The sequence below is a fragment of the Dysidea avara genome, chromosome 6 (assembly GCF_963678975.1).
Source record: "Dysidea avara chromosome 6, odDysAvar1.4, whole genome shotgun sequence".
Lineage (NCBI taxonomy): Eukaryota > Metazoa > Porifera > Demospongiae > Dictyoceratida > Dysideidae > Dysidea > Dysidea avara.
In genome coordinates, this window is record NC_089277.1 from 22,226,172 (window position 1) to 22,370,350 (window position 144,179).

At 37.7% G+C, this 144,179-nt stretch overlaps 8 protein-coding genes and 2 long non-coding RNA genes across 12 annotated transcripts; 6 read left to right on the forward strand and 4 right to left on the reverse strand.

Annotated features, from left to right (window-relative positions):
* The first annotated feature begins 1,113 nt into the window (after positions 1–1,113).
* On the forward strand, positions 1,114–5,279 carry LOC136258114 (uncharacterized). Its single transcript, XM_066051412.1, has 2 exons — positions 1,114–4,852; positions 5,193–5,279. The coding sequence occupies exon 1, from the start codon at positions 1,147–1,149 to the stop codon at positions 4,807–4,809; it is 3,663 nt and encodes a 1,220-aa protein (XP_065907484.1). The 5' UTR covers positions 1,114–1,146; the 3' UTR covers positions 4,810–4,852; positions 5,193–5,279.
* Positions 5,280–9,346: 4,067 nt separating this feature from the next.
* On the forward strand, positions 9,347–20,871 carry LOC136257799 (interleukin-1 receptor-associated kinase 1-binding protein 1-like). Its single transcript, XM_066051109.1, has 2 exons — positions 9,347–9,843; positions 20,475–20,871. Exons 1-2 carry the CDS (start codon positions 9,386–9,388, stop codon positions 20,800–20,802), a joined length of 786 nt encoding a protein of 261 aa, XP_065907181.1. The 5' UTR covers positions 9,347–9,385; the 3' UTR covers positions 20,803–20,871.
* A 1,453-nt stretch (positions 20,872–22,324) lies between these two features.
* Positions 22,325–28,538, reverse strand: LOC136257867 (uncharacterized). The gene is made up of 3 exons (XM_066051185.1): positions 28,466–28,538; positions 25,886–26,305; positions 22,325–23,370 (listed from the first exon to the last, which is right to left on the reverse strand). The coding sequence occupies exons 2-3, from the start codon at positions 26,093–26,095 to the stop codon at positions 22,432–22,434; spliced, it is 1,149 nt and encodes a 382-aa protein (XP_065907257.1). The 5' UTR covers positions 26,096–26,305; positions 28,466–28,538; the 3' UTR covers positions 22,325–22,431.
* Positions 28,539–31,009: 2,471 nt separating this feature from the next.
* On the forward strand, positions 31,010–42,845 carry LOC136257472 (uncharacterized). The gene is made up of 2 exons (XM_066050692.1): positions 31,010–31,130; positions 35,963–42,845. Exon 2 carries the CDS (start codon positions 35,984–35,986, stop codon positions 42,695–42,697), a length of 6,714 nt encoding a protein of 2,237 aa, XP_065906764.1. The 5' UTR covers positions 31,010–31,130; positions 35,963–35,983; the 3' UTR covers positions 42,698–42,845.
* Positions 42,846–44,786: 1,941 nt separating this feature from the next.
* On the reverse strand, positions 44,787–54,660 carry LOC136257474 (transitional endoplasmic reticulum ATPase-like). Its single transcript, XM_066050694.1, has 6 exons — positions 54,530–54,660; positions 54,403–54,469; positions 50,154–50,225; positions 48,876–49,054; positions 46,654–46,715; positions 44,787–45,080 (listed from the first exon to the last, which is right to left on the reverse strand). Exons 1-6 carry the CDS (start codon positions 54,541–54,543, stop codon positions 44,908–44,910), a joined length of 567 nt encoding a protein of 188 aa, XP_065906766.1. The 5' UTR covers positions 54,544–54,660; the 3' UTR covers positions 44,787–44,907.
* Positions 54,619–69,210, forward strand: LOC136257473 (protein C-mannosyl-transferase DPY19L3-like). Its single transcript, XM_066050693.1, has 15 exons — positions 54,619–54,991; positions 56,969–57,059; positions 57,590–57,711; positions 57,819–57,958; positions 58,148–58,274; positions 58,559–58,693; positions 59,210–59,341; positions 61,373–61,480; positions 61,534–61,616; positions 61,705–61,869; positions 62,601–62,802; positions 64,668–64,724; positions 64,858–64,940; positions 65,105–65,237; positions 68,799–69,210. The coding sequence occupies exons 1-15, from the start codon at positions 54,707–54,709 to the stop codon at positions 69,120–69,122; spliced, it is 2,187 nt and encodes a 728-aa protein (XP_065906765.1). The 5' UTR covers positions 54,619–54,706; the 3' UTR covers positions 69,123–69,210.
* Positions 69,211–69,679: 469 nt separating this feature from the next.
* Positions 69,680–81,563, reverse strand: LOC136258574 (uncharacterized). Its single transcript, XR_010702839.1, has 4 exons — positions 81,482–81,563; positions 81,355–81,421; positions 69,860–70,129; positions 69,680–69,807 (listed from the first exon to the last, which is right to left on the reverse strand). It is a non-coding gene; the product is annotated as an uncharacterized lncRNA (long non-coding RNA).
* Positions 72,310–78,727, forward strand: LOC136258571 (uncharacterized). The gene is made up of 2 exons (XR_010702836.1): positions 72,310–72,444; positions 77,891–78,727. It is a non-coding gene; the product is annotated as an uncharacterized lncRNA (long non-coding RNA).
* Positions 81,564–81,594: 31 nt separating the features above from the next.
* On the forward strand, positions 81,595–93,699 carry LOC136258808 (uncharacterized). Its single transcript, XM_066052153.1, has 3 exons — positions 81,595–81,943; positions 89,256–89,363; positions 93,309–93,699. The coding sequence occupies exons 1-3, from the start codon at positions 81,665–81,667 to the stop codon at positions 93,630–93,632; spliced, it is 711 nt and encodes a 236-aa protein (XP_065908225.1). The 5' UTR covers positions 81,595–81,664; the 3' UTR covers positions 93,633–93,699.
* Positions 93,700–96,087: 2,388 nt separating this feature from the next.
* Positions 96,088–132,700, reverse strand: LOC136258568 (uncharacterized). 3 transcript variants are annotated; one of them, XM_066051892.1, is made up of 3 exons: positions 132,388–132,700; positions 118,028–118,324; positions 96,088–98,068 (listed from the first exon to the last, which is right to left on the reverse strand). In XM_066051892.1, exons 1-3 carry the CDS (start codon positions 132,413–132,415, stop codon positions 96,354–96,356), a joined length of 2,040 nt encoding a protein of 679 aa, XP_065907964.1. In that variant the 5' UTR covers positions 132,416–132,700; the 3' UTR covers positions 96,088–96,353. The 3 variants fall into 3 exon arrangements, with proteins under 3 accessions (XP_065907964.1, XP_065907966.1, XP_065907965.1); XM_066051894.1 differs by lacking the exons at positions 118,028–118,324; positions 132,388–132,700 and adding an exon at positions 116,661–116,673; XM_066051893.1 differs by lacking the exons at positions 118,028–118,324; positions 132,388–132,700 and adding an exon at positions 102,802–102,925.
* Positions 132,701–144,179: the final 11,479 nt, after the last annotated feature.

Genomic DNA, 144,179 nt, shown 5'->3' on the forward strand with positions numbered 1-144,179 from the left:
AACACTTGTGAAAAACCTATTTAAAATGGCAGGAAATTGTAGAGGCTGTTTTTGTACTCTAGATGGTCTGCAAGACCATAAATGTCTTGATTTTGAGGGACATTTCACTTGGTAGCTGCCATGGTTGATGGGTTATAAAATACCATTGATCTATGAGTGCAGTGGCGGATCCAGGATGGGGCATTTGGGGCAAATGCCCCCCCCCCTTCAAGAAATTGCATACAAGATCGAGATACTCTAATAGAGCAGTCAATTACTCTAATAAAGCAGTCACAATGTTCATGAGGCAGTGTAGCTTACCTATGAAGCTATAAATAGGATTTTATTTTACATAACAGACGTGATATAGTTGGTAAGGATAACTAGCTATTATTGTCGAGACCTTTTTTTTTTTTTTTTTTGGTCTTCAACTGGTTTTCAGTAAGTTTTTTTTGGTCTGCAACTGTTTTTCAGAAAGGTGCCCCCCCTCTTTCCAAACTCTGGATCCGCCCCTGGAGTGTACAATGTGCCCAAAATGTACGCATAAAATCAGGTCACATATGTAAGTAAGCATGTACAACTAAATATACTCCAGGCCTTATGACATTGGAAATAGCATTCACTGAATTCTACAGTACATGCCTCAAAACAGTCTGATGTTATTTCAAGTAATCATTGTGCTCTATGCAGACCAATACAATATTTTCATTCACAATACTTTGTACAAAAACAAACATTCTCCTACAGTATAAATACATACTTTCTTGTACATGCACAGTTACATTTGGAATGTTATAGTAGCACAAGGTTGTTGAGTTGGTTGACTGCTGAGAGGGCTGTTGTAGGCAATCAATCAGTTACTAAAGTAACAATATAGCATGTAAGTAGTCTGTAATATATACACATTCATTACAATATATTTGAATATACGTAGTTTACTATATACTGAGTGATCAATGTTACACCATACATACACGTATGTAGCTTACACTTCTAAAGTATGAGCTACATAGGAGTTATACCTAAGTATTACCTTCATACTTCTCAATTTAGTGAATGCACGTACACATATTATCTATGTACACAGGGTAAAACTTCATGTTTGTATACAGTATGTGTTTTTGCTTTGTGCAATGCAGGAAATTTAACAGCAGTGTTGTATCTAAGATGTGTTACCTTATTTCCATGTTTTTAATGCCACTACTACAAGTATCAACTGCCACCACCTATACTGTGACACCTGATAGTAACAAATATATTGCTAACACCTCGTTACAGTATTATGTTATTAATGCCAATGACTATTTTATTTCACACAATAAATTAAAGTTTTTGCCAGGAGTACATTACCTTCAGAGTGATTTAGTCATACACAACATTGCAAACTTTACCATGACAGGAAACAATAGTACAATCATTTGTAGTGGCTCTCAAGTGGGACTAAGCATAGTAAATGTCAAAGGCTTTACACTACAGCATATTTCATTAAGTCAGTGTGGCAAAGATTACAGTAGTATCTTGAACAAAACTCTCAACATTCATAGCCACTATGAAACTCTTCTACTTCATTGGATTGCAGCACTGTATATACAACAATGTGCATCTGTCACTATCAAAAACATGTCTGTAACTGTTGACACTGGAATTAACGGACTTGTTGCTGTTAATGTCATGGAGATGTTCAATATAACCAATGTAAGGGTATTTGTAAATTGCTTACTATTTAATGACAGTATCACAATGCATGCTACAAATGGAATCGTGCTTTACTTTTATGACCAAATGACCACAGAAGACAACACTTTTATGGCAGCTAATCCTCTTTGTTATGACCAGTATACACAGCTTAACAATTATGTTACCATTAAGAATTTCAAATTTTACTCTGCTGCTGCTTGTTCAAAAGCATCCCAGAATGCATTGAGTGTCATACTAACACAATTGCTATATAACATCACAATTAAAGTGGTAAACAGCAGTTTTAGTGATCTACACAATGCAAGTGTGCTTTATTACTATGGCGAGTCTTGTGGTACAAACATTAATAATACCTTAGTGTTCAAGAACTGTCAAGTACAGAACAATACTGGTGACATGTTAACACTGTTTCTTATACTAGCACACAACAATGGTTCAATATTTAGCAGTGTGGAGGCAAAACAAAAATGTGACAGATGCACAAATTTCATAAAGTTTATTAACAGTAGCTTTACAAACAATTCCAATATACACGCAATGATTTCCATAGTCCCCATCAATACACTGTCATCAAATTTAAAAATAACAATTCAAGGGTGCATATTTTATCAGAACTACATTGTACAAATAATGAAGTCACAGACGTATGCGCGTCTCCTTTGGCAAATGTCCCATTACATTGTCATACTGTCTACAAATATTTCATTCAACACTCACAAAGATGGGCTTGGCTTAATATCACTAACAAATGGTATGATAAAATTTGGTGGGAATACCATCATCAGAAACAATAGTTACTATGCAAGCATTGTTAATTTGTACTTGTCAATACTAAAGTTTCATGGATCGTGCGATATTTCATATAATATTGCAAGAAATGTACTAAAAGCTAAAGAGGGATCATACTACATTTTAAAAATAAGGTCCAGTGTAGTTATTAAGGGGAACACAGTACATTCGGTTGTATCTGAAGCTGAAATACACAATGAACAACAAGGAGAAATTTGTAATTTACAGTTTGTGAGTAACCGGAAAAATCTTGATGAAATGGTTGCCAATAATAAGACAATGAACTTTAGCATGAAGATGATTGACAACATATACACAGCTCCAACACATTTGCTTCATCCTGTTTTTAGTAATTGCACATGGCTTGCAGACACAGCTTTTCATACAGCAAAATCTTCAGATGTGTTTAACAGAGTTATTAATATCACAAGTCCATCATTACATGTTAGCAAAGCTAATATTGGGGTTATTCCATCAAGCATATGTAAGTGCTCAAACTCTACCACATATAATTGCACCTCCCATGAATTAGGCGAGACATATCCTGGTCAGACATTAATTGTCCACTTGATAGTGCCTCAGTACCTTTCAATACAGAGCAGCACTAACATCCCTTTAACATTAAAAGCAGAGTACAGAAAACTACCTGAACATTCAGGATGTAGAATCATCGAACCAACAGAAATCTTACAAGCCCACTCTACATATGAGTGTAATCAGTTTAATTTTACTGTTTGGTCTGACTCAGACAATCACGAATGTGAACTTTACTTATCTGGTAATGGAGATAATTTTGAGATATTTTACATCAAACTACAGCCTTGTCCATTGGGATTCTCACTTCAAAGCAATGGAAAGTCAAAAACTTGTTCTTGTGATGGAATTTTATTGTCTTACTTATCCGTCTCACCATGTAACCTTGACAACAGGACAATTTATCGTCCTCCTAACATGTGGATAGCTGGTTACACTACTGAAAATAATTCTCATTCTTATGTAGTGTCCCTACATTGTCCTTTTGATTATTGCCTACCGCACTCATCACGCCTTGACCTACTCGCACCAAATAGCCAGTGTCAGTTTAGAAGATCTGGTGTGTTGTGTGGACATTGCCAAGATGGCTTCAGCACTGTCTTTGGAACATCTCATTGTAAACACTGTTCAAATGTTTATCTCACGATTACCATACCAATAGCAATTGCAGGTGTTGTTCTTGTGTTGATGTTATTTCTGTTTAACCTAACTGTTACCAATGGAGCAATCAACACTTTCATATTCTATGTCAACATCATAAGTATAAACATTTCAATGTTTTTCCCAAAATGTCATTCACCTATTTGTATATTTGTTTCCCTTTCCAATTTAGACTTAGGCTTAGAAACATGTTTCTATGACGGCATGGATGGCTATGCAAAGATGTGGCTACAACTGGTATTCCCTTTTTATCTGATAGCCATAGCTCTTGCATTGATCATGGGAAGTCGATACTCCACGAGAGTACAGAGATTAACAGCACAAAGAGGTTTACCTGTTCTTGCTACACTTTTCTTGTTATCTTACACTAAAATACTGATGGTGATGTGTCATGTGCTTTTCTTCTTCACCTTCATAACTAGACTTCCTGGCAAGCATAGTGAATTAGTTTGGTCTGTCGATACTAGCATACCAAAGTTTGGAGCAAAATTTATTGTGCTGTTTACTGTATGCCTTTTCCTACTTCTCATTTTGTTATCCTTTAATACCCTCCTTCTGTTTACAAGGGTACTATCACGTTTCAAGTTCATTAACACTTTTAAGCCATTGCTTGATGCATACTTTGGTCCTTACAGAGATAGTTTCTTTTTCTGGACTGGCCTTCAACTGTTGATGAGAGCTATTTTCTTTGGATTATCAGCTCTTGACAAAGACACTAGCCTCACAATTGGAATAATATTATTAGGTATATTGCTCTGCGTTCAAGGGGTAGTACATCCATTTAAAAGCAGGTTCAAGAATATCCAGGAGTCACTCATTTTGCTCAACCTTTTAGCAGTGTATGTCACTGCACTTTACAATAACACTGATGACAAGTCGGAACTACCAGTAGCAAAACACTTGATTATTGTTGTATTTTCCTATTTCATGATCTTCATCACCTACCATTGTGTCACAACAATGCTGAGAAAGAGAATAGATAGAATAAAGAGCGCAATAATAATGTATTTTATAATATTGAAGAAAAAGTTTATGACCAATAAAGAACCACCTGAAGTGTTGGATATGGAAAGTTTTACCAGCAGAATCCCTGATGTGGCCCGCAACTATAAAGAATTTCAAGAACCACTTATTGCTCTGAATGACTAAATATTAAGCACTATAAATGTATTTCCTTAAAGACAAACATACACTGTGAAAAAAGAGGGATATAAGATGGTATTTCCAGTGGCTTATTGAATACAAAAAAGCTTGATATAACCTGTATTATACTAACAATCTCACATAAGGCTTTAGTTAATGTGTTAAACATACTGAAACCATATATGTGATGGTATAGTGTGGGCATTATATTAGATATAAGCTATTTGAGGTAATGTGGTAAATAAAGTGAAACCATATATGCAATAGTATAGTATGGATTATACTAAAGTATAAAATGAGTATAATGCAGGATTTATATTAAGGCTTATTTGTATTCAATAAGCCACTGGAAATACCATCTTATACCCCACCTTTTTCACAGTGATAACCTCATGCTGCTGCTGCTGCTAATACTGTATTACCATATCATGCATAGTACACATCACACACTCAACTTGCATATAATAAATTATAATGTACACACTTACGTATTTTAAATATACTTTGTAAAATTACGTATGTCTGTCTTCTTAGTAGAGCATCAGTATAATTTGTGTTTGGTGATTGCCATATTATAGCATTCAATCAGTTTAACAAATTGATTATTATGCTTATTCCAAGGGACTGTTCTATTAGAATAATTTATATCATTTAAACGTTTCTATAATTTGAAAACATTGGCTATAAGCAAACCATTATATGCCTGTGCTTGTGTAAATTTTTGTGCGACATTTCTACTGATTACTGAATGATCACAGTAGAGTTATTGACTCTCGAATATCTCTAGGAGTCCACATCAATGACACCAGACATGTCTAAATGTGCATATCATTTGTGACACACAAAGTTTGACCCTTTTGTTTTACTTTGAACATTTTCATAACATATAATTACCTGAAAGTTTCTATGAGTGTAGCTACATTTTGATACTAACAGCAGGATAATCAGTATAAGGAGTCAAATGTTACATCATTTTGTTTGCTGGCATGTATAATGTGTGGAAAAGGTACCTTTTTGCAAATCCGGTCACATTTATCAATTACTGATTCATACTGAAAAGTGGTATAGCTGTTATGTTTTACATTCAGCTATGTTCAGACCATTACACAACATTCCGAACAACTGTACATACTGAAATTTACTCATTACAGAATATATGGATGATTCTCATTGGAAGCCAATATTCACGTACATACATATGGCCAGGTCCAGTCATGCATATTTTCTCCTTTCTCCAAACATGCATCCTTTAACAGACTGCATGACCAGGTGTCCTACAGACCTTCTACAAAGCCTTAATGGCTGAATAAATATATAAATAAACAGTACTGTAAAACAATGTTGTGGGGTGATTCAGTGTTACTTATTACTAGCAAGGTATGTTATTTCAGTATAGGCTGTACCATGCTTCTGAGAGTGGAACTTCTCTTTTAAATGTCTGGATCTGCCTCTATGCCAGAAAGGCAAAAAGCAACTCAAACCATTTTTGTACTGAGAACAGCCACTGCATGGATATCACAAATATATTGCAATATATTGTTGTATGTTACTGGGAACCTTTCAGTAGCATAGCTACCAATGAAGCAAAAAAAAAAAAGAAACTGAGATAGCTATTTAGTATGTATACTGTAAAAGATCAAATTCCCTAATAGAGCAGTCACCTACTGTTAGGATATGGTTTAATATTGTGGCTACACTCTTGCCTTGTATAAAAATATGTAATTGTTGGATTATTCTCTTCATTGTCTTAAAGTAATTGACCCTTGACACTGCATGCACGACCTCATTATACTAGCATTTTAGGTGGTTATAATGAATGTAAGACTTATGCCATGATTACTAATGAACAAAAAAGAAAAACGTCCAACCACAGGTTCAATAACTTATATCAACCACAAGTCCAATATAGCTATAGCGATGTCATTAGCTAAGCTACATAAAAACTATGTTGTTGATTAGAGAGAGAACCATCATTGTTAAACATTGTAATGTATTTACATGTTTCCTCATTTAAGATGAGACCTCTGTCTCGTGTGATCATAATTAGACTTCATAATAGGAAACAGAGATGTACACTTACTGCAACCGGTTCTAGGCAGAAAGAATTTTTTTTTGTGAGCCAGGATATGCCATGCATATTAGGCACTGAAAGATTTTTTTGTGAGCTGGTATATGCCACACATATTATGCATGTATTAGCCGCATGATGCCTGCATCATCATTGAGATTACTTACTACTTAGTTATGTACATTATAAGTGTTTCAAGTTGAGGTGGTAAGTACTGGTGTTGCTGGAGTCATCACAGAGGAAGAGCCACTAGATCTGTTGATTCTGCCAAATAGCTTACTGTTGATGTAAATATTGTTTCCTTTCAGTTTGACACATTTCTTGTTGGTTCTTTTCGGAGATAATTCCCATCTAGTTCATAATACACTGATTCAATTGCTGTTTCCTCTCTGGACAAGTAGGGTTTGATTATGATGTCTTTAGGTGCCAAGGATCTGTTAGACAAAATTGATAATACATTAAAGGTATGTAGGAATCTAACTAGTAATGGTCTAGGCTTAGGATTGGTGGCATTAAACTCTCCCAGACGGTGGAGATCTTGGATGGATGATCTAGACAGAGTAGAATCAACATTAGAAAGAACAGCTAGTACAGCATCCACATCATGCTTCTGTCTGGTGACCCTGGGAGTTTTGGGTTGAGATTCATTGATTCCGTAAATAACAATACTTAACATTTTATTGGACATTTTCTGAGAATGCTGGGAAAGACATTGATAATTAGTTTCCTTAGATCTTGGAGTTTCAGGAATTGCGCTGGTCTTGACAGCATTAACTTCTAAACTAGAAATTCTTTAATTGAAAGATTCCATAAGGCTTGGAGTTTCAGAATTATGCTGGTCTTAGCTTCTAGACTAGAGATTCTTGCAGTTACTGTAAAGGTTCAACATGGCTTTGAGTTTCAATAATCGTGCTGGTATTAATGGTATTAGATTCTAAAATAGAAATTCTTTCAGTTAAAGATTCCATAAGTGCTTTTCAAGGTGTTGATTTCAATTTTGAATTGTTTGTTACGTAAGCAAGCAGTGGCAACAACGGAAGCAGGGCTGCCTACAGGGAGGAGGGGGGGGGGGGGGGGGGCAACTGGGGCATTTCGCCCTGGGCCCCAGCCTGAAAGGGACCTCAGGAGGCCCCATGAATATCTGTTTAAAAGATCGATATACTCTAATAGAGCAGTCATGCATATCTAGATACTCTAATAGAAAAGTCACAGTATTCTTCAGAGGAGCAGTGTAACAAGTTTATAAATAAGGAGATATGGTTGGTTAAGGGTAGCTATTGTCATTGTCAGCATGTAATGACCTTATTCTTTCTTTTTTGTTGTAGTTTCAACTTACAGCTTGGGTGAAGTTGTGATTCAGAATAGAAACCTCCTTGCCCTGGGCCCCTTAATTTCTCTGGGCGGCCCTGAATGGAAGGGTTTCTTTGATTTCAAGCTAATGATGTCAAATAGTTTAGATGTCAGTCCACTGTACTTATGATGAATCCAAGCATTACATTGGCCCTCGCAGAACACAGCTTCTTCTTCTTTGCTGGTGCTGGGCTGAAGATTCTATATGATGAATTGGTTCCTCACATACTTGACAAATAACAAGTTCTTCATTCTTATCTTTCTGTTTCTTGGTGGAGTAAAGTTGAAAGGTCTTTTCCTCTTCTTTAAGCCTTTCTGCTTTCTTGGAGAAACAGCTTTGTTTGTAGACGTTGGCTTGAACAGAGATGCGGAAAGTCTCTGTTACCTTCATACCCTTGGTGTGTTTACACCATAAAGCTTTACATAAATAAATAAATTGATCAAGAGTCTGTCGAATGGAAAGTAACAGACGGCTTTATTATATGTAGGTACTTCTACCTCGGCTTCTACTTACATGTGATTACACGCCATAATCACATAGTGGTTTAATTTGCCATACATTAGTCCCAATAGTAGGAGTTCAAATAATCCCAAATTGCACGGCCTTGTTTCTGTAATTGCACTGTAAAGTAGCCAATAAAATAGCAGAATAACAGAAGCCTTTTAAGTGCAACAAGAAAGTGATATAATGAATAGCCAATCAAATATGCTGACAATAGAAGCCTTTTAAGTGCAACATATGTAGACATTTTGAGTAGCCAATCAGAATTGCTGACACGCGAAGCCTTTTAAGTGCAACAACAAATGATGTACTACAAAGAAGGATGATGCAATCACCTGGTAGAAGTTAATGGCCACATAGAATTGGATAGATGTGTACTACAAACCACGAAGAGTGGTCACTATGTGATTAGTAGGCAATCACACGCATTTTCGTGCAATTATGGAATAATTGTACTCGTAACAGCCAAAATTGCACTCGGCTTCGCCTCGTGCAATTTTGACTTTACTCGTACAATTATTCCCTAATTGCACTCAAATATGTGTGATTACCTATACTAATCCTCAAATATTTTTGTGGACGCCTAACGCACCGATCTTTTACATTATTTTGGCAACCGTAAATAATTTTTACCGGTCATCGTTAGCAACGAGTAAACACCGATGGATCCCTCCTCCAAGAACACCGATACTGAATCAGTAAAGAAGACCAGACACCAGGACAGAAACAAATCAATCTTGCATACTTCAGATAGTGGGAAGCGAAGCGTAACCATTCAAGACGTGGGAGAAATCACCAAGTATCCGGATGTCATAAAATTCACCGTGTCAGTATCTAGCGCCAAAGAAAGCATCGAGTCGGTTAAAACAAGCGTCAAGAGGAGAACTGACTACATTTTACAGACTCTACGAAGTCATGGGATAGGCGAAAAGTCGTTAACGATCTCAACCGACATCAACAGAGGAGAAGGTTATGAAATGCGAAGTGATGTTGTAGTCCAGCACGGTGACGCCCAGCAGTGTCAAAACGCTAGGAATTTTCTTGTAGAGAAGTTGGATTCGTCTGTGGTGATCTCACCAATAACCTGTTACTGCAGCTCTGCTGTCAAGGAGCAACTAAGGTAAATTGTGTAGCAGTGATGTCCCCCGGTGATGTCGGTTGTTAACAAGGAGTGTCACTTCAATATACGTAGCCAACAATCTGTGACCATGGTCAAAGTTGGTCCAGATAAATTGATTTTGACTTTTGTCAAAAATTTATCTCAACCATTGACCTGATTCTATATTTTTGTGCAGTACTTACAGATCGTGCAGCTTTGACTGTCCTAAGAGAACAGCTTGATTGTTGACCTTTACTTATCACTACTTTGACCTCAGTCGCAAATCATCATACATTGGGTATTAGAGAGACACCTGCTTGCTATGTATACTAATAAGATATTAATTTTGCTGATTAACTACTATCAAATTCCATCCTTTAAATGATTTTGGACTTAGATTTAAGCAAGCCTGGTATTCAGGGCATATGTTTTTTTAGTGTGCGCCAGGAACAAGGTGGTACTAATAGTGCTTGTATGGTTTGAAATCTTTATTTAAAGCAATGTTCAGTTGAAGCGTGTATATCCAGAGCATTTAGGACCCTTACTGACATTACGATATATTCTATAGCTTAGGATGAGTACACCTTGTGTATAGTGTATAATTGATTTCATGCATGACACACTGATAGTACTGTATATTGATTGGGGTTTAGGTTTTTCAGACTAAAAATACCAGCCTTACAATACCTTCATGGTGCCTTGGCAGTATTGGTTAGGTATAACCAAGCCCACAGTCTGGCCTGAATTTCTTCCAATAGGTTAAAAAAAAAAATCATTCAGTGGAATTTTCTACTGGCTGACTAATACCTTTAGACAAGCTTAACTTGATAATGGCTAAGGCTGTGGGCTTGATTTTTCCACTGTTTGATACTGCTTCAGTCCGACAGGTACCTTTAGGCACACCACAGTATGTACAATGTATGCTTCGTGGACTTATGTGTGTTATCCTTTGTGTCCCATTTATCTTTACTGACAGCACAAGGTGTCGATTCATGGTAGCACCACATGATGGCTTCCACATACCATTTGTAACAATCGTCCGAATTTTCTGTTGTGACTGCAGAGGTACTTCTCATAGTGTTCTTCATTTGTAACACTATACGTAACAGGCTAAACATAGCTAAAAACAAAGTGTAATGGCTGCTTCATTATTTTACCAATCGATGGTTGGAGCACATGCTCAGAGACATACATACATACATACATACATACAGAAATAAATCAGGTGCACATGCTCATCCAACTAGCAGTCAGCTATGAGCACATACATAGTTAAAAAAATTTGCATTAAATATACTGAGCAAGAAAATATTGTATGTTGCAGGCATGGGGCGAAGTACATGTGAAAGTACTTAAGTAAAGTACAAGTACTTTGACATTTGTTGAAGTACAAGTACATGACATTGTTTTAAGAGAAATACTTAAGTAAAGTACAAGTACTTTTGAAAGTATTTAAGTACAAGTACATATTATGCTTACAGTGTTCAGGGTTGCATTTATGTAGTTTTGGTTGCACCTAATAAAACTGAAAATCAGCCATCTGTAAGGTGAAACCTTTCAAGAGTAAATACCTTTCCTGCCGGAAATGCTAAAGGGTCTCTCAACAGGCACAGAGGAAGATGGTACTCCTAGGATGTTTTTTGCCAACCTTGAAAGCAGAGGATATTTCCTTTGGTTATCTTATTTGCTGGACTTTGGGCCATTGTTACTGCGTCAGCTTCAATGTATTCATCCACCTGCTCAGTGAGTATACTTCGTTGTTTTTGACTTTCTGTTCAGGACACAATCTTTCTTCTTAGCTGCTATAGCTGCCTGCTTCTTATAATGATCAACTAAATCTTTCAGGCCAAAAGCAGTACAACTGTTTCTAAAATCAACAGAGAAATGAATCAGAAGATGGGAAACCTTTTAAATCCTGTTTTTAGAGCAAATGTGACTTCAACCAAAAGCTGACCATGTCAATCCAGGAATATATTACCTTTGAGCCAATATATATATATATATATATCAAGACACACGGTAGTGTGTCGTGCGGCCCAAGAAGCCGGCGCGCCACACCCGTGAGTATATTGACAGGAAGAACGAAAACGTCATTTTCACACCTTTGTATCTCGGTGATCACTTATCTGATTGGAACCAAATTTGCTACACAGTTGCCCGCCAGCCAAGGGAGTCTACATTCCAAATTTGAAGGAAATCGCTCCAGCCATTTCCGAGATATGAGCTGCCAAAGTTTCGTTTTTTTTTCTTCGTTTTTTTTTTCTTCGTCTTTTCGCACACTTGCAAAAATTACTATAACAAGCAAACGCGTACTCCGATCGCCTTGAAATTTGGCACACAGAAAGGGAGTCCAAAGGCGAATCCTAGCATCAAATTTGGTACAAATCCGATGAATGGTTCAGGAGTTATGACCGATTATTCGCGTAAAACAAGATCGATTTGTTGTCACGCCTACAGGGTAAACCGCTTCATGGAATGAGTTGAAAATTGCTATGTAGATGGAGTAACCATCGTAGGAGTGCCTTTTGGTGGTTTGAAAGGAATCGAGATAAAGACCACGGAGATATGACACAAAACCCAACCTGTGTCACAATTACGCGATCGATTTTAATGAATAAAACAGTATTAGTTTTCACGCCTACTAGGCAAACCGCTTAGAGCAATGAGCTGAAAATCGGTGTATAGCTAGAATAATCGTCATAGAAAGTCCTTGCAGTAGTACAGAAGAATCGGATTACAAACCACTGAGTTATGATTCGAAAGCCAACTCCGTGTAGCAAATGCGAGATCGAGATACTCTAATAGAACAGTCACCCTAATAGAGCATTCGGCTAATTTATTTATTCCATTATAGAATTTTATTACATCACAAGTTATTCTGTAGGGAGTTCAGCTGCAAACAGTTAATCTTATAGACAGTTCAGCAAGAAGACAGTCACCATGTGGAGAGTTAAGCAAATATATCACTATAGAGATTCAGAACATTACAAGTCACACTGAAGAAAGTTCAGCTATAAACAAGTCATGCACTGTGTAGAGAATTCAGCTACAATTAAGTCACTGTCTAGAGAATTCAGTTACACAGAATTCAGCTACACACAAGTCACTGTGGAGAGAGTTCAGCTACAAACAAATTACCCTTTAGAGTGATCAGCTACAAACAAAACACTTTGCAGGGTGTTCAGCTGCAACAAATCAACCTTTAGAGCGATCAGCAATGAAGCAATCAACACAAATCTACCTGTAGAGAGATAAGCTAGAAACAAATCACCCTGTAGAGAGTTCAGCTACAAAAAATCACCCTGTAGAGAGATCAGCTAGAAACTAGACACAATGTAAGGAGTTCAGCTACAAGCAATCACCCTGTAGAGAGTTCAGCTAAAAAAAATCAACCTGCAGAGAGATCAACTACAAACAAATCACCTTATAGAGAGTTCAGCTACAAACAGATTACCTGTAGAGAGATCGGCTACAAACAAATCAACCTGCAGAGAGATCAGCTACAAACAAATCACCTTATAGAGAGTTCAGCTACAAACAGATTACCTGTAGAGAGATTGGCTACAAACAAATCAACCTGCAGAGAGATCAGCTACACACAAATCAACTTGTAGAGAGATCAGCTACAAACAAATCACCCTGTAGGGAGATCAGCTAGAAACTACACACAATGTAAGGAGTTCAGCTACAAACAAATCACCCTGTAGAGAGTTCAGCTAAAACAAATCAACCTGCAGAGTGATCAGCTACAAACAAATCACCTTATAGACAGTTCAGCTACAAACAAATTACCTTGTAGAGAGATCGGCTACAAACAAATCAACCTGCAGAGATATCAGCTACACACAATTCAACTTGTAGAGAGATCAGCTACAAACAAATCACCCTGTAGAGAGATCAGCTAGAAACTAGACACAATGTAAGGAGTTCAGCTACAAGCAAATCACCCTGTAGAGAGTTCAGCTACAAACAAACCAACCTGTAGAGCGATCAGCTAGAAACAAATTACCCTGAAGAGAGGTCAGCTACAAAAAATCACCCTGTAGAGATATCAGCTAGAAACAAATCACCCTGAAGAGAGGTCAGCTACAAAAAATCACCTTGTAGAGAAATCAACTACAAACAAAACACTCTGCAGAGAGTTCAGCTACAAACAAATAAACCTTTAGAGCGATCAGCAACAAACAAATCAACCTGTAGAGAGATAAGCTAGAAACAAATCACCCTGTAGAGAGTTCAGCTAAAACAAATCAATCTGCAGAGAGATCAGCTACGTACAAATCACCTTATAGATAGTTCAGCTACAAACAAATTACCTTGTAGAGAGATCGGCTACAAACAAATCAACCTGCAGAGAGAACAGCTACACACATATCAACTTGTATAGAGATCAGCTACAAACAAATCACCCTGTAGAGAGATCAGCTACAAACTAGACACAAAGTAAGGAGTTCAGCTACAAGCAAATTACCCTGTAGAGAGTTCATCTACAAACAAATCAACCTGTAGAGCAATCAGCTAGAAACAAATCACCCTGAAGAGAGGTCAGCTACAAAAAATCACCCTGTAGAGAGATCAGCTAGAAACAAATCACCCTGAAGAGAGGTCAGCTACAAAAAAATCACCCTGTAGAGGATCAGTTACAAACAAATTGCCCTGTAGAGAGATCGGCTACAAACAAATCAACCTGCAGAGAGATCAGCTACACACAAATCAACTTGTAGAGAGCTCAGCTACAAACAAATTACCCTGTAGAGAGATCGGCTACAAACAAATCAGCCTGTAGAGAGTTCAGTTAAAACAAATCAACCTGCAGAGAGATAAACTACAAACAAATCACCTTATAGAGAGTTCAGCTAAAAACAAATTACCTTGTAGAGAGATCGGCTACAAACAAATCACCCTGCAGAGAGATCAGCTACACACAAATCAACTTGTATAGAGATCAGCTACAAACAAATCACCCTGTAGAGAGATCAGCTAGAAACTACACACAATGTAAGGAGTTCAGCTACAAACAAATCACCCTGTAGAGAGATCAGCTACAAACTAGACACAAAGTAAGGAGTTCAGCTACAAGCAAGTTACCCTGTAGAGAGTTCATCTACAAGCAAATCTACCTGCAGAGCAATCAGCTAGAAACAAATCATCCTGAAGAGAGGTCAGCTACAAAAATCACCCTGTAGAGAGATCAGCTAGAAACAAATCACCATGAAGAGAGGTCAGCTACAAACAAAACACTTTGCAGTGAATTCAGCTACAAACAAATCAGCTTGTAGAGAGATCAGTTACACACAAATCAACCTGTAGAGAGATAAGCTAGAAACAAATCACCCTGTAGAGAGTTCAGCTGCAAGCAAAATACCCTGTAGAGAGTTCAGCAACAAAGAAATCACCATGTAGAGAGTTCAGCTGCAAACAAATTACCTTATAGAGAGTTCAGCTACAAACAAATCATCCTGTAGAGAGATCAGCTAGAAACTAGACACAATGTAATGAGTTCAGCTACAAGCAAATCACCCTTTAGTGAGTTCAGCTACAAACAAATCAACCTGCAGTGAGATCACCTACAAAAAAGCACCTTGTACAGAGTTCAGCTACAAACAAATTACCCTGTAGAGAGATCGGCTACAAACAAATCAACCTGTAGAAAGATCAGCTACACACAAATCAACTTGTAGAGATATCAGCTACAAACAAATCACCCTGTAGAGAGATCAGCTAGAAACTACACACAATGTAAGGAGTTCAGCTACAAGCAAATCACCCTTTAGTGAGTTCAGCTACAAACAAATCAACCTGCAGTGAGATCACCTACAAAAAAGCACCTTGTACAGAGTTCAGCTACAAACAAATTACCCTGTAGAGAGATCGGCTACAAACAAATCAACCTGTAGAAAGATCAGCTACACACAAATCAACTTGTAGAGATATCAGCTACAAACAAATCACCCTGTAGAGAGATCAGCTAGAAACTACACACAATGTAAGGAGTTCAGCTACAAGCAAATCACCCTTTAGTGAGTTCAGCTACAAACAAATCAACCTGCAGTGAGATCACCTACAAAAAAGCACCTTGTACAGAGTTCAGCTACAAACAAATTACCCTGTAGAGAGATCGGCTACAAACAAATCAACCCGAGGAAAGATCAGCTACACACAAATCAACTTGTAGAGAGATCAGCTACAAACAAATCACCCTGTAGAGAGATCAGCTAGAAACTACACACAATGTAAGGAGTTCAGCTACAAACAAATCACCCTGTAGAGAGTTCAGCTAAAACAAATCAACCTGCAGAGAGATCAGCTACAAATAAATCACTTTATAGACAGTTCAGCTACAAACAAATTACCTTGTAGAGAGATCAGCTGCAAATTAATCAACCTGCAGAGAGATCAGCGACACACAAATCAACTTGTAGAGAGATCAGCTACAAACAAATCACCCTGTAGTGAGATCAGCTAGAAACTAGATACAATGCAAGGAGTTCAGCTACAAGCAAAATCACCCTTTAGTGAGTTCAGCTACAAACAAATCAACCTGCAGTAAGATCACCCACAAAAACGCACTTTTACAGAGTTCAGTTACAAACAAATTACCCTGTAGAGAGATCAGGTAGAAGAATTCACCTTGTAGAGAGTTCAGCAACAAAGAAACCACCATGTAGAGAGTTCAGCTGCAAACAAATCACCCAGTAGAAAGATCGGCTAGAAGAAGTTACCTTGTAGAGAGTTCAGTTACAAAGAAACCATCATATAGAGAGTTCAGCTACAAAGAAATTACCCCGTAGAGAGTTCAGCTAGAAGAACTCACCTTGTAAAGAGTTCAGCTACAAAGAAACCATCATGTACAGAGTTCAGCTACAAAGAAACCACCTGTACAGAATTCAACTACAAACAAATCACCCTGTATAGAGATCAGCTAGAAGAAGTTACCTTGTAGATAGTTCAGCTACAACAATTCACCCTGTAGAAAGATCAGCTAGAAGAAGTCACCTTGTAGAGTGTTCAGTTACAAAGAAACCATCATGTAGAGAGTTCAGCTGCAAACAAATCACTCTGTAGAGAGTTCAGCTACAAAGAAACCGCCATGTAGAGAGTTCAGCCTCATACAAACCACCTTGTAGAGAATTCAACTACAACAAATCACCCTGTAGAGAAGAAGTTACCTTGTAGAGAGTTCAGCTACAAAGAACCATCATGTAGGGAGTTCAGCTACAAAGAAACCACCAATGTAGAGAGTTTAGCTGCAAACAAATCACCTGTAGAGAGTTCAGCTAGAAACAAATCACCCCATAGAGAGATCAGCTGGACGAAGTCACCTTGTAGAGAGTTCAGCTACAAAGAAACCATCATGTAGACAGTTCAGCTGCAAACAAATCACCCTGCAGAGAGTTCAGCTACAAAAAAACACCTTGTAGAGAGTTCAGCTAGACGAAGTCACCTTATAGAGAGTTCAGCTACAAAGAAACCATCATGTAGAGAGTTTGGCTACAAAGACACCACCATGTAGAGAGTTTAGCTGCAAACAAATCACCTGTAGAGAGTTCAGCTAGAAACAAAATACCCTGTAGAGAGACCAGCTAGAAGAGGTTACCTTGTAGAGAGTTCAGCTACAAAGAAACCATCCTGTATATAGTTCAGCTACATTTCAAGTCACCCAGTAGAGAGATCAGCTGCAAAAAAGTATCCTGTGGGGCATAATGGGCCTGTAATAAATATATGTATATGATTTGTATAATTACTAATAAAATCAAAAATAATTGAAGTAATAAAATTCTTCTTTAAGTTATTTTCTTCTTCCTGTAGTAAAGAAAAAAACACATGTACATGGGTTAAAAAGCCCCAAAGCCAGCCATAGGCCGGCTTTGCAGTATACAAATACAAAAAGAAGTGATATCTAATCAAAAACAGCCAAGCTGTAAAAAAAAATGCGGCCCCCAAAAAGGCCATGGTGAAAAAAGATGTGAAATCCAAGGTGGCGGCCAAGAAATGGCTGTGATGGTAGGTTAATGGTTACATTTTAATAACAACAATTCAGGTGAATTTGGTGCCAAGACCAAGCGGCACAAAATTCACCCGAATTGTCGTTATTAAAATGTAACCATTAACCTACCATCACAGCCATTTCTTGGCCGCCACCTTGGATTTCACATCTTTTTTCACCATGGCCTTTTTGGGGGCCGCACCTTTTTTACAGCTTGGCTGTTTTTGATTAGATATATATATATAGCTATAACTTATTTCTCTATACATATGTAAAAGGACTTCATTGTACTTCATGTACTATAAGTACTTTGAAGTACCTTAAATACATTACTCAGGAGTTAAGTATAAGTACAAGTACATTAGATTTGTGCAAAAAGTATTTAAGTATAAGTACAAGTACTCAAGAAGATGTACTTAAGTGTCCTTAAGTACAAGTACCAAAGTACTTCGCCCCATGCCTGGTACGTTGGCATACCTACTTGATCAAGTCACATGGCTTGTTAGTATGAAACGTGCCTGTCGTCTGGTAATTTTACTGTAACTCGATTAAGGTTGTTCGTAAATCAGATGACTCACTGATCCTGAATGTTATTTGCTGTGCACAGGCCTATGCATGTACTGCCTGCAGGGATATATACTAGTGTTTACCTTTCCCAATCTCTCCCTCTGTTTTCCTCCACTAATAGGTGAAACAGTTTGACCAAACCATTAGTGTGAAAATGGGTGGAGCTGTAATTAGGAGAAAAGGAGTTTAGGAGTTCTTCAAGGTACAGAACTTACTGCTCAAATGCAACGTCGTCTCGTGAGAGTGTGAGCGATTTAAAAACTAGCTAATTAAAGGACATGGCACTTGCGAGTATTCATCCCAAACGAAATGGGATGGATACTCAGGTTCCATGCCCTTTAATTAGTGAGTTTTTTGATCACTTGCACTCTCACAAGACAACGTTGCATTTGAGTAGTACCATATGTAGGTCCCCACCTGACCAGCATCCATGCTATACTTAAAGATTAACTCATGTGTGACCTTATTTGGCTTTAAGTTGTGTGATATCCAGATTACCAAAGGTTTTTTTGTGTGTGTGTGTGTTCCAAAGTCTACATAATTCCATTTCTCTGAACTTCTATCAAACAGTACGGTAGTACCGTTTAAGTAGGAATCCCCTGAAACGACATGCGCTGCCAAAATTATCGCCTTTTAAAAATCAGCTTAGAAACTTCTTACACGACAAAAATCACTTTTACAGAATAATATTAGTCCATCTAGCATCGAATGTAGTGTTAAAAGCAAGAAAATGCTTACTGGCGGCCGGATATAGAATTTTAAAAAAATTGTCAAAACTCGAAATTTCGTCTCTCTGCCTCACTCACTCACTCACTCACTCACTCACTCACTCACTCACTCACTCACTCACTCACTCACTCACTCACTCACTCACTCACTCACTCACTCACTCACTCACTCACTCACTCACTCACTCACTCACTCACTCACTCACTCACTCACTCACTGACCACAGTTGCAAGCCTAGAGCCCAAATGAAGCAGCGCACGGTCACCATTTTACGCCACAACAACAAACTCACCGATGGGGTGTGCCTTTTGGGGTTCCGGCAAGTGTACGCCCTGTGCGCCTTGTCTTTTCTTTATCTTCAATCAGGCTGCTTGTCTTCTTGTTCATCCAATAAAACCATATCGAGGCGTTAATTTTCCATATCACACTTTCTTTAAGCAGCATAATAGACGCCACAAAATTATTTAAGGCACTTATACTAAGCTACTGTACAGAGGTACCGGTAATCCACAATACATAGTTCACAACATCACACCCATTCTGTATTATCGATCTATCGATCAAGACCACAATGACCATGCCCCTTTATGTTAGCTGTATTTGTGACCACACACCTTCAAGTTGGTAGGCTGATTTGAGCTCGGATTAGAGATTCTCTAGTCTAATACTATAAATCGATCTAAACCACCATGACCACACCCCTCTTGGGACTTTTGCAGGCTGACCCAAGATACTCTAATACAGCAGTCACCCTAATAGAACGGTCACATGTTTATAGCTAGCTGTATGCTTTATCAAAAAAACTAAACGAACTAGTATATTAAAAATTATAAATTTAAAAATGAAGTAGGAATCCAAGCGATGAAAAGTAGTGAAACAAGAGATGAACAATGGTAGCTATTACAATATAGCTCAGTGGGAAATCCCCACTTTGGCATGGTATAACAATTATTTTGTGTTCAGTGCCAAAGTAGGGATTTCCCACTGAGCTATACTGTAATAGCTACCATTGTTCATCTCTTGTTTCACTACTTTTTATCACTTGGATTCCTACTTCTTTTTTAAATTTATAATTTTTAATATACTAGTAATATCATTCCCTGTCATTTGTAGATACTGGTTATTGGGCCTGCATTTTAATAGTTTGTTGTGTGGAGTACCCAAGCCACCAGGTGTGTGCTAATAAAAACCTGGTATTTGTCATTTATAATTGTCCTGGACAGAAAATGGTTCATATTATCTGGGTCATCTGGTCTAATTTCAATTATGAACTGTGCGTTGTGTGCCTACTCTGTGTATACTAATACCTACTGTAAATGTCTATGTTTGTAATGATGTTGTCAACTTGAGTGCCCTGTGTTACCAACAGACATCAAGCTTTCTCTACTGCAATTAGAAATGCACACAGCAAGGCTCAGTCAGTATCCAAAACTCTAGGACTATCATTGAGGTCTCCGCTGTCCATCATTGAACATAGCTGTGAACTGAAAATGTGTAGAGGTGATCCACAAGATGCTAGTACACAAGACGGTAGTAGTGTGGCGTTGACATCTAATGTGGACTCACTGGAGTGTCAGTCTCTACATCAGAAGCTTACCAAGGCTGCACTGACGTATGTGTCTTCTGTTACTGTTGTGTTTGAGGCTGTGCCAATGAGAACATGTCAACACAAAAGATGTCCAAAACACCATACATGATCTGTAATGTTTGTTGTCCTATATCTAATGTGTTGAAAATGTGTTAATTAAAATTGATGTCTGTTTGCACATGGGGAATTACTGATTGTAACAATAAACCTGAGGGCCTGCGTGATCTATTTCTAGTTACCAGGTTGTTCCTAATTTCTGCAGGTGTGAATATACACTGTAGTCTCTAGTTACACAATCCTAGTGGATTTTAGTGATGATGTAAGGTAGAGAATTGCACTGATAGCAATTGCATATAAAAGCAGTGTGCTATGACTTGGATAAAGGTGTGTATGTAAATCATTGGTGTTTCTTACATATGGGGGGGGGGGACATAGCCTAATTTGCATTTTTACACAATATACATAAACGCCACTAAAATTTTTTAAGTTGGATTAGGGATCAAAAGTAGTGAAACAAAGGAATAGCTAAAAAGTGATGAAACAAGGAAGGTTGCTTCTACCTGCTGATATACTAGTGGACATTTAAATCCCTAAACTTTAGTCTATAACCATGACCGAATTAGGGATTAAAAGTCCACTAGTATATCTGCAGAAATATTAGCAACCTTCCTTGTTTCACCACTTTTTGCCATATTAAAAGAAATGGCACCAGGAATACCATAAAAGTAATTTTGTGTCAGAACACACGTCCCAAGAATTAATTATGGAAGGATTACGCTTTGTTTTCAGCTATGCTCCACCCATTACACAGCATTACAAACAAACAAAAAACAGTACGAGAAGCATCTCTGCAATCAATCCAGTCACTACGGAATATGGATGATAGCAACACAGCCACAGGGAAGCCATATTGTGCTATTGTGAATCGACACCTTGCGTTGTCAATGAAAATAACTAGAACACAAAGGAAGACAAAGGTAAGTCCATGATGCATGTATTTTGTACGTACTGTGTTTGGTAAAAAGACGCACCGCAGGATGAAGCGACATCAAACGGTGAAGAAATCAAGCTCATAACCTTATTCATTGTCGAGTTAAGCTTAGCCTGAGGCATCATCAGTGTAAAATTCTGTTCAATAAAATAGTTTTATAATTTCATAGAATCTTTCTGGAAGGGTTTGGGGTTAGTCTGAAGACATTTTTGGGCTTGACTGTGCCCAACCAATACTGCCAAGCTGTCATGAAGGGAAATTGAAACTGATTTTAGGATGATATTTTTGGATGGAAAAGTCCAGTTCTTCCCTTAAAAAAGTTGGATTTTATTCATAACACTGAACAGTTAAGAATACCATATGATGTTTGTGTTTTCTAACACAACCATTGATCAAAAGAGATACTGTACAATAAGTGCATATTATGTAAGTTCCTATGTAGACTTGCATAACCACACATTGAATTACCTATTGATTACACAGCCTCAAGCCATAGTTACACTGTATAATTGTTGAAAATTCAGTCAGCAGAACTGTACATATTTTAGCCACAGTATCTATATTGTAGTGTTAATGAACAATGTGTTTAATTTATACTTTAACTTTATAAAACTAAAATTTTACATGAACACTTGCAATGTTATTTTTGCACAATCAATTATTAACTGCCATAATTATGTTGCACGGATTTAAAATTATGAAAGCTATTGTAGTGATGCGTGTATATGCATGTATGTATATTTGCAGTTAGTTCATTTCTGTCTCTTTATCATCTGATTCAGCTAATTGTTTTTTGTCTTCTTCAGTATTGGTAGATTTTGTATAAACGTCGTAAGCTGGCTTGCCCACAAACACACTAAATACTGCAATCAGTAAAGGCAGTAGTAGATTTTGAACATCCCTGAAGTCATGAAAGTTGCCTAAGGTTAGTATGTAAATTATTGCTAACAGATAGTATATTGCTGTAGCAGCAGTTGTCCATATCAACACAGTTTTAACCAACAATGTATTAAATATCCCTTCTGATGAATTGAAGTAACTGTGAAAACAGCCTAGTCCATAGCAGAACAGGTATCCACAGCCACAAAACACTGTTTCCACTAAGTAGATGAAGCAACTTTGGAATGGATTGTGAATAAAAGCCAATATAATGTATGGAAGGTAATAGCATCCGATGTACACAAAATTCAGCGCTATTGTCATTGCAACAGAAGTTTTCCAGTAATGACCGATAATCCTGAGAATGGACCACACTGTTGCTAATGTGAACACAATTGCAATTACCAACAGAGAAAATATTGCATGAAAGATTGTAATACTTGAATGGTTATCACTGAAATTAAGTTCAGTACTATAGAGTATTTCATTTCCATATTGCATGAAGTTTATGATTGACAAAATATGAAATATAAACAGGGTTACATTTATTCCCACACTTGTTAAAAATAATGGTACCAAATATCCTTCACTTAGTGCTTTAATGTGAGTATACAGTTTAGGGTAAACAAATCCAACAGCTATACCACAAACCATTAAACTCGAAGTGATCGGTAAGGATATTATGATATCAATCACTGTTCTAATTATTTCATAATTTTCGCTCCCTTTGCCTTTTGTTTCAATATAGTACTGGTTTGCAAATTGTATAGACTGATCATGGAAGTCCTTTGCAGAGTATACCTTTATCTGTAAAGGAACATCTTATAAATATATAGTAGGGATGAAGAAACTATACAGTGTATAAGGATTTACAGATTGACCGGTAACAATCCCAGGGCTCAAGTCGCACCACCCAAGTATCCCAAGTGCAAACCTACATGGTCAACAGTTTACAATCACACTATAGACCTTGTCATCAATTGAAGTAAAGTTCACCTATGCAGCTTATTATTTTAGTCTACTATACTGTTCTGTGAATGCTATCCCACTAGGACCTGTGAGAAGGCTTACAGCCTGTAAATACAGGGAGTCTGAAACATGTAACTTGAGAGTTTTAATAATCTTGTCCTACTGTTTATCTCAGGATTCTCCCTTTAGGCCAGACAAACTTGAGTAATTGTTTCTCATCCTGCCCACATCCCTTTTTACCCCACCGCCTCTAATTTCACTATTGCTGTTTTCAATCACGCGCACACATGTTTTGATGCTACGAAGGCTAGCTATCATTTTTTACAGCACAGCAAATATCACTTGCACCTCAGAAACAGTGGTAAAACGTAAGTAGGCTTTAGCTAACCTCCATAGTAACAGGTAGCTTGATTTGGAGTATTTTCTTTAATAATGAATAATGAAAAATGACATCCCACCCAAATGGAAATCCAATTTTTTTATGGATAAGAAACAAGTATTCAAGTTTTCCTGGCCTTATAATGCATTAATAGAGTAAGCTTTGTTCTTCTAGTTATGGACAAAACCGTATAGTGCTCACTGATAATTTCAGCCTAACCTGAGTAACTGGTGAACAGAACAGTCAGTCTCCATCACATTGCCCCTAATTCTCCCTCCTTAGATCAGTTTTGTAATAATTTAGTAATTATATCTGTGCAATATAATCATGTATTATTACAAATAAATATAAAACTGATGATTGAATGAAGTATATACACTGTTCCCATACACTGGTGTTTTGAAGCGTAGCACACCATAATTAAGCTCTGCAGTTTTACTCATAACTTGTAGAATATACGTAGCAAATGAAAGCTGTTCTGTTGAATGGTTCACATCAGACGTCCGCATGTTGTGAGGAGTTTTTTAAGTGCCTGAACATTACTGCAACAGCCATAAATGGTTCAAACCAAAAGTGTGTGCATTGTTCTGTTGAAGAGTAATAAGTGTGTTGAAATGGTTATCATTGTACGTGTGATTAATTCATACAGTTCAATTAATCAAACTGGTGTGTATCACATTCTGTGAGAGTTTAGTTCAACGATAATTATCAAGTAGCTGATGCCTTCAGGGAAGTGTATGATGTTGCAGCCATAACTGAAACCAAAACGAAATGACCACTTCAGCAGCTTTGCTTGCCAGTTACTAACAAATTAATATTCTACACTGTCAAGTATTATGTATGCATTCTTTCTTTTCATGTGGTTTCAATTATGTTACAAAAATAATTAAAAATCCTAGTAATACCTGTTGTACAAACTTAACTGCATGGTTCTTTAGCCTTGCTTGGTTGTGCTTTATCAAACATATAGGGATCATGAAGGTTTTCGCTTTCTAAAAAAATATTGACCAAAGAATTTATTACTATCACTTTTGAACACCGAGAGCTAGTCAAGAAGCTAGAAAGGCCTAAATAAACAGCAAATATCGCATAACTTTGGAACAAAGCGCTTGTGGAACAATCCAAACTCATCAAGAGAAGCCTAATGATAGCACCTTGTTTTTAACCTATGAAAGAAGTACGCAGCAGTTAAAGTGGTAACAACAAATTTGCACAGCCACACAAGTCTCACAATACCTATTGAGGTGTCAGTATGACCCGAAACAGTTCCAATAGGTCATTACAAAAATTTTAAAAGAAGGAATTTTCTACTGACTGACTAACTGACTAGCAGAACTGGATAATGGCTAAGGCTACAGGCTTGATTTTTTCACTGTTCAATGTCACTTCAGCATGACAGGTGCCTTTTGGCATTCCACAGTATCTACAATACAATGCATGCTTCATGTACTTACCTGTGTCCTCCTTTGAGTTCCATTTACCTTTGCTGACTGCGTATGGTGTCGATTCACGGTAGCACCACATAATAGCTTCCCTACATTTGTAACAGGAATCATCTGAGTTTCCATTCTGACTGGATTGATTAAAAAGGTCCTTCTCATAGTATTCTTCGCTTTATTTTTAGCACTGTAATGGGTTGAACATAGTTGAAAACAAAGTCTAATGGTCACTTCGCTATTTCATAATAATAATTAGGGAGCACATTCAGATGAAAACAATAAGTCCAGTGCCATTCTTTCTTCTAATGTAGTATGTGTGGATTCACCAGTCATAATAATGTTTAAAATGTAAACAAACAAGTACAAGGAAAAATTAAGTTTGATTATAGGGATCATAGAAATAAAAAGTAACGAAAGAAGGGAGGTCGCCCACACCTGAAGATACACTAGTGGACATTAATTTTAATACTTCAATTCATGATCAGTCATGGTATTTTCCTTGTACCTGTTTAACAGTATTCTATTGCATACTCACCATGTAAGTTAAACGAGTAAGTAGTTTACTAACAGAACCATCACAGATACATGGTAGTTGGATAGCCACACTTGTCTCAGGTATATTAATTGCTAACAGTGTAAGCCAAAACAGTGGCCTAGGCCCAAGTAAATAAAGAGCAGATTCACTCCAGATATATGTCCGTTGATGACTAGAACAGTTAAGATAATCATATTCTGTATCATTCATATCATCTGCTGTATCTGAAATCTGAAGTCTGTAGGTGATTTTAACAAACTCAGAGGGACCTTCATCACTTCGGAAAAATGCTCCAGTGAGGTTCCCCAGTAATTCTCGGTTGCTTAGAATGTATGATTCCAAATCAATATATTTACTAATGCAGGTGGTGTTGCAGTCATTTTCTTCATCACAACTGTTAGTTCTTGGAAACTGTTCAGCCTTAGATATAGAAATGTAACTTACAATAAGGTAGAGTAATACCAATAGAAAATTTCTCATACTTAAGTGATCCATAAGAATCTCATGTATATAGAAGTAAAGTACCTACTGTTTAGAAGTGGTATATATTTAGCAGTGTAATACACACACACATTCACGCGCACACACACATACATACAGAAGCATATTATTGACTGGGCATGCATGGTCATTAATGTACATATACATGATTGGCTCTTTGTTTAAAGATCACGTCTTATTCAAATTAGACCACCTTGTAATATGTTCATGAATATAACTGTATAATTATGTACATACAGTACACACAGGCCTTTATCAGGGAAATGCCTGACATACACTCCTGTATACATACACAGTATGTTCTAAACATTGTCCACTTTATTATATTATAGTGACCACTGATTCTGAAAGAAGTAGCAATTCTGGACTCCATGAACTGTATATGGCCCTCCTACTCGCTGACTCATTTTAAGCAAGCTATTTATTGTTTTATACAAGTGTCAAGTTATGCACACAATTAGTCATGAGGCCATTATGCTGTTAATGTCACTATTATGTTATGCTTCAGTGCTAAAAATCAGCTTATATGCTCAATATTATGCCACGTTTTGCTAATACGTAAATGTCAACCTTCTAAATGAATAGTAAATTTCAGCTTGTAAGAAACTACTTTAAAGTAAAATATTGCTCATGATACATTTAAAAACTGTTTGTACTGACTGCTCAATGACAGTTATATTAGGGAACGTCAATCTTTATTTCCTTATTTTCACAGCAAGAATTACATTAATGTTGTCTATTATGCCAGTATTATGCTTGATGCTTCAAGCACTTATTACTGTATGTTCAAGATTATGCCAGTACAATAAGCTTGTGCCTACATACACTAGTTGCATATATGAAGCTCTAAAATTACCCAATGGATTGTGACACATTACAAAGCAATTAATTTAATTGCATGAGTTTGGTATTCAGCTAAAAATTACATATTGGTCATAAAGTCCACCACAGTTGTTGGAAAGTGAAAACTGCATACTGAACACATTCACCATTATGAAGTGATTTTGAAGAGGTCATGAAGTACACATGATTCTGTTTAGTACCTTCCCTGTATGTAGCTACTTGATGTAGTCATTTCTACAAGGAGCATTTTTGTATGGAAGTGGCCTTAAAGTGGTATATGCGTATATACTTTGTTGTTATTCTTATCTATAGTTTCCAATGTTTGCTATCAAAATTTTACGGTCTAATAAAAATACACTCGTGAAATTTTCCAGCAGTTTCCCACAAGTATGTGTTGGCAATTACCCCATTTGGCACATACCATAGTGATACCATGGGTTTTAGCTACGTATGTGAGAGGTTTACAGGATTACTGTAACATAATTATAACACATGCTTTGACCTTTATCTTTCAGTTTTACATTTTGACCATGTTCTATTTCTAATGGCTCCTTAATCCCACATAGACCAGAAAGGAGATGCACAGGTAAAAAAATTCTAAAATTTCTTACTTTGGGATCATTATGGGAATGACACTATATCATGGGGAGCTTTATTCTAATTCACTGAAATTATCAAAATGGTGTGTATTATGTGCATTCACATACATAATAGTACATGGACTATAAATAACTCTTAATCCAGTTGTTATTGACTAAGCCTATGGCATAGTCATCAAATTAATAATACATTCCTGGAAGGCAATGTGTGACCAAATAAGGGAAAATTAGGTTTATCATAACAGGATGTCATGTGATAGGCTGTAAACACAATAGTACTACCTACTAGCCACAATGTTGACATGAGAAAGATGCAATATACACATAAACATCAACATCATTGTAGAGGAATAAACTACTTTGTTCAAAATTTATAAAGTGCAGACTCTTTATTGACGTTTTGTTTGTAGCTAGCATTGCCAAACTTTATTGTAATGTTTACACATCGCTAATTTTGAAAGTACAACGGTATCATTAAAATATAAGATCTAGAATTGTTACTATAATTATCACTATATGGACTCTTGCTATCACTTGTTAAATGGTTTATGGTTAAAGGTTAAAACGTGGTACAGTGTGTCAGTAGTACTATAAGATAATAATTTCATGTGTTATTCTAAAAATGCTATTCACTTACCTTGTATACAATGCAATGGTACAACAATTGGTTTTTGCTAATCAGTCTGCTGCAGTTACAAGCAGTACACAGAAGTGCACACACTGAATGTGTATGACTTTGAGTGTCACATTTATAGGTGTACGTAGCATGCACGATGGAAGTGTAATGCAATACATGCATGTCATGCAAATTATTGTGGTTTTGGTTGACAACAATGTGTACACAGTGTGGTCACATGGTAACTATATGTTTATATGATACTGCACTGTAACTCTAGTGTTGTGTAAAATTTGTTACAGCCTTTGACTGATACTATGCAAAAATGAACATTGTTAATGATCATTTAGATTATGGTTGAATGAAGTTTAAGACCTTAAAATGTTAGGCATGTGGAAAGAATGTTGGAGTGGACTAGAATAGTGGCAGGAATGGAACTGTGAATACCCACCTCTTTATAAAGACCACCTCCAAATAAAGGCCATGCATGTTTATAATGTCTAAATTGCTTTATTGACTTATGATCATGCAGTCTTGCTACATTCCTAATTAATTCCTTTTCACTCTAATTGGCTAGTAATTTGACCAGCTTTTTGTAGAGAAAAAAAGTGGCCAACCTGGAAAGAAAAAAACTTAAAGGAAAAGGGAGAATGCAGCAAGATTGCATGAGTCAGTGAGAATTAGATTTTTGCAAAATATTTATGCTTGTCCACAATGACATCACAACATAAAAATGGCGGCAATAGTGTGGGTACTTTGTACTGGGGGTATTGGGAGAGATGGCATTTTTCACTCATTATGATAACGTTTAATATACTACAGCAGGGGGCATACATACTTTAGAACAAACCCACACAGTTTTGCGTCCATATCAAAACTTAGGTCTGATTTGGTCTGGTGGCACATATAACTGATCTCTTTAGCTACCTTCGTTGACTATGATTATACATGCGCCGTACAACAACTTTCATGCTAAGCCCCCTATTATATGTCAACTCTAAAATCACCACTGAATGTATTTCTACTAAGAATCAACCTGTGAGATGTAGTAAACTAGTATAGGTATAGTTATAACAATGTAGTGTAATATCAACAGCACAGTTGTGACATGATAGCAGTCACTTTACTCAGATGCGTCTGTCTGGCTCAATTCACAATCCCTTACACTGTAATGCTCCATTAGAAATAACGTTACGTATATGCAACTTTTGCATATGATGGTATAGATTTTACCTTTTGAGTTCTTATGACCCATTAAAAAATTTAACTCTACATGTCATCTCTAATAGAGCATACAGTGCATGACCAGTAGGTAACTTTCTAAGGTATGAACAACTCTGATATCATTTGTGGACATGATAATACATGCACTAAAACGTCTTTAATCTGACACTCATATTGATGCTAAAAATTAATTATAATGATGGTGCAAATTGAGGTATGCAGTATTTCAAAGTCAAAGTATGATATTGCATAGTGCAGCAAAAGTGTCAATGTAATTAGGATTATTGAGGTCAATGAATTGTCCAGGTACATTTATTAAGGCTGTAGCTAGCTACAGCAGAGGGCCTGCAGCTTGTGTTATGTACTGTAATGTGTAGCTATAGTAGAAACTTTGCTTAATGCAATGATAGACTTACCATGCCACATCAATACCTGAAAAGCAAACAGGACTCGAGGAGATTTCAGAACACTTGGGTAGCTAGCCAGCCAGATATCAATGTAATAGCTATAGCACATTGCTGGGTGAGTGTGTTTTCAAAATCACTATATAACAACATCAGTATATTGTAGCTATTAATTCAGCATCACTATTATAGCATAATAAGTATTGCGACATTAGTAAAAAACCATAGCTACTATAAGTGGTAGTTATGAAACGTTTAACTTCAAAGGGCCCTTCAAAGCATTGCTATCACCTAAATCTATAACCCTGGTGTTTCACACTACTAATAGGGAAAGGTGTAGCTACCCATAAACTACAGTCCTAAAATTTCAAAAGTTTTCCTACCTCTGTATGACGGAACACTGTAGGTGTGTGTGTATTATGAGACATATGGGATATTATGAGATGCTGTACTTGTACGTATGTTGACTATATTATTAGATTATGGTATAAAGGGTAGCAGGGACTCTGTAGACAGTTAGAACAGATTAGCTGACTTGGTACATACATATAGTGAGTGGTACAAAGACATATCATTGGCAGTCTTCCAATATTAGATTTGTGGTTGACTTATGATCACTATCTATGATGATCTGAGTAGGTATTATCCATTTACTCCTAAATCTGCAGGATTTAACACACTAAGCAATGCGATCCATATTTACCCCTGCATGTCCCGTAATACCAGAATCTATTATCTACATTCAGTAGTGTTATCAGTAGCTAATCTCAGTTTGCTGTGGCTAGTTAGTCACACGAATTGCTTCAGATGAAAGAGCACTCTGCATCCAGATCAGTGGCTGCATCCACTTAAAATTAATAATGTCATGTATGAAGATTCCATGAAATGAAAAAATCCCCTTGGTGATTTACGGATAGTTTACGCGCATAATGCGTATATTATTTCGCCATTTTTATTTTCAAGATTTCAGAGCAGTGAGATTGGGGTCCTTGGGGTCCTCGCAGTTGAGCTGGTCCATCGATTGATGAAAGAAAGTGAAAAACTTTGGCTTTGTACAAGTAAGAGCAGTATCATAATGTATTGAAATCAAAAGGGGAGACACTGTGATCCGCGATCTCGACCCGGCGGGACTTGGCCGGTTATGACGAGATCAGTCTCGCAATGAATCTCGCACTAGCGACATGTTCGTGACTGGCTTGAGTAGACCGGTAGATGGTTTATTTATCACTATGTAGAACTCACAGATGAGTATAAAAACACAGCCGACACTAGCTATACTGGCTCGAGCTATATAGTCAGGTGAGCAGATAGCTAAGAGCCAACTATTGATTGAGGTATATATAAATTGATATTCCATAATTAATTTGATGGTTGAGGGTAAAAATATTCAGACAGACAGAATTCAGCTCTGGAGGAAGGAATTGTAAAATTTTGATTGTGTTCATAGGTCAATGATCATGATTGGAGTGTAAAAGTTTAGACAGTCCATGTAATATTTTACAGAACCATGCCATACCAAAACTTTTCAATATAAGGTATTCCGGATTTCCGAATAGATTACACCCGTTTCGTATAAAATAACACCGTCTTCCAAACAAGGCGCCATAACTTCTGCGTACTCAGGTTGACAGACATGAAGGTTGGTTAATCAGATTCCTCGATGAAAGGCGATTTGATTCATGTGTAATTTCTTTGTGTAGTAATGAAGGGGAAGCTAAAAAGGAGCCTTAAAATTTACGTGTTCAGAATGCCCGTAAAAACACATTTTTCAACATATCTCTGTAGTTTAACAATATGTACGGTCGGAGTATTATTAAGCATCCTTCATTGTGTAGAATGATACCAAACTTAGCGAATTTGGTTGAGGATAACAACTTGTAAATTGGGATTTTCCCGCTGAGATAATTAAATTTTCCAATAAGTTAATGTATGGAATGCGTATTGTCATTATCAGCGGTAAATAACTGTCGCTATGGCAACCTTTTCCCATTTGTACGGTCAATAATAGATAGAGAAATTCTAGGACTTCACGGCTTTCTTTGATTGTATGGTGTACTGTAGAGATTTTGTGAGTTAAAGATTGTAAATTTATGTAGTATAAAATACATGCATTTTGCATTGGACAATGAATGGCAAGGAATGATGAGATTTTATGATCAGCCTATTTTACCAAGCTGAGATTTTAAAAATGATATTAAACAGATATTAGATTTATGCATTAAATAAATCTAATACCTGTTCCATGTTTTGAAAATTTTTCATGGTGACCACCTGAAAATACTTGATTTGACATATCCCATACATACGTATGTATTGATATGCATTGTTTAATACTTTCTTTTAAAAAACTGAAAAGTAACTTTCTCTCTTATTGCGAGCCGGTTGCGACACCTTACCCACACCATTGAATCTAGCTAGCTCACTGGAATATAATTGTTATATAGTCCAGTTTGTACCCTTTGTCACTCTACTCAACCTACAACCAACCACGTTTTAACTGGTTGTTCCATTACATTTGATCAAGGGAGATATACTTGGCGTCAGGACTCTGTTTTGTAGGTTTTTGTTCAGAGCTTTATAACAGATTTACCACCTTGTTATATGTTTTATGCTGATCTTTCTGGCTACCAGGCTAGTGTTAGTCACCCAAATACTATTCCACTTCATACTACTCTAAGCAGACCTGATCTTGTGCTGGTTTCCACAGATTCCATCATGCTATTAGAACTGTCTGTGGTCACTAATACTGAACATCACCTTTTGGCTGCAAGGAACCGTAAGAAGATTGCTATGGTTCGTTACTGCTAGACCTTCAACATGCTGGATTTTCGGTCGATCTTATGACAATTGAAGTTGGCTGTCTAGGCCATATCATGCCAGCGACTGTTACAAGACTTAGCAATGTGTGCCATCTACCGAAGAGTACAATACATTGTCTACTTCAGCAGAAACTCATGTGTCATCTCCTATTCGTACAGAATATTTAATGCTTGTGCTTCAGCATCATGGGATATAGCCGATCTGTTGAACTGCTGATATATTTATAAGCAGCTACAATTTTAACTTTTTTTCTTTTTGTCCTGCCAGGGCTCCAGTTATTATTAATTTTTTTAGTAACTTGGTAACCCTGAGACTACACTACTGTCCCCTTGTAATTATATTGTACATGTAATTGTCAAATTATGATGTTATCTAAGTGATGCTATACAACGATGCCACTTTTGTCATAGGCTGGTAGGTTACAGGTAGTGCAATGTAGTGGGCCTGGTTATATACAATACAGTGTCTCCCCCAGATTTTGTCTGGGTCATGATCCCCATTTTATAGAATATCTGCATGGGTGTGACTGCATGCATTGGATCATGTGTGAATATAATTAATTAGTTTCACAATGGAATGTGTGTTGCCACATAATAGTCTAGTCCTACAGCAGCCTAGCTTCTTTTGTGAGCCACACCCACTTTAAGGGATTGTGTGTTACTACTGTATCTGTAGAGCTTGTCCATTTATCAGTAGAGCAGCTCAGTTCACCACAAACTTTTGGACACGATATTTCCAGAAGAGAAGTGAGACTCAATCATTTATTACACTATTATCAAGAGCAAATTTACTTTTGCTATTATGAAGAATTATGACTATAACCCCCATGTTTAACTATGAAAAGGTTGATCAAATTGTGTGGCTGCAGTGACATTTGAAAGCCACTGTCCAAAGAAAGCATGAAACATCATAGTGCTCCCATCATGCCCTTTCCATGAACTGGCAGCCTAGGCTCAGATTTTACTATAGGCGGACACCAAATACAGTAACAAGATTGGGTACATACGTCCTACTGTGTTAAAGCTTGTTCCAGTATTAATAATTCATTCCCTCTTCATACCAAAGCATCTGACAGAGCCACATTTTGATGTACCAACCAGCTTTTCATAGTTTTTTGTTGAAATGTTAGTGTTCATCATACAGTACTACTGCACTCAAGACCAGTCATACTTTTCCTTCATGACAGCTTGGCAGTATTGGTTTGACATAATCAAGCTCAAAAATGCCTTCAGACTGATTCCAAAAGTTTCTATGAAATTTTATCTTTTTGTTATATTTTCTGACTGACTGACTAACTGTACGACTAATTGATGCCTCCAGCCAAGCATAACTCAATAATGGATAAGGCTATACAGACTTGATTTCTTCACTGGTTAATGTCACTTTGTCCCGAGACGTGCTTTTTCAGTATGTACCATGGTGTCCTACTTTTTGTCCCAGTTCTTTTCACTAACAATGTAAGGTGTTGTTTACTGTTTTACTATACTGTAGCTATCACGCTTATCACCCATATTTCCATAGCAACTGGAGAGATGCTTCTTCATTTGTAATGCTATGTAATAATGGGTGGGACATAGCTGAAATGAAGCATAATGCCTTCACTACTCGGTAATGGATTGTTGGGGTATAAGTTTAGATGAAAAATTCAGAATTTTATGGTATGCCTGGTGCCATTCGTTCTTTTGATGCGTGGTTCAGTAGTCATAATTATTGTTTTTAAAAAGTAAACAAACAAGTAGAAGTAAAAATTAAGGAGCAGTTTTTAAAAAAGGAGTGAAGCAAGGGAATAGCTAAAAGTAGTGAAACAAGAGAGGTTGCCTATACCGATATACTACAGTAATAGACACTGCAATCCGTTAGTATATCTGTAGGTATAGACAACCTCTCTTGTGTCACTACATAATTAGCTATTCCCTTGTTTCACTACATTTTTTTCTCTTTGATCCCAAATCCAACATGAAATTTCTATTTTTCCTACTTTTTGTAAAATAAAGGGATGTACATTTTATGAAAGGAAATGTCACCTTTTGTTGTTCTTTCCTATGCTTGTTAGTACTTTTTTATTACAAGTACACTAAAAAATGCAATTTTCAACTAGAGTAGGAACCATAGCACATTGATAAAAGTAAAGCTGGAGTAGTTCACGATATCAATAAAAAGTGTTAAATCCTTACTGTGCTCATGGAAATGTACAGTAAGGATATAACAGGTAAAACTAAGCCCAAACAAGCCTTCAGATCAACCCGAAATGGTTGCTATGGAATTTAAAAAATATATATTAAATGGAATTTTCTAGTGACTGACTGACCGAGCAACTGACTGATGCCTTCAGACAAGCATAACTCGATAACGGCAAAGGCTACGGGCTTGATTTTTCAGTGTTTGATGTTGCTTCAGCTGGATACATGCCTATTGGCATACCGCAGAACGTGCAATGCACTCTTCATGAACTTACCAGTGTCCTCTTTTGTGTCCCATTCATCGTTGCTAACAGCGAAAGGTGTCAATATGGCGGTAGCACGTGATGGCTTGCCTTCGTAACGGAAATAGTCTGTTTTTCATAGTGGCTATGCTTGATTGCAGAGGTGCTTTTCGAACAGTTCTTGATTTGTAATGCTGTGTAATGGGTTGAGCATAGCTGACAACAAAACGTAATGGATACTTCATTTTCAGACGATAATTGATAGCTGGTGCACACGGTGCCATTTCTTTCTTTTGATGTGGTATGTGTGGGTACACCGGTCATAATAAGTTATTTTACAAAACAAAGTTAATAAACAAGTACACAAAACATTGGAAATTTCAACTAGAGTAGGGACCATATAGCACATTGATCAAAAGTACTGAAACAAGCTGAAGTATAGTGCACGATACTAAATCACAGTAAAACAATAAGAAGTAACCAATACTGCCTCATCATCGTCAGGGAAAAGTGAGGCTGGTTTTTTGGTGATTTTTTTCATGGGCCACTCCCTAACCATTTGTGGTCCCTACTATACAGTACTATCGCACTGTATCAGTATGATTGTAGCTTCTATGTAAAGTACATACCTTTGTTTGCTCTTTATAGCTACATGACTTTGCAAACAAGATGGAGAACTCACAATTGACACTGAATTCCAGTAACATATATGAAGAGCTGCTACAAAAAGCGACAAATTCAGCGTCACTAGTGATAATAAACCTTTCCAAGCTAGGTACACCAGAATGTTCCATAGTTGCACCTCTTCTTGAAGTGTTTTGTGAGACTTTGACAGAAATTACTGCAGTTTGGATGTCTGATGATAAAGGGAAAATTGATGCATTATTGAGTGGCATTCTGTCAAACCCAAACTTGTTAGAAATGCTGTTTACATTCATCTTCAAAAGTACCAAGATTTATTCACGCAATGCAATTTTAAAAAATGGTATGATCATTGCAGCAAAAGTTATACTTAATAGTGTACAAGCTAATCACGAGGTGAGATATAAAGTTCTTAGCAGTGGTCTGTTGCTTACTCAGGTGTCATCTTTGGAGATATTGTCACATATGCTAGGAAACAACGAGGCTGCTGTGTTACTTTCAGGCATCCATCTTCAATTACTTCACTGTTGCTTTGTTGATAGTCCGTTTTACTTTATGTATGCATTTTACGAAATAGAATGGTTTAACATACTAAACCCATTAGTTAACTGTCACAATAAAACAGTGTATTATATGGCTAAGTTTGTTGCTTGTCATCTGTTTATTGCTCTTTCTGAAAGTCACAAAATGCTCTTTGAATTGAGTAGTGTAGATGTTTCTTTACTGCTTGGATTGCTTAACACTGCAGCATCATCGAATGAAAGTAATGTTAAGCTTGCTGAGGCAAATATTTCGCTCACCACTTTTGAATTGCTTCAACTATTGTCCATGTTTACTCTGCATTCCAGCAATAGATCTGTAATAGCTTCGGATTCAACTATATTGCCAACATTAGCAACGTTGTTGGTATCTGCTAGTGTATTAGAAAAAACGACCACCTGTTTGTTTATACTTAAGCTGGCAAAGGCAAAGGAATTTAGAAGTGCATTTCTTCTTTCTGAGTTGCCTTTCAGTGACATCTTGCAAGTCTTTCTGGACGAAGGGAATGATGAATGGATAAACTGTCTGATTGATAGTACAATAAATGTAAACTTGCAAACACTTTGTGTTACTCAGCTCCAAACATTGCACAAAATCTGCTTGCAGTTTGAGAGCAGTTTGGAGAGTAATGCTGAGAAGAATTATGATCTGGTAGATTCACTCTGTAAACTACTAGAGATAGTGCATCTGAATATTGCAGACTGCCAGGTTTATGACAAAGAACGTAATGTCCAAAGAATTATTGCTGTCCTTGCCACTATTGTAACAAAACTATTGCGTTTGATTGGCTCAAAGCATGACAAGTTGCTATCATGCTTACCACCGATTATGTACCATATTTTGAATTGGATCAATCCTCAATCAGGATTTACTGACCACATTCTAGTGAAGCATGTACTAGGTGAAGTAGTTCATCAGCTTAAATTGTTGGCTACATTTGAATGCACTTGGTTCACTGAATTTTTCGTGAAAGCAAATCTTGGAATTATCATAAGCATTTTAAATGATGATAGTTTCTCAAGTTTTTCTGGAGATATAAATTGGGTTGCACTTCTTAAACGTTGGTTAAAATTTGAAAGCCAGGATATAAAAGTTGCTGCTATGTTAATTGGTTGTTGCTTGGCAGATCAGTTTATCGGAGAAGGGTCGCTTCTAAAGCCAAGAGAAAATGATGAGAAATTTTTGCTTGGTTACTTAGAAGAGTGTGTTGAATCAAAGTTTCTTGGTGTTCCTATTTGTAATAATCTCTATACTTTAACTTTAAAGGTACTGATAATGTCACTGCAAAATCGTCTGGAATATCTCAAGGTAATATACAAGCCAATGATAGTTTTCAAAACACTGAAAGTGATTCTTCAAAGTAATAGAAATACAGAAATACAACAGATATGCAGATTTTTGTGCACTTATGGCAAGCATTATAGTTTAGACCAGCTGGTATGTGATTATGATTCCCTATTAACAAAACTTGTAGGAACTTGTGATGGTGAGAATGGTGATAACATACAGGCAGCTGTAGCTAATGCTTTGCATTCCCTTCAAGGATATCCTCTGGGTGATATAGATGAAAGTGATAATCAAAGAGATAAACTTTTGTGCAATGCTGTAAGAATCATTGCTTCAATATTAAAATGTTTAAATATTGAGCAGATAAATTTTAATAGTCCTAATGTGGATGGTACCCAGCTGCAATTGTCACTGACAGAAATGTGGCATGCTTTCAAGCACAGTAGTGATACTAGCAGCATTAATACCAATGAACATTTGATAGCAGCTGTTGATAGTATGTGTTTATTTGTGGAAAAAGTTATCAAGCGCATTTGTGTAAGCAGGAAAATGGTAGATCAAGCGTTTTTAAATTGCCTCAGTCATTCATTGGCTTTAATGGCATTGTGGTCTAATGAAAACATCCGAATTAGGTTCCAAATTATGCGAACGGAGTTGTTAGTTCATCTTGGCAATTTCATAACTTTTCTTGATACTTCAGAAGACAAAAGTTTTGAGGTCCTCAATGTAATGATGATGAATGCTGCAACCATTTTCTGTAACTGTGTAAAGGAAAAAGATTTTGCTTACTTGTACACCTTACCAGGAGTTGCCAACTGGAGAGATGCCATTCAAGCATGGATGGAGTCTAACTATTTGCCACTGTACTTTAAAGCAAAAGTCATATATGGATTTATGGCTCACAATCTTGAAAAGGAGGAACTATTTCCTTTGTTCATCAAAGCTGAACATTTAGATGAATTGCTCGAAACAATATTACAAGCTGCAACTTCGGAAAGTTTTGTTGGAAGTCTTTTTGAGTGGAAATTTCATATTGTGGAATTAATTGCTTCTCTTTATAATTTTGTCTTGCTTGAAGCCAATTTTTTACAAGTAATTCAAATCTCCTCAGTTTCTGTGTCATTACTGCTTATTTTTAATTATGGAAACAATGCTGAGAGAAAAGGTGTTTGCCGACTTTTGTTGGTGCTATTACAATCACCAGAATTTGCTGAAGAAATGAAGTCTCTTGGCCTAGTGCAAGTACTGGAAGACCAGGTTAAAAGTTGTGAGGATAGCTGCTTGAAGTTTTTAAGCCAAATCATCATTACTATGCAAAACAGACAAAATGCTGCACAAAATGTCAAGGAGTGTTTTGATCAGTTATTGCATTTTATTTGTCATCAGGTAACAATACTGCTTCAAGAAAGTGAAGATAAATGTATCAAAATGTTTTATCAAAGTCTTTCTCACTGTCAACTTGTAGAGGCAATTGAAGAAATGTACTTGTATTGGCGTAGATCTCCTTTAAGCATGCAAGCTGCACTTATGGAAGTGATTATTGCACATGACGACTATCTGCAAGCATTGCATTCCTTTTTAAATAGAGCATTTAAAGCTCTTTGTAGAGAAGAACAGCTGCTTGGTTTTTGTTTTATTAAGTTATCTATGTGCTTGCTATCATGGGCTCAGAGGAGCACACAGTTTTGCCAGAAAATTTTACAAATGGGACTGCTGTTAGATTACATAAAGGTAATTTCTAAATCATCAGTATATGCACAAACTAATTTCAACACTTTTGTTATTGCTATTTACCTCCACATCATTCTTCAGTGTGTTAAAGAAGTTGATATGCAAGCATATCTACATGACAGAAATTGGTTCCAGTTGTTCAGTCAACTTGCTTCTAGCGCTAACCAAGAATTTTGCATAGTCTCAAAACTCATTACAGGTTTCCTGATACACTTGTTCAGTGAAAGTGAATATGAAGCATTCAGGTTTAATAGTCAAGAAGCTAAAGTATTGGTTAATTTGCTTAACAAATGTGCTGTTAAGGGCTTTAGTAAAGAAGAAAGATTCAATTTTGAAATACCACTTTTATGCTTATTGGATGCACTGATTTATATATTTTCAGTCAGCTATGGAGATGATGGTACCCTGTTGAATGCATTGGAATCTGATGGTAGTGTGATCATGTCAATCATGCAAATGCTAAAGTTTTATGGTGAAAATATCAAGACCGGAGCATGTGGCTTGTTGTGGATACTGTTGGAACGTTCCTCCATTGTTACTTTAAGTAGCAATAGTACTGTGTGTGAACTAAGAACAGAACTAAGTTCACTGAAAAGTAGTGACATTGGCCAACACCTTGTGTATCTCATTGACAGTGTGTGTACTATGCTACAAAATGACTGTGAAATACGTGTGGATGCATACAAAGTCAAAGCTAATAGTTACTATGTTTTGAAAAATTTCTCACAGTGTGTAAAACTTTGTGATGAAGCTATTAAACTCTATAATCCTTTAAAGCATGATTTTCTTGTACTCAAAGGAAAAGCATTGTATTTCTCCTACGTTGAAACCCAAAGAAAGCTCAATAAATCGATGTTGACTGAGGATGTCAAAAAGCGTCTATATGATGATTGCTATTCCATTAACAAGCAATGCATTCAGCTCTTGGGAGACCTCTATGATGAAGGCCTGTTGCAAGAAGGTGAACAAGAATTCATGATGCTAAACAGAGCAATGATGGATTGCATATTTCAAGCTAACCAGCTCGACAGTTGTGCCAGATGTTACTTATGTCTTAATAATCCTCAAAATGTCTTTTTCAGTGGTAGTACTAGTGCTAAAAAGGATTATTCAAACAATAGTAAGCAGGCCACTACTGACTTAGGATTTCCCACATCTCCACCATCGGATGTTACATTTAGATGTGATACTGCCACAGATGAGCCTACAAAGCATCATTCCAAGAAACGAAAACTGATCAAGAGTCATACAATATCTAAATCTGTATTACAAGGCTTATCTACTTATGAGGTTGGTAAAGATAAACGAACATTATATGCACCTGGTACTTCTATAAAAGTAGCACAAAAACGTCTGATATCACCAGGTGAAATGGTTTATTACATGCTTTGCCATGACTGTGAAGAACTACTTAGTAGACATGGAGAAACACAATTTTTACCTGATTTTATTAAAAAGATACACACTGGTACTAATAAGCAAAAAATAGAGCCCAAAGAATTATTCATTGATTATGGACCTTGGCTGTATCAGTTTTGTGTTGGTCTCATATTTCGCACAATGTATTTAGATGCTAAAGATTTTGTTAACAGCACAGAGGTAATGAAGGTTCTTCATGATTGTAGAACGTATTTATTAAGTTTGCTGAATCATGAAGTTGATATAGAGCTTCACCCCCCATTAATACATATTTTCATTAGCCCATCATCAGTAGGGATAGAAGAAATTGGCGGTAGCTACATGACAGTTTTCTTGCAAGATGGTTTTTATTCTATGTTTGGTCAGGATGACTGCTGTCATGGCAACGCAGTAAGTCCAACATTTTTTGTCAAAAAGATAAGTGTTGTGAACATTTGTGTATCTATTGCCCCAAATTCCTTATCACAACAATTTTCTCAGTTTGCCATCAACAAGACTGGTGGGGTTTATTGGGTTCCTCCTGAATCTAAACGGAGAGAGAACTTCCCTGCAGAATTGTGGTCAGTATATCAGAAAAGTTCTAAGCAGGTAAAACAGATATATAATCCTTCAAACATAATTATGACAGCTAGCATAACCAAGGAGTATGTCTTGGATTCACGTAATGCTAAAAAGCAGAATACATCAAGTCCATTGATTACAGACAGTGTTCATAGAACCTTGTCATTAAAGAAGATTGATCTTGTTTCTACTTCGGTTTTCCTACCTCCTCAGTTTGCTATCAACCATGCTAAGAGACAACTGATTTTACCTAAAGGACATACAGTTTTGTTACATGCAAACTACATTAGGGGGCATAAAATGGGAAGTACATTCTTTGTAGCCATTGGAAATGATAAGGTGTATTCTCCATCTAAGCCATATGTACTGTGGTATTTCTATGAGCCAGACTCAATAGTTAGTGGTGGAGCATTCTTTTCACTGGATACTTTAGAGGTGAAAAAGTTCCTCTTTGATGATAGCAGACTCCCAGATAGAATGCCAAGAGTTGACTTTTTAGTTGCCCGAGAAAAAATCCCATCTGTTTTGAAAGATCTCGTACAAGACAAAGGTTTTAGTAGCATACAATCTCTTCTCTATAGAGTAGCATCGTCATTGGACAAACACCAATCCTTACCCCATTTTGATACGAAGTGTAAGAAGGATGCAGAGTGTTGGTATTGCCGAACTCTTTGTCAGAACTGCTGCCAAAGAGAAGCTGCATTTGGACGTACTGCACATGCTTGTGATGGAACAGTTCTGTTCTGTAGTAAACATTGCCAGGACCTCTCTCCTGAGCATTATAAATCAATGGAAATATTTGACTTGTGCACTATGGAGATACCTTCGTACATTTTTATTCACTGTGCACCTTTGTCTTCTTCCCATACAACTCTTCAACATGTATTCATTCGCAAACTAAATAATATGAATTTTCCCTGTGAAATAGAAATCGCAGTGTGTGTTGGTGATGGAACAGAAGGCTGCCCCACAAATAAGCCTTATGTAGTTTTCTACTCGCACCACCTCTTTCATCAACTATTTCTTGAATTTTTCATTAATTCTCAGCTTATAGCTGAAGAGCCATTACCTCACAGCATAAATGAAAATGCATGGAAATACATTCTAAAGTTGAATGACGCAAAGGCTCTGCTGAAGTGCCTTGATATAGCCAATGTTGCTGAATTACTGCTTCTTCAAATACACGAAGTGACCAACTGTTAAATACAAACAGATATTTACTGTACATTATTCATAGTGGACTCTTATAGAAGTCACAGCACAGCTACTGTATACGCACTCAATTAGTTTTTACCCTATGTAAAATTATGGTATACACACATTCAATTTTTCACGTGATTTTACTTATGTACACTCCTTGTAACTGTGACTGCTGTGTAATGTATACATGCAGTTAAAAGTAGTTACTGTTCACCTTTATTCAACTAACTGCTGTTGAAGCATAAAATACTTGTGAGTTTTTAATGTTGTCCAGGACTATCTGGAGGTAGGTTCGAGTTTAAATCCCCACAGCCACTTTTAGATGAAAATGATGTATACACAAAATATGCCCTTAGACCGCTTAACATTATGTGTGCTTCTAGCTGGCTGAAATGTACACACTACTATTTATGTAGCTTATATGCACTTATAATTATGGATAGCTATAAGCCTGAGTCAGATATGTTCAAATTGTCGCTGGAATGCTGTCAGGAATTTCCCACCTATTATGCTCTTCAGAGTTCCCATTATGCTAGCAACATTTCTTACAATCATCTTGGAACATTTTAATCAGTGAATGCTCTATTAGAGTATTTCAATATCTAAGGAGCTATGTACAATGCATTTGAGTGCTCTATTTGGGAATATCGATCTATCTTCATGGAATTAAGCTCCATAGTTTGAAATATCCTCCTATATCATTATGCTGGATAGCATTCCAGCCTATTATATGCTTTTTATTATGCTGGCACATTTGACGCAGGCCTAGATAGCTATAGAATACTGACAACCTTCTATAAGTTCAAGCACACTGCCCTCATCAACACCAAAGTCGCTTTCTTGGCAAAAGTGTTCTTCAAGTATAACATTTATAAGTTCATTTCTCCTGTAATAATCAACTTTCAATCCAACATTTTGAGACATCACACATTCTCACCTCATGATAATAAACATTCACACACAGCGTAAATATACTCAACAGTTTAACTGAGTGTTTATCACAATCACTGAACTTTACAGCTGCTGCCTTGTATACATAACTAACTAATTTCATCTACAGTGTACATGTAGTTCTTCACAATTTCACTGTACAGTATAGGTACCATGACCATGTGCATGGTTGATACGTACATAAAAGCACATCATTATTGATAATCAAGAGTAGTGCAGGTCTGTGCCTGTGTGGGTACTGGAGAGCTTCAAGGCTGAAAGTTTGGTGTAATCATTAAAGAAGGGCTCATCTGAACTATGTGAATCCCTCGTAATGTCATGTGAACCTCTTGATGATTTTGTGTCTTATGAGTGTAAGGATTCGGTATGTTCTTCTGGCTAGAGTCTGTATAACATTATGTGACTGGATTTTGGAAAAATCAGCCTTAATGTCACATTTTACAACTGGAATATTTATGATTGAAATAAGACATTACAAACTTCTACTGAGCTTTACAGTGATTAGATCAGTAGTCAGTACTCTGCATTGCAAGAAATTTTGTGAAATATTTAACAGGTGCATAAGTGCTTTAGTGGTGACACATATATAAGTGTAGATTTTACATGTGACATTAGGACTGATTTTCCAAAATCTGGTCACAAAATGTGCATCATAAGTATGACGAATGCATATAAACATTAGTCAACATAAATATATACTTCACTCTGACGAAACATGCATGGCCAGCTAGCTGCACACACTAGAGTGCCCTCATAGACCACCTTCTGAATGATGTATTGCATCCCAATTTACATGCATAATGTATATAGATAATGCACAAGCCAAAACTCACTGTTGTATGTACACATTTATTCAATATGGGAAGGGATGTTCAAAAAAGTTCTTTCCAATTGCTTGTGATTAGTTGTGAATAATGTACCAGCTTGAATTTGGTAACATCATAACTCTACAATATGTACCACTATTGCTTACAAACATTAAGAAATTATAATTAGTCAAGTTTGGAAAATTGGAAAGGCTGAAAGATCCCTTATTACATATCCAGTCACATACGGAGATTCATTCAGTAAGTATATTATCTTCATGAATGAATGTGTTAGAGGCTTGACTACATAGCTGTGTCTAGTGGTATGTAATTCAGTATATAGTATGCATTGATTTGGTTGTATATATTATACACCTTTGAATTCATTCCTTAAGATGAAACACAGCTAAACACTATAATTATTTTACAGTATTCACTATACTACAGTATATTATCTCAGCCAACTAAATTTGACATATCAACTTCACCACCATTATCTTGCCTTATGAGTGGGTCACCATCACAATAAATCATAGTCTCTGGAGCCACAATACAATAAGGAGAGGGGTTAGTCTCCATCACCTTGAACTCTACTGTTTTCATTCCTTCATGCACCAGAAATGTATTTCCTGTTGGGACAGGATGGATAACAAAAGAGTTACTTACACCAAACATGTGTTATAGCTACATGACTGTAATTAAAGCCATACAACATGTATAGTATCACTGCAGTATTTTACATCATGAGAAAAGTATGTACAATGGAACTAATTGGGGGAAAGGATGTTCATATAATATAAAATCAAACTTCCATACATTTGTATACAGAGCTTTGCTCAACTACTGACAAATAAACATACACTTGTTGACAAAATACTCTAACTGAGTAGTAATGTTGGCGTTCAGATGATAGAGTGTTCTGTTAATCGGTGTTCGGATAACTATAAGGCCCATCTATTATTTCCTTGTCTAAAAGCTGATCATAGTTGATTAAATACCTGTCATGATTATAATCATAAGAGAGAAAGTTTCCAGCACAATAAGAATATAAAATGTAAAATTACAACTTTATAGACCCAGACTATAAATGGAATCTACTGTTTTTCTTGCTGCTACTATGTACAGTTTATTCAAACCCATCGACATTGACTTGAGATATCATGGATGAAAGTGCCATGAGTAATCGCATGAGTGGCCTATGCAAGTCAATGTGTGGATGCAGATACATATCATAATGTTTTCCAATCATGTTATATAGGCCTTTTGTTTATATAGGCTGAGTCAAAATCGAAGTACAACTGTGGGCTTTTATATGAGAAAATACAGTATATGTACCATGTACAGGAAGAAACTTTAATGTACAGTGAATCACCTATTATTGCTTTTGGTGAAATATATTTTGGGGATCTGCATACAGTAAGGAACAAATTCCGATTACTTCTAATGCAAGGTTTCTTGCTGTATGATAGTGAGGAAAGTCATGTGATGCTTCAAGTAGCTCATAAGCTAGTCCAGCACAACAAGGCTCAGCAAGTATCTCAGCAAGTATCTCAGCTAGTGTCCTATTAAGTCTGTGTATTAAACTTTATAGCTTGTAATTGTAGCTACGAAGTTACCGTATTTACTCAATTTGTGCCGCACCCTTGAATAGTATCACAGTGCAGTGCTATTTGAGGGTCATCATCCTAGATTCTGAAAATAATAATTTTAGTTGTACAAATATCACACCCTCAAATAGTACCACACTATACTTTTGTAATTACTCTTTACTAGTGCTCTCATACCTTTAGTATTAATCTCCATCTTGATTTACAGAAGGCATTGTCCTGGTAAAGCTTAAACAGCTGTCACATAATCAAAATTCTGTTAGTAAATTGACTATGTAGCATGAGGCATGACATGGTTGTGCTACAAGGACTTAAGTGAAAGAAAGGTCTTGTATAGAAGTAGATAGCAACGCGTTGTGATTGTTTTATAAAACTATATTGTAGAATAGCTATAGCAGTGGCAGGTTTAAAATATTAGTAGCGCACCCTCAAATAACACTGCAGTGCGGCACTATTCGAAGGGTTTTATCCCTATTTTGGCAAAAATAATAGTACCCCTGGGGCAAAAATTGAGTAAATATGGTATATTGGTCTGATTGATACAATAATTCTGTATAGTAAAGGTGAGTGATGAATTATACAGTTTAGTGGATACCTTTTGTGACAGGTCTGTACGCATTCAGAAAGAACGGTTTGAGGAATCCATCAAATAAATCCCTGCAACAATATCATATACAGACCTGATATTCTTCAGTAACAAACAAGCTATATAATATAACATGCTTACCACATGTGTACAAGTTTAGATGTGCATCATTCTTTAAAATTCTTATCTGCACAACTTTGTGAATATTTTGGAAATTACACTAAAATCTTTTATCATATATCATAGTGATTACCATATAGCCAAAAAGTTTGGCAGGAGTAAAAATTTTGGCAAATTTGGCGAGTGAGCAGTGTTTCACCTAACTAAAATTTTGAAATCCATAAATCTGTATTAGCTCTAACTACTAACAAATTTGCCAAACTTTTTCCTCACCAAAATGCTATCATGGCAATTTCTTCCCACCAAATTTTACTCCCACCAAATTTTACTCCCACCAAAATTTCCAGCTATATTATGGTAATCTATTCCAAATTTCTTCAGAAAGTTGGCACTATGCTTTTGTTAATACTATACCAAAGTACACTCATTATTCTAATTTATTTCATTACTAATTTTTCTATTTACTTTTAATCAAAATGCTCAGTTAAGAGCAAGGACTACCCATTCCAAAAAAGTGCAATGTAACATTAGCCATGTGGCTTTTGCTCCAGAGGGTACCATACTACTGGAGTATCTATATTTTTGTGACCTGCTGAACGAAAACCTGACTTGTTTGCATTTTCCTCGAACTTCATTTTATAACTTTTTCATTGTTTAGAGTAGGCCTGCGTCGAATATGCCAGCATAATAAAAAGTATAAAATAGGCTGGAGTGCTATGTCAACATAATGCTAGCATATTAGGAGGATATTTCAAACTATGGAGCTTAATTCCATGACAATAGACCGATACTCCCTAATAGAGCAGTCAGTGGAAACTGCAAATTACAATAGAGCACTGTACATAGCTCCTTAGATTGATACTCTCTAATAAAACAGCCACTTTTTAGTGAAATACTCTAATAGAGCACTCACTGATTAAAATGCTCCACAATAATTGTAAGAAATGTTGCTAATCTAGGAGTGTAGTTCAAGCATAATGGGAACACTGAAGAGGATAAAGGTAAAAATTTTAGGAAATTCCTGAAAGCATTTTGGGAAACATTTTGAGCATGTTGATTCAGGCCTAGTCTATAGGGAAAAACCAATGAGCTGTTAAAGTTTCAGCTTTATCTGGAAAGCGCTTTGGAGTTATAGTGATAGACAACAAGAAGAACAAAACAATCAATTTGTACAGTGCCTACATGGGAAAAATACAGGTGCTTATTTGATCGATCATAAGGCTACAGATCTAGAGTTGGGACTTCTGTCATTCTATTCACCATGAACTGGGACATGCAATGGTATAGTTTAGTTAAATACAATTAATGTGGAAGTTACACACTATGTGACTACATACTTATGTTAAAAGAATTCTAATTATTGGCACATGATAATCAAATAATCATTGAAATGACACACTGCTGTCTCAAAAAGCAACAGAATCTATTAGATGTGTATGTTTGAGTCATGAAAATGTAGGAAGTATTTTAGTCCGCAGGGGGCACCTAACCAAAATGGATATCAATCTGTATCTTTTTAGTCTCATGCCCAGGCTCCACCCACTGTGTGAGTATGGTCTGGTGACAAACGCAAGAGTTTTTGGCCCTATGCCATTTTTCCTTTCTGACCAATCAGACGCTTTAATTCAGCTGTAATTCAATTTGATAGGCTAGAACGACGAAGATGGCTAACTGGAACCATGGATACAAATGCATAAACAATATGGCGGCAGGCCCAAAAACATAGCATAACTCACCAGACCCTACTCAATTCAGTGGGTGGGGTCTGGGCACGAGACTAGTATCTTTTAGGAGTTATACAAGGTGTGACGCACACTCAGCATGCAAAACATATTATGCACTCTTCAAGCAGATTCTGAAGCCATGCAAATGAATTCAATTATACACCTCCCTAAATTCAGTTATGAGACAATTTTACATATTCACTGTTCTACTAGAATGCCTCAATCTTCTAATACAATGATTGAAAATTTTGTAGGAGGAACAGGTGCTCTCCTTTCTCCATGACTATGCATGAATAACAATCAAATTCGAAAAATTATTATAGCCTATAAATGTGGCCAGTATTATATTTCTTGGAGATGCACGGTCAAACACAACAAATCACTAACCCATTAAATCCCTCCAGAGTATCACTGAATGGTAGTACATGTATTGCCTGTCCATACTGCACATCAATAAAGCTTACACTAACCTCATCATCAAAATTCACACCCAAGTTCTGGCGCACCACATTGTTAAGATAAACCTTGTGAACCATACACTGTTCACCAGACAATACTATACACACCTTGAGGAAGAGAATACCACTGACAAACAACAATCATATATGTGTATTGGAGTGCACACATAAATGCAACTACAAATCCGGATTATATATAGGTTTTCATCTCAATGTTATTTCTTCAAGGAAACTAGGCACCCCCCATTGGTGATCACATTCATAAGTACCAACAGCATTGTTAGTTTGTGGCTAGCTAAAGCATTCTGGGTCACAAGCTATGTATCTACATAATTCAAGGATAAAAAGGATGATGTACACTAGCTTCAACAATTTATCCTCCCGTCTACAGTGACATTTTGAATCACTTAATTCCTTTATTCTTACTTATTAAGTGGTATACACATTAGGCCTGAGGCCTTTCACAGTGTCCATATATTATCACTGACCAATAATTATCTCATGGTGGATAAGAAACCAATATTCAAGTATCCATATTTTTATTAATATATGTATATTTTTATAGAGATTAAGCTATATACCCATACGTACATTCATAAAAATAATTTAATGCTCACTCAAAGTCATGTGCACATACAGTATATGGTAAACTCAGCACACAAGGTACAGAAACTGTATATAGCTTTGTGGTGTTCCTCTCACAAGTACATAGTAGGCTGGACTGCTTCTCAGCTACACTGTAAGTGCTTAAATTTTACAAGAGATCATGGGAGATGGCAATAATACTATGCACATGTTCTAATAGAGCAGTGATGTAATAACATTGCACATAATTTTGTTTAGAATTGCTTTTAGATTTAAGCTCCAGATACTCCTAAGGCTCATACTTTAGTATTTGTAGTGTGCAGTGCACTCCACACACTGTGCAGTACACTCCACACACTGTGCAGTACACTCCACACACTGTGCAGTACACTCCACACACTGTGCAGTGCACTCCACACACTGTGAAGCGACCCCTAGCAATGTGTTCCTCTTCACATTGTAGATCTCCACTGCCAGATCTAGACCAGAACAAATAACTTATACCTGTACATAATTTATTATCAATTTTTATTTTTACTCTATAATTCTTTAGTTGCCACTTGTCAGACTCCACAATTATTACAATATATATTATACAATCACATCATTTATTATGTCTTACTGCTTCTTTGTCATTCTTTCCTTTTAGTAGCACAGCATCTCCTCTGTACAAATGCAATTCCTCCATTTTCTCCTATCAATTATATAATTACATACTGCAAATGTGAAAATAAAAATATTTAATGTTTGCATGAAATAAACTGTTGCATTTATGATGAGCTGGATAAATTCATAATTAATTTGATACTTCATGATCATTCATGATAGTTGAATAATTCCCAAGTTTGTCTCTGTGTGTACAGTACATAGCTAAGTAAATAAATAAATATGAAAGCACAAAGAAAGTATGCTACTTTATATTATAACACATGTGAGGCTAATCATCTCATAGCTGGTCACCATGCACCATTGTACATAAGTTTGATTTGTGCATACATTTTTTGAGCCAATTATGTAACAGTTAGACATCATAACACAGGGTTCTATGGAATTTAGAAGCCCAAAAAGCCCTGTGCTGTGGCGCCAGAGTGAAGTAAAGGCGCTAGTTACTACAGGCCTGAGAGTTTCTAAATTCCATGGAACCCTGTGTTTCGATGTCTAAATTATACAGACCATTGTACCTTTACTGCTGCTTGTGACATGAGAAATATAGCGTTCATTAGTAGAAACAAACCCAAAACAACTTCCTGTAACTTGTAACAGAACTTGCTATCCAATTAAATGCCCATGTATTGTCAATGTTACAGGAGTGTACTTGTCATGCTTAATATTACCCCAGAGACATGCAGGGATCTATTGAGACATAACAGGGGATCTATAAGATTTAGATACCTATAAGGCCACTTCAACTAAATCTTATGTTTCTCAAGTGAAATGCAGCTAAATAAAGGTTGGTAGGTCAGTAAAACTAAAATTAAAATGTGACCGGATTTGTGAAAATGGGTCTTCCACACACATCTGATTTACCAACTTTTACAATTCATAACTTCAGATTGGAAAACGCCAATGACTTTAAATTTGTTCAGCAATGAATAGCACCATAGCTGAATGGATGGAGAAAATTTCAGCTTTATATGCTACTTGAACACTAAGTTATGATCTTCCACGTTCATACAATTGGATGTGTGTGGAAGACTCCATTTTGCAAATCCGGTCACAAATATTCAGTTTGCAAGCTGAAGAGCGACTTTGTGAGTCAAACGGTGGCTAAGCTACATTACAGTTGCTATATCACTTGTGAGTAGGCAGCTGTATGGTGAGATATTGAATGTTACTTACTTTTTGAGAGCGTAAGATAAACTTGCAACTCCTTCATGATGTTATCACTCTTTGCAAGGTGATTGCGTGATTACATAATTATTTTATTCTGAAAAATGCAGGTTCAAGAACCCGCTCAAGAAACAAAAGATTTAGTTGAAGTGGCCTAAGCAGCCAATGAAATTCAAGTGTTTGAGGTCTAAACTTTGATAAATTTTGAGTATATCAAACCTATTATGTTTGAAATATGTTTTCAAATTTGAGAGCTCATTAATTTTTTTAAATGTATACAGTATTCACTGACTGTTGTATTACAATATTATTACTTCTGTGAAGTGTGAATATGCATAATATTATATTTAAGATACGGAAAATAATAACATTATAGCTATACATATGAAATGCAGTAGCAATGCATAGTGTGCAGTGTTGGCAATGTTATTTTAAAAATGTAACTTGATACATATTAAGCCTTCTTCTCACTTGATGTCCTGCATTCACAGAATTACCCATTACTTGTAAACAACGTAACACCCTACAGTTATGTAGCTATTACTCCTAGACAAAAAGTAATAAGTTACTTATTAATTTGAGGGTGGTAACCAGCAATATATTAGCTACATTTGTTCATTAAAAACTACAATTTGTAAGTCCAACCTTCTAAAATCAAGTTCCAAGCCTGTCTAAAACTATACAAGTGACACAAGTGAAATATGTGTAGTTCAGCTAGTATCTTGGCCTTACTGGTACACCCCATACACTGTAACTCTAATTTGTTCATGCCTGAAATGCTGACTACAGTGTTGTCCACAAATTACAACAAATCTTGTGTGGATCGGATACAATGCACATTAAAAAGTGAAAGCACATTACACTTCTGGATGCATATCCATTAGTAACTCAGTCATGAAATGCATTATATTACTCGCTACTGCAAAAAAGTAATAATGCGTTACATTTGCTGGTAACGTGTTACCCCTAACCTTGGTAGTATATGCTCATGTTTTGCTGCCTTTTTGGTAAGCACATTGAACATTTTAATTTAAGTTTAAAACCTTGAAAAATGTCCTGTTATGCTGCTTGATGCTTTTGCTGACCTATCACACTAGACATTATGCCAGCAGAATTGGCGCAAGTCTATATATGCATAATACAATTATTACTAAGGATTACATGCTGTTAGCTATCTCTTAGTAGTGGGCCATGCAAGGATACAAGGGAAGCACCAATCATTTCCTTATAGTTAACAGCTGGTGAACAGCCATGCAATGATGAAAGAAAGTGTTCTACTGATGTATAGGGTAATAATTAATCTGCTAGGCCATCATTATTATACCATCACCTAAAAACTGATACAAGCAGGAGGTGGTTATTGATTATTAGTTATACAGTTGACTGCTTTGTCTGAGTACACGACTGCTCTATTAGAGTATCTCGATCTAGAGAGGTGCAAGATTATTTATTTATTTATTATTATTATTTATCTGATTTGTCAAAAAAAGACAGGGTGACACCAAAAGGCAGAGCCTGTACGAGGGTGTTTCCCTAGAAGATACAAAACCAAAAATGGAAGGGGACAAATACAGAGAAAACACAGCTACAAAAAAAAAACAAGAAAGAACACATACACATATAAATTAATTACAACAAAACAGATTATACACAGCTTGGCGAAACTTAGATGAACTGAGATCAAATACATCACACGATAGAGTGTTCCATAAGAAAACAGTGTTCACAAAGAAAGAATGTCTATAAGAATTGATAGAAGACTGTAGCGGAACAAGGGTGAGAGGATGCGCTCGGGTACAAGATGTATTGAAATTACAGTAATTTGATAGCTTCAAAGAATCGTACCTACCTTTTAGGATGTCATAAAGCATAGCCACGCTCAAATAATTCCTTCGAGATGACAGTGTTGGCCAGTGTAACTCTTGTAAACAACCATTAGAAGATTTATTCCAACACTTATGTAATGGTGACCAACGACTTCCACAGGCCCAACGTGCAGCACGTCGTTGGACAGATTCCACTGTGGACTTATCAGAAACAGTGTGAGGATTCCATACAGTGCAAGCGTACTCTAGTGAAGGTCGCACTAAAGACTTATAGACCATGGATTTGGCCTCAGTTGTAGCACCCCATAAAGTGTGACGAAGAAAATTCAAGGACTTGCTGGCTTTGGCTGCAACATACTTGCAGTGGTGTGACCATGACAAATTCGATTGAAAGAAAACTCCCAAATATTTCACAGAGGATTTCCAGGATAGAAGAGAGCGGTTTATGAAATAATCATAAGATATTTTCTTTCGTTATTATTATTAGCACTTTACAGTGACCATTATGCAGCCTGTTCAACAAGAGTGGATCGGAGGGACTCCAACCCCTTAGTTACTATACTGCTATATGTTTATATTAACAGCTGAGTGATTTTGTGCCTCCCTCCATACTAAATAGTGCATTCACCTGATCAATAATCAAATAATTAAAGTTTGGTGCGGCTACCTAGTATAAATTGATGTGGGTAGTGGCGGGAAACAAGGAATAAAATAATGATGTGGTCTTATAATTTATTATATTAACTTCAATGGCTTGAGAGTTGTTCTTGCATACATAATTATTTTTCGTACCATACTGGATATCTAGCTATAAACATTAGTCATGAGAATAGCAAGCAGCATACAAGTTATCTAGTATAGAAATAAGTATCTTTGCTTTTAACTGAATGTTATATATGTTGTACGTATAAGCTTAGGAATAAGTGCATGGCCACACTATGCATAATTAGCTTTTAACACATTTTAAGATAGAAAGAAGTTATCATATCACCGGAGCCAGCTTTGTTAATTCAGATAACTTGAAATGGCAGAAAAAAATCACATGCGCTTCTATCAAACGGAGCCATGTAGCTAATGTCACCCCTCGTGTAGCCACACCCACCGGGGGGCTTTAATCTATGACTCACCGCTTCCACACTATTAATTAATCCTTAGGGCCAGATTAAAACTAGCGTGTGAAAGATATAAAACACAGCACAAACAATAGCTATGTACCTGTGAGAGGAACACCACAGAGCTGTCGTCGGCGTGCTCAATGGAGGCGACATCCGACGCTATCAACCTGAATGGAGCCAAAATAAACACACATAGTGTCCACAAAGATAAACCACTACAATCTGACTTGTTGTCTGCCATGCCGGATCAATCCGAGGAATCAAACAATTGCTTCACGTGCTCAGCGTGCCACAGAGAGCAAGTGGCGGTTAAAATCCGTATGAAACCGTACGAAACCGATGTACGTGTGTAGACCTACCCTGAGCTCGTCAACCTTGTCAACCTCGTCGTCAACCCTTCTGTGATGCAAGAAGTCAGGAAAAGGAGAAATGAACGACAGAACAATAAAGGATCTAAACAACATTTATCGCTACATCAAGATTCTGGTCAATGTGGTGAAACAAAATCTTTGACGACAACAACAGCAACGGCAGACAATGAGTCAGAGAACTGTTTGTCTCGTTTTTCATGGCTCTGGAGGATGTGCCAGTTTCTATTTGGCATAGCAGTGGCGTGTTATATAGGATACAGATACTCGTCTTTTGTGAAGCTACTTCACGAAAATGATATGTGGTTTTCAGAAATATCAGTGAGTGCTTTTGTGTCCTTGTCAGTGTTAGTGTGTATATTTTGCATGTATACATGGTCAAATGTGTCCGAGATATTTGTAATTGTGTGTTTAGAGCATCTCAGTGATGTTTTCTTTCTCTCTGGCAAGGGTCAGCCACATCCATACTGACAGTACACTTGCATCCAGAATCAAGAACATTGATTGTTAAATTTTACCGTGATCGCTTGATTTCACCTATAAGTGAGCCTAGATTCTTAACTATCTACTGCAAAAGCAGGGCCGGTGGAAGCTCTTAGTGGCTGGTCAGGCAACAAGCCAGGTTTTGATTTAGGGATTGTGATGAGTGTGTGAAGCACGATGAGTGACTGTGCTGTGAAGCACTCTGGCATGCAAAGCATGCCCCTCTAGGGGGGTCTGGGGGCATGCCCCCCGAGGAAAATTTCAAATTTTTAGTGTTTGTAAACCACATTCTGAAACAATTTTAGCACTTTACAAGAGTTGATTTTAAGATATTGCTTCATACATACACTGACTTTTGTAACTTCCCTATAGCTGTCACACTACCTTTCTATATGTTGTAAAGTCTAATTTCGTTTATACAATTGATCAGGTTTTTACAGGCTTTGCCTTCTTACCTGTACCCCCAATAATAATAATAACCTACCTTTCAGCAGAGCTGGAAGAACGTCCACCGCACTGGTCATCACGTGCTTCGATCATTAGACGCACGAATATAATAAAGGATGATAAGCAAGTGGTAACATGAAGTCGGTTACACATCCTTTTACTGCATTAAAGGTTAGGATGGTTGGTGTCTGTCTAGAAATATATAGATTAGTGTATGTCATGATGACGTAACTACTATACGGAGCTACCTTATTAGTGTGTAGCTATATTAGCTTAGCTAGGCATGCGCTCACATGACTGGCTTGGGCTGTGAAAATCTGCTACGGCAGTGGCCGTAGTGCTTACACCGGCCCTGAAAAGCCTAGTATATTTTCTTACTTGTGTTGCTAAAAAAAATCATATTAAAAGGTGCTTGATTTTTACTTTAGCGGATGTCTTTATCACTTGATTCATTGCCCCTTGATCGTGTGATTGAGACTTGATCCTGGTTGTAAGTGTTTCAACAGCTATATAAGGTGTGTGCAGTAAAACCTATTAATCAGGATACTTTAAAAATGAGGTCACCTGCATATTCTGGACACTCAGCGTTGGCCCCAAATTATTCCTTTGGTAGTAAATTGAGCTGGAAACTCAAGGATCTGTTTATAGTCAAGACACTTGGTTGGTGACAAGGTTTCACTGTATGTTTGTGTGTTGCTCCAGACTCTAGTCTTTGACGGAGGGAAGACTGATTTAGAGGTCTTTTTAAAGGGTGTGTATGTGTTGGGGAGGGGGAGGGGGGTAACAGCAAAAAAGTTATCCTTGAACCTTTGTATAGTGTAATTGGGGTTGTTTATAAATTGTGATTTTTTTTATTCCAACGTTTCTCATCCTTAAAAAATATCCCTCCCCCCAAGGCATTAATAGTATTGATTAGAGACTGCTGTTAGAAGACCTGGCCATCATTTCAAATGGCCAAATTGTGCATGTGTAGGTTGTGTATTGACCAGACAATCCCCACATTCTTGTGACAAATAATTGAGAATACCACAGGGATATAATAATAAGGATCAAAAATATTAATTTGTTTATGATCAAGGTAAACTTCAAAAGAGGTGGTGAAGCCATTTAGCGAATTGTTTATATAAGGCTTTTCCACAAATGAATTGTTTAAAGCCAAGAAAAATTTTGTTAATCAAAGTCCTTGATAATTATACTGGTTAAAAAGTATAATTAATGTAATAAATGGATCAAACAATCAGTTATAATGTTGTAATACACAATGGTCTCCTTGTGTGCAAGTGAATTGATATTCAAAGTATGTAAAAATATCAACAATTGTTTATTCATGTTGATGTATTTTTTGTTAACTTGGTATCTCTGGTATAGGAAGTGGAACGAGAGATCTCATTTCGGACAGAATCTGGCTTGTATTACTCCTACTACAAACAACTAGTGAACACACCAACATTGTCACAGGGTAAGATTACATGTGTTCCATATGCCACTGACATCATGGGCACCTTCAGTATTTATAGTTTAGTCTAGCAGTTAAATCTAGTGTTGTTGGTTATGGTGTATGTTGTGTTTCCCTTTCTTATATAGCAATGAGACCAGAACATGTGTTTGTTTAATTATTTGTTTATTGTATAGTAATTATTTGTGTCTATATACCATGTTACACACCTTAATGAAAGGCCTCTTTGGTCTGTATTTCTGTATGTGGAATCAAAATTGCGTGGTGATGGCATAGTGGCATAGGAAGTTATGAAAGTTTAAAACAGTGGACATTTTTGGTGTTCACCTGTTTTATGCGCACCTCATCATACAGTGTACCAAAACCTGTTTGCCAGAGTTATTTGTGTTTTATTTGTATGCACCATAATTTGTTTACTGATAGTATAATGAAACACAAGATTTATAAACATGTATTGTGCATTTAAAATGCAGTAATAAATATTGTACAGCATGTAGTTTGTACAAGACTTTTTTTGTTGTTTATTTTTGTAGGATTACAGGATCTTTGCTATGACAATATCACCGAGAGTTCACATACCATAAACATCATTGAAAGGTTTAATATATTTCAAGAGATAGTGTTAGCCGGTCTCTATAAATGGATCCTACCACAGGTACCATGTGTATTATATGTGCTATCTTAGTATGTGTGTAAATGTGTTGTGTATGTTTGCACAATTGTACGAGTTCACAATTATACGAGTTTAATCTGGTCCCACAGGTGGAGCCTGTGTATTTCTACATCAATGCAGTGTTTGGTCTACAAGCTGTACATGTTGTGGCTTTGTTTGGCACCGCGTGGCTATTATCTGACTCACTTTTGGCTGGAGTATTGGCTACAGCATTTTACATATTCAACTGGTGAGTACGTGAACAGACTCCTGTATATCTTGAGGTACTAGTGAATATGTGCAGATGGTTCACACAATAAACTGCACACATCATGATTAAGTAATTGTATATTGTGTGTTAGTCATAATGATTTGCTTACATACAAACAATTTTATGTGCTGTCTTTGGTGATGGTGTCCGATATGTATATCTCTGTAGGGTAGATGCAACTCGTGTTCAAGTTGCTATTCCACTAAGGGAAAGCTTTGCTCTTCCATTCATTGCTATACAAATATGCTTCACTGTAATCTATTTGAAATACAATAATGCTACACAACTCAGGCAGGTTAGTGTCAAGTTTAGTTAATGTACTGTACATGTACACCCATGATCAAGTTGTATGTACTGTACAATTCATATGATACATAAAGCCAACATTGACTTACACATGTGTACATTTGCACACATTCATGTATGTACGCACGTGTGTGTATGTACTGGTAATATTCAGTACACACAAATGTAACTCATATTGCATACACTCTAATTGAACAGTCAGTATAGTTCAGATTTCTTATTTTATAGCCACAAGGTCGCTTATGTAATTGAGTTTTTCTCCTGTGAACACAGGGCTTCACTTTGATGATGATATTTGTCAGTTGTCTAATGGTGGCAATGACCTGGCAGTTTGCCCAGTTTGTGTTCCTGTTAGAAGGATTTGCTCTGTTTGGTGTCCAAGTGATGGGAATTGTACCCACAAATAAGGTATGAGCATGAGTGTACATGTACTGAACTGTACATTTTTATAAAGATATTCTACGAGTATATGTTGCATGCATGAAAAATTCATGCTGAAAGACATGTTGTATATTGTGTTTGCATTGAATTATTGTAGTTTTGGCGGGTTTTCACAACAAGCAAATACGTGAATGTTCCCAATTCATAAATTATTTGCATTTGTGTGTACACTGTACTGGTGTTATAAATATAGTATGCACTCCATTATCTGAAAACCTGTGTCCCGGGTCATGTTTAGTGAATTTGTTTAGAGACATGAAGCCCATTAAATGTGCATACGTGACTCGGCTTATATCCTGTAATATAGAGCATACTTAAGCTTACAACCAAACACCTAGAACAGTCATTTTGGAATATCATCGGTTCCATTGATTTTCTGTTGTACCGCATTTGCACTAATTCATGTGTAGCTTTTCTACTTGTAAACTATTTATGTACAGTGTATATGTATGTATGTCATATAGTCGATTCCTTTCACTATAGGCACACTGGTTGATGTTGTGTCAGTTAGCAGCACTGCTGGTGGTCTATGTGTTACAGTTCTTTAACACAATGTTGTTAGGATCTCTCTATGTTAGCTTTACCATTGCAGCTACCATCGTGTTCATAATACAGGTTTGTAGTTACATGTACCTAAACTTTTTTTTTATATGCATAACATACAGTACGATAGTACTTGTATAGTATAGATGGCAAAGGTGTGGGCGTGGCCCGTGATATAATATAACCCAAAACCTGCCTCGATTTTTCCTCACAACATAATGACAGTATTGGTGGAGTAAAATTAAGCCCAAAAGTGTCTTCAGATTGACCTGAAACGTCCCTGTTTAGTTGCTACAGATTTTAAAAAAAAATTTTTTTTTCAACAGAATTTTCTACTGCCTGCCTGCCTAATGCCTTCAGTCAAGCATAGCGGAAAACTGGCTACATCTATAGCCCTAATTCTTTCAGAGAAACGTTTTTAGTTCACTTGAGAAAAAACCTTTGGTATATTGATAAACATACAATGAGTGCACTATTGTGTTACCTTTTATCCTTCTTCACCATGGCCATCAGTCAAGGTTCTCTGCTGATAGTGTTACAGTGGGGCTTCCATCTACGGGTGTACATTGCATCAAACTATTGGAATACACGTGGAATTGCACCAAACTATTTGAACAAACGTGGCTCAGTGGTTTTCAAAGTTGGCAGTTGTAATTGTAATTGTAATGTTTCAACAGAGATTCTACTTAGTGAGACACCGATATCATTCAGTGAGAGTGACTTGTTCAATACCATATAGGGGAAAGTTTCGATGGGCTAAAATTTTGTGTATTTTGTGGTTTTTGATAAAACTGCGAAAGTTTCCCTGCGAATGCTGCTGCTAGCTGTGGTGTCCAGATTGATTAACAATTTGGAAAGTTCTGCAGCAGCCCAGCTTCTTTTGTGAGCCACGCCCACTTATTTGGATTGTGCATTGCTGTATGTAACTAGTCATACATGGAGCCACACCCATTTAACAAGGTGTGTTGCAACAATCTGAAGGCATGCACAAAGCCACGTGCATTGCTGTGTGTATGCCTAATGTAGAGCCACACCCACTTTAATCGATCGTCAAGTGCCCAGACTGTATGTTCGCATCATAATTGTCGTGAGCCACGCTCATTTATTGACAAAATAAATGGGCATTGTTTACGTGCACGGCTATGCATTTTGAGCGTGCCGTCCACAACGAAAGTTTAACCACATTTGCCCTCTACCGCAAAATTTTCGCCCATTGAAACTTCCCCCCTATACGGTATCACGGCAAACTAGATGAATATAGTTTAATGATTTATAAGTGTTGTTTTCCAGCAAAGTTGACTGGCAAAGTTGCTTGTGTTTCTGAATATCAAGCTAAATGCTTTTGCATTTCTTTACTGGACCAGCACTATTGTTGTTTAGTTACGTGAATCCAGCTTACTACAGTTTAACAATTTTATATAGTGGTGTTATGCTAGTTGATTGCTTGCATAATATAGAGTGCTGTGATTAACTCTATGATGATATCAAGAGTACATAATATGTACTCTTGATGATATTGTGACAGGTTTTGTGAAAAGCGTAGTCATGAGCTTGCAAACAAAGTTCACATATAAGAAAAATTAGGAATTTTAAACGTACTAGAGTAGGGACTGTGTATAGTACTGCAGTAAAAAGCACTGAAACAAACTGGATCAGAGTAGTACGTAATGTCCAAATACTACAAAACAATAAGAAGTGAATATCCCTACTGTGCATTTTCTTATACTTGTCTATATACGTACATAGGTACACTACATGAGTATAAAGTAAAAATTTGAGACACAATCTTTCAGACATCAACTAAAGTAGGTCCCATTCATTTTCATACACGTTGCACTGTAGCTGACTCCGTGCAATACAATACATACCTACTATTGAAATTACACCCTGTAGCTGATTCATTAGTCATTCTCCAAATACAATGCTGTAGCCTTCACACACAGCACTCATTTTACATGAGTACATTGTTGTTGTAATGTGATTGCTCTATTTGAACATTTATACTGAGCATGAAAACACTATTGTTGCACTCTGCCATATGTACATCCTCTACCTGGACAGTGTATATGGTACTGTTGCACAGATGTTTATTCTTATTCCTAGGGATATCAAGCTCCAAGAGGAGGCACAGTTATCAAAGCTTTGATCAAGTTCATATTGTCCAACATATCAGTGTTGTTACTAACAGTTATCATCCATACTGTCATTAAGGTACACATTGTTGACTGGTGATCTGGTATATATTGTATGGCTTGTCATAGTAGAGAGTGTTGAGTATTGATGAGGATGAACACGTATACAAGTTTGTCAGTGCAAAACTTGGTTTTACTCCAATGACAGAACTAAGGTTATGTGAGTGTGTGTTTGTGTGTGTTTAGTATTTCTACACATGTACATCCACAATAAATTTACATACAAATGTTACTCTGTTGTAGAGACTTTGATGCACTGATCTACCTGTGTGAACCAGCCTTCAGACCTCAACCATGGGATACATATAACAGGCTACTACTCAGTCTGGTGTTGCCGTGTTTCATCATCACTGTGATGGTGTTGCTAGGCAACCTTGTTAACAATTTATACTCTTTTATGACCACAAAGTAAGTACAGTAAATCATCCAGTGACATATTTTGAGGATAATAGTTTCCTTTAAATATGCGACTGGGTCTACAAGAATCCCACATGTTAACACAAACCTAGTTATTTTACAATTGAATACAATAAATGTAATGGGTGAAATATTTGCAAAATTGAAAGACATCTGTAAATCTTTTAAGCACATGAAAGAAGGTGATAATAGCAAAAAGCTTATTAGCACTGTAATCCCCAAAACAAGAGGAGTCGAAAATCTTTGTTTCATGCCAATAGATAGAGAAAATGTAATAAAATGGAATTCCAAAATTCTTCCAGATCCAGGCACATATTTGAACACATGAAACTTTTGTGAATTGAATTTTTTCATACATGAATATAATCCTGTACATGTCATAGGCGTAGCAACCCGGAAGGGCAATGGGGGCTAATAAATTTCTGCTTTCAGTTTGCAAAAGATCGAAATACTCTAATAGAACAGTCAGTTGTTCTAATAATGCAGTCAATGTGTGAATATGCCCTTAAAATTGATCTGAGAAGGCTAAATCTTCAAAAAATTTCTGTGGGCGTATAGGTATGCCCCAAGACCCCAGAGAAATCTTGTTTCACATGCTGACTATGCTTTACAACAAGCCCCCCTGTCTAAAAATATTTTGCTACGCCTATGCATTTGTAACTTAACTTGAAAATTTCTATAGCAACACCAGATTGATAATGCCAATTTTTCCTTCACTATAGCCAACCTACAGTACATCCATTCATAAGACCTCACTATGCGTTCATTGTTATTCTCAATGTGTTCTTCTGTTTTGTGGCAATCACTACACTGAGGTTTAAGGTGTTGAGTATTCCTTATGTGTGTGTACTGGCCGCAGCTGGCGTATGTGATCATGTGATGTGGAGTAGTGTGTTAGAGTGGATCAGAATGAAGGGACAATCAGTTAAGTGTCGTATGCTGATGCGTAGTATTATTTACATGCATATGTATAGTTGAGTTTTACAAACTTTTGTTTAAACCAGGTGCATGCCTGGTTACTGAAATTGTTTTTATAAAAGTGTGTGTGTGTACGTGTACGTGTGTACCTATCTTTGTTTGTTCATATGCATCTACGTGAGCAGAATCATTAATGGTAAAAGCAGCTTTTACGTGTAAGAAGTTTAAGTGAAATGAAGTCAGTATTAACTTACGTACTGGTAAACTTTGCTCTGAGGTGGTTTCTTTTTGGCGGTCTGAAATAAGGGTGTGGCGATTCGCCCCCTCAGACTTTGTGAATTACCTTCCCTTTGGGGTTTAACAGGCAGGTAACAATTGAGAAACAACAGTGCAGTCCTCGTGGACTACCAGGAATAGCCTATTCCTTCCGTTGGTTGCAAAGGGGGTGTATCCCCAATGCACACGAACAAAAATGAAGAGCAGTTTTGAGACTTTGTCAAGAGAATTTGTGGGAAATAACACTATAGTCAAACTATTAAAAGTTTAGAAGATACTTCTGTGCATAATATGCTGTTGAAAGCAGTTTGTTTAGCAAGTGCTTCATTAGTATAAGGCATAGCAGCGTAATTGAAGAATTACAAAATGTTCATGAATTACGAAATCTGAGAATTGCAATAAAGTAATTTTGCATTGTTGCACAATTTAATATACATAGTTGGTTAATTCCAGATGAGTTAGCTAGTTGCATGGCGCCTGGTTTTTAGAAGTAGCACAACATCAACTTGTTTTGTGTAGTACGTATTTAATAGTACAATAATGTGATACTCTCTGTGTATCTCATACTACAGTGATGCCACAGTCAGTTGCATTAGGTACACATACCAGTTGTAACTATAATGTTCATCATGTAGTACCGTAGAGTTGAGTTGTTAAGCGCATGTGCTTATAATTTTTGAAGAAAATTTGTAAAAATAATGCTATCTGTTAGTAATTATGGGTGGGTATAACACAGAATCACTACCTTGTAACAGAGTAATTCGTGGTCAGCATACCAGTGTATGAATATTTTGACTTCATTTCTGGGTGAAATTGTTCATGATGAACAATAATATTGCAGTCCAGAAGGCTGATTTGCTGTATACACAGTGAAGGGAGACCTAAGTGCTCAAGGAGATGTTAATTTTCTGGTATTTCCAGTGTTTCTTCTAGTGATGCATTGATACCACTTTTTCACTACCAATCTGATACATTTAAGACCAGAAATGGCCGATACAGATCCGATACTTTGCCCCACAGGCATTTCTCACAAGAAACAACTAGTGATTTGACTAATAGTTAATAAACCAGCTTACTAAACTCATTTGCTAATCTCATCAACCACAGTTTGCTGGTTTGTGGCTATCAATTGGGTGAAGATAATATAGTTTTATGGCTTCAATGAATCTTATTTTGTGGCTTACTGCAGTTTCCACTGTACTAGTAATTGGCTTCTTTCGAAGAATTCATAACTTATATCAGCTCTTGCTTAACTATGTTCGATGCACTATGTACGCTGCCATCTTGAAAAGTAATTAAATGGTGTCATTTAAAGTATCGGTTGGTATCGGGCATTTATAGCCTTACCGATACAAATCTGATACCACCAAAATAGGGCTGATACCAATACTAGTATTGGTATCGGTGCATCACTAGTTTCTTCTCATGTATAGCTTTGTTACGTGTAAGACACACATTGGGCCATGTGCGCTTTTCAGCCATGGCTAATCACTGGTGACTGGAAGTACTTGTATTGTATGTACATGTGTAGCATGATTATGTGTTAGTAAACTGTTATGTAATAGTGCAGCTACATTGTTGTTACTTATTTACAGATGGATATGCTGCGCTCTTTGACTGTCACCTTATTCATAGCTCTGTTGACCTATAGGGTATGTTTGTGGTATGTCTATACTGCTCTTATTACATGTATACCCTAGTTTACCAACTAGTTATGTGCCACTAGTTGTGCTGCACTTTGTTACTTACTGTAGCACATGATGTACTGTACATGTGTACCTGTAGGAACTACCTAAATTACAACAACAAGCTGAGCAATTGAGAGAGTTCTATGATCCTGATACTGTGGAGTTGATGAAATGGATAAAGTAAGTGTTAACCGCTAATTACTGGTAATGAATTGTCAATTGTGTATAATATTAAGATGCATTCTCGAGTATGTTTTAATGTGCTGAAACTTTTAACATTTTGTACCTGATGTAGCTATACCTAATACATTTTTATGAATACATTATTATGTTGTACTACACAGTACCAAGACAGCACCACAGGCAGCATTTGCTGGTAGTATGCAGTTACTGGCTGGAGTGAAGTTATGCACCAGTAGGACCATCACTAACCATCCTCACTTTGAGAACAAACTGCTCAGACAAAGAACTGTACAGGTAAACAATCAAACTGCATGTGTGTACACTGTACAGTAGTACAGCATGCACACATACACTAACATGGAAACCTTTGTTTACTCTAATATGTACCATATGTCAGTCAGCACCACTTTTACAGTGACCCCTGAGCAAAAAACATGGCTAATGTTGACAGCAATGAATTACTGTAGGATGCTGCATTGGTTCCTACCAACCTGATGCCTCTGTAGAGGTTTCACAAGCTTCTCAGAACATAAGTTTCTGCTTTGGAGCAGGCACATTTTAGTGTGCTTTTCACAATATCAGTGTACATATTGCTGCTGGAATTCTGCTGGGTATACATACTTCTTTCAAAATCTAAAACCCACAATCATTAGTAGAAATGGGTATGCTATAACTAGTGTGTAGATTACTGAACTTTCATATTTAAATTTTTTTGGCAAGGTCATTCCTACATAGTGTGATAGAGCCTATTTTTAGCAGCCACCTATATGGGGACACTTCAATTCAAAATTTTTCTAATGTATACAATATTCCAGCCACCAACCAATTATGTGACCTGATTTTGGAAAACCTACCTTTTGGACACATAAACCAAGCAAGTTTTAATATATGCCAACATGAAATATAGCTACTTTATCTGGTTAGCATTTCCACACTACCTTTGTCAAATTAACATGCCAAAATTTTTGTTCATAATTATGGCATATCCTAGCAAGCCAAACCAATATAAGATTAATGTGTAGTAATCTTAGCATATATACTCTCTTTCTAGAGACCAAATTTTGTAAACATCTCTAATGCAACACATTGCTCTACAGACACTCGAGTGACTCCATCTATGTGTGTGTGTGTTTTGTGCCCTTGCAGTCTATCTGGTGCTCACAAAGGTGTGAATTTGGCCTATACCTTTCCATTACGGCACTCATCCATTTTGAATCCTAATTGTTGCCTAACCCACCTTACTACCCACCCTCCATCCCTTTGTGAGGACTAACGATCAAGCAATACTCTTGAAATGGCAGGAGGCTGCTTCTTGTACCCTAGATACTATGAAGGTCATAAATGTCTCCGTAATCAGGGAAAATTTCACTGCGTAGCTGTGAATTGCATAAAATGCCATTTATCTACAATTGTACATTATACCAAAAATGTAGGTTTTCCAAAATCAGATCACGTATTGTATAACCACGTCTATTATGGGTACAGTATTTACTGTGTATACTGTATGGTATGACAAGCCAGGTGTATCTGTGTGACAGGCAGTTTTGCAGTTATGTTATATACAGGATGATGTAGTTATCTGAATGGCAGGCCTTAATTTAATTTTTAAGGCGACAAGGACAAATGTCCTTACATATTCACAAATGTACAGACATAGAGTCAAATTGTACAGACATGAGCTAGAGAAACACTTTACACTGCTGGAATTGGAATAGGGAATTTCCACTGAAAGCTTTGAAGTTAAATACAACCACATAGCTATAACATATCACCACGCTGTGGTCATTACAGCTGTTGGTGATAGCAGTACACAAAAAGGGGTAGTTGGAAAAGGCAGATACGGTCGGACGCGGACATGGACATTTTCAAAAAGTACTTTTACATTTATATAACAGTTATTTTTCATACCTAATGCTGTTTTTACAGCAGTCTTCGCTTCCAGACCCAGGCATCGATCTTGTCATAGCCCTTATTCATATAAAAACGCATGTGCGAAGGATGGACTAGCACTCTAAAGACCATATAGTGTTGTATACGTGCTTTAGAAATCTAATTCAGAGTCATAGAGATTAATCTAGCATGTCCCAACCTAATCTCGTAGGCCAGATCCTTAAAACCCTCAACACTCGGTATAAGCACCTGCGCCTTATACTAAAAGGCATAAGAATGTGGATTTGTCCTGCTAAGCTAAGTTGCATGGGGCATACAAGCTAATCTTTACAAATATATAACTCTGTATTAGACTTTAGAGCATGTGTACAACACTATATGGTCTTTGGCATGCTGTGGAGTGCTGGTATAGTCCTTTGCACGTGCGCTTATAAATGGATAAGTGCTATGACAAGATCGACGCCTGGGTCTAGAAGCAAAGACTGCTGTAGAAACAGCGTTAGGTATGAAAAATAATTGTTATATAAATGTAAAAGTGCTTTTTGAAAATGTCCGCGTCCGACCGTATCCGCCTTTTCCAACTACCCGTACACAAAGGGGAGGTGGCATTGGTAAATCCTTGGGTTGGGAAAATGTAGATCTCCTAACAGCCAAGTGACAGTCATTGTTAGCACTACAAACAAACATGTACACATCAACTTTTATGGTACCACTATTGGTATTTGCAAGGACATGTGTGTCCACCCAAAACTAATTATGTGCAGACATTGTGCTATTTGTGCAGATTTTGTCTGTTGACTGCATGTTAATTTAAGGCCTGGAATGGTATTTTTGAGTATACATTGTTTGTTCATACGCAAGGTAGTTTTTAATACGGGTTACTTTTTTAGTATTAATATTTCACGATACTATCCTACTCACTGTATGCTTAATACTGTACTGTGTGCAGAATTGTACTTTTTGTGCTTAGTATGATACGAAGTTCATTCAGTGTACCTTATGTATGTCTTTTAATTGTGGTATTATTTTAGCCACCTAACTAACCTCAACAGCAACCACATGTACACTGTGGTTGTTCTGAGAATCATAGTTATGTAACATGATATCAAGATTATGGTATTACACAAAATACCACAGTACATAGTGTATGTAAGAATCAGGTGGTTTTACACAGAATTATCCATCACAATAATTCTGTGTAACACCATCAATAGTTTCAATTTCAGTGTTTCAATTTCAACCACAGTTAATGCTAGGAAAAATTAATGTACCATTTAATCACTATGGTATCTACATGGCATTTTGTCATTTTCATGCTATAGATTATGTATAAAATATGTATTTCATTAATACACTGTACAGCACTCATGCAGCACACAGGAGAGGCCCACTCATCATTACTCCCATAATGAAAACCATTTATAATATTATAACCTCATAGAAATCTAGCCTTTATAGGTCTACATAGCATTCCTCTAGCTTGAAACTTGGCTGTTCATGTACATACAAACCCACAATTAAATGTTCGTGTGTCCCAATATAACGAGTCAAAGTGTATCATATCTTTGAACTGGCTAATAAGCATCATAGCCATGAGCAAACCACATTCCTATGATAAATAGAGCCTTACCAAAATTCAATTAAACTCCACAATTATATTTGAATTGCCCTTCAGTTGTAGTTAGCACATTTTGTTGCTTGCTACTATCAACTAACCGCTGCGTCTACATATTTACCAGGACCAAATGGTTAGCTTAGCTGGGTACTATAAATATTTCACACACACGCACACACACACATAGCCTTGAAGAGTATTACTTAGAAAAGCAAGGTTTTATGACATATAGTACATGGGGATAAATTGACTTTAGGTGCTTATAATCCTTCAAAAGCCTGTAGGAAATTTTCTGAAGGTATACTGTGTGTGTAGTTCATACTGTATATATGCTTTCTACTTTCACGCAGGTTTATCAGATGTACGCTAAGAGGAGCCCTAAAGATGTATATGATATTCTCAAAGCTATTGATACACACTACATCATTCTGGAGGACAGTATTTGTATAATTAGTCCTGACCCAAATAACAAGTACTGTAGATTACCTGATCAACTGGATCTTGTGAATGGTCACACTTTGGACCCTATTACAGGTAGTGAGGATATCCCAGGATTGCAGCCTGCCAGTTGGCCAAGATTTTGTGATGTTATTCGGTTTAATAGAGCAGAGTATAGCAGATATTTTAAACTAGTGTTTGAGAATAAAACATTTAGAGTTTATAAAGTAAAGTAAATCATGTGTTTGTATAGTATGTCAAATTAACATGATTCATATTTCTCGCTGGTACCAAAATGATTCCCTTGTACACCGTTTCAGTGAACTTGAAAGTTTAGTGGTAGTTTGCATGGCATGTGCATGTGTTTTTGCATAATTTTAAAATGACTATATATCTAAACCAAATATTAACCAAGCTGTAAAAAAATATGTGCCCCTACCAAAAAATTCCGGGATGAAAAAAGGTGGAAGCCACAATGATGTTACTACCAGGGATTAACATGATTGCAACTAGCTATTTCTTGGTCGCCACCTTTGATTTCACATATTTTTAACCCTGGCTTTTTTAGGTCACAGCTTGAATGTTTTGGTGTAGATATCACTTCTTTCTATAATTGCATACACCAAAGCTGGCCAGAGGGGCCTGCTTTTTAAAGCTTCCTTTGTCTTTTTCTTTGCTACAAGAAGAAGGTAAAAAATTATGTGAATTTGACTGTATTATGTGTATGCATATTGTTTTGTAATTCTCTTCAGGGTGACTTGTAACATGGCTGAACTCTTTACAGGGTGACTGGTTCCCACGATTTAGCTGATCTCTGTACAGGGTGATTTGGTCATAGCTGAAATTTTCACAGCCAGAATCTCAAGGTGACATGTTTGCAGCTGAACTCTCCACATGGTGATATGAGTGTAGCTGGTCTATCTATGGTGCATGACTAATATGTAGCTGAACATGGTGACTTGCATGATTGTACCTGATTTCCTTACAAAGTGACTTGTAACATAGCTAAACTCTCCAGGTAGCTGAAGCAGAGCTCGAATTGAGGGTATATGGGGGTATAGAAATTGTTTTAAAATTTTTCAGAAATAGTACAAAATGCTTGGCAAGTTGCAGCAGTTTAAAACATATATAATGTAAAACTCATGAAACAGATTTTCTGCAGTTAATATCACAGGTGAAAGGGAGGTGAGAACTATCCCAACAGTGAATGTAAGAATACAGGATGGTCCCAAATCGATTTACTCTAAAAAACAAGGCATACATTCTAATAGAACAATCAAGCAAAGCACATGAACAGTAATAATTTTAAAATAGCCTGTTGTCATATACTAACCTCTAACATCCAAGAGCTAGAAGTGAGACTGCTAATTGTGGCCAAAATACTGACTGGGCATAAAAGGAATATTATAATCTTTGCTTTGGGCTTATAAGATGCTTAGACAAACACCATGCATATGTACTTAATATTGCAAACTGATGACTAAACTCTGATGGTTAAAATTACAACCGTTGAAGTGTTAGCTAATTTACCCTCCTCCTGTCTGCATATTGAGAAATTAGTATACCTTCATGTTATTTTACAATTTGAGCACTGAACTGAAGTCTCTACAGCGTGACTTGTTGCATGTGGCTGAACTCTCGAAAGGGTGATTTGTTGTGTAGCTGAACTCTTTACAGCTAGGGTGGCTTGTTTGAAGCTGAACTCTCAACAGGGTGCCTTGTTTTGTAGCTGAACAGGATGACTTACTGTGTTGGAAGTGCAGTTCACACCTGAATTGTACAAGTACACTTTTTCTACTTCAATACTACCGAGCAAATTTTTTTAAGTTAGTAGGGATTGGTTCCCTGCAGCAGCACGGACATATGGTATACAATGGCGGATCCAGGATGGGGCATTTGGAACAAATGCCCCCCCTCACCTTGTGGAGGAGCCATATAGCTACTTTTGATTAAAATACTGAACTTTATGTCAGGCCAAGATCAGCTTATAAAATATGCACATTTTACTAGCATTTAAATTCACCTGAAACTAAAGTCAAACTATGAAATTGTCACCCAGCACCTTCGTGAGTACTAAGCGCCTCTAAAAATAATTATCGTGTTGCTATTGTTTAAGACATTCAGAGCCTTTCAAACAGCTTTTAAGACTTCACAACCATCTGGAAAGGCCAAAATAGTGAAAATCAACAGTGAGATACTACTAAGAGGTGTATATTATTTGCTGCTTCAAGGATGCAGCTACTAACAAGAGAATCTGGGTCTCCCAACTAATAATATCTATGCCCCAACCACATACAACTTGGCCTGTTTGTGCCCCTCCCCTTGCCAGGTCCTGGATCCGCCCCTGGTATATGTACAAGCTCTCGAGCTACAGTTAGTAAAACGAGTCCATTAAATTAATTTTGTCAACTTTGCAACAATGCAATAAATATACTTTTGTCTAGCACACCAAAATGTTGCAATATAATTATACACCATGTAATGTGCCCAATAATATACATGTTTATCAAAGGTTATTAACTTGATCGAACACATGTCTGACTCCCTGCATACAACTGTACATGTTAATTTTCTTGATACAACAAAGCTAATACATAAACAAGACGACAAAAAAGTTGCCTGCTTTATCTAAAATAATTATACAACTGATCAAACTACTAAACTGCAAGTATAATTAGAGGTAGCTATATAAGCCTGCAAGGGAAATGGATGTCTTCACACTAAATCCAGTATCTTGCATGCCGGTGCATAACCATGCATGTGAACATTGTTTGTCCATAGAAGAACAGAAAGCTGTTGGTGCAAGTTCTTTTTTATCATATAATGCAGGTCTTTTTCTCTAGAGCTGAAAGTTGCAGTTGCCATAACTATATAGCAAGAAAGTTTGAATGGCTGCACCCAGTTGGTAGCCTCTCCTAGCTAGCTACTGCTGTATAGACCTTGTGCATGCCAAGGCGTGGCCATGGTCTGGCAAAAACCGGGGAAAAGTTGCTACGGCTTCAAGTTTCACGATAGTTTACGAGAAAAGTGAAGGCAAAAGTGTCGAGCGTTCTATTGCAAAGACCTTCCTTAGGCGGAATAACTCGCCATGCAGCAAATATATTATATACTTTTACCCAGTAACTTACTTTGTACCAGCGCTACTCTATCTTTTAGCACGATTCATTTGTATTACTATATTAAGCATTAAAAAAATTTCTTGCCGTTTTTTTGCCCTCGGATGCGTTATTTTGATGATGTAATGAAGTGCCACGCCTTAGCGCGCACATGATCTATAGCTAATAGGACGGCACACCTCGTCATGCTCAATTCCATGAAATGACACCGGTTTTGTTTTTACAATGAAAACCGTAGCTATAACGCCGTTAAAGGAAACCATAAACCATACAATAGGTCTACATGCAGGCTAGCTGCACCACTTGGGCTGCACATATCGCCGGCTTGTGAGTTGAGGAGACTTGAAACTGAGAAGTTGCTGTAAACTGACCAAACGGCCTGTGGCAATGAAGATTACGTCTAGGGTTACGTTGCTGGTTACGTGCTTGTTGCTGTTGAAAGGTAAAGATATGAGTAACTTATATAGCTATAGTTGCTCGGAAATAAAAAGCCACGCATGTAAGTATAGCTAATTTGGTCGCGGCAGCAATTTTGACCACTATATCGGTTAGGACGCTATATATATATGTGGCTAAACAGGACCACAGTGGCGCTTATCGCTTATGAAATTTCATGCTCTACACCCTCAGGCGTCTCCACACCCCAAATGGGGATTTGTCTGTCCCCACCCCTAGGGCAATTGACAGCTGTCCAATTCACTGACCAATTTTCGCCCGGGTATAGTTGCATTTCTAAATAACACTCTCTATACTTTTACTAGCTACGTCGAGGGGTAGGTAACGAAAAATTACGGAATTTTACGGAGTCGAAAATTTACGGATTTACTCATTTTAAAATTACTAAATTTTATGGAGAAATTTGTCTTGAAAGATGAAATATAGGCAGTCACTTTTCTGAAAGATGAAATATGGGCAGTCATCTTTCAAATTTCGTAAACGATTTTTGGTTATAGGTGTATACCAAGTTTATTACTAGTCGCATGCAAGTCGCATGCATGAAATATCTTAATTTAATTTAATTTGTTTAATGCAAATACCTCATAATTGAGTGTTGTATGCATGTGAAAAGACGTAAACTTAAAATTACTGCTGTCTATAAAGATGAAGTGCGTGACAAAATGTGTTTAAGTCAGGCGCATTAGTTAAGTTAGTAGGTAGTGAGTTCCAAAATCGAATTGAATGTGGGAGAAATGAATGTCAACCCTAGCAGGTAAACTGATGAATCTTTTAAGATAGCCCCGGATAGATGACAATACTAGTTGGAGATCTTATGAGAAGTCAATACAAATAAGGTTGTTGATAACTTTGTAAAACATGGTGATGATGGCATTAGTTCTTCTTACTTTAAGTGATTGCCAGTTTAATTGAGACAACATGGAGGTCACACTGGAGTATGCCGAGAATTTGTTGAAGACAAAATGAGCAGCCTTACGTTGGACCATTTCTAGTTTTGCAATATCAGTTCTGACATAAGGGGACCATACAGTATAGAGGCATACTCCAAAATCGGTCATACATAAGTGAGGTAAGCAAGTGATTTAATTATAGTAGTAGGAGAGCATTGCCTGAGATTTCTTTGCAAAAATGCACGTGTAGAATTTGCTTTATTACAAATGGCAACAACGTGATCATGCCAAGACAAGCTGTGAGTAAAGATGACTCCTAAGTATTTGGCAGAATTGACCTTAGAGAGGAAATGACTGTTGATATTGTATGTTGAATTTATAGGGTTTTTCTTATTGTTATAGTTAGGTGTTCACACTTTGTCAAATTGAGTTTCATTAGCTATGTGTGGGCCCACTGAACAATGATGTCCAAGTCTTTCTGTAGTCTAATAATATCTTCTGCACTATGAATCTCTCTCTATGTAGCTAGTCTATATAAAATAAAACATGAAATATGTGCTTAGTCATATGCATCCTTCATAGAAACCTAAACAATTATCTGTACCCATAGAAACCTAACCACATAGGAGGCGGAAAGGTGGGGGGGCTAGGGGGCTGAAACCCCCCTCGGTCTGTCGAGGGGGATTAGCCCCCCCCCTTAGAATGATATCACGCCAAAATTATCCTTCTTGGAGTGGGGCTGAAAACCGTGATAAAGATTGAGATACTCTAATAGGGCAGTCACTTTAATAAAGCAGTCAAGTATTACAGCAGTGTATAGCAAGCTATGTAAGGATTTTTATGTAGTTTATCAGCTATAAGTGCATAGCTGGTGAGGTGAGCAGCTGTTGTCAGCTGGTTGTGACCTTTTTTTGGTCTCACGTTATCAAATCAGAGACAATGTGTAGTGCCTCAGGTCATTTTGACCCCCCTTTCTATAAGTCTGGATCCTGGTCAGCCCCCCTCATATCAACTACTTCCTCCGCCACTGCCTAACCATACCAAGAACAAACATTAAAAACACTCATTATATAGTGTTTTCAGTGGCCTTCACATATCAGATAAGCTTTTTATTAATTATCACGATATTAAGGGTGCTCTGTACAGTTGTGTAAGGCTTCCTAAGTCACATGGTGAAACAGGTTATCTTTTACATTGATGGAAATAAAAGGTTGCTAATTAGTCAGTGACTTATTACTGAATTTTTAGTATCTATGTGTTAGGCAACAGGCATGCCCCTTTGCTATTCTACACCCTTATGTTTAAAATAGAACTATAGTCTGTCATTTTTCACCAAAAAGGCATAAAATTTTTGGATGAGTTACTGTAGTAATTTTGCTTTAAAAAGAGTGCTTGCGGTTTTTTGATAGCAACTTTGGGTGACAAATAGCATGGAGGTGAAAAGAAAGATTGGCCAGTGGTAGAGTCAAACCGGAAGTTGAGTATCTGATGATTGAGAAGCTATATAAAATACAAAAAATAAAACACACAATAGTTTATACTGTTCTGTATAGTGTATCATGAAAGTATCAAGGCTCTAGTGTGTAAAATGTAAGTACTAGTTTAAAGAGAAAAATTATAATTCGCATTCTACAGCAAATTAGCAGTTGGATTTGGACTAAAGTGTGCTCTACTGTTAGCTTATATCCAGTAAGAAAGTACTGCACAGTATCTGCCCAAACAATTTATGAATTATGGTAATTTCATGGGAGCCATACATGAACTGTACAGAGTACCCTTAAAATATCAGAAAACAGTTGATAGCTAATACCTGCACTATTTAGAAAACAGTGCGTAATGAATCAAGTCAAACTAAATCAAGAATGATAATTTATTAACTGAATGATGATTTACTAAATTTTACTATATATCAAGTGTCATCACTCTCAGTATTTGCTAATTATGTTTCTCAATGACAGTTACAGAGTTCTGTGCACTTCCAACCAGCTTTTGTGCATGAACATCTGCCACCACAGATCTTACACTTACACTTGACTAGTTCACTACAAGCTTTAGCAGCTATAGGTAATGTACTCCACACCGGAACCCAGACATTGCACTCATTAAGTGTCTACCCCAGCCTTCTGGGAGTGGGATCTGTTGCTCACTGGTGCACAATATTGCAGTTTGGCATGCCACTTGTTTGGTATGCTGCAGCAGTGCATCCTGTGTTGGCGGTAGCTTCTCCATCATCCTACCTTTGTGGCAAAACAAACTCTTTTTAGCTTCATTCACACATGGTAGCTCACTTGTTTTGTCATACAATATTACTGTAAAATGCTCTAGCAACTTGAAATGTGAAGAATCAATATCTATAGTCGATAAAGGGTGGAGTGCCATGTAGGCAAATGTTTGTGTTACATTATTGAAACAATTCCATGCCTCCTGTATTCTGATCTCTTACCCTTACCATAAAATGAAGATGTAGTGTCACAACCTGTGAAATTATATATATATATATATATTAGTTTGCTGTCCTTTTCTCATTTTACGACATTAGGATGGAAGATCTAGAATAACAAAAGCAATATTTCCTTTTGCGATTAGTTTGAACATTTTCTATATACAAATAAATAGAGGTAGGCATAAATACCAAAATTATGGCTTAACATACACTGTGAAGGTTAAATCCAAGTGATTCAGTGCAAGAGGTTGGACATGCAGTGAATCAGGTGATGGCTAACTTAGTAAATTGCCGAATATCATAGTGCTGATAATTCATGTAATTTTTGCAAATAATTGATGTATGCTGCATGATAATCAATGGCTTATAGCCTTGTGTGCTCCTGACAATACAGTCACCAATGGTTTGGGTTAAGAGTACAGTTAACTAAGAAGGGTTGAGAGTGAGTATCACAACTTTCAGAAGATGCTTCATTCAAGATACAACATTATACATATTGGCCAATTGCACAACAAGGCATTTACAAAAAAGTAGTGCCAATCACAGGCATCACTGATTTGGTACCTAAGGCTAACATTTGTGTGTGGTTTGGTAATTTTTTGAGTGTGGTTTGATAGTTGATTTTCTCAGTGGTTGAAAATGCACATTGCAGACTGACTGTATCATTGGGTAAGGAGAAAAAAGGGACTGGTTTGGTTTGAATACCTACAGTTGCTCTATGATCCCAGTTATTGTTGGGATAGGAATGTGATCCATCACTGGTCTACAGCAGCATGTACAAAGCAATGATGTCACATTTGGAGGTGTGTCAAGAACAAGCACAGGAATTCAAACTGGACCAGACCATTTTTCTCCCTATCTAGTGACAAAGAGAAAAAGTGGCCTGGCCACGCAAGACTACATAGCTTGATTTCAATGTAATTGGTGTAGGCACCAGCCTATTATGCTGGCATAATTTTGAGCATAATAGGTGTCTGAAAGCATCAAGCAGAATGCTAGAATAATAGGCAGAATAATTGTCAAACTGCAAGCAAAAATACATGCCACAGAAAAAGGTTGACTTACAATAACAGAACAGTTGATGCCACTCATATGGCATTAGGTAGCTTTTGACATGACTGTTATTATAGTTTACAATGTAGCCAAATTCTTAATGCACAACGAATGTCAGGCAAAATCCTGAACATCATTGATTACGAACTCTTGTGTAAGCCACACATAGACTATATGTACTATATGTAGCAAAGCAATGAAATCAATTGGATTCTTAAATTGCCAGTTCACAACTTACAGACTTGTTAATAAAAGCATTGAAAGAGTTAAGCTACAAGCAGTTTGACAAGTGCACTGGACAAATCCTGGGAAGTTGAAGTCATGATCACCTCCTAATAGGAGAGCTGAATAAGGGAATTTTGCCTTGCTTGACAAACACAATGAGCTAAATCATCCCAAACTGACACAGAAGACAGACAGAAAAAGAACCAAGAATTATACTAGAGTGTTTAAGAGTGTGGATCTTGTCTCTGGTTGGTTTGATGGAATATTATTGTCAACTAGTACAATGACATGGATCTTTTTGATAAACATTACGAAATATTTTAGACTTTGATATTGAGTCATCTATTATATAGATGGGATCTTACCTAATATATGTTGTGTGTACAAGGAAAGCCTGTAGTTTAGCTTGCCTATTCTTAACACTATGAAAATTGACTACTAAAAGGGAGAAGAATGAGGAATTCATTGAGTTAAGGGGCTTGTTGAACAGACTGCACTATTGTGGTCACTGGGGTACATACAATGCTTCTAAATTGCTCTCAAATTGAGGATCTGGGTTGAAGGAATCGGTATGAGGTACTGGAGTATTGTTCAGTTGTCAAGATCCAATATCAGAAAGACTAGTTGGTATTACAAGTACTAAAATCCGAGGATCCTGTATTACTAGATTTGACTGGCATTGTTTAATTATGAAGAAGTGAGGCTGGTTGTTTGGTGATGTTTTAGCCATACCTTTATGATCCCTACTATATAGTACTACAATGTATAATTGTATGATAATGACCATGCATGTTATATTATACTTTTTGTATATTGTGTAGCAGAACATATAGTGGAATGCAGAGCAGTTTCCAATAATAGCTTTGTGCAGTGCCAGCTGTCATCAGATTGTGGTGATCCGCCTGATTTGCGCATTGGTTTATGCAACACTACTACTGGAATATGTAGTTGCATTCTAACTGCCTGTTATGACTACAACAACCGAACTAACCATTGTGATTTAAAGGCTTGTCATGCTGTGGAAGGGTTTGATGATGATGGCAAAATTATTTGTATCAACCGAGGTGGTAAAAGTAAAAGGAAAGCCTTACTTCTAAACATGATTTCATTTACTGGAGCTACAAATTTCTATCTTGGAAACTATCTACAGGCCTGTATTCAGACACTGTTGTTTATTCTGTTCTTGGCATTTTGCGGTTTAAGAATGATGAGTTGCCTTTATATATGTTGTAGGACTTGCTGTAACAAAAAGAAAGGTAATAGGAAAAGAAACTATAATAATAACTTCACACTTTCTAAGCTTCGTGACAGCAAAGAAGAGGATCAAAGACAAATAATAGAAAACAATCGAGAAACAGGAGAAGTACAGGGTATACTTCATTGGATAGCTATTGCTATATGCTCATTTTCTTGCTTTGATTGCTTGTCAACATTGCTTTCTGGCATAGAACTGGGATGGATGATATACGATTTTATCATGATTGGGATTAATGGCAAACTAGATGGTAGTGGATGCTTATTGGAGGATGATACTGTTAATCTTGTTCAGGAAATAGCTTTACAGGCTGTTACCATTGGAAAGTAGGCACAGATACAAGGTTTTTGTTTTTGGAACCTTAGAAAAATTGCTTTTATGAAAAATGAACAATTAAAAAATATTTAAAGTTGAAGGTATTATGAATATGGCTACTTAGCAAATTCTAACTTTAGTATTGTTGATGTGTCTGAAAATGCATCTTTTGTACTGTTTGTTTCAGGTTATGTATAGATATTAATATTCAGATTTAGCAAGTGTTGTTCTTACTACCAGTACTTGTTCACAGAGTTGTACAGTTTTTGTGAAATGGTATGCTTTTTGCATGTTATAGTTTTAATGGGCTAAGGTGGAATAGTAGTCTTAGCAGTTTATTTGGGCCAATGTCTGACAACTGAATAGTTTTTGCATTATTTTTTTGTTATTATGCACATAGAAATAAGATCTTATGTAAGTAAATATTTTCACATTAATCATGCAGATGCTGTTTAATAGGGGAGGCTATGGAGAACTTGACGACTGGTTTCCAAAGTAGAGCTTTAATCATAGTCATGATGACATTTTGAAAGGGAATGGTATGGTTTCACTTTGAAGCATGATAATTAACTACAGCTGCTGCTGCTCACAATTAATTAAAAATCCAAAGTCTCACAGTTGAATCTTCCCATTCCAGGCCTTCACAGAAAACATTTGAAACCTTGTAACAAAACAGTCTCGAAGTTAAGAAATAAATTGTTAATCATTTTTGAAGAGCTTAGAATGCTTAAAAGAAACAATTTGAAGAAACAATTTTGCTTAACAATTTATGTCACTAAAGTTTACTCTACATTGTATTACAATAGGTAATGTCTTTAGCAATGGATAGGACCTAGATTCATAGTTTGTACTTGATTTGCCTAGTGTAGACTGCATAGACTGTTCTATTAAAGGATTTATAATGTTTTTAAAAGCTGATTGGTTTCTAGACACAGTTAGTACCGCACCTGCTGTGCAGTATGTTTATTTCATATAACTGCCATACACCTTGGTGATTAGCTATAATAGTTATCATCCAAAACATATTCATGTGTGTAATAATTATCCACACAAAACAGCCAAGCTTTTGTTGTTCAAAAGAAATCGTGCTAACAGTCATGACATTAGCTACCTGTATTAACCATAGCTTTGTACATGTAACAAATGCACAACTGATCATGAGTCTTGTTACATGATAAAAAAAGTATTGCTATAGCCATGCATATTATGCTTACTAGGCAAAATAGTTAATAATGGAATGAGCTGAAAATAGGTATATATAATGTGACTGACACTGGCCTGCGAAATTACGGCATGTGGGAACAAACTACACTTCGCCACACAACAGGTCATAACTGGCACACAGAATTTGCATTTATTGTAATGTTTAACAAGGAATTAAAATTGCATGACAATGGTGTGATGCCATAAAAGCTACAAGTCATGAAAAATTGGAAAAGTTATGTGCCCACATACCATGCTATCATAGGCCCCATCACTGCTGTCTAGATTTTTTAGAAAGGTTTACAAGGAATCAGATTAAAAACCACTGAGCTATACTACAAAAGATATGGCTATAACTCTAGAGAACATTACAGAGTTACAGTTTGGCTGGCAAAAACAGGAGGTGCATGGATATCATTCCAACTTGTTGTCGCATTGCTGTGTCCTGTTCTTACAGAATTTTTAATTCTAGAGCCTCCCCGGGCTGGGATCTTTTAGACCACCTTAGGTAAACTTTAAGTATTACATATATGTAGATATAGTTTTTTTTTGTTTTTTTTTGTGTATTGTAATTTAATTTACCTTTAGTTAATGTAAGTCTTGCCAGGGCTCCTGTACTGATCCATCAGCACATGGTACCCCTGTGTCTAGGCCCCTGTATGCTTGTAATGTATATTTTGTCTTAATCATTAAGACGTTTATTCTCTCTTTTCTCTCTTTCGTCAGACCACTTTTCACTTGCTCACTTGTGTATCTAGGCATTCCATCCACTATCCGCTGCCTGGTCGAGTTTTATTCCGGTGCGCACTCCTCACCTACACCAGCCCACGAGCTTGTGGTACACCTTACCAGCGACGGGAATGGAATTGGATAATTCTTGACAGATAAAACCATTCACTGATGAATGCCATACACCCTGAAACGTATTAAAACTTCGACGAAAGAGTCCTTTGGTTGTCATGATTGAAAACGGCAAAAACATGTTCAACTTCAAAACGATTCATGCCCTTTGAACTGAGTGCGAATTTGTGGCACGGCTTACTCCTCGACAACAATGATTAGGCAGCTCTGCTTCGAGTTATGAAGTCGCCTTGTGCTGCTGTAAACCCCGAAGAAAACAACTTTTCTCTACAAGCGTTTATAAGAGAGTTTTTAAAAGGTGTAAATGGAACTGTAGGTGAGGAGTGCGCACGTAAAACTAGTTTTCTATCCCCTCTCTATAATCTATGGCCGCACTATACATAGCTTTTAACACATTTTAAGATAGAAGGAAGCTATCATATCACCGGAGCCAGCTTTGTTATTTCAGATAACTTGAAATGGCAGAAAAAAATCACATCATTGCGCTTCTATCAAACGGAGCCATGTAGCTAATGTCACCCCCTCATGTAGCCACACCCACCGGGGGGCTTTAATCAACTCACCGCTTCCACATTATTAATTAATCCTTAGGGTCAAATTAAAACTAACGTGTGGAAGATATAAAACACAGCACACACAATAGCTACGTACCTGTGAGAGGAACACCACAGAGCTGTCGTTGGCGAGCTCAATGGAGGCGACATCCGACGCTATCCACCTGAATGGAGCCAAAATAAACACACATAGTGTCCACAAAGATAGACCACTACAATCTGACTTGTTGTCTGCCATTCCGAATCAATCCGAGGAATCAAACAATTGCTTCACGTGCTCAGCGTGCCACAGAGAGCAAGTGGTGGTTAAAATCCGTATGAAATCGTACGAAACCGATGTACGTGTGTAGACCTACCCTGAGCTCGTCAGCCTCGTCGTCTTCAACCTCGTCGTCAACCCTTCTGTGATGCAAGAGGTCAGGAAAAGGAGAAATGAACGACAGAACAATAAAGGATCTAAACAACATTTATCGCTACATCAAGATTCTGGTCAATGTGGTGAAACAAAATCTTTGACGACAACAACAGCAACAACAGACAATGAGTCAGAGAACTGTTTGTCTCGTTTTTCATGGCTCTGGAGGATGTGCCAGTTTCTATTTGGCATAACGTGTTGTGTAGGGTACAGGTACTCGTATTTTGTGAAGCTACTTCACGAAAATGATATGTGGCTTTCAGAAATATCAGTGAGTGCTTTTGTGTCCTTGTCAGTGTTAGTGTGTATATTTTACATGTATTCTTGGTCAAATGTGTCTGAGTTATTTGTAATTGTGTGTTTAGAGCATCTCAGTGATGCTTTCTTTCTCTCTAACAAGGGTCAGCCACATCCATACTGACAGTACACTTGCATCCAGAATCAAGAACATTGATTGTTAAATTTTTACCTTGATCGCTTGATTTCACCTATAAGTGAGCCTAGATTCTTAACTATCAACTGCAAAAGCCTAGTATATTTTTTTACTTGTGTTGCTAAAAAAATCAATTCAAAGGTGCTTGATTTTCACTTTAGCGGATGTCTTTATCACTTGATTCATTGTGCAATTGCCCCTTGATTGTATGATTGAGACTTGATCCTGGTTGTAAGTGTTTCAACACCTATATAGGCTGTGTGCAGTAAAACCTGTTAATCAGGATACTTTAAAAATGAGGTCACCTGCATATTCTGGACACTTAGCGTTGGCCCCAAATTATTCCTTAGGTAGTAAACTGACCTGGAAACTCAGGATCTGTTTGTAGTCAAGACACTTGGTTGGTGTCAAGGTTTCACTGTATGTGTGTGTGTTGCTCCAGACTCTAGTCTTTGACGGAGGGAAGACTGGTTTAGAGGTCTTTTTAAAGGATGTGTATGTGTTGGGGAGGGGTAGCAGTAAAACAGTTATCATTGAACCTTTGTATAGTGCAATTGGGATTGTTTATAAATTGTGTTTTTTTCCCGATGTTTCTCATCCTTAAAAATATTGCTCCCCCCCCCAAGGCATTGATTAGAGACTGCTGTTAGAGGACCTGGCCATTATTTCAAATGTATGGGTTATGTATTGACCAGACAATCCCCACATTCTTGTGACAAATACTTGAGAATACCACAGGGATATATAATGTTAAGGATCAAAAATATTAATTTGTTCATGATCAAGGTAAACTTCAAAAGAGGTGATGAAGTCATTTAGCGAATTGTTTATAAGGCTTTTCCACAAATGAATTGTTTAAAGCCAAGAAAAACTTTGTTAATCAAAGTCCTTCACTAGTTGTAATACTGGTTGAAATGTATAATTAATGTAATCTAATCAAAAACAGCCAAGCTGTAAAAAAAGGAGTGCGGCCCTCAAAAAGGCTATGGTGAAAAAAGATGTGAAATCCAAGGTGGCGGCCAAGAAATGGCTGTGATGGTAGGTTAATGGTAAAAATTTTAATAACGACAATTCAGGTGAATTTGGTGCCGCTTGGTCAATTGGCACAAAATTCACCTGAATTGTCATTATTAAAATTTTTACCATTAACCTACCATTACAGCCATTTCTTGGCCGCCACCTTGGATTTCACATCTTTTTTCACCATAGCCTTTTCAAGGGCCGCACTCCTTTTTTTACAGCTTGGCTGTTTTTGATTAGATTTCACTTCTTTTTGTATTTGTATACCCCAAAGGGCTTTTTAACCTATATATTTTTCTTTACCACAGGAAAAAGAAAAAGATGAAGCAGATTTTATAAATACTTTAACTCATTCTGATTTTATCACTAAATGTACAAATTATATATATAATACATAAATTATATCAAGAGTTCATAATATAAAAAGAGAGCATATATTTATTACATGTCAATTAATCCCCCACAGGATAATTTGCAGCTGATCTCTCAACTGGGTGACTTGAAATGTAGCTGAACACTCTACAGGGTGATCTGCTTGTACGTAGATGAACTCTTTACGGGATTCTCTCTAACGGATGACTTGACTCTAGCTGAACTCTCTACAGGGTTATCTGTTTGTAGTTGAATTCTCCACAGAGTGATTTGTTTGCAGCTGAACTCTCTACAAGGTAACTTCTTCTAGCTGATCTGTCTACAGGGTGACTTGTTTCTAGCTGGTCTCTCTACAGGGCGATTTGTTTGTAGCTGAATTCTCTACAGGGTGATGTGTTTGCAGCTGAACTCTCTACATGGTGGTTACTTTGTAGCTGAACTCTCTGAAAGGTGACTTCTTCTAGCTGAACTCTCTACAGGGTGATCTTTTCATAGCTGAACTCTCTACAGGATGATTTGTTTGCAGCTGAACTCTCTACATGATGATTTCTTTGTAGCTGAACTCTCTACAGGGTGATTTGTTTGTAGCTGAAATCCCTACAAGATAAGTTCTTCTAGCTGATCTTTCTACAGGGCGATTTGTTTGTAGCTGAGTTCTCTACATGGTGGTTTCTTTATAGCTGAACTCTCTACAAGGTGACTTCTTCTAGCTGATCTCTCTACAGGGTGATTTGTTTGTAGCTGAACTCTCTACAGGTGATTTGTTTGTAGCTGAACTCTCTACAAGGTGATACTTCTAGGTGATCTCTCTACAGGATGACTTGTTTCTAACTGAACTCTCAACAGGGTGATTTGTTCATAGCTGAACTATCTACTGGATGATTTGTTTGCAGCTGAACTCTCTACATGGTGGTTTCTTTGTAGCTGAACTCTCTACAAGGTAATTTCTTCTAGCTGAACTCTCTACAGGGTGACTTGTTTCTAGCTGATCTCTCTACAGGGTGATTTGTTTGCAGCTGAACTCTCTACATTGTAGTTTCTTTGTAGCTGAACTCTCTACAATGTGACTTCTTCTAGCTGAACTCTCTACAAGGTGACTTGTTTCTAGCTAGCTAATCTCTCTACAGGGTTACTTGTTTCTAGCTGAACTCTCTACAGGTTATTTGTTTGTAGCTGAACTCTCTACAAGGTGATACTCCTAGGTGATCTCTCTACAGGATGACTTGTTTCTAACTGAACTCTCAACAGGGTGATCTGTTCATAGCTGAACTTTCTACTGGGTGATTTGTTTGCAGCCTAACTGTCTACATGGTGGTTTCTTTGTAGCTGAACTCTCTACAAGGTAATTTCTTCTAGCTGAACTCTCTACAGGGTGACTTGTTTCTAGCTGATCTCTCTACAGGGTGATCTGTTCATAGCTGAACTTTCTACAGGGTGATTTGTTTGTAGCTGAACTCTCTACACGGTAGTTTCTTTGTAGCTGAACTCTCTACAATGTGACTTCTTCTAGCTGAACTCTCTACAAGGTGACTTGTTTCTAGCTGATCTCTCTACAGGGTGACTTGTTTTTAGCTGAACTCTCTACAGGTTATTTGTTTGTAGTTGAACTCTCTACATGGTGGTTTCGTTATAGCTGAACCCTCTACAAGGTAACTTCTTCTAGCTGATCTTTTTACAGGGCATATTTGTTTGTAGCTGAGTTCTCTACAGGGTGATTTTTTTGCAGCTGAACTCTCTACATGGGAGTTTCATTATAGCTGAACTCTCTACAATGTGACTTCTTCTAGCTGAACTCTCTACAGGGTGACTTGTTTCTAGCTGATCTCTCTACAGGGTGACTTGTTTCTAGCTGAACTCTCTACAGGTGATTTGTTTGCAGCTGAACTCTCTACATGGTGGTTTCTTTGTAGCTGAACTCTCTACAAGGTAACTTCTTCTAGCTGATCTTTCTACAGGGTGATTTGTTTGTAGCTGAATTCTCTACAGGGTGATTTATTTGCAGCTGAACTCTCTACAAGGTGACTTCTTCTAGCTGAACTCTCTACAGAGTGATTGATTTTTTTGCAGCTGAACTCTCTACATGGTGGTTTCTTTGTAACTGAACTCCCTACATGGTGATTTGTTTGTAGCTGAACTCTCTACAGGGTGATCTGTTCGTAGCTGAACTCCCTACAAGGTAACTTCTTCTAGCTGATCTTTCTACTGGGCGATTTGTTTGTAGCTGAGTTCTCTACAGGGTGATTTGTTTGCAGCTGAACTCTCTACATGGTAGTTTCTTTGTAGCTGAAATCTCTACAATGTGACTTCTTCTAGCTGAACTCTCTACACGGTGACTTGTTTCTAGCTGATCTCTCTACAGGGGATTTGTTTGCAGCTGAACTCTGTACATGGTGGTTTCTTTATAGCTGAACTCTCTACAGGTGATTTGTTTGTAGCTGAACTTTCTACAATGTGATACTTCTAGCTGATCTCTCTACAGGATGACTTGTTTCTAACTGAACTCTCAACAGGGTGATCTGTTCATAGCTGAACTTTCTACTGGGTGATTTGTTTGCAGCTTAACTCTCTACATGGTGGTTTCTTTGTAGCTGAACTCTCTACAAGGTAACTTCTTCTAGCTGATCTTTTTACAGGGCATGTTTGTTTGTAGCTGAGTTCTCTACAGGGTGATTTGTTTGCAGCTGAACTCTCTACATGATGGTTTCTTTGTAGCTGAACTCTCTACAAGGTGACTTCTTCTAGCTGATCTTTCTACAGGGTCATTTGTTTGTAGCTGAATTCTCTACAGGGTGATGGCTGATCTCTGTACAGGGTGACTTGTTCCTAGCTGAACTCTCTACAGGTGATTTATTTGCAGCTGAACTCTCTTACATGGTGGTTTCTTTGTAGCTGAACTCTCTACAAGGTGACTTCTTCTAGCTGATCTCTCTACAAGATGACTTGTTTCTAACTGAACTCTCTACAGTGTAATCTGTTCATAGCGGAACTTTCTACTGGGTGATTTGTTTGCAGCTGAACTCTTTGCATGATTGTTTCTTTGTAACTGAACTCTCTACACGGTAACTTCTTCTAGCTGATCTCTCTACAGGGCAATTTGTTTGAGCTGAACTCTCTACATGATGGTTTCTTTGTAGCTGAACTCTCTATTAGGTACCTTCTTCTGGCTGATCTGACTACAGGGTGACTTGTTTGTAGCTGAATTCCCTACAGAATAAATTGCAATATAATATAATTGAGTAAATTATAAATGCAGCTGAATGCTTTATTAGGGTGACTGTTCTATTAGAGTATCCCAATCTCGCATTTGCTACACGTAGTTGCCTTTCGAATCATAACTCAGTGGTTTGTAATCCGATTCTTCTGTACTACTGCAAGGACTTTCTATGATGATTATTCCAGCTACAGAGTGATTTTCAGCTCATTGCTCCAAGCGGTTTGCCTGATAGACACGAAAACTAATAGTTTTTTATTCATAAAAATCGATCGCGTAATTTTGACACAGGTCGGGTTTTGTGTCATATCTCCGTGGTCTTTGTCCCGATTCCTTTCAAACCACTAAAAGGCACTCCTACGATGGTTGCTCCATCCACATAGCAATTTTCACCTGATTCCTCAAAGGAGTTTACCCTGTAGGCGTGACAGACCTTCGACCTTATTTTACGCAAATAATCGGTCATAACTCCGTGAATGTTCATCAGATTCCTACCAAAGTTGGTACAGAGATCCGCCTTAATGAGCCCTTCAAGTGTGCCAAACTTCAGTCCGATCCGAGCACGCATTCGTGTTTTATGGCGGATTTTGCGAAGTGTGCGAAATGAAGAAGTAGAAGAAAAAAAACGAAGAAATTAAAACGAAATTTTGTTCACTCGTATCTCGGAAATGGCTGGAGCGATTTTCTTCAAATTTGGTGTGTAGACTCCCCTTGCTGGCCGGCACCTCTCTAGCAAATTTAGTTCCAATCGGATAAGGGATCACAGAGCTACATAGGTCTGAAAATTGCGTTTTCTTTCTTCCTGTTAATATACTCACGGGTGGCACGACGGCTTCTTGGGCCGCACGACACACTACCGTGTGTCTTGATGAATGGATCAAGCAATCAGGTACACACTTATAATGTTGGACATACACAGTGGTATCCTTGTGAGTAAGTGAATTGATATGTACAAATTGTTTATTCATGCTGATGTATTTTTTGTTACATTGCATCAAACTATTGGAATACACGTGGCATTGCACCAAACTATTTGAACAAACGTGGCTCAGTGGTTTTCAAAGTTGGCAGTTGATATTGTAATTGTAATGTTTCAACGGAGATTCCACTTAGTGAGACACTGATATCATTCAGTGAGAGTGACTTGTTCAATACCATATAGGGGAAAATTTCGATGGGCTAAACTTTTGCGTATTTTGCGGTTTTTGATAAAACTGCGAAAGTTTCCCTGCGAATGCTGCTGCTAGCTGTGGTGTCCAGATTGATTAACAATTTGGAAAGTCCTGCAGCAGCCCAGCTTCTTTTGCGAGCCACGCCCACTTATTTGGATTGTGCATTGCTGTATGTAACTAATCATACATGGAGCCACACCCATTTAGCAAGGTGTGTTGCAGCAATCTGAAGGCATGCACGAAGCCACGTGCATTGCTGTGTGTAGAGCCACACCCACTTTAATCGATCGTCAAGTGCCAGTGTATGTTCGCATCATAATCGTCGTGAGCCACGCTCATTTATTGACAAAATAAATGGGCATTGTTTACGCGCACGGCTATGCGTTTTGAGCGTGCCGTCCACAACGAAAGTTTAACCACATTTGCCCTCTACCGCAAAATTTTCGCCCATTGAAACTTCCCCCTATACGGTATCATGGCGAACTAGATGAATATAGTTTAATGATTTATAAGTGTTGTTTTCCAGCAAAGTCAACTGGCAAACTTGCTTGTGTTTCTAAATGTCAAGCTAAATGTATTTGCATTTCTTTGCTATGACTAGCACTATTGTTGTTTAGTTACGTGAATCCAGCTTACTATTATAGTTTAACAAATTTATATAGTGGTGTTATGCTAGTTGATTGCTTGCATAATATAGAGTGCTGTGATTAACTCTATAAATGATATTATGACTGGTTTTGTGAAAAGCGTAGTCATGAGCTTGCAAACAAAGTTCACAAACAAGTATAAGAAAAATTAGGAATTTTAAACTAGAGTAGGGACTGTGTATAGTACTGCAGTAAAAAGCACTGAAACAAACTGGATCAGAGTAGTACGTATTGTCCAAATACTGCAAAACAATAAGAAGTGAATATCCCTAGTTTCCCTACAGTGCATTTTCTTATACTTGTGTATATACATATGTACACTACATGAGTATAAAGTAAAAATTTGACACAATCATTCAGACATCAACAAAAGTAGGTCCCATTCATTTTCATACACATCGTTGCACTGTAGCTGACTCCATGCAATACAATACGTACCTACTATTGAAATTACACCCTGTAGCTGATTCATTAGTGATTCTCCAAATACAATGTTATAGCCTTCACACACAGCACTCATTTTACATGAGTACATTGTTGTTGTAATGTGATTGCTCTATGTGATTGCTCTATGTGAACATTTATACTGAGCATGAAAACACTATCGTCGTTGCACTCTATCACATGTACATCCTCTAACTGCATACATATGTATTGATTGATACCTGTACTGTGCCTATGGACAGTGTATATGGTACTGTTGCGTAGATGCTTATCCTTATTCCCAGGGATATCAAGCTCCAAGAGGAGGCACAGTTATCAAAACTTTGATCAAGTTCATATTGTCCAACATATCAGTGTTGTTACTAACAGTTATCATCCATACTATCATTAAGGTACACATTGTTGACTGGTGATCTGGTCTATATTGTATGACTTGTCATAGTAGAGAGTGTTGAGTATTGATGTGAGGATGAACACGCATGAAAGAAGGTGATAATAGCAAAAAACGTATTAGCATTGTAATCTCCAAAACAAGAGGAGTCGAAAATCTTTGTTTCATGCCAGTTGATAGAGAAAATGTAATAAAATAGAATTCAAAAATTCTTGCAGATCCAGGCACATATTTGATTGAACACATGAAACTTTTGTGAATTGAATTTTTTTCATACATGAATATAATCCTGTACATGTTATAGGCGTAGCAACCCGGAAGGGCAATGGGAGCTAATAAATTTCTGCTTTTAGTTTGCAAAAGATCACAATACTCTAATAGAGCAGTCAGTTGTTCTAATAATGCAGTCAATGTGTGAATATGCTCTCAAAATTGATCTGAAAAGGCTAAATCTTCAAAAAATTTCTGTGGGTGTATAGGTATGCCCCAAGACCCCAGAGAAATCTTGTTTCATATGCTGACTATGCTTTACAACAAGCCCCCCTGTCTAAAAATATTTTGCTACGCATGTGTAACTTAACTTAAAAATTTCTATAGCAACACCACAGGAGAGGCCCACTCAACATTACCCCCTAGTTTACAATAAAACCTCATAGAAATCTAGCCATATATACTAGTTAAAGCACCGCTGTGAGTGCAATATGGAAAAAATAGCACGAGGGCGTGGGCGAGAGACTAATACAGCACGAGGCAAAGCTGAGTGCTGTATTAGGTTCGAGTGCTATTTTTCTATACTGCACAAGCATGGCAGTGCTTTAACTGGTGTACTAAAGTAGTGGCTGCAAAGAGTTGGGGGTGATGCCAAGTAGCTAGCAGGAGATGAGTGCCTATCCGCATAAATTCGAGACCGTGTGTATTGCAGTGATTAATTATTCGAGGCATTATTCATACTGTACCAGCACGATGAAGCTAGCTATGTAGCTTTAATTAATTTGAGCTGCCGAGAGCGACAGTAAGTGGCCAACTGCTTGTTCCTCAGTTGAGGCGCTTAATGCCCATAAGTAAGTTTGTGACTATGTTATAGAAAGGCTTGCTATCGTGTTTAGCGGGTGAGAGTGCATTTATAGGAGGAAATTCACCCACTTGTGTTTAGGTCATGGCATTGTTCTATGTGTTTATGATATGTCATAATTGTTGAATGGCTTCATAACATTGCAGTGGTTTGGTGAAAGGAATGCAATAATGTGCCTGGCATTGGTCATGCTTTGGTCAACTTGTTTACTGTTTTAACTTGTTTACAGTTTCAACTTGTTTACTGTTTCAACAGTGCTATATTGGGAAAATACAGCACTAGGGTTGGGCGATATACCGTATGACTGGTAACAAGGCGATATTACAGCTGGCAATAACCTATACGGCCTTGTTTTTGAAAAACCGCCATACTGGTATAAACGGTTATTGTGATATCATAGCGGGAATACAGCTGCAACTACACACTTACACGTGTTAACAACGCCATATTGTACTTGTCAATCAGTATTTCAGCCTCCTTGTACTAGCAAACAAGCCTAAACCATGCGCTACTACTCCATGCGCTACTACTCCATGCGCTACTACTCCATGCGCTACTACTCCATGCACTACTACACGAAGCGACGCGCTAATTATTAGAATATATGCGAGGCGAGGCACGTGTACTGGATGCAGCACTACTGTGATTGTGGGATAACAATTCTGGCTTCACATTAGTAAGCCTTAGTAAATTATCTGCTAGCTATATACATAGAAACTAGCTATGTCTCCTTCAAAATTCATATGTACTATAAGTTAGGCTGGTTTTTCCAAACTCCTTGCGGTTGTGGTAGCTGGTCGCCCGTAGCTGGTAAACAAAGTTCACCCATGCAAATATACTGTGTAAACAGTTTTGAGTGTGCTTGCTATAGTTCATTTCAATACCGTGATATTTGCAATAATCGTGATAATAAGCTCCACAATAACCGTGGGAGGAAATTTTCAATATCGCCCAACCCTATACAGCACACTTGGGCAAATACAGCACAGTTGGAACAAATATAGCACCCTGCCAGCTTTGAAGTGTGCAGCCAGGTGTACAATATGGAAATAAAAGTACACTTCTTTTCACCCAAAGTACAATAAATTACAGTTAAAGTACTGTCAACGCATGTGTATGGAAAATACAGCACGAGGGGGTGTGTAAAGAGGCTAATACAGCACGAGGTGAAGCCGAGTGCTGTATTTTTCATACACTCAAGCATAGGCAGTGCGTTAACTGTAATATTGTACTTCCTGGTTGTCTAGCTTGGAGCAATTTTCTCTAGTCTTCAAACCACTGCAACTTTCGGTGATCAGGATATCAGTAAATGTTTACTAATCTATTTCTAGTCGTAGAATGAACTAATAGAATTAGTTTGGCAATTTACAATGTCACGCATGTGATGAATCGTGCTGTCTTGGTGGAGTCGTGTTTAAAAAGTTTTGTGATCAGACAATCAGTAAGTGTTTATACAATCTATTCCTAGTTGTAGAACAAACTCGTAGGATTAGTTTGGCTGATTTTAGTGATTTACAGTGTATTGTTTACGGAACATTCCTTAAATAAATTCTCCACATAACTGTGCTGTATTTTCCCAATTAAGAACATAACTGTACTGTATGACTCATACAGTACAGTTATGCAGCTGATCAGTACTGTATGGACAATATGATATGTGGCATCGCTTTGATCCTCCCACGCAAAGTACAATATAGGTGTACATAGCATTCTTCTAGCTTGAAACTTGGCTGTTCATGTACATATAAACCCACAATTAAACGCTCATGTCTCCCAATATAACGAGTCAAAGCATATCATATCTTTGAACTGGTTGGTTAACATAAAAGCAACGAGCAAACCACATTCCGATGATATTTCCTGGGAAATATCAAGATACTGCCTCAGGCAATATGTGAGTTAAATCCTAAGCGGCACCTTTGAACACCCATGCTAAAGTGGTATATGATATATCTGTATGTGTTTGCGTGTAGATAGAGCCTTACCAAAATTTCCACATCCACAATGCCATATAGTAAAAAACTTTGGTGAATTTGGCGAATAGCGTTCAATTCGCCAAAGTTTTTTGTCGCCAATTGTTTTAGATGATCACATGAGCACATTGAATAACTAGAACTTGAGATGAAGGTCAGCTTGTACCACCACGCAATAAAGATTGAGCTGACTTTGGAGATCTTGATCTTCCTAGGAATGTGTCCCACAGTTGTACGCACTCCTTGGGATAGCATTTCCAACCGGCTTCCTGTTTGCACATCTGGCTAGTTCATCGTCTTGCAATGGATTTGGCCAAATATTTTGATATATGTGATAACCTCTGCTACTGGAGTTAATATGGTCACTCTCAGTGTCGCAGGAGATAGCGAAGCATACCTTAGCTAGCATGTCGTTAGATCAGTAGCTACAAAAGTACTGCTACAACAACAACACCATCTACCTATACACTTACTACACTACTTAACTGATGAGCTGACACCTTGTATCCTCACGTACCGTACAGTAACCGTACAGTAAAAACTTTGGCGGTAACAACTTTGGCGAACATTATTTCATTCACCAAAGTTTTTTCCGCCAATTTTTTTCAACAGAGGGGTTTCGTCACACTTTTATACTACCAAAGTTTTTTACTATACGGTATTGTATTTGAATGCCCTTCAGTTGTAGTTTGTTGCTTGGAACAAGCAACCAACCACTGCATCTACATATTTAACAGGACAAAATGGTTAGCTTTAGCATACTGTAAATAATTCACGCACGCACACACACACACTCACTACTTAGAAAAACAAAGGTTTTAATGACATACAGTACATTGGGATAGATTGACTTTAGGTGCTGTGTGTGTAGTACATACTGTATGCTTTCTATTTTACACAGGTATATCAGATGTATGCTAAGAGGAGCCCTAAAGATGTGTACGATATTCTTAAAGCAATTGATACACACTACATCATACTGGAGGACAGTATTTGTATAATTAATCCTGACCCAAACAACAAATACTGTAGATTACCTGATCAACTGGATCTTGTGAATGGTCACACTTTGGACCCTGTTACAGGTAGTGAGGATATCCCAGGATTGCAGCCTGCCAGTTGGCCAAGATTTTGTGATGCTATCCGGTTTAATAGACAAGAGTATAACAGATATTTTAAACTAGTGTTTGAAAATAAAACATTTAGAGTCTATAAAGCTAAGTAAATCCTGTGTTTGTACAGTATGTAAAAAGTTCGTTCTAGCAATTCTCATATTTCTTATTGTTGAAAAATAGTGAACTTGAAAGTTTAGTGTTATTTATGGCATGTGCATGATTTTATGCATAATTTGAAAATGAATATCTAAACCAAAACGCTAAGCTTGGAAAAAAATGTGTCCCCCTTCCACCCAAAGAAGCCAGAGTGGTAAACAGGTGAAGTCAAAGGTAGTGGACACAATGATGTTAATCCAATCGTTTTAATGATCATTAAAAATGATAGGGACTATAATATCCTTTTAGATAGTTTTGGCTGCCTTTTGATTTCACATCTTTTTTACCCAGGCTTTATGGGCTGCATCCATTTTTCACAGCGTGGATATTTTGATATAAACAACACTTTGTTTTGTAATTGCGTACACCAAAGCTGACCAGAATAGCCAGAATATAAGCTTCCTTTTTGCTTACTACAGGAAGAATTATATACACATTAGACTATATCATGTGTGCATTTTTGTGCATATTCTCTACAGGGTGATTTGTAACATGGCTCAGTTCTTTGCAGAGTGACTTGTTTGTGGCTGGAGGGTGATTTATTCTTTACAGGGTGACTACTTTACTGTATCTGATCACTCCACAGGGTGCAGTGTATTACTGATTTGTAGCTGAAAATGGTGACTTGCATGATCGTAGCTGTTCTCTCTCTACAATTTACTTGTAACATAGCTGAACTATTCGGTTATAGCTGCAGTGTGACTTGTGGTCTCGACTGTTGTTAACTGAGCTCTCTAGGTTGACTTGTTGAGTTGCTGAACTCTCTACAGGGTGGCTTGTTTGAAGCTGAACTCACTACAGGGTAGCTTATTGTGTTGTGTTGGAAGTACAGATCACATGCACCGGAACTGTACTTTTAATAAGAAAAATAAAAAATTTAATGGGGATTGGTTCCTAGAGCTTGATATATGTACGAGCTAGCTCTCTCCAGAATCGAAAGCTACAGTATTAGTAAAAATTTAATCCTTAATTGTATAACAGGCTGAACATAGCTGAAAGCAAAGCGTAATGGTATATCTGCAGGAATAGGTGGCCTCCCACTTTTTTCTATGATCGCTAATAATTTAAGATTTCTAATAATTTTCCTTATACTTGCTTTTGTAACATTATTATGACTGGTGAACCCACACATACTGCATCAAAAGTGCCAGAGTTAATGTTTTCATCTGAATGCATGTCCCATTTATCAATTACTGACATGAAAGTGAAGTGGCCATTATGCTTTGCTTTCAGCTATGTTCAGCCTGTTATACAGTGCTACAAATGGAGAACAGTAGAAGTGCTTCTGCAATCAATCCAGTCACCACAGAAAATACAGACGATTTCCGTTTACAAATCTTATGTAGGAAAGTCACGCAATGCACTACTGACACACCATGCAGGGACTGTCACCATCCAGCAAAAAGAAATTAAATGGGACACAAAGTAAGACCATGATGTGTGCACTGTACATACTGCGGTATTCCAAAAGGCATGTCTCAGGACGAAGCAACGTTGCACAGTAAAAAATCAAGCCTGTATGTAGTCTTAGCCATTATGGTGTTACGCTTGTCTGAAGGCATCAGCAATTAGCTAGTCAGCAAAAAATTCCATTTAATAAAAATTGTCACAATCTATTGAAAGCATTTAGAATCGCATTGAAGGCACTTTTGGGCTTGGTTATACTTAACCAATACTGCCAAGGTGGTGGGATTGTATTGCTTTGAGTGATATTTTTGTCAACCTCCCTAATATACTACTGTACTATATGATAATCATGCCTTGCACATATCAACAATGACTCACCAGAACAGTAGATAGTGTACATTTTTACTATGTACACCTTACGTAGCACGTTTGTTCTAGAATAATCTTTGTAAACAATGACTACTATAAATGCAGAGCTGTTGTATTCCTAGCCAGTCTGTGGTAGAATGTAGGGCAAAGAAGAAATAGATAACGGACTTGATTGGGGCAATATCGTGGCAAAATAAATCTATTTCAGTGCTGTGTAATATTTCAGAATCTGTCTATTTTTCAACTGTCGAGAACATACTACCATATAGATGGAAACTTTGGAGGGAGGTAAACTTTGGTGAATAGCAAGCTAAATTGCATTAGGGGAAATAAACGTTGGTGAATTCAAGCGCAATCTTTTAACTTTAAAGAAGCTAATAAACTTTGGTGAATTTGTAGCAAATCAGCAAATTTGCTTAAATTTCCCCCCACAAAAGTTTCCCTCTATATGGTATTACAAAACTACTTGATCTTCATTCTCCTTAACATATTGCAAGTTTTGCTATAATGTGTGACTATTCTATTAGATCTTTCTTGAGCAAAATGCTTGAAGTTTACTATATATGTTCCCTAGTGTTGCTTCATGAAAATTGCACCCATAATGCCAGCACTTTAATTATCCACATATATTATAATACCAATTTTCTAGCAAAATTGATGAATGCTTTAACCAAGACATGGGTGTAGTTTGTGCAGATTTGCATGCATAATAATATCAAGCATACATACAGCAAATCATGAGATTTAAAACAGGTGTGCACATACATATTGTCAAATGTACTCTAAAAACTCTTATACAATGCTTAGGTCTATGATAATTGTTCTGTTTAATTTTCAGTTTTTGCATGGAAAATAAAAACTATATGTACAAGCACAGTTATCATAAAATACAATTTTTTTTACAGTGAAAATAAACAACATTTACTTTCAGCAATTTCAGGATATGCATAGTTATAGAAGTGTAAGTATTGATTCCAGACACCTTCTATAAACAAGTTTTCGAATGTGCTTTTTGCCAGTCCATACTGAGTGGTGTAAATTTTGCTAACTTTCTCTAGTTTTGCACACACCAATAAATCAGTGACAAATTGTCTAGGTGGAGACTTAGTAACTACTATTGCAGTGACAATTGCATCTTTTTCATTATTATCATCTCTTAATTGAAACGTAAACATGTCAGTTATGTTGTGAGTAGTAGGGTCTTCAACTACATAGGTAACTACACAGCCTGGTACTGACAAACACAAGAAATAGTGTGAAAATTCTTCTTCAGATTTGAAGACTTGACTAATCTCAAACTTTGAACCATAACAGTTAACAAGGTTCAATGCTTCAGGAATGTCTTCAGGACTTATCCTTCTCAAGCCATTTGTTTTGGGTGTATCATATGGAATTGTATACCAAAAATTACTGAAAGGATAAACCCAGCAAGTAAATATAACTACTGGTTTAAGTATGAAAGGGACCATTGTACCAACTAGCAGTTGAGATATTCCACTCTTTTTTGTTTTACCTAGCATTTCTTTCAGTAATTCACTTGTTATCAGGGACATTTGATCATTAATTTCTGGATATAATTCAGGATAAAGTTCTACACATGAAGCTGAGAAATCACAACCTCTTATGCTAATGGAATGAGGCACACTACTGCCAAATGTGCATTTTACATATTTGCTTGAAATCCCCACAGCATGAGTGTGATCATATTGAGGGTGATGAATGTACCATTTGTTAGCTTTTTTACATTCAAATGTCTCAGCTACATCTTTAGAATTCAGCCAAGTCCATTCAAGTCCTTCAGGTAAAAGAAAAGGGTCTTCCCTTGCACGATCTTTCAGTGGTTGCTCTATAGGTCCTACTTGTCCTACTTCTTGTCCACGCAATATAACAGGCAGCTTTGCCCATTTTTCCAGTGCAGGAATTGTAAATACACATCCAAGCAGGGGGCAAGATCTCTTTTTGCTCAATGTCAAATAAGCATTATAAGCATGATCAACATGAACCTGCCACACAATGAACAATGATCCCACCATAATCTTGTAACATGTTAGTGTACCACTACCTAATTCAGTTTCTAAATAGAAGCGATGTTTGTGAAGCTCAGCAATTGTGTATTGTCTAGGATCTACATCAATCTGCTCTGTAATAGAAATATGGCTGGGTTTCAAAGGTATCACAGGGATGAACGGCACTACTTCACTCAACTTCATACCATAGAAAGTTTTCTTGAAATTTTGTAATGTTTCATGTGCTGTAGGTATCATAGAAGCAGTTACCATTGCTTCCATCATTCTGGTATCTAAGAAGTTCCAATGTTGGGCTATTGTCAAAGTGGTACAAAGAGCTTGAAATGAGTTTACTTGTTCAATTTTAGGTACAATTTCACCAGATATACAAGCTTTTGGTGATAAAGCCTTTTCCAAACATGCATCTTGCAGAATGTTGAACTTACAACCAGAATTTTCAATCATTGTTTTAATACCTGAAGAGAGCTTCGAGAAAGCATAGTCAATGTCTTCTTCAGGAGAAAATGTTAAAGCAGCTGGTATAGATGTTGGTGGCAAAGTAACAGCTTGTGAACATATATTTTTTGCAGACTGAGTTGACAATAAACCTACATACATAAAAGCAACTTTCAAGGAAGATTATAATTTCTCTATATATTATGTACAAAATATTGCATAATTGCTAATGCACACCACAATATCAAATATTATACATATGTACATGTACGTTTGCTGGCCATTATACTTGGTGAAAAGGTTGTGAAATCAAAGGTTACAGCCAAGTAATGGTTGCAATGATGATAATGCCAACCATTTTTAATGATTAGTGTGTACATAAATAGCTTATAATAGTGCTAAAAGCTGTGCACACTACATGGTTACAGTATTATAGACTTTTAATATTAGGATGTGTCAAGATACAAAGTATAGTGTGTCAAGTAGCCCACAACAGAGTAACATTAACCAAATTCACAACCATATGTGACCGTCTCAGCAAAAACCCGTCTAATTCACACAACTGCCGATTTTTTTTCTCAGCATTACCTCTAGTGTCCAAGGAATGGACTGAAAATAAATTACAGGTGCTTCAGGGGTGTAGCCAGGATTTTTTGAAGTGGGGTTCCAACAGCAGTATTGGGTTACTAGAAGCAGGGGGCTGGGGGCACAGCCCCCAGCTGTGGAGACTCTCAGTTTAATGAATCAAAACTCAGCAAATTGCTATTTTATGCAAAAAGTATATTAATTATAATGCATAATGCTATAGGTATAATAATAATGCCCCTGCTAGTACTAGATAAAGCTACCTAGTGGAAACAGACAGCATAACACATAGAGACACATAATAATAAACTTGCGTATTTTTGTAGCATGCATAATTAATAAATATTTCATTTTTCTGGTTTTTGCTGAGATGGTCACATATGGCAGATAACTCGATCTAATTAAGTACACACTGAATACAATTCAACATGCTCATACTAGTAGTGTGTGCTTTTTAGCACTATACACCTATGCTGAAATGCACACATGCACGCACAGAGGCTCCGTTTCTGGGATAACCAGATAGTTCGTGCACTGCTGTGGGTTTGCTACATAACTAAAACTCTTCTTGTAAGTAGAGTTAAGATGAGCGCTTTTTCAAGCTGATACCAGGCAGTGCTTTCAATAATTTCTGATGGGTTATGATAGAGAAGACAGTCAAATTTTTTTTTTAAATGTGGCATGATGTCCATGGTATATAAAACTAGCCATATTAGCATACCTTCATTCAGTAGCATTTCTCAAATAAAAAAGTGAATAGATTCTCTGATAGCAAAAAAAATAATTTAAGATTGGCTGCCTGGTTAAAAGAGAACCTTTTCTAGCATTGGCATAGCCAAACCTGGGCAAGCCAATTAAGGCATTGCCCTGGCATCAGACTACTTTGCCCCACCATCAGCCACCCAGAGCAATTAAATGGATTAAAGTTAGCTAACCACTCCATATTGCACAAGAATAGATAGCACAACTTACACAATACGAACCGTTCCAACATATTTCTTTCCAACAGAGATGGGGTTATTCAACGGATTATCCTCACAAGTAACTCAATTATGTACAAATAATAGGAGGCAATGAATAGAAACGAGAACTTGTGATTACAAAAACCCATGCAGCATTGTAACAAGGAGTGAAGGGAAAGGATTAGTATTAACTCTTCCAGTATTGTGGGATGGACAGTTAGCATTTGGATCAACTTGTGTAACTATCGGTGTGGTCAAAACTCGGATCAGAGAATAGAGGCGAGGTAGCATAGAGAGAGTTGAGGAATTAGCACCCATGCATCTAGCAGCATAGATACCATTTAGTGATAGTTCAAATGGTATGAAGTATTTGGTCAGTCAGCAATTGTTTTCTTTTTTGTTTCTAGGCTGACAACTTAGTGGCACTGGCAGGCATAGTCATCACGTGATACAACACTAAGCTTAGTCTGGCCTAGCGTTTGCTTAGAGTAGAAGGTAGTGTAGATAAAGTACATGTAGTGACGCATACACATTTTAAAAATGCTGCATTGATGTCCATATGAAGATGGGCATGTGTATGTGTATTGCATGGTTGAATGGCTTGCCCACTCAGTGCCCAGACACGGCAAAGATCTGGCTACGCCACTGTTTCTCAGTATACATAAACAAAATGATGTAGGACTGTCTTACAGTTATTTGTAACAAGTACACATGGAATTTTCAACTAGAGTAGGGATCACAGCACGTTGATAAAAAGTACTGAAACAAGCTGGAGTAGTGAATCACAGTAAAACAATAACAAGTGTTATATCCCTACTGTGCTCCATCCAAGATACCATAATGGAATGATGCACAATAGGGATATAACACTTCTTATTGTCTTATTGTGATTTAATATCGTGCACTACTCCAGCTTGTTTCAGTACTTTTTATCAATGTGCTATGGCCCCTACTCTAGTTGAAAATTCCTGTGTACTTGTTTGTTAACTTTTTTTGTAATGTTTTTGTAATTATTATGACTGGTGAACCCATGCATATACCACATCTGAAATGGTGCTGCACTCCCTAGCTATATCAATTATCATCTAAAAAGTGAAGTATCCATTACACTTTGTTGTCAGCTACATTCAACCCATTACACAGCATTTCGAATCAAGGACTGATCAAAAAGCACCTCTGCAATCCACGGATACCGAAAGGAAAAAAAATGGTGCCATGCACCCCAGTTATATCAATTATCATCTGAAATGTGAAGTATCCATTATGCTTCGATGTTGGCTATGTTCAATCCGTTACACAGCATAACGAATCAAGAACTGTTCGAAAAGCTGTGCCTCCACACAATCAAAATAACCACTATGAAAAATACAGATGATTTCCGTTACGAAGGGAAGCCATCACGTGCTACTGCCAAATCGACACTTTCCACTGTCAGCAAAGATGAATGGGACACAAAGGAGGACACTGGTAAGTCCATGAAGAATGCATTGTACGTACTGCAGTATGCCAAAAGGCACCTGTCAGGTTGAAGCGACGTCGAACAGTGTAAAATCAAGCCCATAGCCTTACCCGTTATTGAGTTACACTTGTCTGAAGGAATCAGTCAGTCAGTTACTCAGTCAGTAGAAAATTCCGTTAAATAATTTAAAAAAAAAATTCCGTAACAACTTGTTGAAAGCATTTTGGGTCGATCTGAAAGCTTGTTTGAGCTTAGTTTTACCTAACCAATACTGCCTCATCATCAGGGAAAATTGAGGGTGTTTCTTGGGTGATGTTATTTCGTGGGACACACTTACTCCTTTGTGGTTCCTACTAGATATTGTAATGTATAATTGTTCTGTACTGCATGTACTTGGCATACAGCCATGTTTGTATGAAGCCATTTCTAAAGGAATAACTGAATATCTAGTGTTTTCAGAGGTGAAAAATTCAGGTGTGCACCTCACAGCATAACGTCTGTCACTAGTGGTAGAAATCCTTATCAAGCATAGTGTAGACAAATTAAGTACTGAATACAACTAATTAGTACAAGTTCTTGTTAGTCAACAATCTGCTTCACATAAGTGTTCTTGGTTAATGTAGAAAACAAAGCGCAGTGTTCTGCACCCTCTTCATTTCTTCCTAGCACACTCTTTCCACACATTTCTATCTTGGGAAAGGCAGTGCCAATCAGCCTCAGCAATACTGAACCTTTTCTGATCTTGTCTCTTTAATGGAGTTTGGCTCCATGTATATAGGCCAAGTCTGTGGCCATCACCCAAACATGTGCAGAAGCCTCTTAGGGATCCTAGCATCATTCATTCTTTGTTGTGACCAAGCCAATGCAAACATGCACGCACGCACGCACGCACGCACGCACGCACGCACGCACGCACGCACGCACGCACGCACGCACACACACACACATGACGGATAGCAAATCTATTATAGATGTCTCTATTCCATCCACTTGTGAAAAGCAGCCTGATCAAACCAGAGACATGGCTGTGGTGTAAATGTGTAGGTATTGGAGTGACTATCCATTCATGGTGAAAAGTGAACTTCACTGGTGCGTGCGTAGATCAATGATTTTCAAAAATTTGGTCACAAATGGTGTATGCATAGATAATACCCACACCCTCTAGGGTCTGGGTATGTGTATTATCTGTGGTTTATGGTACTCTGTCTTAGCCTCTCCTCAGTACATGCGTTCATGAATTAAGCACTACTTGAAGGCTATGTCTGTGTCTGGAAACGAAGACTACTGTACAGAACAACAATACATAACTGTTGTATAAATGTAAAAGTTCATTTTGAAAATTTCCGAGTCCATGTCCATCCATACCTGCCTTTTCTAACTACCCGACCAAACTATGTAAACAATGGTAATTTGTACCTAAGGCTTTGCTGAGCTACCATGGGTTATGGAGGTAAATAGCGGTTACCAATTACGTGTAATACTGTGACATTTTTTTTACAGAAGGTATACCATTTGTTATTTTTCAATACTACTCAGCTCTAATCATACGCTTTCTTCCAGTTAACAAACAACATGAAAAGTTTACTGTGATTTTCAATGTTAAATTTATACATCCTCTGTCGCTACAAAAACCACACTGAGAATCAGACAGTAGTTTCTCAGCCATCTCTTGAAGTGTCTCTCAGGAACCTTGCCAAATAACTTTCCCATGGTATCCAATAAGCTAATCCCTCTCCAGTAACCACACTATCCTTTCTTAGGTACTGATACCTCACATCACTCTTTCAGTACCTTTACCTCTTCCCTTACAGATCATGCATATACTCCAATAAATCAACATCACAACACTTCAGCAACTCAGGCAGTAAATCATTCTTACCAACAGCTCTTCCAGAATTTATACATGGAATAATCTTCTCTGAGATGGGTGAGTTCTCCATACAACCTCTTCAGGGCAGTAGAGGAATTGAGTCTATTGTAATCTCATTGAAAACACCGGAGACATTCAACACAGACCGAAAGTGCTCATGCCATCTCTTCAGTGTCCACCCACAACACAGCTGTCCATCAATCTGTCACAATGGCTTAGGTTGCACAGGTTGTATTCTGGCTCTGCCATGTCAAAATTTGCACACACTACACGCATTGATCCACCATCAGCCACACCATGCTCAATGCTTGCTGTTGATACCAAGTGTTCTTACCATCTAAGCCACATACCTAAACCGCTCCCAATCTTCGAGGAGCTGGATATCAAATGGTACGGTAGTACCATTTAAGTAGGGATTGCAGTGAAACTTTCACACGCCGCCCAAAATTCTGCCTTTAAAATCATCTTAGAGACATTTTACACAACCAAAATCACCTTTACGGAATAGTACTAGTCCATATAATACATAAAACAGCATTAAATACAACAAAATACTTACAGGTGGCCAGATATAAAATTTCTAAACAAATCACCAAAAAACTCGAATTTTAGCCTCACTGCCTCACTCACTGATCACTCACTGATCACAGTCGCAAGGCTAGAGGTCAAACGAAGCAGTGCACGGCCACCATTTTACGCCACAATAACAAACTCACCAGTGGGATGTGCCTTTTGGGGTTCCGACGAGTGCAGGTCCTCTGTGCCTTGTCTCTTCTTTCATCTTCAATCGGGCTGCTTGTCTTTTTCTTCATACAACGAAACCATATTGAGGCATTAATTTTCCATAACAACACTTTCTTTAAGCAGCATAATAGATTCCACAAGATTATTTAAAGCGCTTAAACTATGCTACTGTATGAAGGTACTGGTACTAGATAGCTACCTGTATCTTCACGATAGGTCACAAGATCAAATAATAATAATCACGCCCATTCTTTGTTCTACGCATTATCGATCTATCGATTGAAACCACGATGACACACCCCTTTTACGCTAGGTGACGGAATAGCTAGTCAGTGACCACACACCTTCAAGTTGGAAGGCTAACTCTAATAATCAATTAAAGTCACGATGACCACGCCCTGTTTGGGCAAGCGCACATCTTTGCAGACTGACTCAAGATCAAGACACACGGTAGTGTGTCGTGCGGCCCAAGAAGCCGGCACGCAACCCCGTGAGTATATTGACAGGAAGAAAGAAAACGCAATTTTCGCACCTCCGTAGCTCTGTGCTGCCTTGATGAAACAAGACAAATTTTGCTGTGTACATTCCCTCCAACTTCAGTACTCCACATTCCAAATTTGAGCGAAATCGCTTCAGGCATTCCTGAGATATGCGACTTCAAAAATTGGCTTAGTTTCTTCGTTTTTTTTTCCTTCTTCTTCTTCTTCTTATTTTTCTTCCTCTTTTCGCACACTTACAAAAACTGCTATAAAACGCGAACGCGTTATCCGATTGCCTTGAAATTTGGCACACAGAAGGGGGGTATAAAGGCGCATCTCTGTACCAACTTTGGCTGGAATACCATAAACAGGCAAAGAGTTATGAGCGATTATGCACGAAAAATAACACCAATATGTTGTCACGCCTACAGGGTAAACCGCGTATGGGAAGAAGCTGAAAATCGGTGGGTGAATAGGTTTACTATCGAACCTCAAACCTTTTGTGGTTTGAAAGAAATCGAGCTAAAAACCAGGAAGATACAGCAAAAAAATCAACAGTGTGCAACAATTATGCAATCGAGATTAGCTAATTTTATTATTATTATTATTATTATGCTTGCCACGCCTACCAGATAAACCACTTGGGGTAATGCTTTGAAAATCGCTGTACAGATGGAGTTATCATCTTAGAAAGGCTCTTCAATGGTGTAGAAAAATCAGACTTAAAGCCACGGAGTTATAACACGAAATCCAACTTAGTGTAGCAAGTGCGAGATCGAGATACTCTAATAGAGCAGTCATCCTAATAGAGCAGTCACGCTGAACAGAATTCAAGAGATCAGTTAGAAATAAGTAACCTGTATAGAGATCAGTTACAAACAAATCACCCTGTAGAGAGTTCAGCTACAAACAATTCACCCTGTTCAGACATCAGTTAGAAGAAGTTTTCTTGTAGAGAGTTCAGTTACAAACAAATCACCCTGTTGAAAGATCAGCTAGAAGATGTCACCTTATAGATAGTTCAGTTACAAAGAAACCACCATGTAGAGAATTCAGCTACAAACTAGTGACCCTGTAGATACATCAGCTAGAAGAAGTTACCTTGTAGAGAGTTCAGCTACAAAGAAATCATTCTGTAAAGAGCTCAGCTACAAACAAATCACCCTGTAGAGAGATCAGCTAGAAGAAGTTACCTTGTAGATAGTTCAGCTACAAACAAATCATCCTGTAGAGAGATCAGCTAGAAGAAGTTACCTTGTAGATAGTTCAGCTACAAACAATTCACCCTGTACAGAGCTCAGTTAAAAGAGGTTTCCTTGTAGAGAGTTCAGCTACAGACAAATCACCCTGTAGAGAGATCAGTTAGAAGAAGTTACCTTGTAGATCGTTCAGCTACAAACAATTCACCCTGTAAAGAGATCAGCTAGAAGAAGTTACCTTGTAGAGAGTTCAGCTACAAAGAAACCATCATGTAGAGAATTCAGCCGCAAACAAATCATGTATAGAGAGTTCAGCTACAAACAAATCTCCCTGTAGAGAGATCAGCTAGAATAAGTTTCCTTGTAGAGAGTTCTGCTACAAACAAATCACCCTGTAGAAAGATCAGCTAGAAGAAATCACCTTGTAGAGAGTTCAGCTTCAAAGAAGCAATCATGTGAGAGTTCAGGTACAAACAAATTGTCCTGTAGAGAGATCAGCTAGAAGAAGTTACCTTGTAGAGAGTTCAGCTACAAAGAAACCATCATGTAGATAGTTCAGGTACAAACAAATCACCCTGTAGAAAGATCAGCTATAGAAGAAATCACCTTGTAGAGAGTTCAGCTATAAAGAAACTATCATGTAGAGAGTTCAACTACAAACAAATCACCCTGTAGAAAGATCAGCTATAGAAGAAATCACCTTGTAGAGAGTTCAGCTACAAAGAAACCATCACGTAGAGAGTTCAGCTACAAACAAATCGGCCTGTAGAGAGATCAGTAAGAAGAAATTACCTTGTAGAGAGTTCAGCTACAAAGAAACCATCATGTAGAGAGTTCAGCTGCAAACAAATCACCTGTAGAGAGTTAAGCTACAAACAAATCTCCCTGTAGAGAGATCGGCTAGAAGAAGTCACCTTGCAGGGAGTTCAGTTACAAAGAAATAAACCATGTAGAGAGTTCAGCTGCAAACAAATCACCTGTAGAGAGTTCAGCTAGAAACAAGTCACCCTGTAGAGAGATCAGCTAGAAACAAGTCACCTTGTAGAGAGTTCAGCTAGAAGAAGTCACATTGTAGAGCTACTAACAAAGAAACTACCATGTAGAGTTCAGCTGCAAACAGATCACCCTGTAGAGAACTCAGCTACAAACAAATCGCCCTGTAGAAAGATCAGCTAGAAGAAGTTACCTTATAGGGAGTTCAGCTATGAACAGATCACCCTGTAGAGAGTTCAGCTACAAACAAATCACCCTGTAGAAAGTTCAGCTACAAACAAATCACCCTGTAGAAAGTTCAGCTACAAACAAATCACCCTGTAGAGAGTTCAGTTACAAAGAAACCACCATGTAGAGAGTTCAGCTGCAAAAAAATCAATCATTCTGTTGAGAGTTCAGCTAGAAGAAGTCACCTTGTAGAGAGTTAAGCTGCAAATAAATCACCCTGTAGAGAATTCAGCTACAAACAAATCACCCTGTAGAAAGATCAGCTAGAAGAAGTTACCTTGTAGAGAGTTCAGCTACAAAGAAACCACCATGTAGAGAGTTCAGCTGCAAACAAATCACCTGTAGAGAGTTCAGCTAGAAACAAGTCACCCTGTAGAGAGATCAGCTAAAAACAAGTCACCCTGTAGAGAGTTCAGCTAGAAGAAGTCACATTGTAGAGAGTTCAGCTACAAAGAAACTACCACGTAGAGAGTTCAGCTGCAAACAAATCATCCTGTAGAGAGTTCAGCTAGAAGAAGTCACCTTTTAGAGAGTTCAGCTACAAAGCAACCACCATGTAAAGAGTTCAGCTGCAAAAAACTCAATCATCCTGTAGAAAGATCGGCTAGAAGAAGTTACCTTGTAGAGAGTTCAGCTACAAAGAAACCACCATGTAGAGAGTTCAGCTGCAAACAAATCACCTATAGAGAGTTCAGCTAGAAACAAGTCACCCTGTAGAGAGTTCAGCTACAATGAAACTCCCATGTAGAGAGTTCAGCTGCAAACAAATCACCCTGTAGAGAACTCAGCTACAAACAAATATGCAGTGTAAAAAGATCAGCTAGAAGAAGTTACCTTGTAGAGAGTTCAGCTACAAACAAATCACCTGTAGAGAGTTCAGCTAGAAACAAGTCACCCTGTAGAGAGATCAGCTAGAAACAAGTCACCTTGTAGAGAGTTCAGCTAGAAGAAGTCACGTTGTAGAGAGTTCAGCTACAAAGAAACCACCATTTAGAGAGTTCAGCTGCAAACAAATCACCCAGTAGAAAGTTCAGCTATGAACAGATCACCCTGTTGAGAGTTCAGTTAGAAACAAGGAATCCTGTAGAGAGATCACCTAGAAGTATCGCCTTGTAGAGAGTTCAGCTACAAACAAATCACCTGTAGAGAGTTCAGCTACAAACAAATCACCCTGTAGAGAGATCAGCTAGAAGAAGTCACCTTGTAGAGAGTTCAGCTATAAAGAAACCACCATGTAGAGAACTCAGCTACAAACAAATCGCCCTGTAGAAAGATCAGCTAGAAGAAGTTACCTTCTAGGGATTTCAGCTACAAACAAATCACCCTGTAGAGAGTTCAGTTGCAAAGAAACCATTCTGTAAAGAGCTCAGCTGCAAACAAATCACTTGTACAGAATTCAGCTACAAACAAATCACCCTGTAGAGAGATGTAACGAAGAAACGAAACGCGTGTTGACCGCCATGTTATTCTAATTAATGTGTCAAGAAAAAAAGGGGCGCATGCGTAATAATGCTAATTAGCTACAACAGCAAAATAATGGCCTAATTGTCTATAACATTCCCGGGGGGGGTTTGATTACCCCGCGAAATCAAAAAGTTACACGAACATAAAAGATAATCACAACCAGTCAAACATCTGCTTCTAACGGTATCAAATGCTGTATTGGACGCCTTAGATTGATGACTTTCTCCTTGCTTAGTACCTGAATCTTTGCTGATCTAACCTTTCCATCTCGTCCTTCTAGTGTTTCAGTCACCTTAGCTAATTTCCACAAACATTTGGCTGTTCCGTCTTCTTTTAGTATCACAATATCTCCAACTTGTATCCTCCTAGCATTGTCATTAGGTGTCTTGATTGCTCTTCGTTCTTGTAAGCTTAACAGATAATCTTTCTGCCATTGTCGAGTAAAACTGTTCAGCACACGAAATTGGTGTTTCGCTCGTTTAGTCAGTGTTTTGTTAGTACTTGAAACCTCAAATTGACATCCACTGGGTGTAGTAGCTAACCTTCGTCCATAGACTAAACTAGCTGGGGTTAGAGCATAGGACACACCTTCCTCATCATCCTGCACGTAGGTCAAGGGTCTATTGTTCAGTATTGCCTCTATTTCTGTAACAGTTGTCACCAACTCATCAAACCTTAAAGTGGATTTTCCCACGACCTTCCTCAAGCAACGTTTCACACTTCTAACCATTCTCTCCCAAAATCCCCCCCACCAGGGGGCCTTCTCTGCAATAAACATCCATCGGATCTGTTTGTTTGTCAGGTGTTGATGGACTTCTTCTGATCGTACCACCTTCATCACTTCCTTAGCACAATGCTTAAACGTTTTTGCATTATCTGACATAACAAGTGATGGTACTCCTCTCCTGCTACAAAAACGTCTGAAAGCTAACAAGAAAGTGGTAGATGTCATGCCATCAGTAACCTCTAAATGCAATGCTCGAGTGGAGGCACACGTAAATAAACAAATGTATGCCTTACTACTCTGTGTCCCTGCACCACTCCGAACATACAAAGGTCCAGCAAAATCTACCCCTATATTGTTGAAGGGTGGGTCTTCACTTACTCGCTCAGTTGGAAGATCAGGTATCTGTGGTCCGGAGTATGGTCTACCTTCATAACGTCTGCATACATTACATCGTCTTATAATCTTCTTTACAGCTTCACGGCCTCTGAAAATCCAGTAATGTTCACGTAAGGAAGCCAATGTCTCTGAAACACCATTGTGATGCACTAATTTGTGACTCTCTCTAATTAACAGCTCAGTAAAGTAGTGTTTTGTTGGTAACAATACTGGGTACTTCATAGTTTCTGATAGGTTTGCATTACCTAAGTGTCCTTTACAACGGATAAATTTCTGATCACTTAAAAACAATTGGAATTGCCTCTTGTAGGTAACTGTCTTACCCTTCTGTAATTGTTTGTGCTCTTCTGGGAAGGAGTTCTTCTGTATTGATCTGATCCATAGGTTCTCAGCCTCTCTCAATTCCTCACCATTCAAATCTTTTGATACTTCTGTTCCGTTTTTAGATTTCAACAAGTTGGCAAATTTCAACACAGTTCCCGTCACTCTTAACAGTTTAAGCTTAGAATTGTACCTTTTCAGGTCAAATATGGCTTCAAGATTTAAAACTGCATCTCTGTCTTCTGCAACTGATACCATCGAGTGTACTATGACTGGTGAGTTCTTCACTAATTCTGCACTAGCCGCTGTACATTCATATTGTGTGGGGTGATCAGGCCACTTGTCAGGATCTTGTTTCAAAAAATTTGGACCATTCCACCATAGCTCATTGGATATCAGCTCACTAGCTGTACACGATCTGGATGGTATGTCTGCTGGATTCTTCAATCCTGGGCAAAATCTCCAGTTCTCTCCCGTAAACTGGCGTATCTCTGCTACTCGAATCTGTACGTACTGCTTCCAATGGCGGTGGTTTTTGATCCAGCACAACACTGTCATTGAGTCTGTCCAACAGTATACTTGTGGCCTTATAGGCAGAGACTTCAAGATAGTATTGACCAAACGAGAAAGTATGGTAGCTCCCAACAATTCTAGCCTAGGTATGGTTTGCCCTTTTATAGGTGCAACACGGGTTTTTGATGCCATTACACATGTACTCACCGTTCCATCATTATAAGCAGACTCAAATAAACGACTGCTGCATAGGCCTTTTCTGAGGCATCACTAAATCCATGAATTTCCAATGTGGCAGGCGTCAGCTCTCTGATGTGATAATATCTTGGGACGTTTATCTGTGACATCACGTCTAGGTCATTTGTAAACTGCTCCCACTTAGTTAATGATAGTTCAGTTAACGTTTGGTCCCAATCCACCTTGTCCTTACACAAAATCTGGAACAGAATCTTGGCTGCAATGATAATTGGACTAAAGAGTCCTAGCGGATCAAACAATTTAGAGGATGTCTTCAAGACTGACCGCTTAGTAGGTGGTAATGACTTGGCAAACATCATGACATCTTTAAAACTGAAGTGTAAATCATCTGTTTTTGTATCCCAGGTAAGACCAAGTATCTTAACACCTTCAACTTCACTTGGAATTGTGGTATTATCTGTGGAATCAATTTTTTGCTGTAAGGACTCTGAATTGGTTCTCCACTTGCGGAGGTTGAATCCTCCACTTGCCATGAGTTGTCTGGCCTTCTCATATGTATGGATTCCTTGTTCTTCATTTTGCACACCACAGATGAGATCATCTACATAAAAAGACTGTGACAGTAATTCTGCCATCTCTGGTTCCTTAAGCAGAAAACGGGTCAAGTGGTATTGGATTGTTTCTGTCAAAATTGCTGGACTAGGTGTTAAACCAAATACTAGTCGACAAAATCGGTATTGTATTACCTCGGGCCTTGGCTTCAAAATGTCATCAATCCACAAAAATCTCAGAGCATCACGATCCTTTGGGTCTATGACAATTTGATGGAATGCCTTTTCTATGTCAGCAGTAAGACCAATTGGGTGACTTCGAAAGTTCAAGAGTAAATTAAATATGTGCGGTATCCCATTTGGTCCTTTCTCTAAGCAGTCATTTAATGAAAGTGATGTTTTGTTGGCTTTGGCTGATGCATCAAAGACAATTCTCAATTTGGTGGTCTCTCTGTCAGTCTTTATGACAGCATGGTGAGGTAAAAAATAACAGCCATCTTGGTATGTTTTGCTAGGGATATGCTCTATAATACCATCCTGTACCTGCATCTTGAAAGTTGCGTCATACTGTTGAAATAGAGATTTATCCCTTTGTAACTTGCTTCTTAACTGATTGAGTCTAGCCATGGATATTTCATAACCATTGCCTTGAGGTCTGAAATCTGTTTTCCAAGGAAGAGTGACCTGGTATCTGCCCAGGATCCAATCATATTTCAAATCAACAAACAAAGAACTCATGGAAGCCGTCTGGGTTTCTTCAGCTATACCGATTGACTCGGTCTCCCAGAAACGGTGCAAGTCATTACTCAAATCTTGGTCACTACACTGTTCACTGAGTGAACCAACTCCTTCTATTACCAAATTAGACAATGCATAATTCACTTCTTTGTTTCCTGCATTGACTGGTCCAGATAGAAGCCATCCAAACTTGCTACTCACAGCAGTTGGCCCTTCATTTCCACGTTTAATGTCTCCAGTGACAATATCCCAATAGAAATCTGATCCAATGAGCATATCAACTTTGTCAGACGAATACTTGGAAGCACTTGTATCTGCTAGGTCTAATTCTTGTAAGTGGGAATATTGCTGTGGCTGGACAGGTATTTGCAATGGTGAACAGATGGCATGGTAGCTTAGTGCTGTAATCTCTACATCCTTGCCTTGCTTTGCTTGCAGTCTAACTTTAACCAAGTCACATTTTTTCTTATTGAACTCTTCACTTCCGAATGTGTTCACCGTCAAAGTTTCTTGTTTCAGGGGTTTCAATTTCAGCCTCATCTTTAGCTCATTAGACAGATATGAGCGCTGACTTCCAGCATCCATCAGTATTCTCACAGGTACTAAATCACTATTTGCTGTGTAGGCAAAAGTGCGAGCAGTCTGTAGTAAAACTTCATTCTTGCACCTTGCTACTGTGGTTACTTTGGGTGTGGAGGTGTCACTTCCTTCGGTGGTACCACTGGCCTCTTTGGGTGGCTCTGGAGCAATATTCTGTTCATACAGGGACTGATGGTGCTTCCTTCCGCACTTACGACATCGCCTATTCACAGAACATTCAGAAACACGGTGACCATTACTCAAACAAAGAAAACAACAACCTTCTCTTTTCAATACTGCCACCCTTCCTGAAATAGTATTTATCTTTTCACAGCTGGCTGAATAATGTTCAGCTTTGCAAAATATACATTGCACCTTACGCTTCGACTTATCCTCTTGCACTAGTAAGGAAGCTGCAGTGGGCGGTGGCAATCTCTTTTGCTGGTCCATATTTCTGGTATCAAAAAATTTCATGCTCTCACTCATTTCCCTGGCTTCAACTTCATTCTTTATTACCTCCAAGAGTTCATCCACAACCCATACATCCCTCTTTGTAAGTCGAGCTATCTGTAGACGGATGTTGTATGGTAACTTGGTCATTATCACAGGGATCAATAAACAACCATATTGTTCACGGGCAATTCCTAACGCTTCAAGTGCTCGGACATTCACATTAATTTTGTCGTACACTAAACGAATCTGAACAGCTTTATCTCCATTACAGTTAGGTAGTTTCACAAGTTCTTCCATGTGGGCTGCGATGATGTTTTGTTTCTTCCCAAATCGTTCCTTTAGCAACTCCAAAGCTGCTGCATAGTTACCTTCCGACAGTGTGAGTCCTTGTATTGCACTGGCCGCAGGTCCTTCTACAAGTCCCTTGAGGTAATTAAACTTGTCAATCACTGATAAATCAGGATTTTGATGTACTGCAGAAGTAAAGCTTTCCCAAAATGACTGAAAATGAATTACCTCTCCGGAAAATTTAGGCAGGTACAACTTTGGTAACTTAGGTCTAACTCTACTTTCATCTAACCTTGGAGTGTTTCTTCGAGTGATTTCGCTCGTCTCTGTAACGGAAGCATCGGTAGACATACCAACTGGCAACGTATCGGGCTTCTTAAGATATGCTTTGATCTCGCCACATAATTGTGAAACCTTATCAGCAATAGCTTCCGCCTCCAGCACATCATTCTCGATTTCTTTCACGTCTATTAATGTAACCATATCTTCATCAAAACCTCGTAATACCTTGAGCTTTTCTGTTAACTGTTCGTCGATAATACGTAAACGAGTGATAGATTTCTCAACTCTTTCTCCTTCAAGCAACGAAGCAGCTTCCTTTATCAACCTGGTTACAACTCCACGGTGGCCCTTTCTTCGTTGCTTCAGTCTTTCTAACTGTTCACACATGGCGGCGATCTTGGGTGCGTACTCTCAGCTGGGATCTTTCTACAAGTACAGCCGAGAACAACAAATCTATACGAAACACACGGACTACCTTTCGGGGTGCCTATTCACACCCGGCACCAAGGAATTCAGGACTCGGCTGCCCCACGTTGGGCGCCATGTAACGAAGAAACGAAACGCGTGTTGACCGCCATGTTATTCTAATTAATGTGTCAAGAAAAAAAGGGGCGCATGCGTAATAATGCTAATTAGCTACAACAGCAAAATAATGGCCTAATTGTCTATAACAAGAGATCAGCTAGAAGAAATTACCTTGTAGATAGTTCAGCTACAAACAAATCACCCTATAGAAAGATCAGTTAGAAGAAGTTACCTTGGAGAAAGTTCAGCTACAAAGAAACCATTTTGTAAAGAGCTCAGCTGCAAACAAATCACCTGTACAGAATTCAACTATGAACAAATCACCCTGTAGAGAGATCAGCTATAAGAAGTTACCTTGTAGATAGTTCAGCTACAAACAAATCTCCCTGTAGAGAGATCAGCTAGAAGAAATTACCTTGTAGAGAGTTCAGCTACAAAGAAACCACCATGTAGAGAGTTCAGCTGCAAAGAAATCACCCTGTAGAAAATTCTGCCAGAAACAAATTGCCCTGTAGAAAGATCAGTTAGAAGAAGTTACCTTTTAGAGAGTTCAGCTACAAAGAAACCATTCTGTAAAGAGCTCAGCTGCAAACAAATCACCTATACAGAATTCAGCTACAAACACATCACCCTGTAGAGAGATCAGCTAGAAGAAGTTACGTTGTAGATCGTTCAGCTACAAACAATTCACCCTGTAGAGAGAGCAATTAGAAGAAGTCACCTTGTAGAGTGTTCAGTTACAAAGAAACCACCATGGAGATTTCTGTAATCAATATAATATTATGTGACCGGATTTGCGAAAAGGGGTCTTCCACACACATCCAATTCCGTAACCATTGGAGACCATAACTCAGTGTTCAAGTAACATACTAACCTGAAAATTTCACCACGTATTCAGCTATAGTGGTGCTCACCACTGTCCAAAATTCAAGGCAATAACTCTTTCCAATCTGACGTTATCAATTGTCAAAGTTGGCAAATTGGATGTGTGTGGAAGACCCCTTTTCGCAAATCCGGTCACATATGTATTATACAGTATATATAATTTGTACATTTACTGATAAAATATTTAAAGTACATCTACTTCATCTTTTCTTCTTCCTGTAGTAAAGAAAAAAACATAGGTTAAAAAAGTCCCAAAGCTGGCCATAGGCCGGCTTTGGGGTATACAAATACAAAAAGAAATGAAATCTAATCCAAAACAGCCAAGCTGTAAAAAAAGTGTGCGGCCCTCAGAAAGGCTATGGTGAAAAAAGATGTGAAATCCAAGGTGGCGGCCAAGAAATGGCTGTGATGGTAGGTTAATAGTAAAAATTTTAATAATGACAATTTAGGTAAATTTTGTGAAGCGGCACAAAAATTCACCTGAATTGTCGTTATTAAAATTTTTACCATTAACCTACCATCACAGCCATTTCTTGGCCGCCACCTTGGATTTCACATCTTTTTTCACCATAGCCTTTCTGAGGGCCACACACTTTTTTACAGCTTGGCTGTTTTGGATTAGATACCCTAATACAGCAGTCACCCTAATAGACAGTCACATGTTTATAGCTAACTGTATGCTTTAACAAAAATTAAACAAACTAGTATATTAAAAATTATAAGTTTAAAAATGAAGTAGGGATCCAAGCGGTAGAAAGTAGTGAAACAAAAGATGAACGATAGTAGCTATTACAGTATGGCTCGGTGGGAAATCCCTACTTTGGCATTGGACACAAAACAATTGCTATAACATGTCAAAGTAGGGATTTTCTACTGAGCTATGCTGTAATAGCTACTATCGTTTTGTCATACTGGATAATCAAAAGAGCCATCCAACCCCAATATCATCGGGAGTTCCTCAAGGCACGGTGCTAGCTCCACTGCTCCTTCTATTGTACATAAATGATTTACCTTCTCGAGTACACTCTTCTAAAGTAAAGTTGTATGCTGATGATGTATTAATCTACTGCTACATTAAATCTGAAACTGATTGTCATGCATTACAAGAAGACCTAGATGCTTTCGCACAATGGGCACATATTTGGCAGATGGAGTTTAACCCCAGCAAATGTGAATTCTTGAGAATTACCAATAAGAAAAATCCCATTGTCTTTAATTACTGCACTACTGCATTGAAGCTGTACCTATTGGCCAAGTTGCTCATACCAAATACCTTGGTGCAACAATTTCAAGTAACCTTTCATGGAATGAGCATGTCCAAAGGATTACCAACAAGGCCAAACAAGTAAACAACTTTTTGTATCGTAACTTACGCGAATGTCCTATTCACATTAAATGTAATTGTTTTGTGAGAACTGCTGCTAGATTTTGCTTTAATGAATTTTTGAGATATTCAAGTGTTACTAACATGTTGTCTTCTCTTAATTTACCATTGTTAAAGGCAAGCTAAATTAAGTACTTTTTACAAAATAATTATCGGATATTTGATTGTGCCTACAGATGATCTTACCCCTAAACTTTCAAGTTTAAGGAGTGGCTACTACCACCAACCAATGACACTAATTAATGCATACAAATTTTCCTTTTCCCCATCAACCATCAAATTATGGAACCAACTCCCTGCTGATGTAATTAATTCCTCTACCCCTAATGAGTTTTGTAATAACTTAAGTAACTTTTATGATCACACCTGTGCGTTATAATCTTTTGATTGAGAAATATAATATAATAATCGTTCATCTCTCGTTTCACTACTTTTTACCGCTTGGATCCCTACTCGTTTTTAAATTTATAATTAATATACTTTAATTATACGATTCTTCTTTGTAATCAGAAGCTGAAGCTCCAAGTATGCCTCAACAAACCAGTCTGGTTGTCCACCTCTCAGACAGTAACTCAGTAGTTTCAGCATTAAACTGTTTACATACACCATCATCTCATAGGAGAGTTACAGTGTACTTCCTTCTCTAGAATTGTCCTGCACGACGCATCCTCACTTTTAGTCCCAACTTAGTACAAAGCAACTTATGGTCAATCCAGCAGTCTGCACAGCATCAAACACTCACATCGTGATACAAGGATCTATCAGTTTGAGGCATAATGATGTAATCAATACAGTGCCAATGTTTTGTTCCAGGATAGTGCCAATGTTTCATGCCAAGTATGCTTAAACACTGGCCTTCTCATACATTGTATTCATCACAGCTAATTCATTCAGAGCACACCAATGACCAAAAATTCTTACCACCTGGCATCTTCATTCATTTCTCTAACTTCATGATAACCACTGACATCATGCCACACCAAGTCTTCCATCTAGTAGTACTTCCAACCCTAGCATTAAAATCACCCATTAGTATCATTAAAATAGGACTGGAACCCAATCCTGGAGAACCACTTTCTCAGTCAACAATAGCCTTAAAGTAAAGACACAGTGTTCTAATCTCACCAGCATCGCTCCATGTCCTACATGTCAAGAACAATGCCAACACCCTTGCCACATTGAATCACATCACAAGCTGCTAGCAAAGGTCACTCAGAGTGCATCACAGTACAACCATCCTCCAAATACACTGCTTGGCCAAACCACTTAGCTTTACTGATTCCCACCATATTCATTTTAAATCTCTTCAGCTCTCACACTTTACGATTAGCCTCCAAGGTCTAGACATGCCAGTACAAATGTCACCATTAGCCTCCACAAGGGTTCTAGCATTCCAGGCTTCCAGCACGGTAACTAGCAGGGTGCTTCACTTGTCTCACCACAGCCTGACTTCTAGTGTGAAATTGATACACATCTCACAACACTAATATAGTGAGACTCTGGTGTACTTCACCAGGCCACTAACTAAAAACCAGAACAGAAACCAAATGACAGCTAGGTTGCATCACCGGTTGTGGTAGACACTAACAAAATTGTTACTGCCCGCCAGGCACTCCACACACGCACACACACACACACACACACACACACACACACACACACACACACACACACACACACACACACACACACACACACACACACACACACATACACACATCTTTTGATCATCTCCAACACTCTCCACAAGAATGTGGATGTTCCAAGTGGCAAATGAGATGGACTCAGAGCAAAGACTGTGCCCTGAAAATAAGTTAGACACTCTAATCATACTAGTGCAAAAACACAAACACTCAACCTCAAGTAGCAAGCTTGAAGCAATTAAGTAAACTGCTTTAAAGAACTGAACTACTCCACACATTCTAAAAAGCAGCCGTCAGCATTCGCCAGCAACTTATGTTGCTGCCCAGGAACCACCACAAGGAGGTGCTGACATGGTGCACACGCGTGCACACGACACATCAGAATTTAATTGTCACTCTCATAAATTACTAATTTTCTTTAACAGTATTCATGCACAAATGCTAAACAGCATATGTAACAATTTGCACGGTTGCATTAGCTGAGAAATCCAAGAATATAATGTATGATAGCAAAATTTCTGCATACTACACATAACGTAGCCAAATGACGTATGCTTTATCTACTACTGATAGTTATAAACAGATGCTGTAAATACTGTAGGTATACTTTGTTACCAGCAGATGTTCTCTTTGTTACACACTTACCTTCACTAATTGATTTCAGTTTTTGCTCAATTTCATTTGCAAGTCCATCCAATTCAATGCTAGGCTGCCTCAAAGCTTGTATCAGCTGGTTCCATGATGCTGAGGGTTGTTTCTTAAGCCACAATTGAAACATTTGTGTACAACATGTACTCGCATCCTTGGGATAGTTGCTCTGAATTTCATCCAACTTGCCACAGTCATCATCATCAAGGAGTTCAATTCCCAAATCATACCACTTTGAACTGACAGACTTCTTAACTAATCTGTTAAGTAGTTTGAGGGTGGGACTATTCTTTCCTATAAAATCAATTTCACTGTAAATGCAATTATGAAAGCGAGATGATTATTACCTATGATTTATATACAAATACATAACATTATCAATTAAGGCACATGATAGTGTGTTGCGCGGCCAAAGAAAGACATGTAAACTAGCATAGTTAGTCTAAGGCTATACAGCAGACAAATAATTCTGTACAGCATTCTTGCTTATAACCACTAGCTATATTGGTGATATACTGTATATTTTAACTGGCCTGACCAGGATTGATTGACTAAAATTGGTCCAGCTGGAGCAACTTTTGACTCAGATCAAAAATTCGCACTAGTGGACACTCCCTCAGTAAATCCTGCTTACGATTATGCCTAGCCATTTACATCTGGCAGTGTGATGAGAATTCTGAATGTTCAATTAGATTTTAACCAAATTGACTAAGCATGGTGACATGCATATGTACATGGGTTGAAATATATAACTAGGGCTTTTAGTGTATATAGTCCTACTGCTTAATTGTGTATTTATGAAGTGGGGTTCCAGCAATAAAAAGTAGTGAAACGGGAGATACAGTACGAATTATGGTAGCTATTATAACATAGCTGTATGTGGGAAGTTTGTATGCACCATAATAATTACTATTATATCTGTTCAATGCTAATGTAATGATTTTCCCACACAGCTATGTTGTAACACCTAGCATCGTTCATTCACCCAGTTTTACAATGATTGGTTGACTTCCATTTTTGAACCCACAGCTGTTGGAGTGATTTCACCAATACAGTTTGTGACTACATTGCACATGCACAATGAATAGGCATTTGAGTAGTGAATTAAGTTTTATGAAAAGTAATTTCCAAAGGATATACACAATCATGGACAGCTAACCTGAAAATTACTTGTGTACAGCAGCTTTTCAGCACATTGGACTTTGAATCCAATGATCCGAGTTCAAATCTCGGTAGGACCTCAAAAGCTCTAAGACGCTCCCCGTGATTGCCACCACCTGCTACGCATACTAACAATGACTTTATTGAGTGGCTTAATATAACAATAAATTAAAAGTAATATTGACTAAGTTCAGTTTGAAGCTGCCACTCTCACGAATCTTCTCTAAGACTGCCCTTCATGTGATCCACACTTCCGTATATTCTTGGATACTGATGTACGGACTCAACACCTCACTCCTCCTTTTTGGCTGATCCCTTGGGAGAAGCGAAGCCACATGTGTGGAGTCTGGACGTCGGTATCCAAGAATATACGGAGGTGTGGATCACATGGAGGGCAGTCTTAGAGAAGATTCGTGAGAGTGGCAGCTTCAAACTGAACTTAGTCACTATTTCAATAAATTACTGTACTTTAATTTATTGTTATATTAAGCCACTCAATAAAGTTATTGTTAGTACACGTAGCAGGTGGTGACAGTCATGGGGAACGCCTTTACATCTTGCCACTGTTACTATGTATCTGTAGATTTTTAAACTAGTGCAATTGAGTTTGTTAATTTATGTCCTGCTGAAGATTTTTGCAATAGAATTCATAGTAGAACTGTATACAATCGCCAGAAATACATTAGTGATTATGCAGCTTGCATGGCAGCTTTTAATCTGTACATGCATATTCTAAAACAGCAAGACTACAAAAATTTGCTGTACTGCAGATATTTAAAAATTATGTGGCATATACCATATGCATGCACATACAGGAACATTGCAAAATCTTAGTCCCCAATATAAGTGACTTGTTCCATGAAATAAAACATTTTAAATCTTGTGTGTGCATACAGCAAGTGCCGTGAAATTAACAGTACCATAGGGCATGACTGTATGAAGCAGTGCACAGTAGTTTAATAGTATCTCATACTCAGACCACTTTTTCCTCTTGTTTTTACTTGTGAAGTGTAGATACTGTTTTCACCAAGCACGACAGCTGTAAGTTCACAATGTGTATAAGCTGTAGAATATTCCTAACTCTGACATGGGATATTAAACAAACACAGTAAATTTTAATCCAATGCTTTAAAGTAACTAACGGTCAGGGAGCCACAGCTGTGATTGTTCTATTAGAGTAATAACTTGACTGCTGTATTAGAGTATTTCAATGCTTTTAATACAGTGGGAGGCAACAGTAAAGTGTTTTTGTAGGTGTAATAGGTATAGCTAATGGATGTTACAGTTGTATTCATGCTATTGAAATACAATCCATGGTATAATTATAGCTTTTTGCTATGATCAACTTTTTCCATATACATTAAATTATGTAAGTATGTACTATGTATCTAGTTATAGTACGTATGTACAAGTTGACTGAGCTAAGCCCTGAGTTTTTTTCGAGAAATAACATTTCAACAAACCATATGATTAGTAGTGATAGTAAAGGTGTCAAGAGCAGTTTGGTTCCATTACAAGTTCAGGAAAGGGGCACAATTAACAGACAGTGCACTTTTGTGAAAATTTTGATTGACCATAAATATTATGTCAGACATTTGAATAAAAATATTTCTATTGGGTCAAATAGTACTACAAATGAAGCCAAATTTCAAGAACTTGTGTAATTACATGCATGGCCGGGTTATTAAATGCTTATGAGCTCAGCCCAACGCATACATACTACAGAGATGTTAGAACCACTTTCACAAAAATAATGTCTATGGAGTAAGAATCTCATCTTAGACTATGAGAATTACATACGTATGTAGCACAACCATGTCTACCAAAACAAATTACCATGCACATGTCAACTCCCTGCCTCAGATTTAATGTTTCATTATAAGGGATGATACTCTGCATGACAGCATGCGCACATGCATGGACAACTATACTCTATCAACATGAGGTGACATAGTAATTGCAGGGGAACAATGAACTAACAGCTAGTTATTCCAACAACATAATATTTGTGCATATACAAAACAATGCTTTTGTGACATGATTTTACGCACTTGCTGTCATCAGACACTACAAACCCACAAATACATTCACCCACACATTTGTAGTATATACGTATTTTGTTTCATTTAAACACATTACTAGGCTACAAATCCAGGCTATTCCACTACATGTATCCTATGTATCAAACATAATCTACATGTGGTTTCAGTATATGATCAAAGAGGTAATGTACAATAATTTCTTCATGTTAATACAACAAGACACAAGATATTGTGTTATACAGCCCAGTGCGGGTGCACGACAGACAAGTGTGTATTTTACAGGAATCAAGAAAGTGCCATTTTCACACATGTAACTCAATAATGCCTGAATGGAAACAAATCATTTTTGCTGCGGAAACTCCCTTGGGGTGGGGTACCTCCTGTGTCTCAAATTTGAACTAGAAAATTATGGAGCTACATTTTTATCCATAACTTGTGCTAACCTGCAAAAAGAGAACACCTACTAAGGTACATATGCTTCGAATTATAACAAAACCATCTAGGTATGAGCATATCTCACGAAATAACTATGGACAAACTGATTACAATATGTGACTTGCTAAGCAAACACCTGACTTGTTTGCATTTTCCTCGAACCTCATTTTATGACATTTTGTTGTCTAGAGGGAAGAATCAATGGGATGTTAAAGTTTCAGCCTTATCTGGTAAGTGCTTTCAGAGTTATAACAATAGGCAACAAGAACAGCAATAAAATCTATTCTACAGTGTTCATACAGGGAAAAAGTTACAGACACTTATTTAATCAATCATAAGTCTCAAGTGCAACAAGCTACAGAGTTGGGAGTTGTATCATTCTATTTACCATGAACTGGGGCATTCATCATAGTTTTTGGCCTAAATACACCCATGCTATTAAGCAAGAAGGTTGTTCAAGCTTACAAATGGTGATGATAAAATTATGTTTTACCACAACATAACAAAACACGCATAACCATGTAACTCATGTTTGCTTCGTGGTACAGAAACGAAACAAAATTACTTTCCATGAAGAGGCGAATCCATTGGTATATCAACTCAAGTTTTTCCTTCACTGTTTACTGAAGCAATTATAAAACATGCATACAGTGGAACCTCAGCTATACGGACCCCACTTATCTGGATTCTCGGTTAACCAAACTACAAAAACGACTGCTCTATTAGAGTAGTGACTGTTCTATTAAGGTAGATGAAAATTTTCTTTATGCTATTTTAAGGTTATTTATATACAGTTTCAGAGATATGGACTTTTCAGACTTATGGACCACCCCTGGTCCCACGGGATTTGGGTAAAACTATTCATGTACTGTAGCACGAGTTTTTTTACCCAATATATTTCAATGGCATTTATCTCAAAAACAAAATCATGCAAACAAGTCAAGTTTCCGTTCGCGGACACCTACATATAATTTCCCAAACAAGACAGTATAAAAAGCAGTCTGGGCATGAGACTAGTTTAATAGTATGATGCAACAAAAGAGAAATTTTCACGTTATTAATGCTGACAGCAAAATTTTAGCCTTGAACTATTTATAACTACCACTATACACAGCATTCGGAGTTGGTTGCAAATCCACAAAAAAAATATTATTACATTGCTCAACATCAAAAATATTACCCCTTGAAATTAAGCTATACACGGTATTGTACTTGGTGCCGTGCTAATGTATAGTAAAGCTTTCAAAAATAAAACCCAACTTCTTTTGCTTGTATCTTTTCACAGGAACCACCGATTGAAGCACTAAAACGATTCTAAAGGATAGCACAATATTTGCCATGACAAAGAATTCTATTTTGGTTGGAAGTCCCCCACTTATAGGTGTCTAAAAAGGGTCAGCTGCACCAGGCACTGCAAATATCAGCAGCAACAGTATTGCTTGTCTTTACATCAGACTTCTCCTCCTCACAATTTTATTTTATTTCAAAAGACAAAGCAGGTCATACTAGCTGAAATATTAATCAACTCTTTGACCCCAGAGTGTTTACCAATAATAGTGAAAGGAGTTTTATGGTGCAACCATCTTATGGAAGTGTTATGCACCTATCATTTGTAACCCCCAGTACAGGCTAAGTAGGGGGATTATAGGGGAGTTCCGAACAAATTTGCCCCAGTAGTGGGGCTTTTGACTCCGAACTTTAATTTTATAAATGAGTACAGGCTTGTGTGCAGGCCACAGCCCACACTAGTCTAACGTTGCCGCCCCTTCGCAAAGGAAGGGTCTGGTCACTCTAGCATTCAAAATTTGTAGCCGTGTTACAGAAAACAGGTAACATCAATCAGATCGCGTTGTTGTTAATATAATTTTTTTTTGTGACATTTCTTTTGAAGTTACCATAGATACCATAGATTTACATAAATGTATGGAAGGGCTTGTAACAAAGTTTTGTTGAAGATGCAATAAGGATTGAGGCAAATGGGTATGTTAACAGCTGCTTGTTCTATTTCAAGAACTACTTACTTCTTAGTTGTTGGACTTGCCATTCCTGCTGCCATTAAAGTGATGTCATTGCTTAATCACTCCATTGTTACAATCCTGTAATGCTAAAGTGACCAGACCCTTCTTCTATGTAAAGGGGCGGGTGCCGCCAGATGCATGCTTGTACACGTAAAGTGAATTGCTAGTAAATTTTGGTGGGGATTTGGTACAGGATTAGACAACTGGCTACGTCCCGGCTTTTACTTTGCAAATTGTCAATCCCCAACAAAAATTTGGATTTCCATGCGGGCGGGAGGACATTTTTCAATATTCATTATTAAAGAAAATACTCCAAATCAAGCTGACTATATTACTTTTATGAGCAGTATTTACTAATCGTAATATATTGTATTTATACTCAAATTTTTGTGAGTTTTACAATTATTGCTATATATACATAAGCTGTCTGTCATTATAAAGGTTAGTTGTAATATGGTGCGTGGGCGGATCAAAGGCTGCCACCAGTGTTACAAATCAGTTGTATACCAGTTTACAAATGATTGTAGCATGGCTAAGGACCACCTTTAGGCTACAGAGTCTGACCACTAATTAGTTCAAAGGTATCAAAGAAACCACACAGCACACCACCACAGTTGCAATCAATCTATAGCTGATGAAATTAACTTCACAGCGGTGGCCATACAATGTCTCTCCACAATGAATAACCACGTTGCACTAAACCATGACCACCTAAGCGCGGATAGTGAAGCAGAACAGTTGCTAGGCATCAATACATTTAATAAACATTCTTTCGTGTGCACCAGCTTCCAATGTGTTGCTTAGCTATATAGAGAGATACACTCCACAAAACACTAAGCCGCAATAACTAATACTACTTATATTACAAAAGCTTACGCTAGGTACCACACACCATCAGGTACTGATAATTATTAGTTAACTTCCCGTTATTTATGATTTGTAACCACTAAATGAGTTGATCAGTCAGTAACATGGCTACACTTGACAAAACAGGAAGATTGCTAATCAATGACTAATACTTTCTTAAATTATTACTTACACTTATCACAAACAGGGCACGCACATTAACTTTGATATACACCCACCATGTACCAATATTTATTTCTGGTTATGTATGATTGGTAAAACTAAAATGGTTAAGTTGATTAGTACAAAGCAACCACAATTATACATAAACAAAGTAAAAAGTTTTACTGTTACAGTAGAGCGCCTACAATCATCAAAAATGTTACAGTTGTACAGTAGAAAATTACAACATTTGCTTTACTGGTCCTTGAAGAAGTCGTCAATGTCTATATCAGCTGCCAGTTCTTCAATCATAGCTTTAGTACCTGTGTCAATAAACCTTTTGTTAGCATTGAAAGCAGCTGAACTAGAATTGTCAACTTCAATATGAATAACAGAGTTATTAAATGAGCAAGAAGCAAATAATTGGCTTGGAGTCAATGAAGCAACACCTTGGTTAGGAATAAATGGAGCTATAACTTGCTAGGAAGTGATGGAGTGACAACTTGGCATGTAGAGGCAACAAAACTTTGAGGTACTGGAGTTTTTACACAAGCTATTTCTCTTTGATTTCATTGCTGTTCCATTGGAGGAGCTAATATTCTTGATGATTCTAAGATTTGCTCTGCTGTTGGCCTTTCATAAGCACACAATGCAGCCGGTGATCGATGGCCAGATCTATCCTGTATCATTTTCTTTTTTATACAGAGATGTAACTCCTGTAGAACGTAGACTGTGGTTTGTTTTTCTACCATCGACCTGAGCTGCTTTGCACATCTGTTTTACAATAGCTGATAATTTATTTTTTCCAACTGGTTGATCAGCAGAAAATCATGGCATATTAGGATCTGCTGGGACTTCTGGTAGAGGTCACCAATAAAAAATACCATCGTGATTAGCTTTTGAACTCTCTGGAAGTTTTTCACAGTATTTATCTAGGATATACACATGATCGCGATAGCCAGCATCTGCATTTTGATACTGATATACAATCTTGTTGTCTAGATGAAACTGTCGAAACCCACCAGCACGATTCTTTGATCTATGCTCTGTGTATGTGTAACGTACAACAACTTTTTCTGCACTATAACTTCTTCACGCTTAATCTGAGATAGTTTAAGGCTTCTGTGTTCTTCACCACCTAGCAGACAAAAATTTTTGCCATTGTAATAATAAAAGACACAGTTAAATAACCTACTGGGAGTGTCCACATTCAACACCCCACTCTCCCAAAGCCTACGCTCATCTTCTTCGTCCACAGTTTCAGTTTTTTTAACTACAGTACCCACTCCTTTCCGGTACAACCTTCAAAATTCATGATCACAAACATTTCGAAAGCCTTCAAATTGAGGATCTGAATTTAGATTAACAGCTTTAGCAGCTGATTTGTGCAGACGAATCTCCCGCTGGAGCCCAACCATCAGTAAATACAGTGTCTTGGGAGTATATTCGCCTCCATCTCTTTTCCTAGTTTCTTTCACAAATGCGCAAAGCCATTGTGATAGCTCACTAGCATTATCAGTAAATAGAATTTCTTTATAAGACTTACTAGTTTCGACGCTAGTATTCTTTTGTCTAGCTTGGACCCACTCAGAAAAGTTCTTAACAGCCCATTTATTGTTTGCCACAGTGTTCTTCGGTTGAAATGGTTTTGTAGCTTCCTGTAAGTCAGCATCATTAATCCACCTCGCGATCCACGAGAGGTTCTTTATTCCTCTTGTTCTTACTGAGTGAAAGACTCTTCTTCTTTTCTTGGTCCATTTCACTGCTTACCAGTCCAAGGACACAACTTTCCTCACAATTTTCTTTATCACCAATGAAGCGCTCTTGTTGCATAGTGCGTGCTACACAAGACGCTACTTCTTTACCAAATACAGGCATCTCAATGGTTGGCACTGACATTGACTTCAGGTCTGGATAACAGTCACACCATCCTGGAGGAGCAAAGCAGGGAAGATGGTTAGCAGGACGCTTTCCTGAGTTCTCTACGCCGATGGTAATAATAGACTTGCTGACAATTGGCTCTTTCACCGACCTCATAACACACACACTAAACGATTATAGTGTAACTGTGGTAGCTATCTACCCTAGAAACAGTACTACACTGCACAAAACAAGGTTAAACTATAAACTGAAAAGTTGGCGCTGGTTACCTACTGCTGGGCGCCTTTGGTCCGCGCACATACCATACCACAAATCAGTTAGAACACACCCATTCAGTTTGTATCTGATTCGTAAACACTCCACCCTCGGGCCTGCAGCCCTTGGGTGTTGTGTTTATAAATCAGATACAAACCTCATGGGTGTGTTACAACTATTACCTAAAGCCCTTTAAGAACTAGTGCTTACATTTTGTCACCGTTTCTGAAATGCAAGTGAGATTTGCTGTGCTGTTCAATGATAGCCAGCCTTCTTAGCATCAAAATAAAAGTGCTCATGATTGATAACAACAATAATGAAATTGGAGGCGGGCGGGGATGAGAAACAATTGATCAAGTTTAGCTGGCCTTACTGAGGCTGCCACATTGCCATCGTGTAAAAATTTTTTTTTACCTTAACTCTTGATGTTTTGTTTTGATGTAGTTTTATTTGTTTACTTTTGTGTTGTATTTTATGTAGTTAGGTAATAAGTTAGCTAGTCATGTGTTTTTTGGCTGTTGTGTTTTTTGGCTGTTAATATTTAGCCAGTCATTGCTATTTTCAAAAAAACTTAGAGAAAACGTGACACAAAAAGGTATAAAACACGAAGAAAACAAAGCATGATCTGACTGAGGCTCAAGCCCACACATCCAGGTTTGGAGTACCCACGCTCTACCACTGTACCAATGGTGATTGCTGGCTACCCCTCTTGTTTTTGTACAATTTAAATGTCACAAATATAAAATACTACATAGTCTAACCCATACCAGTGAAGAGCTGAACCCGACCCTAACCTAACCTGTTAAACAAATGATGACTTTCACTGTCTGTATAAAGATAAGCTTTTGGGTGAGTTCGAGGTGAGCTAGGGTTGGTTCGGCTTCACTTGCTCCAACCCTAGCTCGCCTCGAACCCACCCAAAAACTTACCTTCATACAACTAGTGTGTTTGATACTCAAGTTATAGGTGATACTTCCTAATGTCTATACAACAAACGACCAGCTAAATATATTTTTGAATGTTTGGCTGGTGACCGGCTAAATATCCACTTCATATTTTTTTGAGTGGTTGTAGTACTATTTTGTCACTTTTGTGTTATGTGTTTGTATGTATGTATGTGCAGGGCTCCACTGAAAATCAGTTTTACAGAGTGGATTCCCTGAGTAAATATTACAATAGACACAATCCAAAACTACGTAATCATCATGGCAACAGCTTTCCGTCATTTTAAATGGGGCCAGTATCAATTATTACGATTGCGCTACATTGAAATCCGATGATGAATAATGCTCGAACTAGGGGGTATGTGTTGAACAATTGGTTGTGGAAGTCTTCAAGGTTGTAAATTGGATAGGGGCAGGTGGATATCAGGATTGAACAAGGCGCGAAGCATCGACAGCCCAAATTGCCTTGTTGGCCCACACAGGAAGCACTGCGAAGTAAATAGATAGTATTTTAGTATCGATTACTATGGTAAATTAATAGTGATAGTAACCGTTGTGTAGCGGCTGACCATCCAGGCGCTCCTTGTACAAGTAACAGAGTGGCTATTCGCACGGTCACGTACTAACAGCTTCGTGCTATTCGCACGGCAGTCACGTGATGTTATTATTTTACGGATAGTACATGGTTCATCCATCTCCGAAAACTACACGTGGCTTTGAGCGGGATTTTTCTTTCTGAACCATTCTCTGTGGTCTTTTGTAACATGCCCGATGTTTTGTATAGGAGACGAGTTCGAGAGTTACGATGATCTTAAGGAGACAGTCTCTACCTTTGAAAGAACGGAATTCGTCCAATTAAATGTTCAACGATCAACATCGATCACGATCAATAGATTCAGCAGCGAAACGTGCACCATCGAAGGTATACAATGAAGATTTGAGGTATAGAGAAATAAATTTTCTTTGTGCACACGGAGGAAAATGTTAAGGGTGAACGGCCGTGGGAGATACAGGGTGGGGGCCAAGGTAGCATACCAAGATCGAGATACTCTAATACAACAGTCATAGTATTAGAACAGTGTGTAGTGAGCTCGAACTTCTTAAGGATTTTTATGTTCATTTTCAGGCAGTGATAAATGCATAGTTACATGTTAGGGTGGGCAGCGATATTGTCAGCAGGCTGTGACCTTTTTTCAGTGGTCTCACCTTACCAAACCAGACAATGTAGCATGCCATTTTGACCCCCTTTCCAAAAGTCTGCATGGTTCCGCCCCTGGTGTGTGTCACTTTTGCTATCACATTTTAGGCTCAATTGTCTTGACATTGTGATTTGACAATTAATGCCCAGTGAATCCTGGTGCCGACTCTTGCTTGTCAGGTATTACAGAAAAATTTTCCAATTTTAGAATCAAATTCTGTTCATTGTCATGCTTCCTCAGAGTTGTAGACCCCCTATAGCCAAAGTTCAATAACTAAACAAGGGGATGCTACTTGTTCTACTGGAGAAACAGTGAAAGTGATGTATGTGATGGAATTAAGGTAAAATTCAGCCTTGTCTATGTTTCTATGCTAATGATAAATTTCTTTGTTACTGTAGGATGGCATCACTCTTGTGTTCGTATCACTTTGGAAGAGGCCAAGAGAATGAATGCTGTTGGAGAAATGTGATTTTGTAACTATAAGGGATGCGAGGATGCATTTGTCAACTTGGACTGCATGACTCCTATTGGATTATTTTTATCTAATTAATCTGCTACTTTACAGTGTGAGGTATTTTGTAAATCTCTACTTATTACCATATCAGTTTATATACTCTGACTAACTGATTATGAACTTCATGACAGCATGCATTTTACCATTCATGCATTTAGGTAGCTATAGGTGTGTCTAACATAGAGACATGCTTGCATGTTTTACAACGATGGCTATACACAACCCATAGCTAGCAGTCCATAGCAGAGAAAATGCATGTGCATGCATGGTGTATCCTTGGACTCACACGACCAAATTTGGTGACGTATCCATTATACTTCCCACATGCACGTACACACCCCAAAGATGTATGCCATAGTAAAGGATCTATGTGTACACACATGCCAACTGCATCGCTTAGTAACCGTGCAAATAGCTCTGAGCGAGGCTCTGTGCTATTCGGACGGTCACGTTCGAATAGCTCCGTGCTATTTGCACGTGACCGTGCGAATAGCTCTATGCTATTCACACGTGACCGTGCGAATAGCAACTGCCTACAAGTAAACAAGGGATATAGCGTCATCAGCCCTTCGCGCCTTGTTCATCACCTGCCTTTAGCCAGAGCAAGGAATTTTCAGCATTGAAAGCTTCCATGGACTATTGTTTGACAATAACACTTAGTTTGAACTTTCTTCATCGCTGAATTTCAATGCAGTACAGTCAGTGACTATTGAAATTGGCCCCATTCAAAATGGCGTCCTAAAAGTGGGCGTGGCTTTGGATAGTGTCTATTACAATACACGTATGGTAGGGTCCGCAACGCGAAAAATCGATATCCTCCAATCAACTACCTAACTATTGTCATGTGTTAAGCTAAGTGTAACTTGAATAACACCAGCGTGGCAGCCAAGTTTGTCACTTTCTTCTGGTAGAAAACGATACAAATGTCTTAAAATCACGTGATTTTTCGTTGCAGCAGTTAGTAGGGTTCTTCGTATGCCACGATATTCACTCTCAACATTGTTCAAGTGGTCTATCATCAACTCAAAATATTAGTGGTTTGATTTTATTGGTCAGTTTCTGGTGGCAGCACGATCTGTGTGCCTTTTTGGCGACAGACAAAATGTTTCTTGCTCTGGAGCACAGGACAAGCAGAGCAGCAACTGCGCCGTGGGTCAGCAATGACCAGTACTAAGTAAAGTACCTGCATGCGGAGTATGGTTATAATTGAAGCTTGTTAGCCATCTGGCTAAGCCATCTATATGCTGAAATTCGGCCAAAATGATGCGATTTTTGCAAACAAATACCAGAATGGTTGATACATCAGTGAGACAGTCTCAAACAGCAAGGATACGAAGCTTAAAAACACCTAACAATACGGCTATCCCGCCCAGTAAACGCATAGAGCAATCCAATGCATGAAATAGGCACTCACGTGATCGAAATTCAAATCGCGGAAATACCTATAAAGTCGCTTTCATTTCTGAATAGGAACCATGCAGTGTGCTCCTTTTGTAAATATTTGCATTAATTGTTCACTCAGGCGTGGTCTGGGCCAGTGTAGGTGTGTTTTATGCTGCGATGGCATCAAGGGAGAGTCTCAGACTACTGGGCTAATCGAGATGTTGAACCTAATGCACACAAACTGATTGTCACTTGATTCTAAGTGATTTTAATGTAATTGGAATAGATTATGGTTGTATTTTCCGAGATTTGAATATCGATCACGTGAGTACCTATTTCATGCATTGGATTGATCTATGCGTTTACTGGGCGAGATAGCCGTATTGTTAGGTGTTTATAAGCTTCGTATCCTTGCTGTTGGAGACTGTCTCACTGATGTATCAACCATTCTGGTACTTGTTTGCAAAAATCGCATCATTTTGGCCGAATTTCAGCATATAGATGGCTCAGCCAGATGGCTAACAAGCTTCAATTATAACCATACTCCGCATGCAGGTACTTTACCTAGTACTGGTCATTGCTGACCCACGGCGCAGTTGCTGCTCTGCTTGTCCTGTGCTCCAGATCAAGAAACATTTTGTCTGTCGCCAAAAAGGCACACAGATCGTGCTGCCACCAGAAACTGACCAATAAAATCAAACCACTAATACTTTGAGTTGATGATAGACCACTTGAACAATGTTGAGAGTGAATATCGTGGCATACGAAGAACCCTACGAACTGCTGCAACGAAAAATCACGTGATTTTAAGACATTTGTATCGTTTTCTACCAGAAGAAAGTGACAAACTTGGCTGCCACGCTGGTGTTATTCAAGTTACACTTAGCCTAACACATGACAATAGTTAGGTAGTTGATTGGAGGATATCGATTTTTCGCGTTGCGGACCCTACGTATGGTTCGAAGTTTATGCCGTGGAGTTGAGACTAGTGTGGCAGCGTCAGAACATGGAGTCACACCCCGAGTACAGAGGTGATTATTATGCACCTATCAATGTTAAGCCCCACCCCCCCCCAGTACGGGGAGGGTGGGGATATAGTGGGGATTTGATCAAGTGGAAAGTCAAATTCCCCTACCTGGGGGTGAATTATCAGGTCAAATCCCCACATAGTCCCACCCTATGAGGTGGGGATAGGAAGGGGATTTGACAACCAACGTGTTGTAAAAACAGAAGCCACAGTGATAAAGTACACGAGGTGCTGCAGTTTTATCACGCAGTGTTCTCTCGCGCTTCACTTATAAAACTACTGTAAAGGATCTATGCTACTATAGAGCGCTTGTTCAAATTCCCCACCCCTGGGGGCAAAATTTAAGTTCAAATCCCCTCCTAACGCCCCACATAGCCCGTACTGGGGGGGGTGGGGCTTGACATTGATAGGTGCATTATGTATGCATGGTGGCAACATATACCCTATTACCTATGGTGGCAACTTGAACACATTCTCACAAAAAACTTACCTGCTATTTTTAAGTCTACTTCCGCCATATTTCAAGAGAGCAAGTTCGGTCTATCGGTGTTACAATCTTAAGTCACAATTGGCTAACTGGTAAAGCAGATGAACAAACAAACGCTACTTAATAAAATTTTCACACGCCTATTGTCTAGTTTTCTGAAGACGTCTCCCTCGTCTGATAAGCTGTGGTGCCGTGTTGAAATCTTATAGAGAACGGTACCCTTCAATATCTGATCATCACTTACTCTGTACGTTATATATATAAATTATTAATGAACACGTTTTAACAACACGTTGTTTTCTCTGTTCAACTTCGTATTAGGTGGACACTAATTGGAAATGCCGTTTAAGAGACCGAGTTGATGACTGGTGCTCAGACTGGGAGCACAGATTGTGTGCAAATATCAGCCAAAATAACTTACAGGTATTGGATGGTGGAACTGAGAATACTAATTGCCTTTCAGTTTCTATAGTCGTTGTCTTCCTGATGTACCAAAGGCCCTAGAAATGTATCAGATGTATTCCAAACTTGATTCCAAGTTTGAAAACAAATTTGATGGAGAATAAGCTTTACAAAGGGATTGGTCAACATGTTGTTAAGTGCTTTGAAGCAGCTAATTTGGCAGGTCTGGAAGTTACATGTAAAAAGTTACAAATCTTGGTTGAGGAACTTGCATCAAAAATTGGTCGTTTATCTCTTTCAAACAGCAACTTGCAGATGGAGATTGATAATTCTTCTGAATCTGTTACTGATTCATCTCCAATTGGACCTGCAACTATGTCTCCTCGTCCTAGTACCGCTATGGATATAATTGATCAGTTAGCTAGCTGATCGTGAAAGAAGGAAAAGGAATATAATTGTTTATAGTCTACCTGAGTCCTCTCCCAACAATAAGGGTGACAGTGATACATTTGCAGTGTTATGTTCTTCTGTGTACAATTCTTTGTTTACTATTACTAAATTTGTGCGTTTGGGAAAGAAAATTCCTAACAAATGTTGACCATTATTATTATCCTTGCAAAAGGAAGAAGATAAACTTGAGCTACTTTCTCGCTCTTTCCTTCTACAACATAATGACTTTTACAAGAATGTATTTTTAGCTCTAGACCGAACCAAGTTTGAAAGGGAGTAGCACAAGAAACTGGTTACAGAGCTCAGATACAGACGTTCGAAAGGTGAAACCGGTCTTGTAATTCATCATGGATCTATTATCACCAAAACCTCTACTAGAAATACCAATGTGTCACTTACCGGCAATGGTGCACCTGCGGATGCTCAGTCATCTGCTGCCAGGTACCGGATATACAAATGCTAAATGGCAAGACAGTTTTAAGAATGGACACCTATAAATTTTCCTCCACTATAAAGTTATGTGGAACTCCCTCCCCGCACTGTAATTAACTCCCCTACACTTTGTCAGTTTTGTAATATGATTGATACCTGTGTGTTTACTGTGTTATCTCTCTCTCTGATTTCTGCACTGTATTAAATATAATTATATTATATACCATATAGTAGAGGGGGAAATGTTGCAGTTTTTGGGGTTTCATTTATCCTTGAAATAGATGGAAATACACTCTAATACATTTTGGGAGTGATTACAAAGCGAAAAAATTTTTAGCTTGAACATTGCTCAACCTCGATAAATTTACCCCTTGAAATATTTAGGCTATACACAAAATACTCTAATACAGCAGTCACCTATAATAGAACAGTTACACGTGTATAGCTGTATGCTATAGCTAACAAAAACCAAATAATTTACAAATTAGGGATTCAAGCTGATAAGGCCACTCAGGGTTATAGTTTTAGGATAGGGTTTAGCATTAAGGGGTTAGAAAATTGAAGAAAATTCATTGTTTCCCATTTCCGCCCACATGTAAATCCTCTCCCACATGGTTTCATTCATTATTGCTTTTAACTGAACATTTTATTCATTATTTAGCTATGATATCAGTGATTTGTGTCAACAGTTGTACACAGGTAATAGCTAATATCTTACTGAGTCAGTAACCAGTGCAGCTTTTTTACTGTAATTCATGCTCTTAGTTTGTATTTGCTTGTCTCTTACAGCTACTTAGCTGGTGTGTGAGTCATATAAGTAAAAAAATTAGCAATAGTTAAAATGACTAATGAGCCACCCGCCTGCATGCATTTTTGAAATTAATCAGTGAAATGGGAAACAGTGAATCAGCTTGGAGGTACCAATGTGGAATGATGGTAGCTAGTTATTACAGTATTACTATAATAGCTCGGTGGGAAAATCCCTTGAACAAACGGCTCTCATAGCAAAGATCATCAAATTGTAATAATAACATGCTAATGTAGGGATTTTCTCACAGAGCTGTGCTATAATACCATATCAGTCTAATGTACAGACCTCAAAATGATTGTAGTTTGTAACAGTATTAACTATAACTAGATTCTCATAAAATAACTGAGAGAGCACAAGCTACACAACAACTAGTACAAGCCTACTACAACCACTGCTAAGGATTCATCACCTTTGTAGTATGCATCATGATCACTTAAGGAGGGAGATGTGCACATTAGGTTTGTATGTAATTTGTGTGATGTAACCACATAATGTATGAATGTTTGTCCGTAATTGTTGATCGTTCACTTTCAACAAACCATATAGGAGGTCTATAGACACTCTTCCACTTCTAGTCTGAACTACAGAAAGGTTTTCATCTGAAACAGTAATAAAAGTTTCGTCAGGAATTTCTATTGGTGTTGGTATTGGATTGTCAACACTTGAAGCTGTTTCTTGATTGGCTAGAGGTGTCAAATCTCTTCTGTTTTGTCTGTAAAAATTGTAAGGTGTTTGGACCATGTAGGATCTGTGGGATAGTTTTTCTGTGATTACACCTTCTGTTTCAATGTCTATTATCCAAACTGTCTCTCCTTTTTGCAAGGTCATTAAATCTTTCGCATGATGTCACTGATCAAGGCTATTTCTTTGTCTCTTTCTCCTTTTTCCTCGGTTTGTTGACATCAGGTAACTACATTCTCTAAAGGAGTAGAATGGTAAGCATGCAAGTATTACTAAATATAGGATATTACTTTTGTTTAACAGACCCTTTACTGTTCTGACAGCTCTTTCTGCTGCCCCGAGGCTTCAGGTAGTTTAGGCTGCTTGTAACATGTGTAAAACCGTATTGCTCAGAAAATTAATTGAACAATGATGCTGAATATTGTGGACCATTATCTGAAATCACAGTTCCAGGAATGCCGTGACGAGCAAATATGTGTACTATGCTTTGTGATGTCATGGAAGGCAACTTGGCAACCTCAAAGTAACAAGAGTAGTAATCAAAGGCAGGGGGACCATCCCCCCCCACTTTTATGGGCCAATGTTTGCAAGAAAAGATCGAGATACTCCAAGGCCAGGAAAACTTGATTAATTGTTTCTCATCCCCGCCCACATCCCTTTTTATCCCACCGCCTCTAATTTCATTATTGCTGTTATCAATCACGTGCACACATATTTTGATGTTAAGAAGGCTGGCTATTTTTTTTTTTAATCAGCAGAACCCTCCAGGGGTATAGTGCTGATGTGCCAGTACAATTACAATCAAAAACAGTTAATAATTATTACATGATTAGTCCTAATTTTTGTTTAAATAATTCTACACAATTGGTTTCAATCGTATCATCACTCAGTTTATTCCATTTGGGTACAGTTTTTAGTTAGTAAATTGTGTAGTATCTTATACAGTAAAACTAATCTTGCTTGTCTGTGATGTTCTTGAAGTGTTGGCCAATTTAATGATGTCAAAATGTTGGTGATGCTATCTCTGTGGTCTCTTCTCCACGGTTTCAAAATGAGCAGCTCTATGCTGGACCATCTTAGTTGACTGATATAAGATTGGTGGTAAGGATCCCATATTGGTGAACAGTACTCTAGAACAGGTATTACAAATTGTTTATATGCTAGTTCACGTAGGTGTTAGGGGCAGTGATGAAGATTTCTTTTTAAAAAGCCAATAGTTTTGTTTGCCTAATTACAAATGTAGTCTATGTGAGGTTTCCATGAGAGTTTGATGTAATTTGATTCCAAGATACAAGTGTTATTCTGTAACTGCCAGTGGGATGCCATTCATTACATACGTGAACAAGCTCTTACTATGATGGTTTGAAACTTACATTACATTTGCTGATATTAAATGCTATTTGCCATTTGTCCGCCCATTTTGACAATGTTTTTAAGTCTTGCTGAAGTGATTGATGGTCAACTATACTATGGATAACTCTATAATTATATCAAGCAATCATCTGCAAAGAGTTTAATCTGGCTGCTAATACCTTCAGTTATGTGAACTTATGTCATTAATGTACAATAAAAAGAGGGTAGGACCCAAGACTGAACCTTGTGGTACTCCTTCACTAGGAGAAGAAAAGGAACCATTAATGACAACTTGTTGAGAACGATTGCTTTAAAAGGACTAACCATTTCAAAACCTTGCCTCAAATACCATAAAATTCAATTTTAGCTGCTAGCAATCTTTTGTGCGGGACTTTATCGAAAGCCTTGGATAAATCTAGAATACCAACATCTACCTGGAGTTTGTTATTTAATGCTTTGGCAAAGTCATCAGTAACAGTAAGCAGCTGCGATTCGCAAGAATGCTTTGACCTAAAACCAAACTGACATGGAAGTATGGAACCAAAATGTCGTGTGTTTCCAAGTGCTTCATAATTTCACTTGTGAGCATATGTTCCATTACTCTGCAAATGATACAATCTATGTAGTTCCAAGCACTTTCCAGCTTGTAATCTTCCAGGTGGATGAATTCTACCAAGGTAACGATAAGTGAACTGTAGAGCAAAATTTCTTCAAAAATTTGGGAATGTATTGGTATGGCTATGGTTGGACAACACTTACAAAGTTTATTGCACAGTTCAGTAAATCCATCATTATTACCCCTTACATTAGTAAGTTCATCACTACGACCAAGAAATTGATTTATTCTTTGCCTACAATCTCTTGCAAGCTGATAATTATCTTTAAGCAGCCAACAAGCACCAACTAAACCTTGCACAATTCCTATGATAAGGTAAACAGCAGCATTAGCCTTCCAACCATCCTCAATAGTTTCTCTTATAAGATTATTGACAGAATAATTTGCCTGTACAACAAAAAAGCTAGAAGAGCTGTTTTGTATGCTATTCATAAACATACATGTTCAGGCATTTCACTTAAGGAGAGATCTTCACAAGCATTTCTTATATTCTGTCTGATTGTTTTAATGTTCATTGATTTAGTGAAATTAGCCCTTCTTTCTGAATATTTGGATTAGCATTGAAATATTCATTACTGATTCCAGCAACTGCAGCAGTAGGGCTTTCCGGAAATCCAGCATCTGGAGCTTCAGGGATGCCCTCAATGTTCACTTCTGATGTTTGAAATCGTATAGATGGAAAATGAGGCAAAGTTACACTGGCTCTTCCACTGTGTGTATTTACTGAGACTACACTGCGAATACAACCTCTATTTGTCATGCCTAACTCTTAATACTCTTTTATGTCTGTGATAAAATTAATGATGGAATTGCATTATATAGTAAATTTGTGTAAACAGTTGGTATTTCTCTGAATTGTAACACATACCCAACCTAACAAACAGGAACTAGAGACTTAAACGTTACTTAACCTACAGTAGCTAACAATAAAGTGAAACTGAACTGAACTCTCTAATAGAGTAAATAAAAGAAAAATCTGTAGCTGAACTCTCTAACCCTCTTTGTAGCTGAACTCTCTAATAAAGTAAATAAAAGAAAAATCTGACATGTGGTCTAATAGTTAACCACATGATTTTTTATCCTATTAGACCACATGATTAATAATAAAAAATAATAAAAAATAATAAAAAATCATGTGGTCTAATCATCTGACATGTGTTCCCATTTTAAATAATTAAAAATAATAAAAATCTAATAATAATTTTATATACCCCAGGATTCAAACTGCAGGCTTTCCAATATCTAATCATGCAGGTGCCACACTCAGCCTCCTACAGGAGGGATGGATTTTCTTCCAAGTATTTATTATCTAATCAAAAACAGCCAAGCTGTAAAAAAAAGGTGCGGCCCCCAAAAAGGCCATGGTGAAAAAAGATGTGAAATCCAAGGTGGCGGCCAAGAAATGGCTGTGATGGTAGGTTAATGGTAAAAATTTTAATAACGACAATTCAGGTGAATTTGGTGCCAAGACCAAGTGGCACACAATTCACCTGAATTGTTGTTATTAAAATTTTTACCATTAACCTACCATCACAGCCATTTCTTGGCCGCCACTTTGGATTTCACATCTTTTTTCACCATGGCCTTTTTGGGGGCCGCACCTTTTTTTACAGCTTGGCTGTTTTTGATTAGATATCACTTCTTTTTGTATTTGTATACTGCAAAGCCGGCCTATGGCTGGCTTTGGGGCTTTTTTAACCCATGTGTTTTTTTATTTACCACAGGAAGAAGAAAAGAACTTACAGAAGATTTTTAATACTTCAATTATTTTTGATTTTATTAGTAATTATACAAATTATATACATATATTTATTACATGCCCATTATTCCCCACGGGATATTTTTTAGCAGCTGATCTCTCTACTGGGTGACTTAAAATATAGCTGAACTATATACAGGATGGTTTCTTTGTAGCTGAACTCTCTACAAGGTGACCTCTTCTAGCTGATTTCTCTACAGGGTGATTTGTTTCTAGCTGAACTGTCTACAGGTTATTTGTTTGCAGCTAAACTCTCTACATCCATGGTGGTTTCTTTGTAGCTGAACTCTCTACATGATGGTTTCTTTTTAGCTGAACTCTCTACAAGGTGACTTCTTCTAGCTGAACTCTCCACAGGGTGATTTCTTTGTAGCTGAACTCTCTACATGATGGTTTCTTTGTAGCTGAACTCTCTACAAGGTGACTTCTTTTAGCTGATCCCGCTACAGGGTGATTTGTTTGCAGCTGAACTCTTTACGTGGTGATTTCTTTGTAGCTGAACTCTCTCCAAGGTGACCTCTTCTAGCTGATCTCTCTACAGGGTGATTTGTTTCTAGCTGAACTCTCTACATGTGATTTGTTTGCAGCTAAACTCTCTACATGGTGCTTTCTTTGTAGCTGAACTCTCTACATGATGGTTTCTTTGTAGCTGAACTCTCTACAAGGTAACTTCTTCTAGCTGATCCCTCTTACTGGGCGATTTGTTTGTAGTTGAAGTCTCTACATGGTAATTTGTTTGAGGCTGAACTCTCTACATGGCGGTTTCTTTGTAGCTGAACTCTCTACAAGGTGACTTTTTCTAGCTGAACTCTATACAGAGTGATTTGTTTGCAGCTGAACTCTCTGCATGATGGTTTCTTTGTAGCTGAACTCTCTATAAGGTGACCTCTTCTAGCTGAACTCTTTACATTGTGTCTAGTTTCTAGCTGATCTCTCTACAGGGTGATTTGTTTGCAGCTGAAATCTCTACAGGGTGATTTGCTTGTAGCTGAACTCCTTACATTGTGTCTAGTTTCTAGCTGATCTCTCTACAGGATGCTTTGTTTGTAGCTGATCTCTCTACAAGTTGATTTGTGTGTAGCTAATCTCTCTGCAGGTTAATTTGTTTGTAGCCGATCTCTCTACAGGGTAATTTGTTTGTAGCTGAACTATCTGTAAGGTGATTTGTTTGTATATACCCTGATCTCTCTGCAGGTTGATTTGTTTTAGCTGAACTTTCTACAGGGTGATTTGCTTGTAGCTGAACTCCTTACATTGTGTCTAGTTTCTAGCTGATCTCCACAGGGTGATTTGTTTGTAGCTGATCTCTCTACAAGTTGATTTGTGTGTAGCTGATCTCTCTACAGGTTGATTTGTTTGTAACTGATCTCTCTACAGGGCAATTTGTTTGTAGCTGAACTCTCTATAAGGTGATTTGATCTCTCTGCAGGTTGATTTGTTTGTAGCTGAACTCTCTAAAGGGTGATTTGCTTGTAGCTGAACTCCTTACATTGTGTCTAGTTTCTAGCTGATCTCTCTACAGGGTGATTTGTTTCTAGCTGATCTCTCTACAAGTTGATTTGTGTGTAGCTGATCTCTCTGCAAGTTGATTTGTTTGTAGTCGATCTCTCTACAGGGTAATTTGTTTGTAGCTGATCTCTCTGCAGGTTGATTTGTTTTAGCTGAACTCTCTACAGGGTGATTTGTTTCTAGCTTATCTCTCTACAGGTTGATTTGTGTGTAACTGATCTCTCTACAAGCTGATTTGTTTGTAGCTGATCTCTCTGCAGGTTGATTTGTTTCTAGCTGATCTCTCTACAAGTTGATTTGTTTGTTGCTGATCACTCTAAAGATTGATTTGTTTGTAGCTGAACTCTCTGCAAAGTGTTTTGTTTGTAGCTGATCTCTCTACAGGGTAATTTGTTTGTAGCTGAACTCTCTGCACAGTGAGCTGAATTCTCTAGAGAGTGATTTAATTGTAGGTGAACTCTCTACAGGGTGCATGACTTGTTTATAGCTGAACTCTCTTCAGTGTGACTTGTAATGTTCTGAATCTCTACAGTGATATAATTGTAGCTTAACTCTCCACAGGGTGACTTGCTTCTTGCTGAACTGTCTATAAGATTAACTGTTTGCAGCTGAAGTCCCTACAGAATAACTTGTAATGTAATAGAATTCTATAATGGAGTAAATAAATTAGCTGAATGCTCTATTAGGGTGACTGTTCTATTAGAGTATCTCGATCTCGCATTTGCTACACGGAGTTGGCTTTCGAATCATAACTCAGTGGTTTGTAATCCAATTCTTCTATACTACTGCAAGGACTTTCTATGAAGATTATTCCAGCTATGCACTGATTTTCAGCTCATTGCTCTTAGCGGTTTGCCTAGTAGGCGTAAAAACTAATACTTTTTTATTACTAAAAATCGATCGCGTAATTGTGACACAGGTTGGGTTTTGTGTCATATCTCCGTGGTCTTAATCTCGATTCCTTTCAAACCACCAAAAGGCACTCCTACGATGGTTACTCCATCTACATAGCAATTTTCAACTCATTCCATGAAGCGGTTTACCCTGTAGGCGTGACAACAAATTGATCTTTTGTTACGAGAATAATCGGTAATAACTCCTGAATCATTCATCGGATTTGCACCACATTTGATTCCAGGATTCGTCTTTGGACTTCCTTTCTGTGTGCCAAATTTCAAGGCGATCGGAGCACGCGTTTGCGTTTTATAGCAATTTTTGCAAGTGTGCGAAAAGACGAATAAGAAAAAAAAAACGAAGAAAAAAAACGACACTTTGGCCGCTCATATCTCGGAAATGGCTTGCGTGGTTTCCTTCAAATTTGGAATGTAGACTCCCCTAGCTGGCGGGCAACTCTGCAGCAAATTTGGTTTCAATCGGATAAGGTATCACCGAGATACAAAAGTGCGAAAATGACGTTTTCTTTCTTCCTGTTAATATACTCACGGTGTGGCGCGCCGGCTTCTTGGGCCACACGACACACTACCGTGTGTCTTGATTATGATTAGAGCTTTACAGTGACTAGCTCTGAATTATAACCAGCATGTATGTTGAGATATGTAAGTTTCTGCACACACCTTTTCTTAAGTGTATATAGATAGAGGAGACTTGTACACATACCATCTATTCATGTGGTACTTTACTGCTTCATCTAAAGTTTCAATTGAGTAGTAGCTAATATTGCATTCTACTATAGTCATAACAAGTACACTGTAACTAAGGAGGTTGTGAACAAATACAATACCATTCATGACTCACATCACAACATTACTAATGATTTGAGTAGCAGAATGCACTTCACAAACTTTAATTTGGTTGCAAAAAAAAATGACATATAGACACAACCCAACTGCATCATAACACTATAAAAAGCAATTGACTATTTTGGTAACAGTTTGTGTATTTTCAAAAAAAAGCAGCCCTGTGTAGGGAATCTATAGCACATCATTTGCTTAGAATAGTACTGTGCACACTTCTTTACTACAATAACTCTCTGGCTAAGTAACAAGTTTCATCTGGTCTTTTTCATGTGGAGGACAAATTTTTGATGCATTGTGTGAGTAACTTTAATATTTCTATGAAGACAACAATCGTGCCTACGGTTTCATGGTGGATATAGCAATAGGATACAAAGATGAGCATCCCACAATAGTGTGGTAGGGAGATTGATTTGTAAAAGTCGATTTTCAAAAAAAATTCATATCTTAGCTAAGCCACCTTATTAAATTATACAACTACAATTAAAGTTGTTAAATTGAATTGAAGCAGGGTTCCAGCTACAAAAAGGAGTGAAACAAGAGAAATGAATTTAATTATGGTAGCTAATACAACATATTACGTGTCATATTACCAACATTTGTTCAATGCCAAAGTAGGGATTTCCAACTATCTATGTCATAATAGTTACCAGGGGCAGATCCAGGGTTTGGCAGGGGGGTGCACCATGACCAGGATAGTAAAAGATAAAAGGAAGGAAAACCTCAGAAGGCAGACTCTTGTCAGAACCAAAAAGGCACATACAGTCACATTCCACCAGTGAGTTTGTTATTGTGGCATGAAATGGTGGCTGTACATGTGTGCTGCTTTATTTGGCATCTAGCCTTGTGACTGTGGTCAAACTGGCAAATCAGGTTCTGGTCATCTGTGAGTGTTTTCCTTTCCTACTCTGAATTTGATGTTAGGTGGACTAAGACTACTCCGTAAAGGTGATTTTTGTCACAAATGATATTTCTAGGATATTTTTATGCCTGTATTTTGAGTTGTACCTGTATAGAGTGAATTAACCCTACTAACCAGCACTACTGTAGTTTGATATTATTATATAGCTGAAGATGCAAAAGTGAAAAAGAACCTAAAGTCGAATCTGATAATCTGTATTATAGTCTAGCTAGTAGACAAGATTGCAGCCATGAAAAATGTTAGCTATAAGTCAAAGTTTGGTATATATCATTTAAAGCATTCACTTTATTTTCATGCAAAAGTTTAATTTTCAAAAATAATAATTATATGAGACCTGATTTTGGAAAATCTACGTTTTGGGAAATTTGTCAATTTTCTTAAGTCATCCATATCTCCTAGTGTGTGAAACTTCATATGTGGCAAGAAGGTTTCTAGAAGGGTTGTCTTGTACAAAAGTGCAAAACAAATTGCTCAAATTTTCAATTGAATTTTCCCACAACTTTTGCTTGTGGCCAAATGGTAGGTTCTCAATGATCCAGTCATGCAATATAGTTCACTGTGTCAAGTGTAGTTACGGATTTTCAGAGTGGTAAGAATAGAGAAATGAAAGGCTCTGGGCATGTCATCACTACTGCAGGGAAGAGTGGCATAGCTGATTGTGTGCATGGAGTTAAAACAATCACTTGTGATTAGTTAACACTAACGATTACCCAATGAACATGACCACAAAGCTGGATTAATGAGTGAGGAAACAGGTGGTGTGCTTAGGTGAGAGAATATAGGGAACAATACCTCATAGATTGTAGTGGGTATAGTACAATGTGGAATATACAGAATTTCTTATCATATTTACAAGGCCGGAGGAGACGGTCCGGTTGGTCAGGCCTGAGCCGGACCAATAATCTGGAGTTGAACCAACTAGCTGACCAGCTCGAACTACATTACTCTCATGCAATCTTTGGACGATCACATATATACATGTAGCTACATACATTTTACAGATGTTATCGAAAATGCATGACACGAGTAGTCGCTTAGTTTCCCAGCCTATCTAAAGCACAGGACTACATATATAGTACCTCCAATTACCTTACAGTACAGCATAG

Coding starts and splice junctions, on each gene's coding strand:
- LOC136258114 (XM_066051412.1), top strand. CDS start 1,147: ATGTGTTACCTTATTTCCATGTTTTTAATGCCACTACTACAAGTATCA.
- LOC136257799 (XM_066051109.1), top strand. CDS start 9,386: ATGGATCCCTCCTCCAAGAACACCGATACTGAATCAGTAAAGAAGACC. Junction 9,844..20,474: donor GCTGTCAAGGAGCAACTAAG/GTAAATTGTGTA, acceptor TGTTACCAACAG/ACATCAAGCTTTCTCTACTG.
- LOC136257867 (XM_066051185.1), bottom strand. CDS start 26,095: ATGAATGATACAGAATATGATTATCTTAACTGTTCTAGTCATCAACGG. Junction 23,371..25,885: donor TTACTCGTTTAACTTACATG/GTGAGTATGCAA, acceptor GTTCCTTTACAG/ATAAAGGTATACTCTGCAAA.
- LOC136257472 (XM_066050692.1), top strand. CDS start 35,984: ATGGAGAACTCACAATTGACACTGAATTCCAGTAACATATATGAAGAG.
- LOC136257474 (XM_066050694.1), bottom strand. Junction 50,226..54,402: donor CTGTGGTGTTCCTCTCACAG/GTACATAGCTAT, acceptor TATAATTGATAG/GAGAAAATGGAGGAATTGCA. Junction 45,081..46,653: donor GTACAGACCTGTCACAAAAG/GTATCCACTAAA, acceptor CTGTCCCAACAG/GAAATACATTTCTGGTGCAT.
- LOC136257473 (XM_066050693.1), top strand. CDS start 54,707: ATGCAAGAAGTCAGGAAAAGGAGAAATGAACGACAGAACAATAAAGGA. Junction 57,060..57,589: donor CACACCAACATTGTCACAGG/GTAAGATTACAT, acceptor TTATTTTTGTAG/GATTACAGGATCTTTGCTAT. Junction 61,870..62,600: donor TACTCTTTTATGACCACAAA/GTAAGTACAGTA, acceptor CCTTCACTATAG/CCAACCTACAGTACATCCAT.
- LOC136258808 (XM_066052153.1), top strand. CDS start 81,665: ATGCAAGAGGTCAGGAAAAGGAGAAATGAACGACAGAACAATAAAGGA. Junction 81,944..89,255: donor TGTGGCTTTCAGAAATATCA/GTGAGTGCTTTT, acceptor CCTTATTCCCAG/GGATATCAAGCTCCAAGAGG. Junction 89,364..93,308: donor TCATCCATACTATCATTAAG/GTACACATTGTT, acceptor TATTTTACACAG/GTATATCAGATGTATGCTAA.
- LOC136258568 (XM_066051892.1), bottom strand. CDS start 132,415: ATGGCGGAAGTAGACTTAAAAATAGCAG. Junction 118,325..132,387: donor AGTAGACTTAAAAATAGCAG/GTAAGTTTTTTG, acceptor TTGATTTTATAG/GAAAGAATAGTCCCACCCTC. Junction 98,069..118,027: donor ACTGAAATCAATTAGTGAAG/GTAAGTGTGTAA, acceptor TTATGTATGTAG/GTTTATTGTCAACTCAGTCT.